Source organism: Leptodactylus fuscus, chromosome 10 (assembly GCF_031893055.1).
Source record: "Leptodactylus fuscus isolate aLepFus1 chromosome 10, aLepFus1.hap2, whole genome shotgun sequence".
In the NCBI taxonomy this organism is placed as follows: Eukaryota; Metazoa; Chordata; class Amphibia; order Anura; family Leptodactylidae; genus Leptodactylus; species Leptodactylus fuscus.
In genome coordinates this window covers 9,542,361-9,686,539 of record NC_134274.1, presented here as the reverse complement: position 1 = coordinate 9,686,539, position 144,179 = coordinate 9,542,361, and the positions used below count along the sequence as shown (strand labels likewise).

General features: G+C 44.0%; 7 protein-coding genes and 3 non-coding genes across 10 annotated transcripts; 5 read left to right on the top strand and 5 right to left on the bottom strand.

Moving 5' to 3' along the window:
* Window positions 1-21,531: 21,531 nt before the first annotated feature.
* MARVELD1 (MARVEL domain containing 1) lies at window positions 21,532-22,445 on the bottom strand. The gene has a single exon (XM_075258759.1). The coding sequence runs from the start codon at window positions 22,299-22,301 to the stop codon at window positions 21,807-21,809; it is 495 nt and encodes a 164-aa protein (XP_075114860.1). The 5' UTR covers window positions 22,302-22,445; the 3' UTR covers window positions 21,532-21,806.
* A 9,203-nt stretch (window positions 22,446-31,648) lies between these two features.
* On the top strand, window positions 31,649-38,009 carry AVPI1 (arginine vasopressin induced 1). The gene is made up of 3 exons (XM_075258737.1): window positions 31,649-31,775; window positions 35,687-36,027; window positions 37,222-38,009. The coding sequence occupies exons 1-3, from the start codon at window positions 31,764-31,766 to the stop codon at window positions 37,394-37,396; spliced, it is 528 nt and encodes a 175-aa protein (XP_075114838.1). The 5' UTR covers window positions 31,649-31,763; the 3' UTR covers window positions 37,397-38,009.
* Window positions 38,010-39,653: 1,644 nt separating this feature from the next.
* PI4K2A (phosphatidylinositol 4-kinase type 2 alpha) lies at window positions 39,654-56,484 on the bottom strand. Its single transcript, XM_075258619.1, has 9 exons — window positions 56,012-56,484; window positions 48,762-48,962; window positions 47,782-47,913; window positions 47,371-47,524; window positions 43,565-43,626; window positions 43,385-43,484; window positions 42,780-42,913; window positions 41,653-41,712; window positions 39,654-40,738 (listed from the first exon to the last, which is right to left on the bottom strand). The coding sequence occupies exons 1-9, from the start codon at window positions 56,384-56,386 to the stop codon at window positions 40,577-40,579; spliced, it is 1,380 nt and encodes a 459-aa protein (XP_075114720.1). The 5' UTR covers window positions 56,387-56,484; the 3' UTR covers window positions 39,654-40,576.
* Window positions 56,485-57,274: 790 nt separating this feature from the next.
* On the top strand, window positions 57,275-71,842 carry MORN4 (MORN repeat containing 4). The gene is made up of 5 exons (XM_075257885.1): window positions 57,275-57,369; window positions 66,419-66,516; window positions 67,661-67,775; window positions 68,562-68,671; window positions 70,322-71,842. Exons 2-5 carry the CDS (start codon window positions 66,450-66,452, stop codon window positions 70,477-70,479), a joined length of 450 nt encoding a protein of 149 aa, XP_075113986.1. The 5' UTR covers window positions 57,275-57,369; window positions 66,419-66,449; the 3' UTR covers window positions 70,480-71,842.
* TRNAA-AGC (transfer RNA alanine (anticodon AGC)) lies at window positions 62,894-62,966 on the top strand. The gene has a single exon. It is a non-coding gene; the product is annotated as a tRNA-Ala (tRNA).
* Window positions 63,295-63,366, top strand: TRNAG-UCC (transfer RNA glycine (anticodon UCC)). The gene has a single exon. It is a non-coding gene; the product is annotated as a tRNA-Gly (tRNA).
* Window positions 63,705-63,795, top strand: TRNAY-GUA (transfer RNA tyrosine (anticodon GUA)). Its single transcript is given in 2 exon segments — window positions 63,705-63,741; window positions 63,760-63,795. It is a non-coding gene; the product is annotated as a tRNA-Tyr (tRNA).
* A 5,197-nt stretch (window positions 71,843-77,039) lies between the features above and the next one.
* On the bottom strand, window positions 77,040-93,493 carry HOGA1 (4-hydroxy-2-oxoglutarate aldolase 1). The gene is made up of 7 exons (XM_075257879.1): window positions 93,264-93,493; window positions 92,285-92,413; window positions 91,454-91,581; window positions 91,226-91,360; window positions 90,169-90,265; window positions 80,448-80,581; window positions 77,040-77,258 (listed from the first exon to the last, which is right to left on the bottom strand). The coding sequence occupies exons 1-7, from the start codon at window positions 93,475-93,477 to the stop codon at window positions 77,109-77,111; spliced, it is 987 nt and encodes a 328-aa protein (XP_075113980.1). The 5' UTR covers window positions 93,478-93,493; the 3' UTR covers window positions 77,040-77,108.
* Window positions 93,494-95,056: 1,563 nt separating this feature from the next.
* Window positions 95,057-100,350, bottom strand: ANKRD2 (ankyrin repeat domain 2). The gene is made up of 9 exons (XM_075288372.1): window positions 100,144-100,350; window positions 99,071-99,178; window positions 98,018-98,179; window positions 97,614-97,721; window positions 96,532-96,630; window positions 96,326-96,424; window positions 96,146-96,244; window positions 95,838-95,936; window positions 95,057-95,349 (listed from the first exon to the last, which is right to left on the bottom strand). Exons 1-9 carry the CDS (start codon window positions 100,210-100,212, stop codon window positions 95,251-95,253), a joined length of 942 nt encoding a protein of 313 aa, XP_075144473.1. The 5' UTR covers window positions 100,213-100,350; the 3' UTR covers window positions 95,057-95,250.
* A 6,229-nt stretch (window positions 100,351-106,579) lies between these two features.
* UBTD1 (ubiquitin domain containing 1) lies at window positions 106,580-132,673 on the bottom strand. The gene is made up of 3 exons (XM_075257882.1): window positions 131,931-132,673; window positions 111,007-111,234; window positions 106,580-108,165 (listed from the first exon to the last, which is right to left on the bottom strand). Exons 1-3 carry the CDS (start codon window positions 132,010-132,012, stop codon window positions 107,780-107,782), a joined length of 696 nt encoding a protein of 231 aa, XP_075113983.1. The 5' UTR covers window positions 132,013-132,673; the 3' UTR covers window positions 106,580-107,779.
* Window positions 132,674-144,179: the final 11,506 nt, after the last annotated feature.

Below are 144,179 nucleotides of genomic sequence, written 5' to 3'. Positions count from 1 at the left end.
ACAACAAGGTTATTGTTCTAAAAACGCTTTTGTGCCCAGATAATAAGTGTAAGAAACGGAGTGACATTAGACACAAGCCCTGGTCTGCCTCCTACCAGGCTCAAAAAGGAGCGAGATGAATAAAACTTGAAAGCCGAATCCAACATCAAGAACATCCAGCAGCCCGGAGGCAATATTTCCTAGAATTACCTCCTTTTAGTCAGGTTGAAAGGTGTGAAGAGAAGGACTGCCGCCAGCCGAGCTCCGGGCCTCACTGCTCTTGATGTCGGACCAGGCACTGAAGATAAATACATACAGTATATAGAGACTTTACAGATTATTGCAGGTTTGCCTCGGCTGAAAGTGATTCTTTTAAGTTTGATTAATTTGGTATATTTTCCCGAAACGTAAGGAGTAAATCATTATATTGCTGTGGAAGGTTTATGGAGATGTTAAAGGGATTATTTTCCTACAAGCACCACTTATTTCCTATCCGCAGGATGGACATGGCGACCAGTCATCCAGATCCAGACGGACAGTCTTTGATTGTGCCTTTCCATGCCCCGTGTTCACCTCTATCTGCATCCTCAGGATGCCAATACAGTTGAATACAACGGTGCAGAGAGATCTATTGTAGGGGTCAGGGATTCACTTGAATGGCTGGCATGCAAATGTAAGGCTATTTGACCTACGTCTTGATGTCCCAGCTGGCAGCCATGTTCATCACCAAAGTGGGAAGAGAGGCTACTGTCGTAAGTGGGGGTGCAGCTATAGGGGGTGCGGAGGTTGCAACCACTGAGAGGCACTGGAGCCAGGAGAGGTCCAAAGCATTATCTAAAAACAAAACAAGTCTCCAGTATTTCATAGGACATGGCAAGTGGGGGCCCCTTTAGAGATCCTGCATTGGGGCCTGATGAGATTCTACTTACGACCCTGGTATAAAGGCTTTGTGCACATTATAGGTTTGGCCTACAAATTTGGAAAAGCTCCCAACACACACTTCAAACACGTCCATAGGACTCCAGTTCCACAAAGAGCAGCCTTTTTGGACCTTGATTAGCCAATATACGTCAGAAAAGTAATTATTTATTATGCTTACTTGTATAGCGCCTTCATATTCCGCAGCGCTTTACAGTCACTGTCCCATATACAGCTCACAATCTAAACTCCCTAACAGTAGGTTTTTGAAGTGTGGAAGGAAAGCGGAACACCTGGAGGAAACTCACACAAACATGGGGAGAACACACAAACTCCTTCCAGATTTCCTTGGCAGGATTCAAACCCAGGACTCCAGCGCTGCAAGCCTTCAGTGCTAACTACTGAGCTAGCATGCTTTTTCTTTCTACTGTGCTTTCCTATACACTAGCTACGTAAGAAAAAAAACCTATATATCTTTATAATGGCAAAACATCAGTCCTTCCCATCGTGGATATTCCCTAAGACATCATCCCATGTATATTTGTGATGGTAGGCCTGAAGACAGTGTCGAAACAAGGCTCAGTACACACTATTGTTTCTAAGGGATGTCTCTCTGTAGGCACAGAGTAAAAAATATGCAAATCTATTCTCCAGGATGTAATTAGGAGAACAGTGCCTCTGTATGCTGCCCTCTAGGGACAGCCCCCTTAACATCATGCATGACTCAGTTAATAAGCCTACTAACATGATGTGGAGTTTATTGCCAAATTAGTATTTCTATTCCAAAAGGAACAGATTCCCAGCTATGGAAAGTGCTGTTTCGGTCTTTTGGACCTCCTCAGCATAGCACAGGGATACTGATTTGGCAGAGTATAGAAATACTAATTTGGCAATAAACTCCGCATCATGTTAGTAGGCTTGTTAACTGAGTCATGCATGATGTTAAGGATGCTGTCCTCTAGAGGGCAGCATACAGAGGCACTGTTCTCCTAATTACATCCTGGAGAATAGATTTGCACATTTTTTACCCAGAATCCCTAGCGTAGCAGGAATGACTTGTAAGTCTCCGTACGCCTATGTAGGCACACACACTCTCCCTAATGTGTATGATTATCCCCTGTAGGCGCAGATTCAGTCAAGCTTATCTCTACACACTGAGGGATGGGAATAAGAGAGTTGTCTTCACTGTTTTTCAGAAAGGAGTAGTGGGGGAAGACCCTCTGACTACATGACACAGAAATTAACCCCAGGAGAGGTAACATGGCTGGCAAAGGTCAGATGTCAGAAAGCTAATCCTGGTTTTGTAATCTAAAAAGACAAACACAAGGCCTCAAGAGCACAGGTAAGTTTTCATTATCGGCCTGTACAAAAATAAAAACCCTTCACCTTTATTTTGCCCATCTAGTGCAGCAAAGGTGAATAAAACTAAGAATAATGTAGAGCTCTCGTGTAGGCCTTGGAGATTCCAGGCAAGTTGATATGCCAGTAGGTGTTACCCACCGTCCTGATAAGATTCTTCTAATATAGGTTCACATGGAGGAGTCTGCTATGGATTTGGGAGCAGATTCCGTCCTGAGTCAACCTCTCATTGCAGCAGGACATGGGGACTTGCTCCATCTTGTGCAGGTTCCGCGGCTTGAGAGTCCCTGCCGATTAGGCCCATTTATCCAGGCATAAATTAGTAGAGGAAAGCCATGAAGGAATGCGGATGTACTGTATCGGCATTACGTTGCAGCAATCCCTTGCTGCAACCATTGGCATTCCGTTGCGGCTTTCCTCTGCGGATTAGACCCAGATGAATTGGCCGAAAAAAAGCAAGTTGATCAATATGCAAAGGGAGAAACCAGATTAAAAGGAATAGGAGGCAGATTTGGGACAGAATCTGCCATGTATTTGGGGGCAGAATTTGACCCCCCTCTGTGTGAATCCACCCCACTCACCTCTTACAAGCAGGAGGCATGCTAGAGCAGTGTAAAGCAGCACCACTGGAGTACACTGGAGATTCTGCACACAGCAGTCACAGAACTCTCAAGTCATGCACTCACATACTTTAACCACTGCACCCCTGTTTTTTTTCCTTAAGTGAATATATGCATTCAATGCATGAGAACACACTGAGAAACAAAGTGGGTGAAGCAGAGTAGAAAGGACTGGTTTCTAGAGCGGCCATGGGTGCGATTTGATATGCAATGATTTAATCCTGTAGTTAGCAAGTTCTACACATAGGGGGCACTGACGCACTGGAATGGTGATCAAACTGGAGATCACACGATGCTGCGGCTTATATTGAAATGGTTGAACTTGTATGGATACAGCTCAGCGGGGAGGACATACGTTATGTTTCGGCTGCTGATGAGTTATTATATGCCACTCCACTTTTGTAAAAAAAAAAAAAAAAAATATTGGGAAGTTCTTCTTTAACCAGCCTGTACTAAAAGAAACAGAGAACCAGGTCAGTAAAAGCAAAAAAATAACCTCACCATTAACAGATGAAGGTACTATAACCCTTTAACCCTTTATTTGCACACTGTTATATTCTACTAGCTTTCTTTAACCTTCCGCCTGTATTATTTCCAGAAGTTATGAGGTCATAATTCTCTCCTTAAGAGTGCGGGCTCCTATCTGACGTCTCTGGTCTTTGCGACCTTCTGATTAGAAAATGTAAGCCAAAGGACAGCTTTATCATGTACATAAATCGCCGCTATTAAAGCCACTTGTATAATTTCAAGTTTTTTTCCCCTGCTTTTTAACATCGCTGCCTTTATTTGTTCTCAACAGCAACACGTCTCTTAATTTGTTTTCCTGAGCACAAATGGGAAAGAAAAATAAAAAGAAAAAATGGGTAGAAACTAATCTTTTATAGGTCACTCTCAAGACGAACAGCGGGCAATTGTGCAAATTTCTACAGCCATTAAGGTGTGCTGGTAACTGTCACAATGCTGCCACCTGCTGTTCATAGGATATAACTGCATTCACGCTGGAGATACAGTGACTGTAGCCAAACAAAACCATATCTAAATGGCTAAGGCCCGGTTCACACTGGGGTTAGGGCCATTCTGTTCCCTTATCTGCATGAAATATACGGAGAGAAGAGTCCTGCAAGCAGAGCTTTCCTCTACGCATATTTCATGCAGAAACAACATGGACCCCATTATAGTCTACGGGGTCCGCGGGTTTCCTTCGGTAACTGCTTTTTTATGCAGATAGGGTCCCCAAACAGAAACCCAAATGCAGATGTGAACCAGGCCTTATGTGAATAGAGCCTAGGGTGGGTCTGCAATGTCTCCTAATAATGGGAGAAGGTGGAACCTCTTGGGTCCCAATGTAAAAAGGAAACCGTATTGATGTCCGCACCTGTAGTAAAAAGGAATTTGGGGCCTCTTTAGGCAACAGCGCAGAGATGAAACTGTAAATTTTGCACTCCCTACCTACACTGTATATATTCTACTGGATCAGAGTTCTGAATTGACATGCTGGACTGGAAAAAAAAAAAAAAAAAGTATAATATATTAAGTCAGCAAAATAACTTCAACCTGTAGAATTACATGTGCCCTACTAAGGCCTGGTTCACATCTGCGTTCAGTATTCCAATTGGGGAGTTCGCTTGAGGACCCCCTGAACGGAATACCGAATGCAGTGAGCTTATGAAAGCACATGGACCCCATAGACTATAATGGGGTCCATGTGTTTCCCACGCAGTGGCCACACGAGTCATGTGGAGAGAAAGGTACTTTATGAACTACTTTCCTGTCCGCATGACTTGTGCGGAAAACACACCGACCCCATTATAGTCTATGGGGTCCGTGTGCTTTCATAAGCTCACTGCTTGTCAATGCGTTCGCTTGGGGATCCCCTGAATGGAATACCGAACGCAGATGTGAACCAAGCCTAAGTCAATGGTTCTATCAGTTGTTTGCACTTGTGTTTATTTCTCCTACATGTGGTCCTGGCAGGGTCCGGCAGATCGCACCCTCTGCAAAATGTGAATGGATTGCACCACTTTGACTTGCTTGGTGCCTCTTCTGAAGGAATATGGTGAAGATTGTACAAACATGGCAATCTGGGCCCACATAAAGAAGGAAAGGGAAATGTAAACACTGCTAGGACAGGGATGTGGATTACAAAAACGGACATAAAATTAATCTATGACGGTTTATAGACAACATCTCCGGTACACTGCGGATTAAGACCAACATTGGAAATGCCAGTCTTGGTAAACAACAAGACTATGGGGGGAATTCAACACTGAACTTGGGAAATATCCAGAAAATTCCAAGAAGCTACAAAGGCTTCAACACTGAAAGCCCAACATCTGAGCATATTTGGATGTATTTTTCCATCTGTAATTTTCTTGGTCTGCCTCCAGCATCCACAATAACATAGTGAATATGTCAGGAATTCTCACTCTTCTCAAACAGACTCCTTGTGCCTTTGCCAAAATCTATATATAAATGCTGAGCCACACCCTGCCAGAAGCGAGCAAAATAAGGGGCATTTGTGAGAATGACAGAATGTATTACGCACAGCGTCGGGCACGACAGCTAAATTTAGAAGGAAATACTTTCAGATGCGGAGAGAAGGAAATAGAGAGGGATGCCACTAGGAGATATCCACACGCAAAGTCCTGGTTCAAATGAAAAGCAGATGGATTGGGATTTGTGTCTAGGTTTCGAGTACTTGCACATTTGGAGACATTGCATTATGGCGGTTTTATATATTACTTTTTGCTCAGGTTAGAGCTCAGAATAGAAAAGCATAATGAAAAACTTCTTCAATAGTAGTAAATGATGATCATAGGGACATCAGGCACATGGCTAGGGACCTGTTATGGTCCTGGTCCACCAAAGATTCTTCTCTGTTGACTGTGAGGGTTGTATAGATTTAGGTTTTTATCCGATCCTCAGCCACATGTGTCCATAATGCATAAACCAACTTTTAATGGTGAAAGTCTTGCTACTATACAGAATATACTTTCCTGCACAAACACGCACAGTCTTGCATATAGGAGAGCCATGTGCACAGAGTATATAGCGACCTATGTCCCAGTGGGATGGCCACTAAAGCACTTACCAAATGTTTAATTGAGATATTGCATTTTAACACTTGTTGTGTTGTTTTAACCCAATGTTACTTTAACTGGACTACACATGAGGGTCTGGAATAAGGGAAGATGGTGCAACCATTGACTTTAGGTCATTCTAGTCTAGAGAAAGGGCCTAAATCAGTTCCCTTCTTCCCCAGCCAGGGAACGAGGGTGCGTACTGGAGTTGCCACTTTAGGCTGACTCAGCCCATCTGTTACAAGTCAGGCCATGTGTCAATATCGCAGTCATGAAGGAGGTGAGCCATTTATGCTTTGTTCGCTTTTTGGAAATGGTACAACAGACTGTGACGGGAACTTTTGGACAGATTATATACTAAATGAACAGAACCTACTGTGAGAAGGGGACAGGCAAAGTGTTGGAGTCCAAATATATCAACCCCAGGTTTCTGACATATGTGTGGTCCAGAGCGGATCTGGAGTAGGCCTCAGCCCAGGTTTAGATCCTGGGCCAGAAACAGGCTTCAGATCCTGCACTCCAGGGCAGATCCATGGAGTGAAAGGAGGTGTATGGTTCTGTCCTGAAACCCCGAGTCCGGCGAGACAGTATTCCTCCTCTTTTGTTCGTGTAGATTAACCTACTGCTAAGTTAGTGCTCAGACGAGCAGGCATTTATTTTGTTTAAGGCTGTATTTAGTTTTGTTTATTTTGTGCCTGAAGTCAAGGGGTTTTTTTTTATTTTCCTGTTTTTTCCTAAAAAACAGTTTACAGCACATTTTGTGTCCCTGTCTGGACTGTTTGGGTCCGCACCACTAACTTCCCCCACACTACTTTTAGGAACCAGACTAGGTGATTTCAAATATAAGAAGGAAAAGAAAAAGGGCACACTTTTTGGAAAGACCCTGACATCAGGGAGAACCATCTTCAGCCTTGTGGTATTCCAAGTCTGTGATTTCATTTTATAGAAGATTGACGTTTTATTGTTCACCTTCCTTACTTGAATTAAGCCGTATGTTTTTGCACCGTTACTTATTGTCGCCATTGTCCTTAATCATGGGGCACCCCAACCACCAACAGGCTGCGGGTGGTCATAACGTAATAATCTTCACTACAAGCAATGCTTTTGGGCAAGAAAACCTCTAACACAGCAGGCAATGGGAAGCGGAAAGATTATTTACCAGATTCATACAAAATTATGCAAGAAATTGGTTCAGCAAAACCCGCCGAGTTTGTACACAGCCACACTATAGTAGCGTGCATGAATTCTTAGATCTCCAATTTTACAAAGGCGGAAAACACGAACCGTCTCATTGTGTCTATTGACAAACTACGTAGTTTTCAGTAGTATGAATAACTGGTGGGGAAGCACAGCGGGGCCCGCTACAATGACTATTCCTTGCAACTCTATAAACCCTTCCTGTTAGGTATATATTCTGGCTGTTTTTCACGTTTTAGCAGAATGAAACATAACTAAGAAACACGGAGAGGAGATTAAAACAGATCGGTGCTTAAAATGATATTACAGACAATTAATGGCTTGTTCCGCAGTCCTGGGTTCAGTAGCTGCCTCAGCAGGATCGCTCCGTGTATTGCTTACAGGCAGAAGTTAAGTATAAATTCAATTTGTGACGGAGGAGCCTTTCCCTTCTGAAATACGAGTCTGGATGCCTATAATTCCATTTACCTGAACAGATTTAACTTAATAAGCCTTAGAAACACAATTTACATTACGGTAACAGAGCGGGCTGGACCTCGGCCAGTCTAGCCCGAGCACCTCCTTAGGTTACACTGGGAGGTATAAGATGCATGTAATAAATGAGGGAAAACAATCTGACGTTTTAGGTTTTTGGAAATCTAGAAAAATTACTTTAATCTAGAACTAAATAACCAAATGCTTACTTAGGACCCTGCCGGGCTCTCTATGGACCCAGTATAAACTGTTACCCCATATTGGCAGTAGCTAGAGTTGCGTGATTGGGAAAGATCGGATGCCGATTGAGCAAATTTCACGATCAGGATCGGCTGGAAAATCAATTGAATTTGAAAAATAATCCTGAAATCTCAAGATCAGTACAATCCTAGCAGTAGCGCAAACTCTCCAATGCCTAGCTACTAGGGTTGAGCAGATCTAGACTTTTCAGGATCGATTTTGAAATCCGATTTCCGATCATTTTTCATTCAAACCCGATCTCGATCCCAATGCAAGTCAATGGGATTTTTTTACTAAGCGGAGATCGGATTTTAAAAACAATCCTATTCACTATACAGCATGGAATCTAACAATTGAACGCATTAATTGTTAGAATCCACGCTGTGTAGTGATTTTTTATAATCACTAAGTAGCCAGAGGATTTTTTTTTAATCCTCTGGCTTCTTAGTCCCCCCCTGGTGTCCACTTACCTGCAGAGATGGCTGGTCCGGTGCCCGGTGTTCTCGCTCTTCTTGGCCTCGCTGCCCCCTGCCTCCCAGGTTAGGAAAGTATGGGCGGGTACTGGGAGGGGAGACATCACGTCTCCCCGCCCCTGTACCCGCCCACACGCTAAGCCATAAGCCCCGCTTTCTTCCTAGCTCTTTAACTCTAACCTGGAAGGCGGGGGCAGCGAGGCGAAGACGACCGAGAACACCAGGCACCGGACCATCCATCTCTGCAGGTAAGTAGTTACTAGCTAGTCTCCCATTAGAATGAATGGATGCAGCCGGCACGCAGAGGGTTAAGGCTGTGTGCGGGCTGCTTCCATTCATTCCTATGGAACTGCAGATAGTGTTCGGAATTCCGATCGCCGATCGGAATCTGATCTTTTCCGAACACAATCGCTCAACCCTACTAGCTACAAGTTAAAAGTTTACAGGGGCAATATGGAGGAAACACATTGGAGCGTGCCATGGACCGATTTTCTTCCCATTTGTGGACGAAAATTTAAGACCATGGATTTTTTTACTTTTTTGGAAGAAGACTGCCATTGTCCATCATTGCAATTTTTTAAGCCATCACTGGTTGGCCAATATTGGTTAACCTCTCTCATTTGCATGGCATAAGGGCTAGGGGAACACCTTTGAGCTCTGCTTTTTTGCAAAATGCAAGAGATTTACTAACAAATGTGCACTAGAATTCAGGCGCAAGTTACACCCAATAACTGGCATACATGAGGACTGATTTATCATAGCTCCAGTGCCAAAAAAAAAAAAAAAAAAACACTGGTGTACAAGCCATGAGAAAAATAACCAGTCAGAAATTTGTGCAAAAATCTGCAACTTCATAATTTCCACGGCACTTTCCTCAAAGGACTTGTGGTAGGGACATGGTGGGAGAGGGGTCATCGCGTCCCATCAACTAAGTCAATTTTCTGGGATAAATAATGCCAGAAATCTGCAGATGCAAGAAGTTGGTGTAGCAAGAATCAGTTTAGGTGCATGGACCATGAGCGAAGTGTCCAATTTAGGTTGAGGCATGCAAATGGTCATGATTTAGATGCAAACTCCAGTGAGGCAGGGATCATAAGACTGTCAAGACAAATTTCTTACCTATAGACTGTACTTTGTAAAATCCCACATCATTGCAGCAAAGGCCTCTGGGAAGGTTGGGCATGATGTTAAAGGGAGCGTCCTCTATTGGGCTGCATGACTGAGGCACTGTATTTCTAATTACATCATGGAAGACAGATTTGCATATTCTTCCCATGTTTCCCATTTTAGACATTTCTTGCACCGCAGTAAAAGAGGGTGTGAGTAAGTAGTTGTACCATGTAAGTTTATTAACAGTGTTTCTAGATCCCACATTAGGATAGCTATTGCATTACTGTCCTACTAGGTCTATGCAGGAGGAAGAGATGATGTTTCTCAGTGACAGTCAGTCGCAGTATAGAGGACAGAACATCCTGTTTGACACCCCCTTGTCATCCTGTTTAGACTTGAATCCTGACCCAGTTCGATTAGATGTGGTTAGTTCAGGAAATGTATATATACATGTATATCTATATACAGTATATCTGTTTAATTTATTTATTTTTTAAATGGCATCACCATCTACCCACATGGGATAGAAAAAAAGTCCATGAACGGTGTAAGTATCTGCCAATACTCTGCCCACCGACCAACACTACCCCATAGTAAAGAGTATTTTCTTAAAGGGATTTGCCAAGTTTTAAACATCCGGCAGGTAGTTGGTAACTGTCTTTCACTTAAGTGATGTTCAACTTTTTGGAATTTTCCGATCAGGAGACAGAGGGTTCCATGTCCCACTATGTATAGTAAAGATGGACCAAGTATACGGTCACTCCATTTATCACTATAGAACTGCTGGACATGGACTGCTGTACTGTTCCCAAAACAGTCCCTGGAGACCATGGTGCTGATGAAACCATAGTGTAGTCAGGACCAGGTCACCACCTGGAGAGCAGCCAGAATGTGACAGGTCAAAGGATGGGATAGGAGCAGAATTAGGAACAAAGAGAAGGGTCAGAGCCAGCAGTAGAACAACAGGTACTAGGCAAACAATTCCAAGGGTGAGACAAGAGGAATATTGAGGAACAAGTATAAGAAGAGCCAAAGAAAAGGTATAAATTTCACTCTTCTGGCATCACCAGGGCTAGTGCACACTACATGACCACTTCATGGCAGCGGTAGCCCCCAATGGCAGGATAATACGCAGCCACACGGTGAAAATTGCTTAGGAACAGTCTTGTCTGAGAAAGACAACAAAGTTCAATGTGGTCTGAAGAATTTGGAGTATTTGTGAAGTGTAATGGAAAAGCAAGTACTATCCATTCAGACTCAGGATCCGAAGAGACAGCTGTGTACACCGTATATTGGATGTGCCATGTTACTTTGCTCAGCCTAAGGAAAGACCATCAATAATCACACTAGAAGAAACCCCTTATGGCTGCAGTGGTCAACTGAGTGCAGTGGGCCCAGGGTGATAATAGTCTACCCCCCACCCATCTGCTATTTAACTGTTTGAAGGATAGGTTATCAACATTGTTTTGGGAGAGTCCTTTTAAGGCTGGTTGCAAACATCCATGCTGCAACCGGCCGCCGTGAATTAAAAGCACGGGAGGCACATGGGGATGTACCCTTTCATTCAATAAATAGGAGCCACAGAAGCAAGGGCCACAAAACAGGACCCGTTGTATATTTTGCAGCCCGGACACGGGACTGTGAAATTCACGGCCCATTGAAATGTATGCCCAAAACCAAAGTGGTTTTACAAAGTGCACATATGTTTCTGCAATGTGTGGATGGCATTCCCTAGAATCCCATCCAATTTGCAGGGACTGCAAACCAGTGTTTACGCCACGTAAGGCCCTGGCCTAAAGGATTCGTTGCTGACGTCTTTGTGCCAGAAACCAGAGAATACTCACAGAAGCCTTGATGGTCAAAGCTGTTGGTAAAGACATATGAAGAAGACGTTCTGAGCCACAGCCTTTATATCCCATTTCCCATGGTGGTTTCCTAAAATCTATGAAATTCAGGACATTGGCAACTATGGACGAGCGCCTATACACTATTAGGTTTAATGCTACGGTGAAAAATTGGTGTATATGTATTTCAATTAGATATGATGAATAAATAATGTGGTTTAGAAATGTAATTTGCAGTGTTATAAAGCTGGGAAAATTATGTGCCCCATCCATCCCTATGGCATTCACAATCTCTATTAGATCAAAGCCTTTCCTAAGCCGCAGCTAGTGAAACAATCACACTCCACATGAGCGGCGCGCTCGTTTCCCCATCTCATAAATTACGGATGGCTTTTCATTCATACATTAAAAATCCATTTTCTCCAAGTCCATCTCGCATAGCGCGAGGCACCAGGGAGAAAGACTTACTTGAGAGAAAGTGGAGGTAGCCGTCCAAGTCTGCTGCACTCCATTAAACACCAGTCACCATCTTACATCATCAAAGTGAATTAGCCGTGTACAGACGGAAGCTCGGTGCAAAAGTCTCATTGTGGAGCGGTTAACTACAATAAGAATGACTGCGGAGCAGAACCACTGTGCTAGAGAACAACTGGCAGAGACCCATTACTAAGTGCCAAGCCATTATCATGCCACACAATCTCATTCCATGAACCAACCTACCTAACAAGTCATTACCTGCGATTCAGTCATCAGTTACACTGCCAAAGAACAAAGTAGTAAAAAGACATCACTGCAAGATGTAATGGAGTAAATGGATGGGTTGGGGCACAAGAAACCACTGCGATCTAGGAATTATTTTCTCAATAGCTCATAAAACCAAATTTAGGTAGAGGTCACACACTACGGAAAAACTATGGGGGTATTGTTGCAGATTTTGCTGCAGATTATTGAGCCCAAGCCATGAGTGGATTTAGCAAAAGGCATATAAGAACTTCCTTTATATTTCTCATTCTTTTGGAAATTACTCTTGGCTTTGCCTCAAAAACCATAGCAAAATCTGCGACAAAGAACAAAACTAAGTTTCTGCAACGGCTTCAAGGGCTGGTTCACATGGGGATTCTGCATATGCACTTTCCATCGCGGCCTTCCACTCAGGATTAGGCCCAAATGAGTCTAGTCCGAAGGGTGCTGTTGCCAGGCGGACGCCGCGGCTGAATCAGCCACGGCATCCGCCTGAAGGGCAACTCACTTCTTTTTTCCGCTAGTGGGAACAAACTGCTAACAGAAAAAGGAACGCTAGCGGTCTGCTTAGATCTCTATTGTGAGGGGGAGGATTTTGAGTAGGATTCAGCACCAAAATCCACCCCCTCTTGCCCCGTGTGAACTAGCCCTAAAAGGTATTTCCTCCAGTACTTACAGGATCCATCCTGCCCACATGTACAAAGTTGTAAAAACTAGTTGGATTTAGTGGCCCCAGCCCATTATGTTATTTGTATGGAAACTTCTGACCCAATACATCAGGGGAAGGAAGGATCAGCATGTTGAATTTCAGTGGAAGACCTATAGCGATTCCTGTAAGAATAGCGCTCCGTTACAGACAGGATTTATTTTATTTTCCCCTAAATATCTGCTGTTCAATTTTCAACTTGTTTCCTCGTACCCTCTTAATGACACAGTAGGTCCATGCTCCTGTCCCGAGGCCTGGACATGGTAGTGTACAGTGATATATAGATGCAGTGTCAGACTGGGGTGCCTAAGGACCACCATTAAAACACATTCTGGAGCCAATATCACCTGAGTATTACCTAAATGTCACCAGCATGTAATGATTACTCCGCATTGCTACATTGGGATCATCTGCTACATTGCAATATTAAAAGGAAACATTCTCATGTAAATATAGGGGATCGCTGTGCTTGCAGATACGACCGGGGCCAGCAGCCAAAGGGGCCACAGGTCACGTCAGTCATTAGTTACGCCCCTGGCAATGCCTTATCCACAACTACTAGTTCCCCGTTCTAGTTTACATCTAACAATGAAGGGGGAAAATTAATTTTTGAAGACTAAGAAAATTAATAATTGCAAAAAAAAAAAAAAAAAAAAAGGAATAAAAGGGCCTTTAATGATATTGCCTCCTCCCTGGGCTTGCCAACCCTTCCCTGGCATAATATACAAGAAATAATACTACTGAGCAATTTCCTGGCATATCACATGAACGTGTTTCACTTGCCAACAGATGGCTCCACACCTCTTGGTGTCTCAGCTCTGAATCAGGAAAACATGACATGAAAATAATAGCATTTATCTTCTCTAAAGCAATTCACAACACAGCATTTATTCCATAATAGGACGACGCTGCTCTGTGATTATGATTTTGTATAGCAATAATGATAATAGCAGCTTCTCGGCAGCGAACAATGCTGGAACCGATGCTCAGGCCTCAAACACAGCCGAACAGATACAGGATGTGATCCTGGCCGGTCAGCAAGCAAATCTCAGATCATTGCATTGGAGGAAATGAGCAAGTGAGGAGAAATCACAACACAACTACTTATCGAAAATTACCAAAAGAGAAGGCGCTTCAGGTGAATGGGAGCTAGGCTGTAGTAACCCAGCTCTGCCACTACACAGAGAACGGAGCTGTGCTTCATTCCCACTGTTGTTCCAGTCCTGGATAACTCCTTTAGGCCGGGCAATTCTGCGGGAAAAATTGCAGTGTTATACAGTAACTGCAAAGTGGATGGGATTCATGCGAATCCCATGCCCACTTTGCGTGGCACCCTCACTAATCAGCTGCTGCGGCACAGTGTACAGAGCTAGATGCAGACAGCTCCATGCTATGCATAGTGACCATGCCAGGGTAAGAGTGAGAGGTAGCGGTGCTGTAATAAAGCTATCCCATTCAATTACTACAACACACGGCCTGAAAATGAAGTTATAATAAAGTGTAAGAGAAAATGTAAAACTTTTAATAGCTAAAAAGCCTTACTTACCGAAATAGGAATACTGCTTTAATTCTACAATTTAGTGTGAAAAGAGGCAGTGAAACAGTAATGGCTGCCATGTGCCTGCAATCTGTTCCTGACCCAGGAGCCAAGTGACATTTTTCTTAGTAGGGTTTTATCTCCTAGTAATATTGTTCAGACTTCAGTGCCAGTTTTGTGTAATGCTATGACATCCCCTGTAACATTGGTACATATTGGAAGCCATCTGCGGTGACTCAAGAGCAGGGGCGTAACATAGGGAACAGGCACACTCAGGCCCAAGAGCCCAAAAGTGTCTTCCCAATGTAAGATCCCAACCAGGACTGTGTATGAGACTTTATAAGTATGCACTGGTACAGATTTTGGGTTAGGCCTCCACTCATTTGCTACATGTGATCACAAAACCTTTAGGTATAGAGGATACCTACATACTCTGTGCTATTCTGTATGAAGACATTGCACTGGCAGAAGTCACATTATAGACATTTACAGCACTGAGGAATGTGCCTGAAGGAGTGTTTAGGAGGATTACATAAATATGCTATATGCATGCTGAGCGTGTACTACACAAGCATGTAACACGGCGTGTAAGCAGAGGATTTCTCAGGGTAATCTGCATATGCATGTTAACAGGAATATGGTGATACAATAACAGCACAGACTCTGTAGTCTCTGCGTATCTAATCTTCATATGGAATTCACAAGGAGATTGTGTAAAACAGAATGTACAAGGGGACAAATACAGTATAGCCATTATTTCCCTTCTTATACTGGCTATGGAACCCTGTGACAGGGATCCTGTAACATATACCACAAGGACAAGACTTACATACAATGCAAACATTAAATCATTACACATTTTCACAGCGAGTGGTAAAGCATCCATGAGGAGACAGATGGGAGTGAAGGGAAAATCCTGAGCCCAGATCAGTGCCCATGATCCCATGTACTACTCTAAACAGCCAGGGATGCCACCCATGAATCTTTCATTGTCCTGGACTGCTCTAGGGCAGGAAAGTGTGGATAAAGCCCTTTGGTATCTGGATCTAGGGATGTGTCCATTAATCTCTGCAATGACCTTGACCACCTGCAATACGTCCATTAGACTTTTCACAGCCCAAGACCACCAATGATACGTGCAGAAATCTTTTCAATACCCCCAGATGACCAAGTGGTGCCTTCCAACCCCTTTACTCACTTGAATTACAGGATCTTCACGTCACCAGTCTGCACACGGTCACGTCAGTTGTCTCCATTTGTCATGCATCACACTTCATATACACGTGCCACATGTGTCGGTGGTCTCACCGGGGTCTCCACTTCCATAGGCCGAGTCACTTCCATCATTCAGCTACTTATATAACCTCTCTCTCTCTCCCCCCCTCTACAGTACTTCAAGAGCATTGAGTGGCAGCAATGTCCATTATAGGCATACATTCAATGCACTGGATTAGATTATATACACACAGTATAGAACACAATAATGACCAGTATATATGCATAGTTTAAGTAAAAATGAGTGTCATGGAAATTTACCCTCCTACTTACTGAGTAGGACTAGTTTAAGTAAATCAAAAAATTCAGGAAAACTGATGCTCTTGATATATGGTGTAGTTAAGAGTTATCTTACCCCTGAACCCTACAAATTGTACAGCGCTGCGGAATATGTTGGCACTATATAAATAAAATTTATCATCATCATCATCGGCTGGAAGGATTCTGACTATATAGTGTTCTTCAATAAGATATGAGACAGGAAGTTCAGTCCCCAGACCCACGAGCTCCATCTTATCTTGCATATCTCCAGATGTACAGTAGCAGCTTTTATATGAATCTCGTGTCAGCCGCTGACTTCATTCAGGGTTTCTGTTATTGTTTATTTCCCTTAGTTACTAATACTAAATGCTTTGTCTCCGTCTTCCCTTGAAATTTCCACAATGCATTTCTTTCAGACATTCAGCCTGAGAACATTACACAGAGCATCTCTGTAGACCGCTGTTTAATAGATTCCAACCCCATATTTAATGTGAAACGAAGGATAGGACTTATTCACACATCCACATTTTGCAGACCAGGGGTACGGTCCTATTAGAACCCGGCAGAAGTAGGTATAGAAACATTCGTCAGACAACCCCTTTAAGAAAAGTCAATCACTTGACCGATCCTACAGAATCTTCTTGGGTTCCCAGACGTCTCTACCTCCTGATCCCTCTGAACATGGAATGGTGACCACAGCAGAGAATGACTAAGATGTCACATTTCTATATCCAAGGGACCCAGGAATTAGATATTGCTGGGGGACCTAGAAGGTTGTGGAATGGGAGAGCTAGGGAAAAACATTACCGCATGACGTTATATTTACTTACGTGATTCTGACCATTCCTGATGGACAATCCCTTTAAAACAGGCACATGTATGTGTGAAGGGAAAGGTTTTGTAATACAAAAGCTGAACAACAACTCATATAAATAGGTTTTATAAAATTCATAACCTCAGAATTTGTGACAAATTTAGTAAACAAAGAAAGCCTAAAGACAGGCTACCCCTATGTATAACATACCTTCTGGCTGTACAATGTATGATTCTTCTACAATCATACAATCTGTCTAATCATTGCCCCTAATAGGAAATGACAAGGCCGAGTGATTGTAGCCAACTCCTACTGAAATCAATGGGAGCATCTGAAAATTACCTTACGAGGAGTTCCTCAGGATGTAAACATTAAAAGCCTATACTTAAAATGGGTCATCATTGGGGTGCACTTGACGCACCTTCAAGTACCACATCCCGGTATTGTTTACACTGGCACGGTGCTGTATCTGTAAGGCGGTGTTCACATCTGCAGTGACAGATTCCATCTAGAATATCAGACAAAATTGCACATCATGCTGCACCCAAGTCAGAAACTACTGCTGTTTGTCATGCAACAGAACCAGCCCTTGTCATTTTTGTTGCCCCATCACGATGGAGCAGAACAAAAAGAAATCCTCTAACATCTACACCTCATCGAATATCAAATTGCAGTTAAGATCTGCTCTCCCTCTTGAAAATGAAGGGGTACGAGTTTGCTTTAGGCTCTATGTTGCAGAAGGGCAGCTTTTTTTGTTGCAGATTTTGCTGCGGTTTTTGAGCCAAAGCCAAGAATGGTAACCAAAAAAAAATGTAACTATATAGCAAGTACCATATATACGAGTATATATGGTACTTATATTTCTACCTTCTGCTCAATCTACTCCTGGCTTTGACACAAACACAGCAAAATCTGCAACAACAAAAAAAAAGCTGCATTTCCGCAACGTTGGGCCTTAGCCTCAAAATTACTTAAGCAAAAAACTTTCTGCCTTCCAGCAGAGTCTGAGACTGGTCCTAGAGACTTCCCGGGTCCCTTTTCTTAGGTCGCTGATTGGCCGCAATGGTCACGTCACTGCTGAGGCCAAATAGTGGACAATCATCGGCCTAAGGAAAGGACCTGGGGATATCACAGGCAATGACGCTCATGTACTTCACTGAGTCCTTTGCAGTCACATGCAGTGGGGACTTCTGCTGGAAGAAAACATTGGAGCACAAGGACCAGATTGCACAGGCTGCACGGAGAAGCTCATTAGCATATGGATAAAAACGGTCTCATTCAAAAACTACTGATGCCATTTACATACAAAAGGTAGGTCTGGAATAGAATTTCTAAATTCTATGCAAGGAGGTCATTAGATAAAAGTGACATTCCAATGATAGAGCAATAAGAATAATAAATATTATCCTGGACAACCCCTTTAAGATGACAAAAGGGCAGCACTGCATTCTCTCAGGATTAGTGAGGTCCTGACAGTGTCAGTGATATACCATCACCTCTTTAATAACTACAACCTCTTAGCAGCACCGTATAGCAAGGTGGAGGAAAGAAAAACAACACACGAAGATGTCGCAGATTTTTTTGCTATGTGGGGCCTTAACCCAAGTGCATAAACCACTTCAGTGTCTGCAAGATCTGATACAGCTATAGTTACACAATGTCTAATTGTAAAATGTAAAAAAAGGAAACTACCCTGTAATAGAAGACACATCCAAAGCAACGTTACCACCGAACACAAATAAAAGCATGTAGGCGTTACGACCTATTGATCCCCCACTCTTAGGGTGACCATATATTGCACACACTGAATTGGCCCATTATGTTGCAGTTCCCTAGGGGAATTATTGAGTGAGTTAATACCCTGCGTCATTTACATTTTATGATGCTCCACAGCCTGGTGAACACTTGCTCTTCTATATGCCAAGACGTCTGGCTGTATACAGGACACTATTTCCAACCTATAGGTCACTTCTCCACCTGTCGGTGGCCAGTTTGCACATTTGATATAAAAGCAGGATTTACCTTTATTACCCACTAGGAGTCAATAAAAAGTCTGACACATTTGGTAAAAGATGAAGTGTCCTTATGGAGCATCTGCGGGATCACCGGATTGGTCTCTGAATGAAAATACTGTATAATATCTGTGGATTCAGGTAAATAGAAGTGTCGTCCTAGTTTCACTAACTCTGAATTTCTTCCATACAGCCCTCCAGGGGCTTCTAAACTTTTCAGGCATAGCGCTCACATTCCTGAACTCAAACTCTTCTGTTATGAGAAGTCAGGTTTTAGATTTGTTATCCAAACTGATAACTCATAGGGTGCGGCTGTGTGGACATGCTGTGTTTGTTAAAAGGAGCTTCCCAGTTTCACAGTATTGATCAATATCAGATTGGTGGGGTCCAATTTCACCCCCCCCCTCCCCTCTCAATCAGCTGTATGAAGGGGCCATGGCACTGGAGTGAGCGCTACAGCGTGTTCTCTGAGTCTTCTGCACACAGCTGCAACATGTCTGGATTTTCCAGACTGGATTACGGCCAAAAATTCCATCTCCACCAGAGGTCAAAAGGCTCATTCTTCTATCATATGGGATATACAAGCCCTGGTCAAAATGGGATATGTGGCCAAAATACAATCTGGAATATAGAGATACATTACAGCCATGTGCAAGAAGCCTTAGGCTAGGTTCACATTGGCACACGGGTCGCCATTGTTTGGGTCCACCTGGGAATCCGAACAACAGAGAGCCAGACCACTAAAACAAAATTGCCTGCAGACTCCATAGACCACAATAGGGTCTGCCAGGTTTACGCTGTATTTACACTGAAACTGCAAAATGGTCAGGATTTTGATGCCTAATCCGCATCAAAATCCTGCCACCTCCCATTGAAATCAATGGGAGCCAGTCATTTCCTTTTTCTGCGAGTGGTTTGTTCCCGCCTTCTTCAGGAGAATTCTGCTGCTGATTCAGCTGCGGCGTCCGCCTCACGACACCAACCTCCAAACTAGGTCTATTCATTTGGGCCTAATCCGGAGCAGAAAGCCGCGACGGGATGCCAGTGCACTGCACCGATCACACGGTGCAGGAGCCACAACAGAATGTGTTTACGCAGAAGCCCGTGTGAACTAGCCCTTTCCTCTACATTGATTTTTGGCAGTTTCTGGGGCAGAAGTGAACCTAGTCTAAGATGGTCTCATACACCTGCACCCTGCATTCTTATTAGTGGCTGTGTAGCGTATAGTAGTTTTGTCCTATTCACTTGAAGGAGATGGGTACTACTAGGTAGATGGTGAGCAGAAGGCCTGTCCCATGTGCTGGACCCTCATTGATCTGATCTAAAGGATATCAAGTAAACATACAATAACCCGACATTCATATTAACCTTTTCTAATATATCCCATGAATAATTTTCAAATATGCAATGAGCGACAAAATAACACGATAATAGCAGTACTGCATCAGTGGTAAAGCTGCATGTGGTTATTACTGCATTGTCCTCAGCCACGCGTCAAGAACTGCAGAAGTATGTCCGGATATATCCAAAGGCATTTTGTGCACCACCGTACAGTATCCATGTACACAGCAGCGAAGTGTGCTTTTATGGGCATGTTTAGAAAGGAAATAAAGTAGCTGCTGGCCATGTCTCAACTCTGAAGCACAGAACTATCACACCCTTCTATGCATAAATATAAAAGGCCTACGCTTAAGTTTATATCTCATCCACAGGTTTGGTTACTGTGGATCACAGCAGGTTGGCCGCCAATGATTTTTTGGCAGCTAACTCGCTACGCTCACTCACCATGTACCTCACCCTAGGTTATGTTCATAAAGAGCTTTTGGACATGGATTGTGTCACTTTTTTTGCAGCCAAAACATGTCCACCCGGGTTTTTTTTGCTGCATGTAAGCATGCCAATTAGTCTCATTGGGCAAGTCAGTGTGTGACCACCAGTCGCACTTTCAGTCCTGGGCTCCACATAGTGTAAACGCTGCAAGTTTGTTTTACAGTAACTGCAAAGTGGATGGGATTCTGGCCAACCCCATCCACACATTGCAGAAAAATTTCCGCCCTAGACAAGCAGCAATTTCAAAAACAGTTCCATTTTTACAGATTGCAGAATGTCAATTATACCTACGGAAATGCTGCAGCTTTCTCTACAGGTATAATTGAAGCAGAAAGTCTGCAGGGGAAAACTTTTTGGTTGCGACATGATAAGGGAGGCCTTAGCCTCAGTGCTGTTTGGTGTTGTATAGTGGCCAGATAGACATTTCGTTTTTCTGAACTCTGAATAAAAATTAAAAAAACCATTGGAACCCGAATGAATGGGCCTAATCGAAAGGAGTCGCGCACCGCAGACAAGTCAGCCACGGAATATGCGGGAAGATAGGGTACACCGCTCCTTTTGCCCGCTACCGGATGTAAAAAAAAAAAAAACCCGCTAGCGGGAAATAAAAGCGAACGGTTCCCATTGAACTCAATGGGAGCCTTTTTTTACAGGCAGATTACGAACCTAAAAATCCACATCAGTGTGAACTTGCCCCGAGGCAGAAATTGCACATGCAGATTATATTTTTTATGCAGTTTTTTTTTTTGTTTTTTTTTTAGCAAAATCCAGGAATGGAGTCAACATAGGCTCCATGCACACGACCAAGGGAAAAGAACGCATGTCACATAGATGTCATGACATTGTCCATGGACCACACAGAGCCACAAAAATGGACAGTAATAGGATCTACTCCATATTTTGCAAGTTTTCACACTTGCTGTTTTTAAACTACTGCAAGTGTGAATGAAGCCGAAAAAAAAAAAAAGCAGCAGTTTCTATTTAAACAAAACATCAGAACTTGAAGCTTCCATGGTGCTCCTTCAGGACTTACCCCAAAAACAACCCAAGCAGAAGACCGGATGGCTTGTAAATTTGCTATATTCAGACATAAGGCAGACAGTAGCACCATGTAACAACTAGCAATGTAACACTTACTCAGTACAAAGCAATCATAATACGGTACCTAAAATATATCATACAAACAAAACAGAATGGTCACGTGTGAGAAAAGAAATTGTTACGAAAAGTTAGATTTAAAAAAAATAAAAATGAAAAAAGGAAGCTTCATCAGAATATTGTCACTTTCTTGGCATCCAAGGACTTTTCTCCGGCTCCAGCAGCAATCGTAGTACCTCTATATAATGCTTTGCTCCCCTTTGCACTTCCTATAGCAGAAGCAGGCTGTAGTGAGCAGATACAAAAGGCTGCACAGGCTGGCAAATATAGAGGCTGTCAAATAAGTATAGTATGGGCATCGATGCCGATAGCCTTGCAAGGTGCAGTAGGAAGACTGGTCTGTGTAGTTGGCCATAACGATGGTGGCAGCAACGTGCAAAACTGTGGCCAGGGCATCATAGACGAGATTGGTGAGCAGCCAGCGTTCACCCCCTAGGAGCGGCACCAGGTCCTGCTTGTCCAGCAGAGTGAGGACATACAAGAGCAGGGTGAGGAGCCAGAAAAACACAGCCACAAACAGGACAAAGTGCACCCCACCACTGTAGGAGGTAGAGGCGATAGTAATCCATAGTGCTGCTCCCATGGCCACTTGCAGAACTCTCAGCACCCCTGGGAAACTTTTCAGGAAAGTCTTGTTGGCACTCAAGGAGCTCCTGGCCGCCTGGGCAGACATTGTCGATGTGGACTGAGCACAAACTTACTTATGAGCAGAATCCCTGTTCTGGGAGCTAATGCAGGGAGCTTCAGCTGTGATTATTTCCTCTGGAGATGAGCCTTGTCTTGTGTGCAGCTCGTTCAGATGTAGGGTGTGGGCAGTCCCATCATGTAACCTAATGCCTCTTCTTCCTCTGCTGACATCACTGTACATGCAACTTCCCCTGGACTTCAACATCTGGATATAGCGGTTGTAGAGCGAGCTGGATATGGAGCTGTTACACACCCTTTCTTCACCCTGCAAACACTTGTGAAATCTGGGTAAACTGGGAAACATTCGGTATATACACAGCATACACATGCAACCAGATAAAGAGTCAAGTAAGCTGACAGGATACTGACATGGTGAGATTGTGTGTGCGCACAATGAATTGAGAGGTCACATCCAGCCAGTTAGCAGAGACATTTTACAATAATACTCTGGTTTCCAAAATAAAAATGTTTCATTATGATTTCAGCAAATAAAAGCTATTCAGTGTTACAATAAAACCTTTCTGTATCATATCTACGATATATGGTGCGACAAGGCACAGCCTAAGATAGAGTAGAGTTAGAAAGGCTTCCATGTTGGGTCTACTTGTGTTCGACGGCCAGGGGACGCTTGAGGTTTCAGTGTGACCCAATGACCCACTTACATCAGATACAATGTCAAGGGGTGACAAGTCTTTGACACCTGATGTCTATTGCAGCATGAAACAAGGTGCACACAACTTTGCCTTTGGACCATGTGCCTTTTCTTATGGCCTCATACACACAACTGTATTTTTCACTGGTCTGTGAACTCAGGTGCAAAACTCAGGACAAGTTCTATTCCTGTCCATTTTGTGGTCCAGACTCATTCACAGAGTCACATTCACGTGCAAACTCCCCATATTACATGCAGGGCCTGATTTCTTCTAATATTGTCTGTGCAGGGAATATTGACCAGTAGACTAAATTTACTAAATAACCCTAAAATCACATCAGACTTGTATATTTTGGTCAGGAATATGCATCAGTATGTGTAAACCAGAGCACATTTCCACTATAGCCAGAACCAGATGATAAAAGGAGATGCCGATGCCCCCAGGACCAGCAGACTCCATTATGGCATAATCTGATGCTGGATTTCTATGGATGTCATCACATTCACTTTGAAAGCTATAACAGGGTAAGATTCTAATCTATGAGATATTTTCAGTCCTACTTACTGAACACATTGCAAAATATCCTGTGTAATAACACCCAAGTTAATGAATAGCTGGAGGACTGTATGCTTCATTAATAAGTGACACTGGGGGTAGGGTGGGATAAAGGACTCCTGTTTCCACAAGCTATCCCATGCTCCTATACACTAAGATCTTGCCGAGAGGCTATATTCCGTATCAGCGAAAAAAAAGCGGAAACAGTGTGGATTTTCCTGCAGCACTTTTCACATTAATTCTACAGAGTTTTCTTCTGAGGACTTTCTGCTTCAATTATACTTATATGGAAACACACGTGGTTTTCCTATGTATAATTGACATGCTGCGATTTCCAAAAACTTAACGGATATGCTGCAGATATTTTTCTGCAATGTGTAGATCGGATTCACTACAAACCCATCCACTTTGCAGGAACTGTAAAACGCTGCGGTTCTTGCCACGGCGTTTATGACGCATGAGCTGAAGATAGGATATGACACTTTCCCCTCTAGCAGAGAAAAATTTATATTAAAAAAAATAAAAATCTGTTCCCAACTCCCATTGATATGAATAGGAGAACATACCCTTAAAAGGAATGGAAGATATAAAGAATACATCTGCTATATCCACTCCTAACTTTGCAAAATCTGCAACCAAATAAACCCGCAGCCTTAATAAAAATAAATAAATACAGTGTTTTCCATAGCGCGTTTTGGCTGTGGCTTTAGCTAAATGACAAGTTTGGCACTCTTGCCATTCTCCTTTTTCTGGAAAATGGCAAAGGTGGCACAGAGTTAAAACGTCACATTATGCCTTAAATGCCAAAAAACCTTTCAATATTTCTTATTCAAAAATTGTGTAGCCCATTAGCACCTTGCAAAACCGAGGCCACGCGTGGTACACGGAATGTACTTGAAGTGTTTGCTTTCCAATGTACTGTAAAGAAAAACCCTTTTCAAAAAAAACCAGACTACCAAACCAATGTTTTTTTTCTGATAATTCTTTAAAAATTCCTGTAGGGGGAGCCATCAACCAACTTTATGTTTTTTGTTTTTTTTTTTATACTTAAAAATAGATATCTCACTTCTTTATACAAACATCACAGTACATAAGGGTTGAAATCATTATATTGGACCCAAATGTGTCTGTGTGTGTTTACATCAATCTCTATACACGACTGTACAAGCTACTGTCATGGCCCTGGAATGCTGAATGGTGAGGGTTTCACTGTGATATATACAAACGTCATGTAAGTAAAAAGAAAACACCACCAACATTTGCACTGGGTGATGTTCACACATGGCAGGTTTGTTGAAGAAATTTCTGCAACTGTTCATCTTCATAGGGCTTGCAAAAATGCATGTACACAACAAAGACAGCACCAGTGCAGATGTAAGGTATAGATCAATCTGCAACCAGTCTGACCTGTGTGATTATACTGTTAACCTTATGTACATGATCACAATATGTCTCCCTTCAAGCCATACTGTACCATGCACACACAGGTATCTTTTGGCAGTTCTGTGGCTCCGTTTCATTTTATTGCTGGCATAAGTTTGCATACAGCAAATTTTTATGTTTTTGTTTTCGGCCTAGTTCACACAGGCTAGTGACCGCGTATTTTGGTTCCAATTTTGACCCGGGAAGGGAGTCAGAATCAGGACCAAAATGCACCTGCCACGACTGTCGCAGCTTCCCGCTCTAGAATAGGCCCAAATGAATTGGCCTAGTCCGGAGGGATCGTCTTGGCGCAGACGCGCTGCAGCGATTTCACCTCAAAAGAGGGCAAATCGCTAGCAGTATACAGAGACCTCTATTGTGAGGGTGTGGATTTTGAGGTGGATTCTGCAACAAAACCCATGTAAACTAGCCCTTATTTAGGTGTCTTCATATTAATCAAAAAAAAAAAAAATTTAAAAAATACTGCAGCATGCTACCTGGGATGTCATCTACCATTCACTTTCACAGGACGGACCTGAAAACAGGCCATGTGATCAATAAATGGGACGTCATTTGGCCTGTGAAAGCGAATCAGAACACACTAATGTCTGAACAACGCCTTTAACTAGAAACACACGGCTTATAATGAAATGACATGACTGCCCACTTCTCGTCTGCACCATTTGATCATGCCTTAATGCAGCACACACTGTGATCCAGACCCATACAAGGATTACAGACAATAAACATACCAATAAAACAAAAGTTTAATATAAAATATACTGGTATATATATTTACCACTTTTGCAATGTCATTCACAGTATTACAGATTCCCAATTTAGGAAATGTTGCATAAATTTCTCAATGTTGTTGCAAATTTGTAACAATAAATTAGATCACATCCTCAAACTAAAAACGGTCAGCACAAAGAGCACATGGAAAATGGCTGAAAAGATGCTTTATAGATTTGCTCCGCAGCTATTGTAAGAGACTGCGCCAGTTATAATACCCCTATTGTCATCAGGTACTATTTTTGCTCCTTTCATATCCCTACTTCAAAGCCCTCCCTCCTACAGTCATTTTTGCTCTTGCCTTAGCAGTAATACATAGAAAGCCAACAATGCGGGTGAACATCTTGAAACTTTATGGCAGGATGAATGGAATGAAAGCATGACGGCGTGTCTGGTTGGGGTCAGCAGGTTTCCAGTTTCATCAGTCGGCTCACATGTGGACTACTCATTGCATGGTATTTTACAAAGCCTATGTAGTTGGAAGAGATTTCTCCTGTAGAAATTTTCTTCAAAGCGTGAACATACTTTTCGGATGAGTATAATTCCACACAGTAGACGCATTCTCATGGATTTCACCTCAAATCCATGGAAAAAGGTTACACGTGTGGATTATGCAGCAGACAACACCTCTGCAATATTTTAAGGCCCAATTCACACAACAGTAGTTTTTGCAATTGGGGATAAAGTACTCATGGGCCTATGGGCCCATACACACAGCTGCAGGTTTTGTGGCTGTGTTTTCGGGTTGTAATGAAGAGCTGCAAAAGATGGAGCAGGTCCTATACCTGTCTGTATTTGTGGCCATTCATTTCAAAGTATGGGTCAGTGAGGACCAATAAGGATAGACACCAATCCATAGGTCATGCCTGACATTTCTAATGACCCGTATACTGCACACACACAGAGGTCGTCTGCATGAGGCTAAGTTTCTTAATTTTACAGGTGAAGACACACTTGACATGCTTCACCTATAGAATCAAAAAAAATGCACCAAAATTACATGTAGTATTTTTTTCCAAAGCAGTTTTGACTACACAGTGTGAATGCATCCTAAGGGCCCGTTCCCACGGAGTAACGCTGCGCTCATTCTGACACGTAAACACGTGTCAGTGTGAGCACTTCAAAACAGAATCCCATTGACTTCAATGGGTTCTGTCTTACGCGCACTACATATTGAAGTCAATGGGATTCTGTTTTGAAGCTCTCACTCTGACACGTGTTTAAGTGTCAGAATGAGCACAGCGATACTCCGTGGGAACTGGCCCTAAGGCTAAGGCCACATGTAGCGAATCACAGCCAAATGACAAGTCCATTACTATTGTACGGGGAAAATAACTGTAGGCAGATTCAGGGAGGAATTTGGCAAAGATTATGAGGCAGATTGCACCTCAATGAACACCAAATTCCGCTGTGTTACCATATCCTAAGAGGTGAAATCTGAAGTAAAAATCCACAACAGAGATGACATGCCAGGGTTTTTAAAATTCACACCATGTCCGTCTGTTAAGGGGGCAAAAAGTCTGAAGCATGTGAATAAAATAGGTGAACTCTCATCCACTTGCCTAGTACCGCAATCCACTGCAGATTTTACCTGCACAAACCATCAGGTAACATACGCAGAAAATCTATGCTGGGTGGACTTACCCTAATGTGGCCGAATTACACTCACATGAAGTTTTCATAAATGAAAAAACTTACATTGTGTAGACTGAGGTGTAGTCACAGTGTCTGCTCTTCATCTTCAGTCAGGAATCCATTTGTTGGATGATTCCCTGGGACAAAAAATAAATAAAAATAAGATGCTGCTATTTCAGTATATCCTGATGCTAGGTTCACACCAGCGTCTGGACTCCGTTTTCAGGTTTCCGTCTTCCGCATGCAGAAGACGGAAACCTGTCAGACCGAGTCCGGCCGTGAGCGCCGGTAAGTGTTTTATGCTCTCCACCGTAAAACCGTTTTTTTTAAAACTGGACACAGAGTACTGCATGTCCAACTCTGTGTCAGGTTTAAAAAAACGGTTTTGCGGTGGAGAGCATAAAACACTCACTGGCGCTCACGGCCGGACATCTTTCAAACCCATTCAAATGAATGGGTATGAAAGAGTCCTGCAGCTTTCCGTCTCCTGCTCAGTTTTGTGCAGGAAATGGAAACGTGTATGAGCGGAGACCGGGCGCAGATGTGAACGAGTTCTTATTTGTCACAGGTGAGTGGGTACAGGGTCTTATCTTCCCAGGTGAACACTTAACCTCTTATGAACTATGCCTGCTACAAGGTTTATCCCAGGGAAAGCATTGCCAGGCCTTGAAAGTGAATAGAGTACAGTGCACATGGAGGACCATCGCAATAGTCACCTCTACGGGACTGACAGAAATCTAGATAATATTGGGGTTGTTTTTTTTTTTTTGTTTTTGCTGGGTATGTTCCCTTGGCGCACCCCATTATAGTCTAATTTTTACGGTTAACCACTTTTCAAACAGATGGGCATCCAAAAAAAGGAAATCCTAAGTGGACCCGAAGAACGGAAACTTGAATACTAGTGTAAGAGGTTGAAAATCAATCTGCCAAGTTCTTACAAAAGAAGAGGAGCAACTTGTTATGTACCTCACTGATTCCCAGCATAAACGTAATGTTAACATGCCAAGAGCAACGCTGCTCACCCACCATGCGATGTGCACTGCTGCAGTCTGTAAACCCACCACTATATGTAGTGTGGAGAGGTGGATAACCTCTTTAATATACTCCCTAATGTCCTATACAGTAAAATGGCTCCATCCACTGCCTTCATACTGAGGTGACTCGCCTCTATACTCCCTAGTCTCGATCTTTCTCTGCCAGGGGTGCACTGCTGTGGCAGGTCATATGTGCCGGGAGTGGGATGGACAGGTGAACAGAGGAAAGTACTATACTCACACTGTGCGAAGCTTGAAGGTCTAACATGGCCTGCAGTAGTGGCGTAACTAAAGTTTTGTGGGCCCCCTACCTCATCCCTACAGCAAATTCTTGACAGTGATTGTTACAGGTACTAGGAAGTTTAATCAACCTTAGTGTCGTTAGGGTAATCTGTGGGTCTCCTTGGTTTATGGGCCAGATGGAAGCTGCAATCTGAAATTTTCAATCTTTTTAAACTGCACCATTTATACTGCAGATATTTTTCTGCAATGTGTAGATTTGGATTAGTCAGTAGAGATGAGCGAGTACTATTCAAAACGGCAGTTTCGAATAGCACTCGCTCATCTCTATTAGTCAGAATCCCATCCACTTTGCAGGTAATGTAAAATGCAATGCTTTTTTTCCTGCGACTTTTTCACAATGTGGGGCATTAACCTAAAGGGATTTTATAGTCAAATAGAAAAGAAGGTGCAGTGAGCAATGGGGTGCAGGATGGTGGTGGTAGTCCAGGGCTGGTGGGAGTAATAGTCACAGTTGTGTCACAGGCCTGAGTGGTATACAAACCTGTCACACACATGTACTTTTCTTTCACTTTCAGCTGTTACCTTTCTACAGAGCACAGGCTGGAATTAATTCTGTGACAAAGAGTCCAGTAACAATGGTTTTAATAAACTTTACTTGAGAAATCTTTTGTGCAAGCAAAGTACAGCTAGCACAGTCTCTTTGGTAGCAAATGGCAGCACAGCTTTCAAACCTATTAGGGCTCGTTCACATCTGCGCCCGGGAGTCCGTTTTGCTGGTTTCCATTTCCTGCACAAAACAGAGCAGAAGACTGAAAGCTGCAGGACTCTTTCAAACCCATTCATTTGAATGGGTTTGAAAGGTGTCCGGCCGTGAGCACCGGTGAGCGCTTTATGCTCTCCGCGGCGAAACCGTTTTTTGGTTTTTTTTTTTAAACGGACACCGAGTCGCACATGCAGTACTCTGTGTCCAGTATAAAAAAAACAGTTTAGCCACGGAGAACATAAAACGCTCACCGGGGCTCATGGCAGGACTCAGTATGACAGGTTTCCATCTTCTGCATGCAGAAGACGTAAACCTGAGAACGGAGTGCCAAACGCTAGTGTGAACCCAGCGTTACCAGTAATTGCAGCACTTCAGTAACAGTCCCATATCCTCCGCAGTAGCAGGTACACTGACTCTGGGTAGGTAGTGGTTCATTGGTACACAGTCCAGTGCAGCTTTAGCTCTACCTTGGAAGCCTTAACGCAGCTTGGCTATAGTGTGCAATGTGGTGCAAGAGAGTACTTACACCGTAGGTGCTAGAGCAATTCCCTATTGCAGGGTGCTAAAGCGGTGAATCAATGAATGTGGAAGCCGCTTAGGTTAGATCCAGCTGGGGAACCCATGAGAAGTGTGGATCCAGGCAGAGGACTTCTTTATCCAACAGGTTATTTCTCTGGCTTAGGTCAATAGAACAGGAATAGACTTTTTAGATGATCTCCCAGGCGTAGACTTGCAGAAGTTCAGTAGTTGAGATGGACCAGTAGCTGGATATAGCCCATGTGAGGTTCTGACCAGCCTGGAGCAATGCTGTCAGACATGTTTACTGGCTGGAAACCAAGCTTGGACTCCATTTGCAATCACCCCTTCCTGTGAACGCAGGTGCTGGCTTGTGCGTCCATAGGCTGTGAGTAAAACATGTGACTAAAGTAGCATGATGCTAGACATGAGGTTTGCAGGGCTAAGGCAAGGTGCATGGCTAGTTAACCCTTACACTGCGGCCAATCAGTGGTCACATTATGGGTATATCACTGCTAATACATCACTGGTACCCATCATGTGACTGCTGAGAACGCCGCGTCATCTGAACCGCATCTCTTCCAGATTGGCCAGTGTGGGCACGGATGGAGTACAGGATCCAATTAATTTCAGGACTAGGGACTAGTGACTGGGGGTGGAGGTAGGTGAGTATCCCCCCTATTATATATATTTTTTTAAAAGCTGACCCCTATACACCCTTTAGTTTCCAGTTTGCCTACATCTCAATGGGAGGCAGAGGCAAAAAAAATTTTTTTCTGTTGGATTCTGCCTGAATCTCTCATTGAAAAGAATGGAGGATGGATTTTGAAGCTGTTTTTTTGGAGCAGAGTTTCTGAATCGGCATCAACATCTGTTTCAGGCCGAATCCCACACGTTGCAAAAACGCAGCTTTTTTTTTATTGCAGAATTTGCTGCTGTTTTTGATCCAAAGTCAAGAATAGCTACAAAGGTGATGGGAAATGTACAGGAAGTTCTTAGATTTCTCCCTTCTGCTCAATCCATTCCTGACTATGGCTCAAAAAACGCAGAAAAATCTGCAACAAAAAAAGCTGCGTTTCCGCAACGTTTGGCCTTCAGCAAAAACTTGGCCCTGCTACTCCGATGTGACGTCCCGGGTCCATTCCCATAGTCCGCTGACTGTCGTCAGGGGTCACGCGGTGTAAGGTAGTGACGTCCCGTCTCCTTCGCTGAGGCCACGGCCTTTGCAGCCACGTCTGCCGGAAGAAAACATTTTCTGCTTGACAAATTCCTGTGTGTGAACACCCCCCAAGTCTTTGGTTACGCAGCGACTTGTCACGTGACATGGATATTGCTAATGTATAATGCCACGTTGCGATACTGTGGCTAATGGTTGTCTATGGTGTTGCCACATCATGCCACTGAAACAGTCCCTGTTGGATTTGGTGGCAGGTCACACTGGGTGTGTGACTTTATCTGCTTATACAGTATGAACGTGTAATAGGTTATTTCTGTAGGATTCCTCTGTGCTGCTGTGGCTGCAGCCCCTGTTATTACCACACAGCAGGCGGGCTGCGGCTCAGTCAGGCCCGGCCTGTGGTTGCGGCTCAGCCTCTCCTCACAATCACCTCAGCTCTCCCTCGTGACGTCAATGACTCAGAGCCACGTCTCCCGCCACTATTCAGACCACGCCCCCCAAGAGCGCTAATTGGCTGAGCCGTGTCCCTGCGTCAAACACCTGGGGGCGGGGCGTGGCTGTGCCTGGCCGGAGAGGTGGCAGCGGCGGTCAGTCTGTACCGAGCAGGAGGCGACGTCATTATGTGCCCGACAGGGACCCGGTGACCGCAGACTACCGTATGTCCGGGCAGGTAGGTGCTCGTGTATCGTGTGATGTATGGACACGTCCCATGGCATCGGTGTAGCATGTAATACTTGTGTGTGTATGTAACATAGGTAGCACGTATAAGTGCACATATGTGTGTGTGTACATACGTCATGTATGTAACATAGCTCATACCTGTACAACATAGAAAGCATCATGTCACATATATGTTTGTAATCAAGAAATGTATAACATAACCCTCACACATGTGTAGTGTATACCGTATCATGTATGTAACTTCTCACATGTACAGTATCATGTCACGTGTGTAAGTACATACATGTAATGGTTATAATAGATCATACATGTATAGTTCACACAGTATCATATAACCTATTCGTATGTACACGTGTAATATAATCCATGTATATAACATATATAGCATCATGTCTTATATGTAGGGTTGAGGGATTGAATAAATTCGGCGATCAAATAAATTTCACGATCCCGATCTTTTCCAGCGGGATCGAGGTCGGAGGTTGTCTCAAGATTGGCTCAACCCCATTCATGTATATATCGTTAATAGGGTTGAGCAATCAGGAAAGATCGGATCCCGGTCGGCGATCGAGCAAATTTTGTGATTGGCTGGAAAATGATCGATAATCGGATTTTAAAAATGATCCTGAAATTTAAGATCGGCTCAACCCTACATATATGTAACATATGTCATGCAAGTAAACATGATGATGTTCCAAGTCTGGAGCAAAAATACAGTATAATGTGATTTATGTTTGTGCACATGTAATGCTTATAACATAGGACATACACATACAGGTCCATGTCATATAGGTATGTACACATGTTATATCTATAACATGTCATACAAGTACATTCATAGAGCAACATATCACATATAAGTGTCTGTACACGTGTAATATTGTCCATACAGTGTTTGCAGCATGTTTTAGGCTCTGTTCACACCTAAATGGAAGCCCCCAGACTTATATCTACAATATATAGGTGGAGGTTGTTTGACTAGTAGCTCCAACAACTGCCAAAAATGGGGGGCGTAAGCTACACGTGTCCAGCACCTGACTATCGCCATTGGACACATAGCGTTCAACGGAGCAGCACAAACCAGGTGGTCAGAGCCACGCCCCCTGCGGTGCTCACAATCTACACAAATTTGTAGGTTATTACCTTCAACATTGCACTGCTATTGGCCACGGCAGGGTCTGAGCAGGGTGGCCTTGCCTGTACGGTAGGTTCATGTCACTTTCGATCAGACGTACTATGTATTCCCAACACGTGCTGACTGTATATACAGAAACTACACCTCCCAGCGTGCCCTGACAGTATATACAAAAAAAAACATCCCAGCATGGAATGCAATACATACAGAACACACTACAACTGGATAGGGAAAGAATACATTGAATGTGGATTTCCCCTTTAAGAGCCAGGAAAAACAAACGCAGCAGGAGCAGACCTGGGTGCAGCCTCTTATCTCTGGCGCTGACGTCACAGACTGTTGGGAATATAATGTCCCTGTGAGACTCTTCACGCCTGTCATAACAGATACGGCAGCGCTGGGTAACATGACGGATGGCGGCTGCACACGTCTCCATACAATACTACATGTTATACGATACAAATAACCAGCGTTGTATTGGGGATTTCTGCTGCAGCGTTTTACCCTCACTGATACATTGTAGCACAAGATAATACAAGTGAATGCAGCAAATCCTACATATGAATGTAGCCTTATAGGCCAGAAACCCTGCTGATCTAATACTTCTCACAGCAGGGGATTTGCTACAATTGGATCTGGTGTAGACAACCCTAGAAGTGAATGGAGCGGTGGTTGGGCATGGTAAACACTCCAATAAACATAAACTCCTTTTCTTGTGATCGGCAGGGTCCCAGCGGTTGGCCCCCCAGTGATCGGGTAAAAATCTCCTCCCCCTTTGGACAGTGGATGTGTTACGACTATGTCAGATCTAGCAAAAAGCACAAAGCGAGCTGCAGTTAAAAAAAAAAAAAGGGGGGGGGGGGGTTCTGCAATGTATGGATGAGATTAGCCAGAATCACACCCCAATTTGCAGGTACTGTAAAACACTGCAGTAAAATTGTGGTGTTTATGCTACGTGGGGCCTTGATTTAGAGTGTTTTTCCAGAATAGGTCAGCATTTGAAGATTGGTGGGGGTCTGATGTTCATGACCCCCGCCGATCAGAAGAGAGAGCGCCATTCGGAAGAAAGATGAGGCAACTTTACACTAAACCTAGCACAGTACAATGTATTATACAGCAGTTCTGCAGCTTAGACCCATTCACTTGAATGGGACTGAGCTGCAAACAGACCATGGACATGGCCCCAAGTGGAAGCAGTAATGCACCAGAATGTATATATAATATACACACCTAGGATTATCCAGTTCAGTCTAGAGGTCTATGTATTTGTGCAGGGTGTAATAATTCTCTGAGTCACGCGGGCTGAGCCCAGGATCACAATCCTGGCCGGGCTCCAGGGCAGGATGTGCGATGCCTGCTAATCACAGATAAAGCAGGAAGTGTTAGCCGGGATTTGTGCAGCTTGGCATGTACTGCAGCAGGAGGTGGTAACGCGGTTATGGTGGATCACTGTCATATCTACGCCAATGATGTTTATTATCATGTGGGACGGGGAACATCCTGTACTGGTAACCACAAACAATATGAGCGCAGCCGCAGTGGAAGCAAGGCGGCTTTTGTTATGTGGGTTTCTTTTTTCGTTTTCATTGTTCAGACTGGATTCATTTACAGCGGGGGATGGATAAGTGTCTGATCGCTGGATAAGGATCTACAAGTGAATAGAACAATAGGGCACATACAGGACCCTTGCTCAATTAATTCTATGAGTACAGTATTGAGTCAGTCCCATAGACGTGAATAGAGTAGTGGTCATATAAGCACATTGTTCAGTCATTCACATGGGGTATACAGTACAGGGGAACTTTTGTTGCCCGTTGTCCTGATCACAGGGGGCCCAAGCCGTTATACCACCAGTCATCTGACATATTTGCTAACCTGTGGGTAGGGTATAGGAATCTTTCTTGGCACAAGTCCTTTACTATTTAGCTGTATTACAGCTACCTGACATTGGGCTTACGGTGTTTCTAGTTAACAGTACAGTCCGCCGTCTCACAGTACAGAGTTTGTCATCCATCACATCGTTCCCTGTTCCCACTGGGGTGCGCAGTCTAATTGCCCTGCCTCATGCAGACCCTAGGGATGGTTTAATAGGTCACTTAACTTATTACTGTGAAACCAAAGTGCCGGGAAGAAGCTCAGAGAGAACATTAAGTCTCCGTGCAGATGAGGTCGGGCCCCAAGGGCTCAGCACTTTTAAAGGGGTTGTTCAAGAATCGTATCACATGGCCTGTTCCTGATTGCTTGAACCCCCACCAATCACGACAACGGGGGTACCATACGTGTACGCCACTCCATTAAAACAGGGGGCACAAGGCTCTCAAGGCTGTCCCCTGCTATACCAGACACAGTACATGGTCAAAAGGGGCGCTGTGTACAGTATAGCTGCACATGATAGCTGTGAACCCTTCGGCTCTCCAGCTGCTGTGAAACTACAACTCCCATCATGCTCCATTCACTTTCATGGGAGTTCCAGGAACAGCAGAGCAAGTATGCATGCTGGGAGTTGTAGTTTTGCAACAGCTGGAGAGCCGTACGTTCCCTACCCCTGGGTTAACCCCACTTGATGTAGGTCGCTCATCTGGAAACACAAATGGCCATGGCAGAAAGCAGAACCAGTTACAACAGGGAACTGAAACTTTTCTTTTTACTCTGCTACATGTGGGCGGTGGGTCGATAGCACATGGTGTCTTACTGTCACATCTGGATGCAAATTTTGATATTTAAGCGGTTTTTCGGTTATATATCTGTCTCTTCTCTTCTTGCAGCGTTTCCTAGGCTATTTTATCATGGGCACGCCAGCATCTGTGATCAGCTCCCCTGCGACAGCATGGCAAGCCCCTCAACCCCGGACCAGGAAAAAGGCCTCGGCCAACATCTTCAAAGACATTGACCTCCTGCAGATCCAGACACTCTTCCGCACCAACGGGGATGACTGCGCAGAAGAGCGAGCTCAGATCATTTACAACTATGCCGGAGACAGGCGCATCGCAGAGGCTTTGATCAAGCTCAGAAGAAAGAAGAAGAGCAAGAGGTTTCATTCATCGCATAATAAACTGAGCGGTGATGGGATCGGAGGACTGTCTGTGCAGAATTTTAGTAAACTCTGGTAAGGGTCCATTGCTGACAAGATTATTCATTTTGGAAGACCCTCTCTATTGTAATGTGAAAATGGATAAGATATAGAAAGCAGCCCGGCACGTTCATTCTCTAGATTGGCAGGGTACAGTTCAAGAGGGGGGTTGTCTTGCAAAAAGCCATATTTGTAAGTGTTTGAGGGGTCTCTGGTGGGCTCAGTCTGTCCCGGTATTACATGAATGGCCACACTAGTAGAGAATAGGTGAAAAGGTGACCATGGACCTGAAAGGTTCTGCCATTCACCAGTATGGGAGTCACACAAATACCAGAGCATGTTTGGTTGGTTCTGCGACTCCTATAGAAGTATATGGAGACCGCTTGGACATGCACACCCACCTCTCCATTCCTTCTCTGCTGAGGTGGGTAGGGGGATCAACTTTCTTTATACAAGTCTGATTGACACATATTAATAATTCATGACATATAGTGTGGATATGTCATAAATGTCTATTAAAAACTTGACATATAGACTTGTAATTGTCCTTGTGACAAAGCTGAACAAGCCAGACAGGAAGTGTTGTCATGGGGAGTTGTAGGCAGATGCTACATTTGGTCATGGTGCTTCCTTACTAGCATGTCAAAGATTCTCTGTGCTAGGAGGAATAGCAGCTAAGAGAGTTTGGAGGATGCGTTTGGGTGGTTTTAGGATAGAAGAGACTTCGTTCTTTAAAGGGGCTTATCAATTGGCAACTTAATTCTTATGATAGGTAATCTATAGAAGATTGTAGGTGGTCTGACAGCTGGGGTCTCTTCCAATAAGCTATGTAAAGAGACAGCAGCATTCAAGCACGGTGTTATACCTTTGTATAGCAGATCTGCTTGGTATTGCAGCTCAGCCCATTTACTTGAATGGGACTGAGCTGCGAACAGGCCATGTGACTGACGAATATGAAGTCACGTGATGTGAGAAGCAGAAGCCCCACACATGGAGCACCTTTACTGCTTTCAAACAGCTGATCGGTGGGAGTCTAATGTCTAGGACACCCATTTAAGGCAGAAGACCTCTAATCGAATGAGCCCCCACATACATGTGATGTTATATGCCCCTCTATAGCATGCGACTCTTCATGACACTGCCTGTGACGTGTTCAGCTTTATCATAGGAGCCTTGTCAGATGGAACGATCTTTTTATAACAATCTTCCTTTTATTTTATTCCTTACCAGCATTGATGATGTAACGTCTGGTAATGAGGATCCTGCCCAGCCCGTCAGCGATCCCCAGGACAGGTCGGGACTATGTAGCACCAAGAAAACATCAGGAATCCAGAGAAAAAAGAACAAACTAAGACCGCACCAGAAGACACAAATCACTGGATATCTGCACCAGATAAAACGATGAAGCGCTGCTCATTCACAAACCAGAAAACTGCTATGCAAGAAAGAGCAGCCAACTCGTGCCAGGAGCGGCGGCGGCCTCTTGGGAATATCTGCACTACTGATGATACAATATCTTTATGTAACACTCCAAGACAACGCTGGTGTACAGTAACTTTATATTCAGGAGTCGCACAGCCTTCCCTATGGTATTTATTATGTGCAGCTATAGGGGGGGCTGCAGCAGGGAAACACTATTAACCCATTGATTCTGGATAATCTTTCAATCATTGTCCATTGACTCTTGGAGGGATTGGACTAGCTGCTAAGTCTACAGTATTTTATCCATCTGCTTGATATAAGGCTATGACTACCAGGGGTCTGATGATCCCCTTTATACTGACTATTAAGGGAACTATGATCTTACAATCATTGCCTAGGAAAGATGTCTACTCTCAAAAGACAGAGGAGTGGAATAAGTTCAGATGCGTCATCTCCTTACCTTTCGTCTTGGCCCAAGATATTCCAGGATGTGTGACTCCTTGCGGAGACATCAGATACACTGTAGAAGTAATATCAAGCATGCTCATGTAAATGTTGGGAAAATCTCATCTTCTCAATAAAAAATGTAAAGCATTGATGGGTGTCTCACATTTAATGCCTGGATAGAAGTTGCAAGCTACACTTTGCACTACACTGGGTGCTGCTCCCTTTTTAGTGTGTGGCAGAGGTCAGACCCTAACCAATGATTAAGGGATGGGATAGCCTAGTAATAGGACTGTATATAAAGTGACTCATCTGTACAAGCGTCTGTTCTGGAACTGCAGCTCATCCCATTCACGTCATACACTATGATGCCCATCCTGACTCATTGCTAGGAGGTTAGGGCTACGTGGTGAGACGTTGCACTGCCTGCATCACAACTAATAGAGGTGAATGTGGTTGTTGTGACCTACAAATTGCTGCACCATTGCCGTCACCAGTAGGTTTAGATTTCTGACAACCGCAATGTTGCAGCAAATTGCATCCGACCACATTCACTTACACTGTCTGCATGGCACCAAATACAATACTAAGACAGTAGTCCTAGCCTGGCATCCTACAATGCCCCTGTACCCTTATGATGAAATAGAAGTGACCTAGAATAAATCGCAGAGAGATGTAGTGATAAGTATGACTGCACACATGATATCTGCACAAGTGAGAAGACATTGTGCGAGCTGGAACATTATTAGGGAGCGACATCAGTGCCTTGTGCCAGCCCTTTCGTCACAGAAAAGATCTTTTACGGGTTACAAGGAGATCTGCTCTATAGGGAATTACTTGTACGACTGGTGTTCTGGTGCACAGGATCTACATAATGTGAGGAGCTGGGGATATGCCTACCACCATTCAAGGCTCCTCCAGCTTGGAATCTACATTTAGTATCTTGCTCCTTGCTTTATGGCAACTGTGACAATGATCAGTATACCAAATACAGACTCTAAGCAGTGGAGTCCAGTAGGGTTATAACTAGAGATGAGCGAGTACTGTTTGGATCAGCCGATCCGAACAGCACGCTCGCATAGAAATGAATGGACGTCGCCGGCACGCGGGGGGTTAAGCGGCCGGCGTCAAAGTGGAAGTACCAGGTGCATCCATTCATTTCTATGGAGCGTGCTGTTCGGATCAGCTGATCCGAACAGTACTCGCTCATCTCTAGTTATAACCCTTCACAGTTCTTCTTTGACAATCATTATTACAGAACTGAGGTCATAAAATATTGCCGCACTTAGTATACATTATCTGGAGAATATTGGATAATGTATATGGCCATGGTGTCTCCTTCCTAGCATGTCAAAGATTCTCTGTGCCAGGAAGAGAGTTTGGAGGATGTGTTTGGGTGGTCTTAGGATAGAGTACTTGCCTCACAAGGAACAGGTTAAGTTACATTATAAGTGTGCATGTATATAATTATATAGGTGTAATAATACTTACAGACTTTACGTACATAGACATCCTAAGTGTAAGGGTGTGTCAGTATATACATACTAGTATAAGGTTTCACTTCCTGCAGTGTGTAGGTGTTAATACATTTGCAGCCCATATTTGTATCCCATCTACAGCCTATTGTGAGACAGTAGCAAGCGCTAGGATTAGAGACGGTGCACTACACGTGAGCAAGTAGTGTGCCGTCTGTAATATTAGCACCGCAGGACGATATAAACCTGGCTGTGGTTTGGGAAAGATTCCCCTTCAATAGATTGCACCTGATCAAGAAACAGATACCATCTGGACCTTTAACCGGTTAACATTTATTTCGTCTGCCATAGTGTTTGCATTAAAAACATCATATATTTATTTTCTTAAACAACAGCCTATTTCCTTTCTTAACAAATCCACAAAGATTTGCAGAAACGATAACAGCAGATTTTATGGAGAAAGCTAAAACACAACCAGTCCTATCTGCAGCTTAAAAAATATAATACAGCCCTCATTGAGGGTTTGGTAACATAAACTTTGGACCATGTGCAGGGATCACGAGCGGGTCTTTGCGTATATTTCTGAAATACACACAAAGCAAGATGCTGGGAAAGCAAGTTCTCGCTTTGCCTTCCTATAGACCGTGTCTAATAGTGCATGCAATACCCTTGGCATCCATGAGGTGGCAGTGTGTACAATGCGCTGTTGGATAATCTAGAACATGCACACGTTATATGAATACCGTAGGTGGTACTTCTAGTTCTAGCTATTTCATTGCAAGGCTGGCGTGCATGACTAGGTTATTTCTGGTTTGCTTTATGGAAGAGGCCTGTGACCCGTGGACTGGCAGATCCTGTGGAACTATAAGTTCCAGCAACCTGTTGTAGGAGGGGGGGCCATAGGTATTGGATGCAGGATAACATCAGGTAGTTTGGACGTTTTTCCCCCGAGGCTAGCACACTTCGTGGATGGATTTGGTAATAGTACAGTTAGAGAGTAAAGCGTCACGCTTGCTTCTTGGGTTTCGTGGTTACGCGTCCCTAATGCCACATGCATGTACCTGGAATGTATTGGGTTCGGTATACATTCCATGGCAGTGAGATAGTCATTACAACAGTGCTCCCAACAGCCACTTGTCAGTTTCCCATCAAGTTTTGTTTTACTCATTTCATGTCCAAGAAGCGGCTTTACAGCTGCACATTGACACCACCGTGGCCTTTCCAAAGTGAGCAGATCTGGGATATTACCACCAGGAAAAGAATGGCTTGCGGCTCTGGAAGCTCTGTGTATAGGACTCGCTGCTGCTCTTCTGATGTGACCGTGCCGTCTCCACGATTACAGGGGGTGTCTGGACCAGCTGCAATGGACTCTTTCCATCCTTAAGGGCTTGAGTCAAGTTGAGGATCTGGAAAATAAAATCGGAGTATCGAATATTACTAAAAGGGTTTTCTGGATAGGTCATCAATACACAATTGGTAGGGGTTTGTAGAGGCCACGGTCACGTTTTTCGATCACAGGATACAGCAGCAGCTCAGTCCTATATAAGTGAATGGGGCTGAGCTGTAACACCAAGCACAGCCGATACAATGTGTACAGCATCTATAAACAGTTGTTCTGTGGGGTCCATTATTAGAAGTGAGTTACAATAGTTTGGAATCCAAATATCTCCACTATCACGACATACTAGAATACTGCCCCCTATGAACAAAACTATGGATCCTGAATATTATCATGCATTAGCTGAGTACACTTAAAGATGTTCCTATCCAGCAATCTATATATAAATTATAAACTGATGACATCACTAAGACAGCAATGACATCAGTGACGACCAGTGAGCGCTGACGGGATGGGTCACGGTCTTGTGACCTTTCAGGTGTCACAGCCATCACACAAGGTCAAGCTGCATTACGTGAGAAATAACATGAAAGTGCAAGTTTCTGTATAGCTGCGACACAATCACATTCATATCTATAGATCAGTGACTCATAGTGAAAACACCTCCGCTAATTGTGTGATAAGACGTTAAAGGGGTATACACATGAGATAAAGTGAGGTTGTATCAATAGGATATTGCATCACTTTTTGATTGGTTGGGGTCTGACCTCTGAGTTCCCCAATAATTCTGAGAATGAAGAGAACTTGGCACAAGTCACATGGTGCTCTCAAATGCACTTAAGTTGGCTGATCGGTGTTGGAGCTGGCAGTCAGACCCTGACTTATCTGATATTGTCATTATCCAAGTCTCAGCAGACCCCCTGTAAGAAAGTATGTGCCCCCATGTGATGTAAAGGCATCTTAGAAGGACAAATGACTTACCTGCCCCCTCATAACCGCTATCTGCTTGTGGAACTGTCCTCGGTCAAACCCTGGATCTTTCTATAGAAAACAGACATCATAAATGGATTATTATGGACGTGACACCTTGTAGACCCCAAGAGGTTAAATCCACATCACAACGCAGAATATCCACTATGGGCTTCATAGACAATCAGTCAGACTTGCAATCAGGAGAGATAGGAAAGTGGGAAAATTAAAAAGGGGTGTGGAGAGAGGGGGCCGAGTCACAGAAAGGGGACTCCCAACTAAATTATATCAGGGGGCACCATCTGCTTTATATGTATAACATGGGAGTCGATAAGGACACCAAGGGACCATGCGATGTAACAGAAAGTCGATTGCGGTCACCATATTGATCATCCTGAGCTTCCTGGTTCATGAACAGAATACCATACAGGCTGCAAGTAAGAAAATAAGAAGGAATGCAATGTGCATAATAACGCAGACTCTACCAAATGCTATTCAAGGTCCATGGAAAGCTGGGTGACTCAGGGACAGATGATCTGACTTTCATAAGGAGACTCAGGCTGTGCTGTATCACTTTAAGTCACAGCAAACTGTACGACGTGTAGGAAGGAATGTGAGACATGGCGAGAACAGAGGTTCGTATTGTACCCGACCGAACAAACACTTTCTTCTAAGTGGGTGGATTCTACTTTAAGATACTGAATGAAACCCTCAAAAACCAAAGTGCTTTACACGGCCTCGCATTTGCAACGTATTCTTTTTCATCAGAAATCACATAAGGGCTGTCACACCAACATAACCCTCTCCAAGTGGATGTCACAGAAGAGCCCTCGCGTTCGGCATCCTCTCTATGACGTGCACAGAGGTCCCCTATGATCCAGGGCAGCGCTCCCTGCACACGACCGATCCATCTGAATGGCCAACATGTAATATTACATTTCCCCTTACGTGGCCATTAGACTACAGCCATAATAGCATGAAAAGGCTGACAACAGGGAACACCAGAATGCACTCATCTGTACAGAAGGTGGCGACAAGGCTAAGACCCTTTAAGAAGATTGTAATTTTAGTGCACAGTAAAATTTTCTACCTAAAAAAAAAAAAAAAGGAAAAATAGTAATTTAATGCATTTTTGGAACCTTAAAAAGCTCATAGAGATCTTCCTCCAAGTCTTTGACAAAGTTGGGGTCTGAGATTTTCGGAAGGATGAGTTCTTTGATCTCCTGGGAAAATGGAACTTTGGCTTGAGGCAACCAGGCCCAGTAGAAAGGATCTAAGGAAGGGGAGGAAGAAGAGGGAAGAAAACGCAACGAGACATATATTAAATGGTCCAGTATATATATATATATATATATATATATATATATATATATATATATATCCTACAAGTAGTGTAATATCCGGAGCCAGAGAATTGATGGAGGTCTAAATACCTGGTACCCTCACAGATCAGTTATCTGAAGAGACTGCAGCATTTGGGAGAGTACTGTGGCCTATTCAATGAATACCAATCACAGTACTCTACACTGTATAGTGGCTGCATTCAGTAACGCAGCTCAGTCCCATTCACTTGAATAGGACTGAGCTGCAAACAGACCATTTAATGAATGAAAGAGACACCGCTGGCCTGTGTAGGGAAAGAGTGATCAAGCAGGGACGGCTTTCCTTCAAGGTGCTGATCTGTGGGGGCTCCCAGGTTTCCTAACAATGGGTTACTAATATTCAATTAGCGGTAGAGACTTACAGGCCCTCCAGGAATCGGGGTGCTTGAGAGGGAAGGCTAATCCGTTGTCTATAGCAGCAATCTTGATGATGGGTTCTCTTACCAGGACCCAATCTGAATCCTAAAGAGAAGTAAATGGTTAATAATACCGATCACCTCTTGGGCAAATGCTATAAATCTGTGTACAACCCCCATACTGACCCTGGTCGCTGCGTTCTCCATGGGGTAGTCGTACTTTATCAGCCAGTTGTCATTACCTCGATCTGAGGAAACAAGACAATACAGACAGGTCAGGGTGCGGCAAAGTCACTGCCAAAAAATCAAGTACCCGGAGATGTTCTTTCCTTTGTACGGTGGCTGGGCCACAAATTATAACTATATAGCTGTCACATCAGTATGAGTCCGATCCTGACTGATCACCAGAATGGAGGCTGCATGTCAGGCGGGCACACGGCAACTCCATTAAAAGTCTATGGAGCTGAAGAGGATGGCCAAGATGGTAGAAGAAATACCAGATGGTACTCTGGTATTTCCATCAGTGACATAGACCTTGAATGGAGCATCTGCGACGCCACTCCATTCATATATGCAACATGGGACCCCTTTATAGTAATCAATGGGGGGTGGAACAAGCGGTTGACCCCTGCCTCTCTATTAGATATAACCAGAATAGTCTACAGTTTGTACGATGAGTGAGCAGCGTGGCTCGCGGTATATAAACACTGACGGCCATGCTATCTCGGTATATGAGATCTTAGGGGTCCCAGTTGTCGGACCGCTGCAGATCTCATATTGATATCTTACTCTAAGGATAGGCCATCAATGTTAGAAATCAAATAACCCCTTTAAAAGGTCGTACCAACTTTAGAATTTATACCTTATCGATAGAAGATAGACGTTTGGTGGTATCCCACTGTTCAGACACCCACTAATCCCGAGAATGGGGGTCTGCTATACCTCCCCTGCGTCCACGCACCCTGCCACTCCATTTATTGTCTATGGGAGTGGCAAAGATAGCCAAATACAGTGTTCACCTATCTGCAGCACCCCCATAATGAATGAATAGAATGGCAGGGTGGGCGCTCGGACCTCCACCAAACCTGAAGTTTATAAACAGATAGGGAAGGCTGTGTTCAGTGGCGTAACTACCGCCATAGCAGCAGAGGCGGCTGCCACAGGGCCCGGGACATTAGCCGCTGCGTTTTTGTTTTTTTTAATAGGCCGTTACCGGCTGGAGTTACTCCAGCCGCTAACGGGCCCCATATACTTACCGATCCTGGCAGGGGCCGGGATCGGTAAGTGACACCGCAGGCCCCACAAGCACTATTATACTCGGGGGTCTTTTCGGACCCCCGAGTATAATGATCGGAAGTGCAGGAGAGGTAACTGAACATAAAAAACAGTGTTACTTACCTCTCCAGGCTCCGCGCAGGCTTCAGCCTACTTGTGTGACGTCTCAGACGTCACATGATCGGGGCCTGCATCCTTATGCGTCGCGACGCAGGCTCCCGGTCACATGACGTCCCTGACGTCATTGAAGATGGCCGCCAGCGGGGAGTCGGGAGACAGGTAAGTTACAGTGTTTTTTTTTTTTTTTTATGTTGTTCTTCCCCTGGGTCTCCGATTATTATACTCTGGGGCAGGGCCGCCGATAGGCCAGTACTACTGCTACTGGCGTCAGGGGCCCGGCCAAATTTTAAAATGGGGGGGGCCCGGGCCCCCTGGCGCCGGCAGCAGTCATTGTATGTCCTGTTTCAACTCAGATCTGCGTCCAGAGGACGCAGATCTGAGTTGAGCACATACACGGCTGAAGCGAGGAGTTGACACAGGTCAGCTCCTCACTTCGCCGCTGCCGCCTCTCTCGGTGACACATATGCGGCTGAGCCGAAACCCGGCTCAGCCGCATATGTGTCAGCGAGAGAGCCGGCAGCGGCGAAGTGAGGAGCTGACACAGGTCAGCTCCTCGCTTCAGCCGCATATGTGTCAGCGAGAGAGACACCCAGCGGCGAAGCGTGGAGCTGACCTGTGTCAGCTCCTTCCTTCAGCCGCATGTGTCAGCGAGAGAGACGCGCAGAGAGCGGCGAGGGAGCGGAGGAGAAGGTAAGTTTAATGTGGAGGTGGAACGTGAATCTGGGGGCAGATGAAGGAGAGGACGGAATGACACTGGGGCAGATGAAGGAGGGGACGGCATGACACTGTGGGGACATGAATCTGGGGGCAGATGAAAGAGAGGACGGAATGACACTGGGGCAGATGAAGGAGGGGACTGCATGAAACTGTGGGGGCAGAGATGGAGGGACATGAATCTGGGGGCAGAGATGGAGGGACATGAATCTGGGGGCAGAGATGGAGGGACATGAATCTGGGGGCAGAGATGGGGGACATGAATCTGGGGGCAGAGATGGAGGGGGGACATGAATCTGGGGGGACATGAATCTGGGGGCAGAGATGGAGGGGACATGAAACGGGGCAGAGATGTGGGGACATGAATCTGGGGGCAGAGATGGAGGGGACATGAAACTGGGGGCAGAGATGGAGGGGACATGAAACTGGGGGCAGATGAAGGGTGTATATGAAACTGGGGGAGAGATAGAGGGGGGACATATAATTTACGGGTGACTGTAGGAGGATTATACTGTGTGCGGGCACATGAAAAATTAACAAGTGGGCGGAGTCAACACAAAAGTGGGCGGGGCTAAATTTGCTGCGGCGCGCTAAGCGTGCCACACATTTTGTCCCTCTTTTAGTTCTTCAAAAGTTGGGAGGTATGGAGATGGGGGGACATGAATCTGTGGGCAGAAATGTGGGGACATGAATCTGGGGGCAGATGAAGGGTGTATATGAAGCTAGGGGAGAGACGGAGGGGGACATATAATTTACGGGTGACTGTAGGAGGATTATACAGTGTGCGGGCAAATGGAAAATTAATGAGTGGGCGGAGTCAACATAACAGTGGGTGGGGCTAAATTTCCCGCGGCGCACAAAGCAAAAATGGCAGGGGGGGGGGGGGCCCAGACACTTAGGCTGTATGGGGCCCCAAAATTCCTGATGGCAGCCCTGCTCTGGGGTCTGAAAGGACCCCAGAGTATAATAATTGTTAATGGGTGTCCACAACGGGACATAATACTGTGTGCAGGGGCCACTATGGGGCGTAATAGTGTGTGCAGGGGCCACTATGGGGCGTAATAGTGTGTGCAGGGGCCACTATGGGGCGTAATAGTGTGTGCAGGGGCCACTATGGGGCGTAATAGTGTGTGCAGGGGCCACTATGGGGCGTAATAGTGTGTGCAGGGGCCACTATGGGGCGTAATAGTGTGTGCAGGGGCCACTATGGGGCGTAATAGTGTGTGCAGGGGCCACTATGGGGCGTAATAGTGTGTGCAGGGGCCACTATGGGGCGTAATAGTGTGTGCAGGGGCCACTATGGGGCGTAATAGTGTGTGCAGGGGCCACTATGGGGCGTAATAGTGTGTGCAGGGGCCACTATGGGGCGTAATAGTGTGTGCAGGAATGCGGGGAGTAGAGTCGGTCGGGGTTTTCGGCGTCGATCGGGGTTTTCGACGTCAGCCGGGGAAGGGGGGGGCGCCCCCATGTCAAAGGTTCGCCACGGGGCCCCGCCATTCCAAGTTACGCCACTGGCTGTGTTCCTACACAATCCACACTTTGACAAGAGGAACAGTAACACCCACTTGTCAATTTACTCATACATTTCCAATAAGAAAAATGTAGGAAAAACACAATGAAGGGTTTAAAGGAAATATATTTACTAGAGATGATTGGAATACTAGATTCAAATACATCCACTCCCATAGGAATGCATGGGAGCGGCCGTACCGCAAGGGGTTAAGCGCCGGCCGCTAACATACATTCCTATGGAGCAAGGTATTCGATTTATCTCTAATATTTACTAAAAGAGACAGATCGGAAGAAACATCAGGTTCTCTATACTGATTTGAGAGGTTGTAACACGTGCACAACTCATACCACAAGTATTAGTGTACATGTACCTGTATTTCGGATTATGTAATCTAAAACCACCAGCCTCTCGAACTGTAATTGTAGTTGTCGATTGGTATTTTCGGGAAGAGGTTCTGCCTCAAACCTCCGCAGCCAATAATCTGCATCCTTATAGCCTTTAACAAACAGTTGGAAAGAGCCAACCTGTAGAAACAAACCACAAACACAAAAACACATGACTCTCTGTCCTGAGAACAACTCTTCTCACACCGCAGTGTGTTTTGCAATGCTTTATAGGCTTCCATCTACATTACAGAACATGAGTACGGACATCTGAGATCTTAGTCCTAATTGAACTAAATCTTTTAATTACGGAACGCTTTAGTGGGATGTAATCCCGTTATTCATTACTGTCCCCACCGGGCAGCACAGAGCACAAGTTACGGGTTCTCCTACCTTACCTTAGGAGGCAATCCGATCCGATTAAACCGCTGACCCACTTTTGGCACTTTTTCCAACGCCAGCCGCTTTCCCCTGGACTTCACCCGGTCTATAGCGCTGTAGTTAAAGGTTTCACTGGCTAAATATACAACCTAGAAAAAAAAATTACAAGACAAAGCCTCATTTAGATCTATTGTATCGCACAGAAATTTGGTGCAAAGAGGGTCTCGCTCTTGAGGACCAAGATAGCCCCAACTTTATCAATAGTTCAATGGTTAGTCCATCTCTGAGACAAAAACAGCCTCTACCTAATACAGGTGAGCCTTAAATGGCTGCTACAAGAATACATTTGTCACCACAACCCTGGTCGGAAGTTACGGAAACGGTCAAGGACCTCTCCTTATTAAAGATCGGGGGTCCGTCACATGAGGCCCCCTAAGATCAGCTCATTCAAGTGGCAGCAACGCTCCACAAGCACTACAAAGCCATGTGACGTCACGTTCATCGGGCACATGGCCTGTTCGCAGCTCAGTCCCATTCAAGGGAATGGGCTGAATTGTGACAGTAAGCACAATCGCTATACAAATATTAGGTGCGGTGAAGAAGCTGTAGCACTCACCCAAACGCTGCGGTCACTTCAAGCAGCTGATCAGAAGGGTTCCCCATGATATTCAATCTATCCTAACTAAAACATCAATTAATCCAGGATATCTAGTGCAGCTTTCCTACACGTAATAGCCTGAACACAAAAGCAATGTATGGTCATGCGCAATTTTACTTCAAGTCAGAACCAACTCCTTAATGATATGGAAACATGGCCTATAGATGCCCATACACATAAGGGCAAAGTTGGCCCAGCCTGCCGATCTGGGCGGGAGCAGCCACCTACCTTATGTGAATGGGGGTGTGCCAGCTCTCCCCTGACAACTGAATTTCAACATGGTTGAACCTATTTGGGCACCGTGGTCTATCCACCGGTATAATGGAATTGTGGCATTACCCTGGTGCGAGGGACGATATTCAGCTCCAGTTTTTGGTCGACAAGACTGGCTCCAGCCTCGGACAGATAGCCCTGGTTCAGAACAAGGCAGTCCCTCCCGAAACAGCAGGGGCAGCAAAGCTTCTGTAGCCACTTTGTCCACTTGGGGTTCAGCTGACCATAGGGCTCCTCTGTTTTTGGCTTGAAGACTGCTATGATTTCCTGGAAGAAAAAGAAGAGGGTTATGTAGACGATACGTCAAAAAGACCTCAGATTTCCCATCAATGGCACCCCCATTGAAATGAACTGAGCAGCATACAAGAGCTGTGGCAGGTCTGCACTATTTTTGGAGGACGGCAGCCATACTTAGGTGATCCTTTGCAGCAATTTAAGGCCCTGATGAATGATCAGTTGCAATTGTGGAGGGAATCAGACAGTCCGAGCTGCGGGCACAGACTGGCGGCGCGATCAATGATGACTATATCTAGTATTCAATGAGCTGCACCAAAGATGTATGTACCCCCTGATCGACTTATGACGGGGTCCTTGAGGTTTCCATTATTTCTTATGGTAAGGGCAGTGCTGCAAATGGTGTTACTCTAGCCATTAAATTTACCAGAAACCACGGAAATAATGCAAACGCTAACGGGAGCAAAACCCTGTATGTAGATTGTGTATGTCCCTCTCAATATTATATACATACAGTATATACAGCATACATCACCATCTTGCTAAATTCAATTAACATACTCATATGAATTCCACCACACGTACACATTGCATACACGTGAAGGATTTCTCAGAAGCTTCCTAAGTATTTGTAGAAAACCTCCGGTAACAGGATTGTGCAATAACCTCATAGCATTACATGAATATCCCATATGCAATGTCAGGATAAGCCAATCACATGAAGAAAGGAGAACAACAATGTAGGAGTTTCTCACTCTGCAGCCAGATATATGAACAAGACGGCATCTGGAATTACAGGGACGGATGTTCAATTCCTCGCATTGAGCTTCCTTTAGCCCCCAGACCCACAGAAATCACTGCAGCATATATAAGTATCAGAGGATCCAGGGTGCGCCAAGAAAACCTTCCTCACAATAGGTCACTTGATTTTACGCTGCGCCCCGGGATCACGCATCTAATCTCCATACAGGGAAGCTCCAATGGAGGCAGGAAAGGGGTTTCTAAAAGTGGATTTTATGAAACCATACATGACTATAACACACAATCGCACTGTCCCTTAGTTATAAATCCGAATTATATAAAGTAATCACATTTTGCACAAAATGTAATAAAATTAAAGGGAAAGAAACACTAAAGCATAACGCATACTATTAAACCACAGAGACAGGCTTCCTATTGTGCAAGAAAATAACCGCACAGAGATAGCACAAGACCCATAGAGGACGTAGGAGTAGTCAGACTTGTGACCGATTAGTCAGTACAACATTTGTTACTGGGTCACCAATATGGCGACGTGAGATATATACCAACTGCTGGCCGAGAGACGTAATATATAAGGAGACCGACAAGGGTACTGAAGATAAAGGGGTCACTGATACGCTCTAGGTGAATCTTGATAATATACGAAACCCCATTCTGCCTCCCAAAACCATTCCCATCATACAGGAAGGAAGATTTTCTGATATGCAGAGTGATTTTATGACATAGACAACTTGGATAGAGGTGCAGGACCGACAAGGTGCAGGACCGACAAGGTGCAGGACCGACAAGGTGCAGGACCGACAAGGTGCAGGACCGACAAGGTGCAGGACCGACAAGGTGCAGGACCGACAAGGTGCAGGACCGACAAGGTGCAGGACCGACAAGGTGCAGGACCGACCAAGTGCAGGACCGACCAAGTGCAGGACCTACCAAGTGCAGGACCTACCAAGTGCAGGACCTACCAAGCTACAGGTCCATCACTACTTCCTCTCACACTAGGTATAAAAATCCTCCCATTGTTGACTTTGAGACTACCCATCGCCTGGAGATCCAGAGGTCCCAATGCCAGGGCTTGTAGATTTAAGGATCCCTGTAGATTTAAAGGATCCAGAATTCTAAAAGAGATCTAATAAAGCTGGTCAGCAAAGAGTTAAATAACTATTCAAAATGGCTGGTTGACATACATAACAGGCTCAACCATCACCTGTAACCCCAGAATTAAGGACTAAATGAATGGAAAGAATGTGGGATGAAACCTAAACCCTATACCTGACGGTAGTAAAGCGCTGAGAACAAGCGTCTCCACTTCCAAATTCCTAGTTTCCTTTACTTAAACATGAACGGCTGTTTTGTTATTCTAAGTAAGAGCTGGAGATAGCAGAGACTCAATTCCAACCGAGATGATAGGCGCCAACCCAAAATCAATAACAAGTATCCAATGGGTGTGATAGAAGGAACCAAAATAGACACTCAGCAGATCCAGAACATCGATAGGGCGACGACACAAACAACCAACAACATTAGACAGGATATAACCGTGAAGAGGTGAAACAGGAGGACGGGTAAGGTGAGATAGGAGGCGATAGAAATCCAAGAGGCGAGGGACCTTCACTTCTGAACCCTAGCAAAGATGAAAGTGAGATAGGAAGGGGAGGTTGCTGAGGGACTCTGGTTTCCTGATACTAAGACATGAAATGAAGAACGTTCTACAGGTCAGATAGTACAGAAGACATTCACCAGAACGTGACAACCACCAAACTTGCTTGAGATCCAATATGGTGGGAAGGCGGCAGAGCCTAACACCAGGATCTTCACCTAAGGGACAGCCAGACCCTTAGACCCTTCAATTGTGGGTCTTCAGCCAAGGGGTTGACACCAAAATTCAGGAGAAGATTATCTTCCACCCAAGGGACTGGCTCCGGGGCTTTTACTTAATGGACCAGCAGTCTCTTACTCCAGTGTTAAGTTAAGGAACCGGCAAACCCTCACTACTGACCTTTCATGTAAGACACTGGCAGATTTTCACACGAGGATTTCCTCCATAGCTGGCAACCTTCAAGTGAAAGTCCACCATTCCCTTTACATGAAAGCCCTGGAGTGAGGGTTTCCCAGTCCCTTGAAAGCTGACAAGTGAGAGGCCACATTGTGACATAACAACCAGACATCTCCTCCTCCCCTGAAAAAAATGCATGCTATTGATGTTGTTGTATAGAATGGTGCTAGCAGCTCTTCACTCACGGGTCCTGCTTCATGGACCTGACAGAGCTTCTTGTAAGAGAGTGTTATCATTAAAGATACCTACCCCCTTATCTAGGGGACGTCTCCATACTGGTGACCACTGATCACACAGGCGACATGATAGTATTTACATTGCATGACTTTATATCAGCCCAGTACTGGTGATGCCCCCTACTGTCTCTCTATAGGACTACAGTCATCTAATTATATTATTATAGAATGTAATCTAATCCTATTGAATTATCAACCAGACAAATCTAATATAACCATATACAAGAGGCTGTTCATGTCCTGACCTGCGGCACAATACAAATCATGCAACCGAGCGGAGACGTCAGTGCCGTCTATGGAAAGTCGGAGGCCTTAATTTACCCTCTGTCCTAGTTGACTTGGATCTTGCTGCAATGAATAATTGAGAATGAGGCATCTAAGTGACAGGTCCTTCATTGACAGGCAGGGCAGCCGAGGTGACGGTATGTGCAGGAATCCTGGGAATGTCAAATAAGCCTTAAGTGAAGCATCTCCCGTCCGTCCAGCTGACACTTATGTCAAGTGCAAGGTCCCAGACACAAAGCACATCTTACTGTACTGAACAGAGTGGTCCAAACTAAGTCACCCTGGTGTGCCCAATAGCTCATTTTATTGCCACTTCTCACAAAAGTGTCCAAGTCGTATAAATCCACCCCTATTCTCTTACCCCAACCCTCAGATCCTTACTTGTATAGAAAGAGTCATTAATGAATACAAAGTAGTTGCTAGTGATACAATTCCCAGGTACAGTAATTTTCTAGGTTTTGGAGGATACAGGACATGGGTGACAGTACAGGATGCGAGCTGTGACCATACAACTTGTACAGGGGCATTCACAGAGCACAGCGGATACGAGCTGTGACTATACATCCCATACAGGTACATTCACAGGATGCATCAGGTACGAGCTGTGACCATACAACCAACACAGGGGCATTTATAGGGCACAGCGGGTACGAGCTGCGACGATACAGCCCGTACAGGTACATTCACAGGATGCATCAGGCACCAGCTGTAACCATAGAACCCATACAGGGCCATTTATAGGGCACAGCGGGTACGAGCTATGACCATACAACCCATGCAGTGACATTGACAGGACATTTTTGCATGTGACATTTACATAGTGAGTATTCTGGGCTGGTTGCTATGGTTCGGTGCAATCTTCTTCCTGACTACTTGGTCTATATCATTTATCGGTGTCATGCCAAGTGCACGGTGTAGAAGTTCTTATGAAGAAGTGTGAAATCTGTGCAACATGGGCACACCTGCCAACTTCTAGCCTCACACTGCCAAAGCATGCCATGTGCAAGAGGCTGGCACCGACTGCAGGAGATAATCCGCTCATTATCATACGTGAGGTCACACGGTCACCCCAGAACCAGGGCTAGTAAGTGACATCAATAAGTCTCCACACAGCCGCAGAAATACTGCACTGCCGCCTGGAGAGCTGGCTGCTGCCCAGGACACAACATCAGATTTTGGCCCTGTTCACATCTGCATCGGAGATTGTCATATTTCACAGGAAGAACAGAACAAATTGTATCACTACAGTAGAATCGGCCAGACCCCATAGCATAGGGCGCTGCTGGTCTCCATCATATTGCAGATTTTTTACTATATTCTTTATGCTATAAATAGAAACCACGATGAAGATGTGAACAGAGTCTTAGCTAGATAATGGGTTAGGAGCAAAATGTCTTCGAGCCAGCTAAAGGCGATCTCAAGACCATGTTCTATCACAACCTTGAGAACCCCCAGCTAAAGGAGGGGGGGTAGCCTAGGACCCACCAGTGCGCCAACAGCTAGCAGGGGAGCCCAGGACCTCCCAGTGTGCCAACAGCTAGCAGGGGAGCCCAGGACCCCCCAGTGCGCCAACAGCTAGCAGGGGAGCCCAGGACCCCCCAGTGCGCCAACAGCTAGCAGGGGAGCCCAGGACCCCCCAGTGCGCCAACAGCTAGCAGGGGAGCCCAGGAAACCCCAGTGTGCCAACAGCTAGCAGGGGAGCCTAGGACCCCCCAGTGTGTTACCAGCTAGCAGGGGAGCCCAGGACCCCCCAGTGTGCTACCAGCTAGCAGGGGAGCCCCGGACCCCCCAGTGCGCCAACAGCTAGCAGGGGAGCCCAGGACCCCCCAGTGTGCCAACAGCTAGCAGGGGAGCCCAGGACCCCCCAGTGTGCTACCAGCTAGCAGGGGAGCCCAGGACCCCCCAGTGTGCTACCAGCTAGCAGGGGAGCCCCGGACCCCCCAGTGCGCCAACAGCTAGCAGGGGAGCCCAGGAAACCCCAGTGTGCCAACAGCTAGCAGGGGAGCCCAGGACCCACCAGTGTGCCACCAGCTAGCAAGGGAGCCCAGGACCCACCAGTGTGCCACCAGCTAGCAAGGGAGCCCAGGACCCACCAGTGTGCCACCAGCTAGCAGGGGAGCCCAGGACCCCCCAGTGTGCCAACAGCTAGCAGGGGAGCCTAGGACCCCCCAGTGTGTTACCAGCTAGCAGGGGAGCCCAGGACCCCCCAGTGTGCTACCAGCTAGCAGGGGAGCCCCGGACCCCCCAGTGCGCCAACAGCTAGCAGGGGAGCCCAGGACCCCCCAGTGTGCCAACAGCTAGCAGGGGAGCCCAGGAAACCCCAGTGTGCCAACAGCTAGCAGGGGAGCCCAGGACCCCCCAGTGTGCTACCAGCTAGCAGGGGAGCCCCGGACCCCCCAGTGCGCCAACAGCTAGCAGGGGAGCCCAGGAAACCCCAGTGTGCCAACAGCTAGCAGGGGAGCCCAGGACCCACCAGTGTGCCACCAGCTAGCAAGGGAGCCCAGGACCCACCAGTGTGCCACCAGCTAGCAAGGGAGCCCAGGACCCACCAGTGTGCCACCAGCTAGCAGGGGAGCCCAGGACCCCCCAGTGTGCCAACAGCTAGCAGGGGAGCCTAGGACCCCCCAGTGTGTTACCAGCTAGCAGGGGAGCCCAGGACCCCCCAGTGTGCTACCAGCTAGCAGGGGAGCCCCGGACCCCCCAGTGCGCCAACAGCTAGCAGGGGAGCCCAGGACCCCCCAGTGTGCCAACAGCTAGCAGGGGAGCCCAGGAAACCCCAGTGTGCCAACAGCTAGCAGGGGAGCCCAGGACCCCCCAGTGTGCTACCAGCTAGCAGGGGAGCCCCGGACCCCCCAGTGCGCCAACAGCTAGCAGGGGAGCCCAGGAAACCCCAGTGTGCCAACAGCTAGCAGGGGAGCCCAGGACCCCCCAGTGTGCCAACAGCTAGCAGAGGAGCCCAGGACCCCCCAGTGAGCTACCAGATAGCAGGGGAGCCCAGGACCCCCCAGTGCACCAACAGCTAGCAGAGGAGCCCAGGACCCTAATATGTTACTGCCTAATAGGAAATCAGATGCAATTGTCAGCAGTTACGGAGGAGCCCAGGACTCCAACTTTCAATCAACTAAAGGGGAACTACTGAGTATCATGTGCAGCCAGCTAAAGGGGAACCCAATTAACCCATGCACTGCCAACACCATCGGAGATACAAAGCGCCAGTGTAGCCAAGGATTCTGAGTCCAAAGCTGCACTGGATTTTCAGCCATGTGACCCTGACCACTAGCAGTCGTGTGACTTATCTCATGTGATAGGACATTGGGGCCATTGGACTAACACATCCCGTCATCCACCTTGTGCTGGCAATAAATGGCACCATACTGGACCGCGGTAGATCCGTTGCAAATACTGCAGTGAACGACACCCACTATGGCCCCCGATACCTTGTTACACGTCACTGTGTAGTCCTAACCATAAAGGGCTTGTCTATAAGGGGTCAGAGCTTTCCAATATGCTTAGAGCACACTGCTGGCGATCAGATGTGTGTCCCCTCTGTAGCAAACCCTCAGCTGTGAATAACACTGGCTTTGCACCTTATTGGAGTTCCCATTCGTTGACAGCAAGCAGAGATCTGGAGCTGATCTAGTCCCATACAGGTCACCAATAGAGTGGATGGATCCCTTGGAGAGTCACAATAGTGGCCCCTGAGCTGTAAGAAGTAGAGGGGCCCCCCGGGGCCAGCATCATCTCACCTCCTGCTCGTCTTTGACGAAGTAGCTGCCGCTGGATCCCTGGTAGATCCTCTCCGGGAAGATCCCCCTGCTGATCGCCCTCTCCGCCCGCCTCACCACCTCCGTGAACTCCGGGTCGTCCGGGAAGCAGTTCTTGTCCCGGTGGGGTGTCCGCTCCAGCAGCGGCTGCCTCTCCCTCTCTGTAGGGGATCCGGGCGGTGATGGGGCCGGGACACACTGCGGGGAAGGCTGCGGGATCCGAACGACCACTCCAGGTACGATAGGGAGGCGGGCGGCGGGGCTGAGCGGTGCAGGGGACACCGGAGCCGCTTGGGACTGATAGGTGTAGTCAGGCTGATCCCGCACCGGAGATACCAGCGGGCTGCTCTCGTCCATGGTGTAAGCAGTCACCCGACTAGGGGCGGGTAACAAGTGCCGGTGACAGGAGCGCGGGACAGGTGACAAGCAGCTGACTCACAACACCTACTAGAAACTTCCGGAACTGACAACCAATGCGAAGGCGAGGGGGTGTGGAAATAAGCGAGCCCCGCCCCGTGTCACTACCAACCGGCCCTTGTGCCCTTTTCAAAAATGGCCGCTCGGTGACTCTATCACAGTCTCCTGAAATTACCTCGCCACCGATTTAAGATTATCCGATAAATATCGCACATCTTACAAACCCTCCTCGCCCTGGTTACTTCCCTGCCAGGTGTAAGAAATTATTCTAGAATAATGACTGTCACGTTCATTTGTTTTCCCTTAGTAAATATGGCGCCTGTTCTTCCTTCCTGAGGTAACTGAAGCTCGTCCAATCATGGGGACAAAGGTCTGTTGTCATGACAGCAAGATAAAACTTCCGGGCCTCGTGACATAGTGTAGCAAGAAAGACTACATTCTCCGCCCATCTGGGTAGTCAAACCAATCATTAGATTCATGGGCGTGTCGTAGTGTCACGTCGCGCTGATGACGTCTTCCCTTTTCAAAAATGGCCGCTGTATCCTCATTGGAGAAAGTGCCTGGAATAAATTAATATTTACTTTTTATTTTTTAATGTAGGTGATAAAATATAGAAAACCGAATCATATCCGCTCCATTGTCTAAGTGTAGGGTGAAAATAAGGACGGCCAATGCTGAAAGGTATTCTTATTCACATCTGCCATTATTAAACATGGCGGCTACTCGGCTTGCCTGATGTTAGTCTCTGTCCAATTGTAGGCGTCGATGATCTGTGTTGTCATGACAACAGCCATCAGGCCGACAGACAGAACCCGGGGTGGGGGGGTGAGACAGGACCACAGACAGGGCCGGCAGCCGAGCGAGCGAGCGAGTGAGGGAGCAGTGAGGTGTATGGAGAGCCCTGAAGGCCGGCGCGGGGAACGGTAAGTACCTGCAGTCCTGGCAGCCGGCATCAGCTCTGCACCTGTCAGTCAATTTACTGACAGATGTGTGCCAGGAGGGGGCGCATTGCATTGTCATGTAGCTGATATACTATATATGTGTTCTATGGTGTATATATGTTATGTACACACTCTATATACTCTACTGTTATACTATATATGTGTTCTATGGTGTGTATATGTTATGTACACACTCTATATACTCTACTGTTATACTATATATGTGTTCTATGGTGTGTATATGTTATATACACACTCTATATACTCTGCTGTTATACTATATATGTGTTCTATGGTGTGTATATGTTATGTACACACTCTATATACTCTACTGTTATACTATATATGTGTTCTATGGTGTGTATATGTTATGTACACACTCTATATACTCTACTGTTATACTATATATGTGTTCTATGGTGTGTATATGTTATATACACACTCTATATACTCTGCTGTTATACTATATATGTGATCTATGGTATATATACTTTATATACACACTATATATACTCTACTGTTACACTATATATGTGTTCTATGGTGTATATATATATATATATATATATATATATATATATATATATATATATATAATATACACACTCTATATACTCTGCTGTTATACTATATATGTGATCTATGGTATATATACTTTATATACACACTATATATACTCTACTGTTACACTATATATGTGTTCTATGGTGTGTATATATATATATATATATATATATATATATATATATATTATATACACACTCTATATACTCTGCTGTTATACTATATATGTGATCTATGGTATATATACTTTATAATATACACACTATATATACTCTACTGTTACACTATATATGTGTTCTATGGTGTGTATATGTGTATATATATATATATATATATATATATATATATATATATATTTATATATATATATATGTTATATACACACTCTACATACTCTGCTGTTATACTATATATGTGATCTATGGTATATATACTTTATATACACACTATATATACTCTACTGTTACACTATATATGTGTTCTATGGTGTGTATATATATATATATATATATATATATATGTTATGTACACACTATATACTCTGCTGTTATACTATATATGTGATCTATGGTATATATACTTTATATACACACTATATATACTCTACTGTTACACTATATATGTGTTCTATGGTGTATATATATATATATATATATATGTTATATACACACTCTATATACTCTGCTGTTATACTATATATGTGATCTATGGTATATATACTTTATATACACACTATATATACTCTACTGTTATACTATATATGTGTTCTATGGTGTATATATGTTATATACACACTATATATACTCTGCATTATATACTAAGATGTTCCATATGCTTTATATGGATGTACACAGTGTATATACTCTGCTGTTACACTAGTGCACGGTGATGGGGCTATTCTATAACATGGTATTATGTTCCAGCAGTTATGGGGTTACAACCTGGACCTATGTTCGGGGTCACAGTGTAGAGATGCAGACACTATGAGGGTTGTGCATAGCTCCTAATTTGATTTGGGAGCACTATGGCACCTTGGCAGCATGGTTTATGGGACCATTGGCATGCAACACGTGGTACGGGGCCACCGTGGCTGGCGCATGGGTTACGGGGCCACCGTGGCTGGTCGTATGGGATACGGGGCCACTCTGGCTGGTCGTATGTGTTCTGGAGAGTGCTGTGACTGGCATCAGGTTTTTTGAGATCACTGGCACACTACCCATGTCACAGGGCCACTGTGGCTGATTGTATGTGTCATACTGGACACTGTGGCTAGTAGCAGCTGTTACAGGGCACTGTGGCTAGTTGCAGCTCCTATAGCTATAGTGTGGCCAACTGTAGGTGTTACAGGGGTGCTCTGCTTGATGGTATCTGTTACTGGGGCACGGTGAACGGTTACAGGTCATATAAGTGCACTGAGGCTGGTTGTAGCTTTTACATGACAGCAAGGCTAGCTGAAGCATTTATAGGGGACTTATGGGTGCACTGTGGCCGGCTGCAGCTCTTATAGGTGCACTGTGGCCAGCTGCAGCTCTTATGGGTGCACTGTGGCCGGCTGCAGCTCTTATGGGTGCACTGTGGCCGGCTGCGGTTCTTATGGGTGCGCTGTGACCTGCTGCAGCTCTTATAGGTGCACTGTGGCCGGCTGCGGCTCTTATAGGTGCACTGTGGCCGGCTGCGGCTCTTATGGGTGCACTGTGGCCGGCTGCGGCTCTTATAGGTGCACTGTGGCCGGCTGCGGCTCTTATGGGTGCACTGTGGCCGGCTGCGGCTCTTATGGGTGCACTGTGGCCGGCTGCGGCTCTTATAGGTGCACTGTGGCCGGCTGCGGCTCTTATGGGTGCACTGTGGCCGGCTGCGGCTCTTATGGGTGCACTGTGGCCGGCTGCGGCTCTTATAGGTGCACTGTGGCGGGGTGCGGCTCTTATAGGTGCACTGTGGCGGGGTGCGGCTCTTATAGGTGCACTGTGGCTGAGTGAAGGTCATATAGGTGCACTATCACCGGCTTGTTCTTGTTATGGGGCACCAGGTATGGTAATTACGTAGCAGCTGCTTTACATTCACCACTAGCTGCAGTACCATAAAAAAGGGTTTCCTGGAACATGAACCTGGCGCCCCCTATTGTATAGAGCTTGTGAAGGCCACTGGAAGATGCCATTGTGTATTACTCAGTATCAGTAATAGCCGACATCCATGGGGAATCCTATAACTACTCCACTTATTACACTATAGACAGTGTGACTGTGTCCGCTGCGTCCCCGGGGCCTGTTCTGTTGGAATAATTTACTGCTCTCACTTTAACAATGACCTCTGACCCCGACTGTGGAATAATTTAGGGCTTTGTGGTTTTGTTTTTCATGCAATTGTCCTAGCACAGAGGAGCGGGCGGGTGTCTCCTAATGTGTGTAGGTAAAGGACACGGTGCTGACATATACAGGACCTGAGCAGTAGTAATAGGGGCTGTGACTGCAACGTTTAGGCACAAAACGATTGAGCATTGCTGCAGTTTTAGCACCCTCGGGGTCCCAGTGTGACGTCATCCACTCATATTAGTGAAGGAGTTGCAGGATGACACCGCAATCTTTGGTTGTGCAACAAGAGTTGCGGCCAAAGTCGTTATGGAACCCCAGCCTTATACAGAGCTTGGAACCACCATTATTGGGTCAGTTTGGGGGGTCCCTAACAATTTTTGGGATTGTTCGGTGGCGCACACTTAGTCCTATAAATGGTGATGGCCATATGGCGGCACACATGCATCTGTAGTACAGTATCAGAACCCACACGACATTTTTGCACCATATCTAGTACTTTTTGCACACTGAGAATGGTTCTGGAACGTTTGGATGAGATGACAAGAACGTCGCCATGCGGTGACTTTGTCTCTCCAGCCCCGGTTATGGGGGTGGGGGCTTCTGTATTATAGAGGAGGGGGGGGGTCGCACTTCCTACACTTTACTGTTATTAAGACAAGTGGTGTCCTGGGGATAGTGAGGCCATCGCCCGCTGACATCATACATGAGGAGTGGGCTGCAGGATCCATTACACGATTAAATCATCCCATCCGGCTGTCTGGACTTAATCACACTTAAGTGCCCGTGTGCCGCCGCCGCCGGCCCCTCCTGGGGTTTATGGCTACTGTGAAGGAGGCGGCCGCAGATCTAGAGAAAGGGCACGATCTTATTTTGATTTCTATTAACATTGATTTTTAAAAAAAAAAAAAAAATTTCTTCTCTTACTGTCGCTGGAATAAAAAATGCGACCAAACCGAAATGATTAAATCCGGTCTGTAGACGTTTCCTCTGCGGACTTTGTTTCAATCATACACGCTGCGATTTCCAAAACCGCGCCAGTTTTGGAAATCGTGGCGTGCCGCACCCTGGATTTACCGCACAGTGGGCATGAGATTTGCTAGAATCCCATCCGCTGTCCTGACTGTAAATCGCCGCATTTACATCTTACAGGGGCCCTGGCTTTAAAGCTTGGTTGCACAGAAGTGAATGGAGCTGAGGTGCAATACCAGACTCGGCCAGTGGACAGTTATGGCGCTGTTCTTAAAGGAGGCAGCCATGTTTATTAACCCTTTCCAGCAAATAGATGTACTGTGGTATCCTAACTGCAGTGTTCTTACTGCAAGTGAACATGTTGGGATGGGCAAAACTTGCACGCGACTGTAGGGGCCATGAAAGCAAAATGTGCGCGTTCCGTATTTTTCACGGGTTCTATCAATAGAATAGACAAGACCTTTACAATGGGCAGGAATAGGACCTCATACACATGCTGCTTTTTTTTCTATGGCCCGTATACTGCCCACCATTACGTATCTGTCACTATGGACGGTATATAGACTACACGTACATGCAGCTATATACAATGCCTAATGCTAAAGGATATATTAACCCTTCCTTCAGCACTGGTGAGGGCCTTTGTCTAAATCCTGAAGACAACCCTATGGATCCATTTGCCCCGTAACTCCCCCCTATATTGATTTCTATAGGGACAATGGCATTTATTGGCTCCATTATACACATTGCACCGTGTGCGGTTTTCTTTTGTCAGCCGTTCATTCAGGCGTTGGACACTTTCATGTGTTCGATGCATTTTTCATGCACCAGTCAAAACACATTAAAAATGCAGACGTAAACGTTACGCGCCGCGCATGCCAATGCCCCCGAGCCTCGCAGCTCCACGCTGAGCGCACCGCAACCTCTGCACATTCAGGGTTATACGGCCAAGTGCGCATTGTACTACCACTGACCTATAGCAATGCCTTAGAAATAATGGTGCAGATACCGCAGGTGAAAATTCTGCCTAAATGGAACTTTTTATTAGCATTTTTGTATTATTTTTCTTAGGTTCACGCTTGTGTTGCGCTCTCTGTCGTGCAGATCCATCAGGGGGATGGATCAGAACAACGGACACGCTGACACCGATGTGAACCCAATAGATTCGCCTTGATCATTTTTTGCATAGCCACTCTCATTTGAAATATAAAACCAGAAAAAGACGATTTTGGAGTCAGTATTGTATAAAATTACAAAAATTATATAATTGAATTAATTAATGCCTCCCAGTATACACCATAAAAAAACCTTAATAGGATACAGGACGGCCAAGAGATTTTCCTCACGTCTACGTCCTCTACGGCTTCTTCAGGAGTCAGGAGCCCAACAGGAACCAAAATTCATTGTATGTATCTTGTATGTATGTATGTATGTATGTATGTATGTATGTATGTATGTATGTGTGTGGTGCATGCACAATTCTTCATCACATGGACAAGGGATTATCAGTATCAGCTCACATTGCAAGTATGGGGACACCCAACAACCAATCAAAGAGGGACTTTCACTTTATAACCTGAATAGAAAGAATCATATGTATTCTGTGATTGGCCAGTGCTCAGTTCTCTGATGGAAATCTCTCCTGCACGTGCAGTCACTACGGAGGGGGATTAGCTCAAATGGTAGAGCGCTCGCTTAGCATGCGAGAGGTAGCGGGATCGATGCCCGCATCCTCCAGTTTTTGGTTCCGTAATTTTGTATCATGTTCTTGTACGTATTTGCTTTTTTTTACAGGTTTGTATTCATTTAAAGAAAATTCCTTGTTTAAAATTCAACAAAATATTTACAAGTCATCAGAATACAGTGCAGAAGTAATAGGGATAAGTGACAGGATAGACAGGGAGAATCCCTACTATGTTCCTATCTTTATATCCATCCATATATCCGGGACTGTCTCTTATATTAGCTTCATATTACTGTATATAGCCGGGACTGTCTGCTAGTACTGTATAGGGTCTGGACTGTCTGCTACTAGAGAGAATAGGACGGGCTGAATCCACGTGAAGCGTTGGTGGTATAGTGGTGAGCATAGCTGCCTTCCAAGCAGTTGACCCGGGTTCGATTCCCGGCCAACGCAGCAGTAACCTTTTTTCTTCTTTTTAATATACAATTCGTATATTCTGATGTATATTTATGCTGTTACTATGTTCTTGTATTCTGGAAATTATTTGCTGGCTATTGTGGCTACAGAAGTTATCATTATTGTATTAGCTGTATACCTAATTATATTCTAAATTGTTTAGATTTTACTATATTTTATTTCGTTTTTAATCTATTGAATTATTTAGTATTTATTTATAATATATTATTATTATTTTTATGGAGCATGCGCAGTGAGTGCGGACTAGTTATACTAGTGAATGGGCCGTGCCTGTGTAGGCTCACATGGCCTGCAGACTCGGCTGCTTCCAGGCTCCTTCGATAGCTCAGCTGGTAGAGCGGAGGACTGTAGTGGCTACACTGTGCGGTAATCCTTAGGTCGCTGGTTCGATTCCGGCTCGAAGGAAAGTTTTTGTTTTCCCCTCTAATTTTTTTCTGATGAGTGTTTAATACTTTTTAGATTTTCTAAATTCATATGAATCACAGTAAATATATTGAATTCTTTTTAGAATTTGTAAAATATAAGATTTGTTAAACTATTGATTAGATATTACACTAGGTGGCGCTATGTTACTGCAGACATGTGGAATGGTCTTATTAGAAATAGTGGGTTACTATAGGATAAGGAAGGCAATATACAGGGGGCATTGGGGTAACCACAGTTGGGGCACAGTCTAGGGGGGGATTGTTCTAGGGCATTGCAGGTGGCGCTGTATGTGCCGCACCTTCATCTCCCTATATTATAAAAATGTCTGTCTGTCTGTCTGTCTGTCTGTCTGTCTGTCCTCTAATGCGAACCAAACAACTGGACCGATCTTCACCAAATTTGGTACAGAGATACTTCAGATATCCGGGAAGGTTTAAGATGAGACTCCAACTCGCTCGGACGTACCGTTGCTGAGATACAGCATTCCAAATACAGTGCCCCCCCCCCCCTTAGCCAATACAAACCTGCAAGACTTTCACTCATATTCCAACTGCAATACACACGGTCACTCCACATGCACAATACAACACTGATATCCAAACTGAGATACACGCATCAGAGGATTAGATACACAGATCAGCACACAGTATCACACACCAGAGGATTAGATACACGGGTCTGCACACAGTCCCACAAACCAGAGAATTAAATACGCACTTCTGCACACAGTTCCACACACTGAAGGATTTGATACACGCGTCTGCACACGGTTCCACATACCGAAGGACTAGATACAGGCGTCTACACACAGTTCCACACTCCAGAGGATTAGATACGCGCCTCTTCACACAATACCACACAGGGGAGGATTAGATATGTGTGTTTGCACACAGTACCACACTTTGGAGGATTAGATACATGCCTCTGCACACAGTACCACAAGCCAGAGAATTAGATACGCGTCTCAGCACACAGTATCACACGGGGGGATTAGATACGCTCATCTACACACAGTACCACATGCCATAGGATTATATACGCACGTCTGCACACAGTACCACATGCCGGGGGATTGGATACATGCTTCTACACACAGTTCCACACACTGTAGGATTAGATACGCACCTCTTCACATAATACCACACAGGGGAGGATTAGATACACGTGTCTTCACACAGTTGTACACGCCATAGGATTAGATACACGCGTCTGCACACAGTACCACATGCCGTAGGATTAGATACGCGCGTCTACACACAGTACCACATGGGGGAGGATTAGATACGCGCGTCTACACACAGTTCCACACTCCAGAGGATTAGATATGTGCGTCTGCACACAGTTGTACACGCCATAGGATTAGATACACACGTCTGCACAGAGTACCACATGCCGTAGGATTAGATACACACGTCTACACACAGTTCCACACTCCAGAGGATTAGATACGCGCGTCTGCACACAGTTGTACACGCCATAGAATTAGATACACGCGTCTGCACACAGTACCACATGCAGTAGGATTAGATACGCGACTCTTCACACAGTACCACACAGGGGAGGATTAGATACGTGTGTGCACACAGTATCACACTTTGGAGGATTAGATACATGCCTCTGCACACAGTACCACAAGCCAGAGAATTAGATACGCGTCTCAGCACACAGTATCACACGGGGGAGGATTAGATACGCGCCTCTTCACACAATACCACACAGGGGAGGATTAGATACAGGCCTCTGCATACAGTACCACATGCCAGAGAATTAGATACGCGTCTCAGCACACAGTTCCACATGGGGGAGGATTAGATACGCGCATCTGCACACAGTACCGCACGCCAGAGTCATTAGATACGCGCGTCTGCACACAGTTTCACTTACTGGAGGATTAGATACGCGCCTTTTCACACAATATCACATGGGGAGGATTAGATATGTGCATCTGCACACAGTACCACACCAACAAGGATTAGACACTTGCATCTAAACACAGTACTACACGGGGAAGGATTAGATACAGCTTTACTCCAGGTATCCATAACAACTGATCACAGGTTTTTCACTGACATCCAAAATGAGATACACATAATCACATGACGCTTATGGACATACACACAAACAGCATACAAAATACACCAGTGCAAAACTGGACAATTCTTATGGGGCCAGTACACAAACATAAAATGTAATATACCCGTGCGAAGCCGGGTCCTCCCTCTAGTATATTCATATATATGTTAAAGAGTTTCTGCAGCAGCTGAGGAATGCTTTATAAAAATTCATGTAGGGGTATTCTTAGAGTACTAAATTTTATTGGTGGGGGTTCACCTTACATTTCTGTACTCAGCTGAGTGTATGGGATTGAGCTGCAGTACCAGGATCAGCCACAAGCATAGATGGCGCTGTGCCTGGATAAGTATGGAGTTGTAGCACTGACTTGCGCATTATGTCTCCTTCATTGCTTACTCAGGCACAGCACCATACACACGTTTGTGGCTGTGCTTGGTACTGCAGCACGGACACCACTAGTCCGATATTGATGCTTTGTCCTAAGGAATGACTTGTATTTCATGACGTGTTTTTATTCTATTTATGGCAGCTTTCATCACTCTCTGTGACCACCTGGAGGTATGACGCTGATAAAAGGCTCCTTCACGTATTCCACCGGGGAGGAATATCATGGGGAATGGAGGGAAGGTAAGGACCGGCCTCAACCCGATACTAATATACTGCCCCCCATTCATAGAAATAGATCTGACTGTCATGGCTTAAAGGGGTTTCCCATCTCAGTATTTATTCATATACCTATAGGATACCCCATAAGCACCTGCTATAGGTGGGACCTGCATCTGTCTGTTCCTGAAAGTTAATGGACAGGGGTGCGTCTACCCATCCACTTTCGGCAACAGACACGACTCCATGTTTGAGATATCTTCCAGAGGTGGGCTCCATATCTATCAGCTATATATGGCATATCTTGGGGATGCAATACCTCCATTGTGTATATAGCTTAGCCAGTAGCACTCTCACCTGAATGTGAGCTGAGCGCAGAATAACCAATACACAGTATATGGAGCCGCCATCTTCTGGCTCAGTACACTGCGCATTTATCAGTGTACCCATGAAGGTCCTGATCTGGTATTGATGACCTGTTCTAAAGGGGTCGGTATATACACTTATCCCTTTAGAATAGGGGGTAAGTGTCCGATTATTGGAGTGCTTGACTGAAAGTCTCCCTAAAGTCTTCTTGTGAATGGACCCACACTCCATACACTTCTATGGGGCTGCGGCACAGCTGGAGATTACAGTCCCATAGCAATAAATGGAGCATCGGTCATACAAGTGCACTGAGCTCCATTGACAAGGAGGCTTTAGGAGGACCTTCTGATTGCAGTAGGACACAGGGGTTGGGACCCCATTGATCAGACACTTATCCCCTGTACTGTGAATAGGCGGATAAGTGTCCATAATCCTCAAAACCCCTTTAAGGACAGACCATCAATCAGTCTTGAACAAACCCTTTAACCCCATGAACATTATTAAGGAGGTCCTACCATGGTCCTTACTGGGTCCATAGGGTTATCCCCATCTCGGCAAATAAGGGCCAACAACAAGTCTGCAGCTGATAGGGGGCAACATTGCTCTACGGTCTCTGTAGCTCCTATTCACTTCTATGGGAATTACGAAACGGCGTGAAGCAACGCCACTAACCTGCTGTGCATATATAGTGCATATATAGTGCATGTATAGTGTATGTATAGTGTATACAAGCTTGTTATTGTATGTCAGAAAATAGATTAAAAACCTGATATTGAAAAATATTGCTATTGTCTCCCCGCAGGTCGGAGGCACGGCCTCGGCCAGTTATTATTTGCAGATGGCACGGCCTATGTAGGGCAGTTTGAGAATGGACTTTTCAGCGGTTGTGGGGTTTTGACCTTTCCAGATGGTTCCAGGTAAGACGTCATTGGAAAATGAATATTGTAGTGAACCTATATACATATATGCCCCTATTCACACCACCATTCCTATCTTTCTTTTTGTATCACTTTCCCTTTTATGCTTTGAGCATACAACCCAAATCTATGCAACCTTATGCTATACTACCCATAGACACCTATTGTGGGTCCTATGTACATCGAAAAGAGATCCAAACTGTGGGTTTGTGCTATCCGAGCAGGCGCAGCATGTTCCCATAATCGCCATACATTATCAGGATGCAAAATGATGGTCACGAGATCTTGTGGCTCTGACTATAAGAGCGCCATCTACTGTAGTAATACTGCAGATATTGATTTGTCTGTAATATAATAGCTTGATAGTTGCAGTATTAATACAGTAGATGGCGCTCTTAGGGTGCATTCAGACTACGTAACGCCGGGCGTGTATGAGAGCCGTACACGCCGGCATTACGGCAGACTGCCGAACACTTCCCATTCACTTCAATGGGAGCGCTCGTAAACGCCGCTGTTACGAGCGCTCCCATTGAAGTGAATGGGAAGTGTTCGGCAGTCTGCCGTAATGCCGGCGTGTACGGCTCTCATACACGCCCGGCGTTACGTAGTCTGAATGCACCCTTATAGTCACAGTCACGAGTCTGCAATTGTATATTTAATGTCTACGTTGGTAGCCAGGGCTTGTCCAAATTTGCCAGGTCCAAATGCACTTCTTAATTCTTTATTTTTGTATCATTTTTCTTTGCTGTCTGATACAGTCTTTCTTCTGTGTACTGTATGTATAAGGTATGAAGGGGAGTTTCTTCAAGGAAAATTTCAAGGAGCGGGTGTATTCACCAGATACGACAAGATGAAATATGAGGGAGAATTTAAAGGTGGCCGCGTGGAAGGCTACGGTAAGCCGAAATCCGTCACAACAGCCTCATATTATCGATATTACCGTCTTGTGCCTCCATAAATACAACAGTAAATAAGACGCACTGTATGTCATCACAGTGGGGCTAATGTCTTAAAAGGGGTTGTGCAGGGCTTTAGCAGCTGGTCTCCACACTAGATAGCCCTTCGCAACTGCAGACAAAGCGTGACATAATGGAGGATATCACTCAAGCCTGGGGGCGGAGCTAGGTGGCAATTATATTGTGCAGAGATTGAAGCTCTAGCAGGAGAGGACACACCCCTAAAACCTCTATTCAGCTAATTTGCATAGGAATAAAATCCTGATTTCACGAAAATGGATCTGCAATCCAGAATAAGAAAGACCTCCTTGGAAAGTGTAGAAGCTGCCGTATAGATGGTTAGTCAGAGTAGGCAGCTGCTTAGGGCTCTATAGATGGTTAGTCAGAGTAGGCAGCTGCTTAGGGCTCTATAAATGGTTAGTCAGAACAGGCAGCTGCTTAGGGCTCTATAGATGGTTAGTCAGAGTAGGCAGCTGCTTAGGGCTCTATAGATGGTTAGTCAGAGTAGGCAGCTGCTTAGGGCTCTACAGATGGTTAGTAAGAGTAGGCAGCTGCTTAGGGCTCTACAGATGGTTAGTCAGTAGGCAGCTGCTTAGGGCTTTATAAGATGGTTAGTCAGAGTAGGCAGCTGCTTAGGGCTCTATAGATGGTTAGTCAGAGTAGGCAGCTGCTTAGGGCTCTATAGATGGTTAGTCAGAGTAGGCAGCTGCTTAGGTCTCTATAGATGGTTAGTCAGAGTAGGCAGCTGCTTAGGTCTCTATAGATGGTTAGTCAGAGTAGGCAGCTGCTTAGGTCTCTATAGATGGTTAGTCAGAGTAGGCAGCTGCTTAGGGCTCCATAGATGGTTAGTCAGAGTAGGCAGCTGCTTAGGGCTCCATAGATGGTTAGTCAGAGTAGGCAGCTGCTTAGGGCTCCATAGATGGTTAGTCAGAGTAGGCAGCTGCTTAGGGCTCTATAGATGGTTAGTCAGAGTAGGCAGCTGCTTAGGGCTCTATAGATGGTTAGTCAGAGTAGGCAGCTGCTTAGGGCTCTATAGATGGTTAGTCAGAGTAGGCAGCTGCTTAGGGCTCTATAGATGGTTAGTCAGAGTAGGCAGCTGCTTAGGGCTCTATAGATGGTTAGTCAGAATCGGCAGCTACTTAGGGCCCCATAGAAAATTAGCCAACATAAATAACCCCTTAGGGCCCCACAGGGAATGAGCTAGAGTTGACCCCTTTGGGCCCTATTGGAGGTTAGGACAGACTAGGTGGCCACTTAGGGTCAAATAATTGTATAATTTTCCCTTTGACTTCTTTTGTGCACCACACCTGTCTATAGATTGTGTGTGGGATTGCGGCCCATTCACTTCCATATAACTGAGCTACAATACCAAACACAACCTATAGACCAGGGCTAGGCAACCTTCAGCTGTTGTAAGACTACAACTCCCAGCAATGCATAGATGCTCTGCTGTTCTTGGAACTCCCATGGAAGTGAATGGAGCATGCTGGGAGTTGTAGTTTCACAGCAGCTGGAGTACTGGCGGTAATGTCATGTAATTTGGTCCTTTAGCGTCACCTCTGCTCCATCACTTGCTTTCCGCCCGCACAGGTCTTTTGACATTTCCCGACGGTTCCCATGGAATGCCCCGGAATGAAGGGCTCTTCGAGAACAATAAACTAGTAAAGAGAGAGAAATGTCAAGCTGTAATCCAGAGGGCGATAAGTGCCTCCAAAGCCTCCTGCTGCCTGGCCGCCAACCCAGTGTAAGCGGCGCGAGGACGGGCGCGTCACCCATCACATTCGACAAGTGCACTCAGCTTTTCTTTCCTTTTGGCTTGTTTACACTGCTTGCTGGTAAAAGCAGACGGATCGCTGGATTCAACGCTCTGAATGGCATATAGCTCTATAGAAATATATATATGTTTATTTATTACGGGGACAGAGTCTTCTTATATGTAATAAGCTGCTGCTTACCCTTCCAAGTGCAATGGACCTTATACAGTGCCTCCTCCAGTGATGAAGCTTCAGCAGCTTGCAACGAATACAATTCCTGCAGTGTATTCCGACACGATTGTCTTCACAGGCTTTTTTTTTCTGCTTTTTTTGTGTCCTTGCACAGTATCGGAGTTATTTGCATGGGCATTATAGTTTGAGGACTGAAATACAATATACAGTTACATGGAAGAGAGTACGGCCGGGAGTGTATATACCATATTAAGTTGTGTCCTGTTCCTCGTGGGCGGTATTATTCTGCAAAGGACCACCCACTCCATAAGGAGCAATGGGACGAGGAACTGGCTCCAGGTTTCTGATGATACATGAGGTGGGAGGGCATGGTGGGCGGTATAGCGGGATAACTCAGTGCCCAAATAGGAGTCTCGCACTTATAGGATAATATCCTTACTGCATATGTATAAGCTACAAAGCATTGTTATCAGCAATAATGTGCTGCAAGATATTACAGGTATAAAGCAAGTATATGCATGGGGTTTATAGGGACGTTCAGGGATGGTATGTATGGGGCCATTTGATGAGAATATTGTACCAAATTCCACTTTTTTAAGTATGTTTGGGTGTAGGGATACAGACCGGTGACAGGTAACCTGTCGTAGCTTCATTCAGGGATAGAGCTGGGACACAAACTAAAGATGGCCATACTCCTTAGAATAGATAGCGGTCCACTTGATTTCCTAATAGTCATTTCCCATACACATGAACACTCGGCTCAGACGCATGTGTTTCCAAGGGGGAGAAGAAAAGGATTGGGCATGTTGAAATCCAGCAGCTAAATCCTGATCTTACCCAACATTTGGGAAAAGGTTGGGCACCCCCATATATTTTAGATACAGGCTCAGCACACATTCATGATATGTGTATGGCCACCGTAAAGGGGTTGTGTTAGTAAGGACACTTATCCACTATACACAGAAGGGTCTGGGGGTTCAACCGTTGGGTCCCCCAGTGATCACGGTGGACCGAAAGTCCCCTTTAAGACTCCTTGTGAATGGAACAGCAATGCCCTTGTATGACCAGCACAACATTCACTTCTATAGGACCGCCGGGACTGTAATATCTGGCAGCTCCGTAGTAGTGAATGGAGTGACGGGCACAAAGAGGCTTTAGAGGTTTTGGTCCCCCCTTCTCCTGATTCCTGGGGTACCGGCGCTTGAACCCCCAGTGGTCAGGGAAGAAGAGTCCTTAACACCACAACCCCTTTAAGCCTTTCCCAAAGTTAAATTAACGTCTATTAGAAGATGAACCTATTCCATACGATAGGTTAGTTTTCAGGGGACAAGATTGCAAGTGTTTAATAGTAAACCATTTCCAGAAGGTAAGGGGAACAGGATCCCTCTAAGGCGATGAAAAGCAAATCAAAAAACTCAACAGTTCACCAATTTTTGAATCGATCCCAAATAAACAGATGCACGAAAATGGAAGCTCGGGACCGCAGCTTGAGGTAGGCCAAACAAGAGAAAAAGGTTTTCCAGCATCCCTCCAAAAGCACGGGTTATAATAAAACATAGCTTTTATTGCTAGGAGTTAAAATACATGTGTGTACAGCGGCCTACACGTTGCGGGAGCGTACCTCCCTTACTCATGGCATAGCGCAACTGAATGAACATAAATATTGGGATCCTGATATGTTTGCAGAGAACTACCCTAAGCGGGATTATAATATGTATATAAAATATCCTGCAGCGTCCTCTATGAAAGCGCAACAGAAAATCAATAAAAGTAAAAGTTTGCAAAGTACTCACCCGAAACGGGATTGAAACCACAAATCCACTCCTGTAGGGTGTAACCTCCCAAACACAACGAAACCAGGAACTATACAATCCGATCAAGTGCAATGAGCCACATGATCAAGGTGCACATGAGACGAGTCACGTGATCAGGGTGCACATGATAATGATCACATGACCCTATACAAATGATCTAGTAATAGCAGAGTGCAAATCCGACTGATACTGCCCCAGATTCATATAGCAAGCGGGAATGATGAAAATATGAATTGTTGCACCAGTGTCCGTCTGGCACAGAGTCCGTGTGTTATCATGGATGTCAAGGACAAAACAACGCATACCTGATGGACCCCGTTATAGTCAATGGGCTCCTTCGGGATCCGATGTTGTTTGGGCATCATTGCATCTACTATTTTGGGGATATTATCTGTAATATAAAGGGATCTGTCCTGGTGACAGACACCCTGTAAAATATATGGGAAATGTTCGTAATGAAGTCCGGCCATGGTGGCTGTAAACTTGTACATACTGGAAGCTCAGAGGACATGTCTGACAACCAAGAGGAGAGACTCGGAAACCTTCCACACAATAGTGTTACGATACGTCTGTGTCTATGGACAGGTTGAATGTACTTTGCGTCTTTGTTCATTGACAGTCTATGAATGTTATATGTAATGCTTGTCCTGACTCTGCCCATAGACATTAGAGATGGCTATTGGTGGCCCCATAGACCTAACAGCTATAGTGGCTCCCTATATGTTCCATTTTTTATGGGCAAAAACTGCAAATGATGTTGGCAGGGGTGTCATTTTGGCTTTACCTTGGTCTGAAGCAATGTTGACCATTTATTTGATGCCTTTTAGACTACAAAAGATTGCAAGTTGACCTTTGTTGGCCACCATTCTTGGTAATGTACATTTGTGCCAAAATTTCACACTCTGATCACCCAGAAGTGACTTATCAGACATGTCTATGGTATGTTCCAAGCCTACACAACCCAACTCTTGACCCAATAATCATATTGAGCAACAGGGCTTATACCTAGCCAAAGTTGTATAGTGGCCTCTTCCAACCCCATAAAATTTTTAGCTGACAATCAAAATAATAAAAGGATTACCAATCCCCTCCTGCACCCATGCTGACACTTCCCAGGTTTCCGCTGGCCCCTGTTCACCCGGCTCCAGCCCTGACCTGTGACCCTGGGCCGGTAACACCACTAAGGTGACCACAGCGCCAGGACATTGCTGGAGCCAGGTAAGCAAAGACTAGCAGTAGGAAATAACAAATACTGTACACAGGCATGTAAAACCATACACACAACGTCTATACTAATAAACTGCAAAACTATATACTAAAGGTGTTATCGCATGTATAAATATAGGCAATTATATATATCCAGTCCTGGTCTAAATCAATCCTCCCGAACCAGTGGTGTCCCATTGTAACCAATGACCATAGCTAGTTGTCCCAGTGCAATGTATTCACCATGTACTTTACTATATTCCTGGCATCTTAGATCCCTAAAGCTGTGCAGGACCTGAACAGGGAGTCAAAAGGAAGTGTATGCAAAGAAGTGTATCCCTGTATCACTTGGCAGGCTCCAGGCATCGTATATACAGAGGTGTCTATTACTGAACCTGTCCCTTGTACTTAAATGGGCTAAACTGCAGTACCAGGCACAGCCACATATAGGGTCGAACACTGTGCTTGGATAAGATAAGACTGTGGTGCACACTTGAGCTCCTTGGCTGCTTCTTACCACTAATCTAATCTTGATAACTGATCCTTCCAATAACGCTTCATTGTCTTCATCACTACGGACATGACTGTTCTTGTGTTCACCACTTTTTATGTCAGCATGTTATCTGTCATTTCGGTAGGGGGCAATTTTGCACAAATGGCACTTAAAAAAGTCTCAGACCCACGACTTGCAACTTTGTTATGGCCGTTTTCTGGTGTATAGATGTCCGCTGAATGTTCATGAGCTGATAGATGTTCACCTTGGCTGCTTCTTCCACCGTACGCATGAGTCCTCTTCTTGGCCAAGTGTGCATGTGTCCTCAACAGGGAGAGTGGAGTAACTCTAACTCAGACAGTGACTTACGTTCCCTTACAACACAACATATGTTGACATCCAAGAGCCTGAACCTTCTTTTCCCCAATATTCACCATGGGAGGAAATCAGGGCACCACCATTTACTTGAGATGGTTGGCCATTCCTTCCAGAATTGGCAGGTTCGTCCAATGTTAATCTAATGTGTATGGCCACCTTTAGATAAACCCATTATGACAGGTGGCATCTAAGAGTCATGCAAATATGGCTGTAAACATGTACGGGAGTATAAACCTTCCAGCATAAGCTGTCTATAGACACGTTCATCTATAGCGTGACTCAGCCGGATCCCATCCCAAATATGATTCATTTCCAGTATTATGTAGTTGGGTGTGGACGAGAAGGGTGAAATACTGGTCACATCTCCACATCAGCATATGGAAGCTGGACATTCATGCCCAAAGAGTAGGAAGGTGGAGACGGAGAAGTTTTGATAGTTGGGTCAGTCTGAGTAGAGGTCCAGGGATAAGGGGTAGAGCCCATATTTAACCCTACACTGCGCTCCAGCATACGTATCTCAGGAGCATTAGTCTACGGAATAGGATCACTGTGGTTTCGAAGCCATTTGGATGTCAATGTTCATCGTGTGATATGACTTGTGTTCAGCACTTCTTGCTTATTTATGTGAGTACGTAAAATATATATTCACTTACAGTTATTGAATGTCTTCACTACACGCTCTGTCTGTTTTCGAGAATTGTGCCTTGGGTGTCTTATGTCTGAATTCTACTATACTTGAAACGCATTAAAGTCACATATTGAATCCTCAGCTTTTCTGGTGTCTTGTTGGCTCGTTCTGGACAATGACTATAGACTCGCCGGGGGGGCTTTGCAAAAATTGATCTGCTTGAAATATTCCCCTATACCATGTTGGAAGAAGACTGGAGCATGAGAAGAGGTCAAGAGCAGCCACATACGACTTCAGAATGAACAACCTGCAGTTAATAAGTATTGCAGAGGTTATCCAGTCTTCTATCTTTTTGATGCCGCAGTAAATAGTGACTGCAGCATCTAAGGGGTTAACAGTGCAGAATCTTCGGCTGTAAATGGTGCAGGCACAACCCATGCCTTCCACTGTACATCCCATTACCTCCTATAGTGGTAAGAACATGACTAGGATAGAATGGGATGCCCTTTTTCGGGAAGGGGTTAATATTCACAATCACCGTGGGGCTCCATGGCCTTGATAAAAGCTTTTATATGGTCAATGAACTCCTTGGTGACTTTGAGTCCTCTCATTTACGGTAAGGGTACATTATCCCACCCCCATATATTTATCAGCACCCGTCCTTTCCTAATGGCGTCTAAAATCTGATGCAACCAACCAGTACATTTCCTATTTCCATTCACTGCCATTTTTAATGATGTGTGTACATAATATATGAGACAGCAGGAGCCCTTGGGATATCAGTTTTTTTTTTTCCAGCGCTTCCCTACCTGACAAACATGGCATAAATCATCCGGCGGGAATCTCATGATGAGTAAGTTTATATGCCCTGCTAATGTGAGATCAAGCCTGTGGGTACTAATCCGGGGTCTGCATCGCTAGAAGGGCACGGCTAATTCTAGAAGTATTTAGTGGCGATGCATCATACTGTAACCGTTACATCTTACTTTATGTGCAATGGATACCGCCAGCTACAAGTCTAAAAATGCTAATGTTATCACACCCGACAGATTCTTCTTTTCCGTTTGCATCACATTTCATTCATATTCTCTTAAATTAGAGAGCGGTGTTTGTAGCCGAGGCCTGAAAGAGACACGTGGCACCGGATACCATAGAAATTGCACGGGGTCAATTACTTTCTATTAAGAATATTCAGCCAAGATAAAATGTCACGTCATGGTTAAAATCTACATAAAATGTTGACTAACTAGCAATTTTTTTTGCTTTTCTGTATTTGTTCCAGTTTTGAGTCATTTTTAGGTCATTTTTCTCTATGTATGCAACTGCTGTCAAAATTCTACTGGTTGACCTTGGTAACAGACTACAGATAAGTACTTCCTGTTGACAGTCAGGTGACCTGTAACTATAATCTAAGCTCCCACAATGTAGTACTACCTGGTAACTGGAAACTAGCTAAATTCTGAATGTATCTTTCGATATTGATGGGAGAGACAACGGTGATAAGGATCTCACCAAAACTCCTTTTAGAGGACTTGTTACAAATACATTGATAATAAGGTTGGAAAAAGACACAATGGACAAGTTCATGCTATAAAACAACCACGTTGATCCAGAGGAAGCCAAAAAAATTCACGAGGCTGATGCCAATTGCCCCATATTAGGGAGGAAAAAAAAATCCCTTCCAATTCCAAATTGGACTAAATCTCTGGATCAACGTTGCATCCCAAAATATTAGCCTAGGGTATGGTAAAGCCTTTATACTTCTGCTTGTCCAGATTGGCACCATCTATATCTGAATAAGCTCGAGTTGAACTCCAGGTAATAAAATATGATGTATAGTTTTATTTCTCTTGCACTTGATTTACTGGGGGTTTCATGCCAAGGTTTCTAGAATGTTCTTTACATTGTGTAACTAAAGCCATCCATTACTAGTAAAGACCTTCCTCAGTTCTTGCAACTCCTGCTCCGTCAGTGGTACAAGGGGTGAACGGCAATTGCCTCCATGGTACCCAAACCACTCCATGGTCTGCTTCAATCCTGGGATCCCAAACCTGCGTGTCACCTGGGAAAAAAAGAAGAAGAAGAGGAGGAACATTTTAAAAAAAGTTCTTATTTTGGTTTTAACACTTCTATAATACGCCATATGATCCTGGGGCCGATTTTCAGTTGTCTACGTTCATATACATAGTTGCTTCAAAATTCTACTAGTTGCCCTTGGAAATAGACAACAGTTGAGCTCCACACTGTTGTCAGACATGAGACCAGTGGCGTAACTAGGAATGGTGGGGCCCCATGGCAAACTTTTGACATGGCGCCCCCCCCTACCGACACCGAAGACCTCGACTGACCCCCTCCTCCGCATTCCTGCACGCTCTATTATGTCCCTCAGTGGCCCCTGCACACAGTATTATGTCCCCATAGTGGCCCCTGCACACAGTATTATGTCCCTCAGTGGCCCCTGCACACACTATTATGTCCCTCAGTGGCCCCTGCACACAGTATTATGTCCCCATAGTGGCCCCTGCACACAGTATTATCCCCCATAGTGGCCCCTGCACACAGTATTATCCCCCATAGTGGCCCCTGCACACACTATTATGTCCATAGTGGCCCCTGCACATAGTATTATGTCCCATAGTGGCCCCTGCACACAGTATTATGTCCCATAGTGGCCCCTGCACATAGTATTATGTCCAATAGTGGCCCCTGCACACAGTATTATGTCCCATAGTGGCCCCTGCACACACTATTATGTCCCATAGTGGCCCCTGCACACAGTATTATGTCCCTTAGTTGCCCCTGCACACAGTATTATGCTCCACTGTGGACACCCATAAACAATTATTATACTCTGGGGTCTTTTCACACCCCAGAGTATAATAATCGGAGACCCAGGGGAATAAAAACATAAAAAACTACTGTTGTTTACCTGTCCCCCGGCTCCTATGCTGTCGGCCTCCGCTGTAGTCCTTCTTCAATGACGTCGGATGTCACATGACCCTGGACATAGGCCAGGTTCATGAGACGTCAGACAACTAGGCTTGAGGCCTGCCTGGAACGTGGAGAGGTAAGTAACAGTGGTTTTTTTTTATGTTTCTTACCTCTTCTGGGCCTCCGATCATTATACTCGGGGGTCTGCGAAGACCCCCAAGTATAATAATAGTGTTTGTGGGGCCCGCAGTGTCACTAACCAATCCCGGCCCAGCCAGGATCGGTAAGTGAATAGGGCCCTTAATGGCCTATTAAACGGCCTATAAAAAAAAAAAAAAACGCAGAGGTAGCGGCTGTCACCGGGCCCCCTAATGTCCCGGGCCCTGTGGCAGCTGCTACCACGGTAGTTACGCCACTGCATGAGCCCCAACACCTGAGCACAGTTTTATCACACCTGAGCTCCCACAATGCTGCCTTCTAGTAACAGGAATCCTGCAGAATTCAGAATTTAGCATTATGTAACTCCAATGACCATCAGATTGTTCACAAAGTTAGGTTTTATGCAGACGCATACAGTGAGATGCTTTCTAAGAGCGCAGTGCCCCTTCAATACGTTCCCTGTTATGTAATACACTACAATACGGAATGCGAAGTGTCCATTAAGTGGCCGACCTTCTAGACATACGCCATTGCTTCCGTGAATTACATTCAGTCATGTCCTATAAATACTCAGAGAAGTGACTTATGATTGGTGGGGGGCTATATGTCTGAGATTTATGGAGGGTACATTATGTCTACACTCCTGTCACTTTAATGTCAGGTCACTGGGTGCTGCATAATAGACCTCCTCATGTTCAACACCTCATGACATGCTAACAGCTGTCCTTCCATGTTTCCAATAAGTAAAACTTTACTGCCGTACATGGTAGTGTGTCACCAGAACCCAGCAGATCAGGTTGGGGTCACCAGGTTTGGGTTTGTTGCTGCCTCTGTTGCCAAGATGTTGCCATTTTTGCCAATATACAAATGAGCTCATTGGAGCGATGGCAATGCCCATATTGTTCCAAAGAGTTCATTTTCATATTGACAAAACATGCAATATTTTGGCAATGGAAGCAACGTTTGATTTAGTTGACCCTAACCTATCCGTCTGCAGGACTGTGTTGATCTGTCCTGGTGGCGGAATCCCTTTAAGACATTTTCTTTTTTGGCTGCAGTCTATACTGGACTCCAGAGCTGCACTCTTAATTCTGCAAAATTGCAAAACGCTATTTCTATTTTGCAGATAAAAAGATAGTATAGTACATATTGTAGATTTTGTACATTCGCTACTTTAAAAGTGGGGAAAGACTAAAAAGTCGTATTTTTGCTCAAACGCCTCATGCGCCAGAAAATAAGTGCAACCCCTTCTATAAACGGCCCCCAAAGAGTCACCTAATAATTGTGTGATGTATCCAAAAGCACCCAAGTCTCCAATGAGGAATAGAAAGCAACCAACATTGATACTAGAGGCTTGCTACATAAGTGATTGATTTATTTGTACACTATACTATTGCGGGATGAGGATTTACACTAGGTGTAAAGATAAACTGGACACTAGAAATCCCCGTTTGGACACAACGTTCCGGGTGTAATGTAAATTCTAATAAAACATGGAGAAAGTTATCCTGTGCTGCAATTACTAATCCCTGTTCTGGCTCTTCCTTCCCTTTCCGAAGATTCATTGACCCTGGCAGGTTTGCCAGATCTTCCTTGAACAAGCAGAATACTCCGGCTACATTATATTACCTGGATGGCTGCCAGTAGGACAGCTGCACATCCCATTACTTAAAGAAATGCCAGCTGTGCGGCCAACTGGGCTCCGTCCTGGTTCTAGGAGAGGTCCTGTCTGGTGTTTTCTTACCGAGCATCAGATATACAGATATGAAAATGTCTAAGGTTGTAGAAGACGTAAACCAAAGCGCTATCGGAGAGGAGACGCTAGTCTGCATTTCTTAATGGCAAGTGTCTAGTGATAAAATTAGGGTTTGGCGTATATGGGACTTGATATTACACATGACATTTTTATTTTTCCCCAATATTACCGCTTCTAATCTGATACAGTTTCTAAAAATATTTGAGATTTGCAACTTATGTATTAAAAGGGAGTATCTAAGACTGCAATATTAATGGCCGATCTGACGGACAAACCCTTCTGACAATAAAAGGACAAAAAAATTGTCACTAGGGGTGAGATATATTGAGCAGTTAAAATTCACATAACTTTTTATGTTCAATATGGCCACGGTGCAAACACTGCACATACAGGTAACATACTTACCGCAGCATTTGGTTCTATTAATCGATACTGCAGCTTCTTTGCCTCCTGCCATTGTCCACTGATGCACAATCTCTCCAGTTCGCAGAGTTGGGTACCAAGAACATTAGCAAGAGCACAGACCCCTCCAACTGCACCTGTAGAGACAGAAAGAGTAAGCGCCATGGGTACTGGGATGTTACACTTAGGGTGCATGCACACTACGTAACGCCGGGCGTGTATGAGAGCCGTACACGCCGGCATTACGGCAGACTGCCGAACACTTCCCATTCACTTCAATGGGAGCGCTCGTAACAGCGGCGTTTACGAGCGCTCCCATTGAAGTGAATGGGAAGTGTTCGGCAGCCCTGCTGTAACACCGGCGTGTACGGCTCTCATACACGCCCGGCGTTACGTAGTGTGCATGCACCCTAAAGGAGAAAAATGTTAAATAAAAACAGTTCTCTTGAAAAATGGAAGAAGATCGTGAGGTTATAAGGCATCCGACTATTCTATCCTATTCTATCCTATCCTATCCTATCCTACTAATATTATAAATGTGAAAGTTTGGATGTTAGTCAATAACGCAAGATAGATTGTAACCTCGATTAAAACATAGGCTACTTTTTATCCCGGTAAATGACAAGGCTTCACGACTGTTATGAATTTATGTTCACATACTATATTACACTGCTCCTGCAGCAGCTTATCTCAGGTCCCAGGTCTGTTATCTCTCTGTGTAAACACACGCTAACCCTCTGTGGATTGTGTACACACCTTTGCATATTATCTGATCTGCTCCAGGCAGTGCTGACAAACTGACATGGGCAAACACCTTTAATCCAAATTGGCAGATTGCCAATTTTAAACATGCCTGGAAAAAGAAAATGTAATTTGTCGCAAACAACGAGAGCTATGAAGGTAGCCAAAGGTCACAGAGTTCTCCTCAAGCGGAGCTGAGAGAGATCATCGACACCAACAACACACTCATTATATGGCTTCCCAGCGAGCTGCTGAGATGCCGAAACAATCATGGGCACAGCGCAAAGAACAAGTTCAGCGGTAGGCCAACATGACAGCTGCCGAAACGCCGGAGCAGGCGGATCATCGACACCAACAGCACACTCATTATATGGCTTCCCAGCGAGATGCTGAGATGCTGGAACAATCACATGCACAGTGCGAGAAACAAGTTCAGTGGCAGGCCAGCTTAAGAGCTGCCGAAACACCGGAGCATGCGGATCATCAACGCCAACAACATGCTCATTATATGGCTTCCCAGAGAGCTGCTGAGATGCTGGAACAATCACGGGCACAGCACGAGGAACGAGTTCAGCGGCAGGCCAGCTTGAGAGCTGCTGAAACACCGGAGCATGCGGATCATCAGCACCAACAAAGTCGCTCATTATATGACGTCCCAGCGAGCTGTTGAGATGCCGGAACAATCACAGACACGGTGCGAGGAACAAGTTCAGCAGCAGGACAGCTTAAGGGTGCATTCACACTACGTTTCCTGAAGCTTATTCTGAACGTAAAACACGTTCAGAATAAGCGGTGTATAAAGCAGCTCCATTCATTTCTATGGGAGCGGGGATACGAGCGCTCCCCATAGAAATGAATGGGCTGCTTCTTTCACTCCGTGCAGTCCCATTGAAGTGAATGGGGAGTGCCGGCGTGTACGCTCCGGCATGAGCAGAGCTTGCCGTATACGCCGGCACTCCCCATTCACTTCAATGGGACTGCACGGAGTGAAAGAAGCAGCCCATTCATTTCTATGGGGAGCGCTCGTATCCCCGCTCCCATAGAAATGAATGGAGCTGCTTTATACACCGCTTATTCTGAACGTGTTTTACGTTCAGAATAAGCTAGCGTTTACTCAGTGTGAATTCACCCTAAGAGCTGCCAAAACGCCGGAGCAGGCAAACCATCGACAATTTGCTGAATATAGGCAGATCATTGATGCCAACAACCCGCAGATGAAGTCGCGGGCAGAGGCTAGTGGGTATATAATAAAATTTTCAAGCAGCAGTAGTTCAGTTTAGTGAAAAATTAATCAAACATTATTCACTCCTCAAAGGAATATTAAGGCATATACATAAGTACATAACTACTATAAATACTGCATCCTACGTACAAAAATATAACAACCATGATACTGTCTCCTGCGTACTGTCTCCATTCTTGTACATAGAAACAGTATTATAGTAGTTATATTCTTGTACATAAGAGCAGTATTATAGTAGTTTATATTTTTGTACATAGGCAGCAGTATTATACAAGAATATACTATAATACTGCTCCTATGTATAAGAATATAACTACTATAATACTACTCCTATGTACAAGAATATAACTACTATAATACTACTCCTATGTACAAGAATATAACTACTATAATACTGCTCCTATGTATAAGAATATAACTACTATAATACTACTCCTATGTACAAGAATATAACTACTATAATACTACTCCTATGTACAAGAATATAACTACTATAATACTATTCCTATGTACAAGAATATAACTACTATAATACTGCTCCTATATACAAGAATATAACTACTATAATACTGCCTCCTCTGTACAAGAATATAACTACTATAATACTGCTCCTATGTACAAGAATATAACTACTATAATACTACTCCTATGTACAAGAATATAACTACTATAATACTACTCCTATGTACAAGAATATAACTACTATAATACTGCCTCCTCTGTACAAGAATATAACTACTATAATACTACTCCTATGTACAAGAATATAACTACTATAATACTACTCCTATGTACAAGAATATAACTACTATAATACTGCTCCTATGTACAAGAATATAACTACTATAATACTACCTCCTATGTACAAGAATATAACTACTATAATACTACTCCTATGTACAAGAATATAACTACTATAATACTACCTCCTATGTACAAGAATATAACTAATACTGCTCCTATGTACAAGAATATAACTACTATAATACTACTCCTATGTACAAGAATATAACTACTATAATACTACCTCCTATGTACAAGAATATAACTACTATAATACTACTCCTATGTACAAGAATATAACTACTATAATACTACCTCCTATGTGCAAGAATATAACTAATACTGCTCCTATGTACAAGAATATAACTACTATAATACTACTCCTATGTACAAGAATATAACTACTATAATACTACCTCCTATGTACAAGAATATAACTACTATAATACTGCCTCCTCTGTACAAGAATATAACTACTATAATATTGCTCCTATATACAAGAATATAACTACTATAATACTGCTCCTATACACATGAATATAACTACTACAATTTACCACTACTGAAGGATACGCCGTCCCTTTAAACAAAAATAAAACTGCTTGAAAAAAAAAAATTAAGACAAAGTAATGACCTGAGGATCTGATCTTAGCCAATGTGGAAGTTACTGAGCCAAATGCAAATTCTGACTCATGAAATGGCAATGTTCTGTAATAACCTGAAAAATGCATTACTGACTTTTAGTGAAATCTACGTCACGTAAATTGCCGAAACTTACACAATGCTTTTAAAAATTTACTATGCAGTTAATGGAGTCTGTATTATGGCCGGCATTATTAGAGTCTGTCTGAACATAACAGAAGCAATGATATTGTGTAGAAGATGAGCTGATCATTAGCTCCGCTTCATTACACATAATTGCAGGGCTGAAGGGGCAGCCTTGTGGATTTCATCCCGATTCTACAGAGAGGAGAGCAAATAGCTTAACTCCATGCCGAGCAATCACAAACTTTCTTGCCAACTGCTGGAAACAAAAGAGCATCGTGTAATGTACTGCACAAGAGAACATGCCGGCTTATATACAATCACACAAGGGCTTGGACTGACCCACAGAGAAGCATGTGAATCCCCTGGTGGGCCCCTGGGGCCCTGGCGGTCTAACCCCTGCTAGAATAATGCATGCCATTGTACGCTCACTGCACTATATACAGATAGACGCAGTATACTGCCTATGTGCCCATGTAATAAACTGGGTAGAACAGTTCTCAAACCACCCAGTTTATTATATATAAATGCAATGTTGAGATGACAACTGGCACAGGGGCAGACTGGCCACTGTCCTCCTTCCTTTACTATAATACTGACTCCTATGTAGAAGAATATAACTACTATAATACTACTCCTATGTAGAAGAATATAACTACTATAATACTACTCCTATGTACAAGAATATAACTACTATAATACTACTCCTATGTACAAGAATATAACTACTATAATACTACTCCTATGTACAAGAATATAACTACTATAATACTACTCCTATGTACAAGAATATAACTACTATAATACTACTCCTATGTACAAGAATATAACTACTATAATACTACTCCTATGTACAAGAATATAACTACTATAATACTGCCCCTATGTACAAGAATATAACTACTATAATACTGCCCCCTATGTACAGAATATACCTACTATAATACTACTCCTATGTACAAGAATATAACTACTAGAATACTACTCCTATGTACAAGAATATAACTACTATAATACTGCTCCTATGTACAAGGATATAACTACTATAATACTACCTCCTATGTACAAGAATATAACTACTATAATACTACTCCTATGTACAAGAATATAACTACTATAATACTGCTCCTATGTACAAGAATATAACTACTATAATACTACTCCTATGTACAAGAATATAACTACTATAATACTACCTCCTATGTACAAGAATATAACTACTATAATACTGCTCCTATGTACAAGAATATAACTACTATAATACGGCTCCTATGTACAAGAATATAACTACTATAATACTACTCCTATGTACAAGAATATAACTACTATAATACTACTCCTATGTACAAGAATATAACTACTATAATACTGCTCCTATGTACAAGAATATAACTACTATAATACGGCTCCTATGTACAAGAATATAACTACTATAATACTGCTCCTATGTACAAGAATATAACTACTATAATACTGCCCCTATGTACAAGAATATAACTACTATAATACTGCTCCTATGTACAAGAATATAACTAATATAATACTGCTCCTATGTACAAGGATATAACTATTATAATACTACCTCCTATGTACAAGAATATAACTACTATAATACTGCTCCTATGTACAAGGATATAACTACTATAATACTACCTCCTATGTACAAGGATATAACTACTATAATACTACTCCTATGTACAAGAATATAACTACTATAATACTACTCCTATGTACAAGAATATAACTACTATAATACTACTCCTATGTACAAGAATATAACTACCTTAATACTACCTCCTATGTACAAGAATATAACTACTATAATACTGCTCCTATGTACAAGAATATAACTACTATAATACTACCTCCTATGTACAAGAATATAACTACTATAATACTGCTCCTATGTACAAGAATATAACTACTATAATACGGCTCCTATGTACAAGAATATAACTACTATAATACTACTCCTATGTACAAGAATATAACTACTATAATACTGCTCCTATGTACAAGAATATAACTACTATAATACTGCTCCTATGTACAAGAATATAACTACTATAATACTACCTCCTATGTACAAGAATATAACTACTATAATACTGCTCCTATGTACAAGAATATAACTACTATAATACTGCTCCTATGTACAAGAATATAACTACTATAATACTGCCCCTATGTACAAGAATATAACTACTATAATACTGCTCCTATGTACAAGAATATAACTAATATAATACTGCTCCTATGTACAAGGATATAACTATTATAATACTACCTCCTATGTACAAGAATATAACTACTATAATACTACTCCTATGTACAAGAATATAACTACTATAATACTACTCCTATGTACAAGAATATAACTACTATAATACTACTCCTATGTACAAGAATATAACTACTATAATACTACTCCTATGTACAAGAATATAACTACTATAATACTACTCCTATGTACAAGAATATAACTACTATAATACTACCTCCTATGAACAAGAATATAACTACTATAATACTGCTCCTATGTACAAGAATATAACTACTATAATACTGCTCCTATGTACAAGAATATAACTACTATAATACTGCCCCTATGTACAAGAATATAACTAATATAATACTGCTCCTATGTACAAGGATATAACTATTATAATACTACTCCTATGTACAAGAATATAACTACTATAATACTGCTCCTATGTACAAGAATATAACTACTATAATACTACTCCTATGTACAAGAATATAACTACTATAATACTACCTCCTATGAACAAGAATATAACTACTATAATACTACTCCTATGTACAAGAATATAACTACTATAATACTGCTCCTATGTACAAGGATATAACTACTATAATACTACCTCCTATGTACAAGGATATAACTACTATAATACTACTCCTATGTACAAGAATATAACCACTATAATACTACCTCCTATGTACAAGAATATAACTACTATAATACTACTTCCTATGTACAAGAATATAACTACTATAATATTACTCCTATGTACAAGAATATAACTACTATAATACTAGTCCTATATACAAGAATATAACTACTATAATACTATTCCTATGTACAAGAATATAACTACTATAATGCTCTTTCAGTCAGTACATACACTCCTATTGTGACTCTAGATGAATGTGACAACCTAGAGGCCGCCATCTCCTAGTATGTGTTATGCCGCTGCTGGTAGTATAGAGGTGACCCTGATGTTTACAAGCTGTGAATATGACTACACAGATTCCATTCTTCGGATAGTATGCCCACATGTTCCTCTGACATTGTGTCTCCTGGAATTTGTGTAAGATCACTTGCTCAGAGTTGGTTACAAACTTCTACAACGCCATTCTTACAATGTCTCTGGAGACTTTCGGGGAACATCAAGTTCTGCTATTTGCAGCAGTGTCAGAGTAACATCAAGGTTTCGATGCTGGAGAATCCGGCTGTGAAATGCGTTTCGGCTCCTACCGTCTGCACATTCCCTTTTTACATATTCTGGGTGTTTTATTCCTCCGCTTCTAGGCTTCAGAGCAGCGTGCAGCGGCGTTCACATCTTTGTACCCTGCCAGCGCCGGATAATAGATATCTGTACATTAAATGTAATTGTCCACCGAGAGGTTTATTACGTTACAGTTTAGAAATATCAGTCCCGATTGAATGCTCAGAGGTCATTTATCAAAAAGTTTTAAGAAAACTGCCAAAAATGGCAATGAGGTGAAAATATCAACCGGCATCAATCTTGTATTTCTCAAGTACCAGGAATATAATAAAAGCTAACATGAAGAACTAGCTAAATCTGAACCCTTTACTGCCCTAGACCACCAGGGAATATACACTAGATCTGAACCGTTTACTGCCCTAGACCACCAGGGAATATACACTAGATCTTAATCCTTTACTGCCCTAGACCACCAGGGAATATACACTAGATCTGAACCCTTTACTGCCCTAGACCACCAGGGAATATACACTAGATCTTAATCCTTTACTGCCCTAGACCACCAGGGAATATACACTAGATCTTAATCCTTTACTACCCTAGACCACTAGGGAATATACACTAGATCTTAACCCTTTACTACCCTAGACCACCAGAGAATATACACTAGATCTTAATCCTTTACTGCCCTAGACCACTAGGGAATATACACTAGATCTTAATCCTTTACTGCCCTAGACCACCAGGGAATATACACTAGATCTTAATCCTTTACTGCCCTAGACCACCAGGGAATATACACTAGATCTTAATCCTTTACTGCCCTAGACACCAGGGAATATACACTAGATCTTAATCCTTTACTGCCCTAGACCACCAGAGAATATACACTAGATCTTAATCCTTTACTGCCCTAGACCACTAGGGAATATACACTAGATCTTAATCCTTTACTGCCCTAGACCACTAGGGAATATACACTAAATCTGAACCCTTTACTGTCCTAGACCACCAGGGAATATAACTAGAAGTTTCTTCACTGCCCTAGACCACCAGCGAATGTAACCATACCATAGGTTTTTCACCCCAGGGTGTACTTATCATGGTGGAGACCACTCTCCCTCCCCTGCATGGCGTTTATCCTTATCTGAAGAAGAGATGGACGCCAGGCAGGGGCGTAACTAAAGGCTCATGGACCCTGGTGCAAAAGCTCAACTTGGGGCCCCTATGCAATTTCCCCTTCAACTAACAGCCATTATCAAGGGTACATCTTAGCCACATATATTTTCTTTTCGTTTTTCTTACTGGGCCCAGACAACCATAAAGACTTCAAAACACACACGCTTCCCATCCCCTGTCAGTGCCTTCACAAAGTAACTGTATCCTATTCTGTGCCACAGCCTCCACAGAATCGCTCCTTCACTCAACACTGCTATATTGGGAATTAATAGGTTAATTTTCTCTTTCTGACAGTGGAAGGCTGTGTATCATAAATCTTCCTCCCCATCTTACTCCGGTGCACCAGAGGGAATAAATTTACAATGTGCCTAGTACCAGATATCAAAGGAGATCAGAAAGGAGAGTAAGATGGGGAAGAAGACTTATGATACACAGCCTTCCACTGTCAGAAATCTATTAATTCCCAATATAGCAGTGTTTAGTGAAGGAGCAGGGAAGTTAAACCAACCTGTTGGCCCCTCTGGATTATGGGCTTTGTTGCATTTGCACCCAATGTGAACATTATAGTTATCCAGTGCTCACGGGCCCCCCCTAAGGCTAAAGTATTTGAGATAAAGTTCCTTACCCCAAGCTGACCCCCAGTTGGCAGCCTCCATAAGTAAAAGAAAAAGTTAGAATTTTGATAACACTGAGCTGCTACAACAAAAAAGAAAAAGAGAGAACAAATGTGAGAAAATCACCATATGGCTAAATGTTCTGAAAGAGCGCGAGCACCAGGTGATGTACGGTGCGCTATTCCCAGAAGAGAGAGATGTTTCCAAGTGTACTTGCGACTGCAGATTCTATTAAGAAGCTTTATATTGCGCAGCACTTAATTCTGCCCTAGTTTTACCAGAAACAAACAAAAAAAAACAAAAACAGGAACCCATTAAATATTTCAGAAAAAGCTGTAACATCTCATAACACGGACATCGATCCACAAAATTATCGCAACATTATTGCAACCCTGTACGTTCCATTATGTCTTTTCAGGGTGTTGACCTCCTGAAACACACTGTGTTTCTGGGTGATCCTTCTCCATCTACATTTCGTTTAGTCCTTTCATACACCTCCAAAGTTATACCACTCCTGAAATACTCTGTGCTGCAGGAGGGCCATCTAATCTCTATTGGATTTCCATCAATTCACAGCACTATATTAGTTCACAAGTCACTTTCTCCATACAAAATCAACACTCTTCTCCTGCTATTGAGACCAATCCTCAAATCATGGCCATCCCACTTAAAAAAAAAAACCAAAAAAAAAACCAATCAGCTTATTTCTAGAAACAGCGCCACCCCTGTCCATAGGCTGTGCTTGGTATTACAGATTTCCCCAATGCGAGTAAATAAGATCCATATTTCTATGAGAAAAGAAGACTGTTAACATAGGTTATGATCAAAACATAGAGACTGGATACAAAAATCCGCCAAAATACACATATTTAGGTTTTTGATACTACTAATAATAGCTGAAAAACTAAATTTCTGACTATTCTTACCAACTGCGTACCCAGCCAGGAGGAAGCCTGCAGAGCCAGATAACACCTGGAAGCCCAAGTGCTGAGTTTTGTGAATTATAAGCCCAATTCGTGTGACCTGAAACATAAATAGAAGAATGATGATGTCATAGATCCCAATAAATTAGTGATGACCTCACTCTCCTCAATGTGTGACACTTATTTTCAGGTTGCATTAAGGGACTATTTTTAGGTGCCGAGTATGTGGCAGTATTATATTCAGGATGCAGAGTGTGTTGCACTATTATTTGAAGGTGGCATTATGGGATTCTTTTTAGGTGTAGCATGTATGGCAGTATTTTATTCAGAAGCCAGAGTGTGTTGCACTATTATTTGAAGATGGCATTATGGGATTCTTTTTAGGTGTAGCATGTATGGCAGTAGTATATTCAGGGGCAGAGTGTGTGACACTGTTATTTTCAGGTTGCATTATAGGGCTAGTTTTAGGTGCTGAGTATGTAGCAGTATTATATTCAGGGGTAGAGTGTGTGAGGGTGCATTCACACAGAGTAACGTACCGAGTGATATGGCACGTATACGGCGTGTGAGACTTTGCGCGCCGTAAAAGCTCCCATTGAGATCACGGCCGCAAAATAACGCGGCGTATACGATCCAGGCTCCCATTGAAATCAATGGGAGCTTTTACAGCGCTCAAAGTCTCACACGCCGTATACGTGCCACATCACGCGGCACGTTACTCCGTGTGAATGCACCCTGACACTGTTATTTTCAGGTAGCATTATGGGATTATTTTTAGGTGTAGCATGTATGGCAGTATTATATTCAGGGGCAGAGTGTGCGGCACTATTATTTATAGTGAGCACCGTGTGTGGCATTGGGAGGAGCGAGTCTTAATATAGAGGTTAAGGATAGGAGGCACTAAAAACATATGTACAGCAAACCCTCTCTAAACAAGTCATGGCCGGGAGAAGTTGTCATGGAGGTCCGGGCGAGAAAAAAACAGAAACAGAACTTAACTAAAATTTGACCCAGATCACATAATACCCCAAACAGATATTCTGACCTGTTAGTGACTTACATCTCCTCCGCTATCTTTGATCCCTATGATGTTGGGGTGCTCAGCCAAAGCCACAATAGCATCCACAGGTAGATCCAGCCCTGTGTTCCCAGGAACACTATAGAGGATAACGGGGACAGGAGAAGAGTCTGCAACCTTAAATTAAGAAATGTGATGAAGTCTGGCAAGCACATAACAGGAACATACCTGCCCTCATATGACCTCCAGTCACTATTCGGAGTAGGATACCTTCGTGTAATGATGGATCAGAGCAGAGCTGGTCATTCTGCCTCGATAGTAGCATGGTGTCACCACAAGGACAGCCTCGGCCCCGGCCTCGCCCATCTGACGGCTCATCTCTATAGTGGCCTGTGTAGCTTCAAACAGTACAAGAAAATTGCTTATAAAAATAGCATTCAATGATAACTGGAACCTAGTAATATAACGGTAATGTCATGTCTTACAAGGGTCACTGCCGGAACCCTCAGCAATTATCTGTAATCTGAAGGACAACTTGGTAGTAGGTGTTTAGTTTCCCTGCAGTGCCCCCATAGGAGAAGAGAGGCATTACAGAATGTCCACTGAAATCAGTTGTCTGTTTATGTATTGCACAAAGCCGGGTCCTCTCCCCCTTGACTGTAGCACTGTATACACCGGGGTCCTGAATAGCCATAATAGCCTTACCCATAATGACCAGCCAGCCATGGTTTTATATACAGGTCATTGCATCCATATAAATGTGCGGTTATGGAGGACTAGGAGGGAGGTTATGGAGGTACCGTGGCAGAAACTATGATGGGCGCACTGTGGGTATCACTATGATCAGACCAGTGAGCATTGCATATATCCAGCTATAAACATATAAAGGGTATATATTAAATATCACACAACAGTTATATACAGTCACCTAATTTGAAGCTTCTGGGTCCCAATGCAAAATTTGCAATGGGGTCCCCACTTATCATGTGCTATCTATATGACTGGTGCTTTCTTATTCTACAGAGGCCTTTGGGCCCCCCTGAGGCTCCAGGGCCCGGTAGTGATTTCTATGCCCCTTACTGTAGCTATTGTGATACATACATTCACATCCTGATCCGGCTATGAGGATCTTCTCCTTCGGGAGCTTCTGTCGGACCCTGTGCACCACCTCCAGTCTCTCCTCCCTGCTCAAATAAGCATACTCTCCATTTGACCCTTGGACAACTATGCCTGCAAAAAAAGGAAGATCTGCCAGATCAGTCACATTTGACCAGTTTTCAGCTTATCCGCAAATTTCCAGGAGGAATAACAGAGGGACATGAAGCAGGGGTATGAAAAATGATGCTCCAAAGAGATATATTAGAAGAAATGAGCGCTCATCGATACATCTATATATTCAATCAGAAAAGATTAATATTGTAATAATATTTACAATTAATAACTGAATCGATACAATGTAAGTCCTAATAGAAGAACCGAGCGATACATTGTTTACCTGCCGACCCCTGTTACAAATATTACATAGGTCCCTTGTAAGAACCTGCAATAGCCTCTAATAGAGGATGGTCAGGAGAAGAGTAGGCATTAGAGTGTATTCACACCTTAACCTTGCCACGACATAACTGCAATGTGTAAATACACTCCTAAGACAGAGTAACTAATAAAAATGTGTCCATCAGAAATCTGACTTACGTGAAATTTTGCCAGGATCCCTAATCTAATTTCTGCTTTTGCAAAGTGATAATGTGATAATCCCAGCCTGCTAAATCCTCATATGTCAGCATGATTCCGCTATGCAATACCTGAAACCGTAGGGGATCTGGGCTGGGATATGTCAGTCACTCATATGATAGTGGGTATTATTATGTGACCATCTGCAGCTTTCATACCCTTTAAGAGGACCTCTCACCACCTCCAACAAGTCCAGCTCTTTGCAAGCCTTTAATAGGAGCCGCTCTACTGGATTTTTTTCTCTAGCCCCCACCATTCCCATGCAATCTATGATGTTGGTTGTGGTGCCTGATATGATATTATAATGTAGCCTAATCCAGACCCCACATACAGGCTCCGGTGTACGCACCTCTGAACGGGATACTTGAGTACTTTTGCAGATTCTCCTCCAGTTTGCCATAGTCCACCTGTTCCCGGTCGTTGAAGGGAGTTGATATAGGAGGGTAAATGCCTGAGATATCCAGAGCCGGCTTTGTAGCCCTGGCCAGACTATGCATAACCCTGGGGGTCCCGGGGCTGCAGACGCCCCTCATACAGACTGGCAGCAGACTTCGGAGCAGCATTTTCTGGTGCAGTATTCTTCAGTGAGTGTCTAGCAGAGGCCAGGAAGGAGTTAATCATTAATAAAGGATTACCGGCCAAATGTGTTACACAAGACATGTTACAGACAAGCAGAACTTCTGCAAACATGGCCGCTGCTTAGTGCTGTGCTGTGCACCTACCTCTCTGTATACAGAAACTACATACCTGCCATGTGCTGGGCCTCACCACACATCAGATCTCCCTGCCGCCCCCTGCTGGTATGCCACATGTACTGATGCAATGCATTCTGGGAAGTGTAGAGACCCTATAGACTGAGTCCTGTTTGTAGTTGATAGGTACAATGCTGTGTGAGCTAAATGCGCATTACATTCGCCATATCCACCTCTGTCGCAAACAAAATGGCAGACAACATAACAGATACTCTGAGGATCCCCATATAGTCAAGTGACGGATCAAAAACAAATATGTGAACGTAGTCTTACTATCCTGATAACTTGTTACAATGTTGCAGGTTAAGCCAAATGTATCAATGTGGATTCCAGACTGTTTATCTTACAGAGCATTGTCTAGACTGGATACAATAGTGGTTTGCAGATGTGATAAGTATTAAGGTATGGGGGCTGCGTTGCGAAACGTTCAGTGGCCTCAGAGCAGACTATCAGTTCACTGTGTATGTAGGACGCGGATATTGTAGTGATTCACCGTCTGTCGCCATTCACACTGTGCTTACCATCCATTCAGTGACTGCAGATACAACCCCGAAGCTATAACACTGCTGAAAGTGTAATGATCGAAACAAAAGTGTAGAAAGTCGGAGACTCAGGATGTAAAATACAAGGGATGGAAGTCTTCTCTTTATACAGTGATGGCGGAGATTCCAAGACATAGAGATGTTGATACATTTTCTCATTTAGGAAACTCATCTTAAGTTGCCCTTATACCTGCAATAGGTAGTGACATCACAGGCCCTTTGCTGATTGGGCTCAGCAGTCATGTGACCACTCAGTCCAATCAGCAGCTTCAGCAGAACTCCGGAAGAGACTTGTTCAGCAGAAGAATCGGGACGCACCGGGAGGACACAAGATCATCGGAGACAGAAGAGTATAAATTTTTATTATTTTTTTAAATACCCCCAGCTGATTCAAAAGTTAAAAGGATTGTCCATTTTTGCCTGGACAACCCCTTTAAATAGTACATCAGGTACGAAACCTACCTGTGCTACAATGACACACTTTTACGTCACAGATCAGTGATGTCATGTTCACCAGAGACATGGCCTGTTTGCAGCTCAAGTAAATGGAGTTGACCTGCAGTACCAAGTACAGCCACTATGCACAGTGAGGCGCTTTACTTCGTAAGTAGTGAAGAGATCACATCACTTGTCCAAATGCCGCCATCTTTATAAACATCTGATTGTTGGGGGTGCCAAGTGTTGACCGCACCAGCTTGATAAGGATAGGGGTGCGCTAACAAAAAGACGACCCCTATCACTATGGTCTAAAGCTACAGACGACTGAATGTCAGTAATTGGGACTAGTGTAGAAAGAAAGTATCAACGTCCGGACTGGAGAGTAGTATACAAAGTCTTAAGATCCATTGTACTCGTGACACTTTATTACACTAAGTAGCGACAATTTTTACAACACTTTACACTATATAACAATGACTGTACATAACTCCCTGTACAACTCACATTTACAAAAGTAATATCCAGAAGCGTTGACTAAAATCACATCCGGGATCTACTATGTGCACATCAGCAATAAATAAGACGCCAAAGACTTGTCTCCGCTTTACAGTTGCTTCTCCGAGGTGAGGGTCGCCTGTTTCACCAAAACTTCTTGGGTGTTCGACTGCCATTGCTGCACCAGGTCTGTGGGGGTTTTACCATCCTGGGCCACACACAAAGGAGAATGGGAGTTATAATACGGAAACCATCATCTTAGGGGTCACATCTAGACTAAGACATTAATAACTATTGAAACGATTTGTTGGGAATCTTTGCTTTTGATGCCAACATTTTGGGCAGAGGCGTAACATGAAACCCCATTTTTATTGTATTTGGGCATTATTACAGTACTGGTCTCTGCATATTAGGAAGAAATAATGGGCCCTTTAAAGCTCCTCCAACCCCTGCACTTCCTCAAGTGATAAGATAAGATAGTTCTTTAATAGTCCCACCATGGGGCAATTCGGTACCTGGTGCGCCTGGTTTTGGGGCAAGACTTTATAGTGATTGGTTCTGTTAAACCGCAGCATTATCATGGCCATATTTTAGGCATTATTATGGTCACCTGAACCCTGTCTTAGTCTTTGCACACTCAGTTTTGGAAAATTTTTGGGGTCCCCCTGAGCATGCAATGCTCAAACTTATACTTACTCCGTTCTTTGTCTTCATGTTGGCTCCATATATTATCAGCATTTTGATTATCTTATACCGGTTGAGCCTGACGGCATCATGTAATGCAGTGTCCCCTTCCTATAACCAAAAACCAAGAGGATACCGTTAACTAATATGTATCTGACACCTCTAGGGGCCAATATCTCTGTACTATGGTGCTCTATGGCTCAGACAGGGAGCGCAGGCCCACGTCACTTCTCGAAACAATGGGACTGGCAGACTCTCTTTGGCTCTGATCTAAGGTTTCCAACATTTGGACTTTGACCACCTCTTTGACCAAAGCTTACCCTGTCTTTGGAGTTGATGTCCACGCCGGTAGCAATGAGATGTTCCACTATGTCTGCATGGCCTGTACGTGTGGCAACATGCAGGGGGGTACTACGAACCTGAAACATTGAATTGAATAAATGATTTGAATATTTATTACCATAGACCCAAAACAGACCACACATTGGTAATAATATTACCTTGTCTTTTACATTAATGTCGGCCTCATTGTCCTGAAGAAGTTTGATGACATCCAGTTTCCCCCCACGACAGGCCCAGTGAATGGCGGTGCAGTCCAGCTACATAGAAAGAGGAAAAAAATCTTATTTTCATCCTTGATATACAAATAACACCAAATAGATTTAGCAACAGTATATCCATTCATACAATGTACTGTCTTACTTACTCGATCTCTAAAGTTGACAGAGGCTCCGACATCTATGAGTTTCTTGATGATTTCTATGTGTCCCTCCAAGGAAGCTCGATGAAGGGCCGTCCGCTTAAACTGGAAAAAATACCACCAGTAAGGAGATATCCAAAATAACATAGTCCAAGGAGGGCACAATCTAGGGAAGAGGCAAGATGGTCAGGTACTGTGGCCCACAAAATGTGATATGGGCTCAACAAGTTGAGGTCCATTGATGGGCCATAAAATATGGGAATCTTATATTGTATTATCAAGCACATGTCCACCAAAAGAACACGGTTGTCTCCAAGATGTAAAATTTAGAAAACAGTGAAGTGGTCCTGACCATTGGTCCAGTTGCCATTAATGGTGGTCCATTCCAAAGACTTGAAAACAGTGAAATGGTCCTGACCATTGGTCCAGTGGCCATTAATGGTGGTCCATTCCAAAGACTTGAAAACAGTGAAATGGTCCTGACCATTGGTCCAGTGGCCATTAATGGTGGTCCATTCCAAAGACTGGAAAACAGTGAAATGGTCCTGATCATTGGCCCATGGTGGTCCATTCCAAAGACTGGAAGATCCACGTTGGATACATTTTTGGAAGCACCAATAGTGAAAAGCTTAACCCAATGTACTGTTTGCAGATCTCTGCCTTTACGTCCTAACATACTGGATGGTTATTTTTACAAAACATGTCCTTGATCTCACCCCTACACCGTGCCCCGGGACTTTCACATGTAATTTAAATTAGTTACAACCACCTTGTATATCCCAAGGCTCTGGGGCTTCTATTTATAAGCTAATAAATAAATAATTGCAGGGATGTCACATGAGCGGATCGCTTTACAGCTCGCCAGGTTATATGTGCACTGCTTGCGGCTTTCAATCATGATGTCGGTCGATTAGGCCAATGGTAATGATTGTTGTGATTACTGAACGTAGAACTTAACCCCTGGGCCAACCATTGGCTTCAGCTATGGAATGGAATGCAAAAAGTGGGCCAAGATACGTCTCGATGAGATACTCTTGATATGTCTAGGACAAGTGCGAGCAAGCCAAGGAGACCTATTTTAGACCTACCTCATCACATGTGTCTGGAGAACCACCATCTTCTAAGAACTTCTCAATGATATTCATTTTTCCTTCAACGGCAGCTTTCAAGAATGTCTCTGCAGTGATGGGTTCTGTCTGTAGGGCAAAAATGTGTCTTATGACTGGTGGGATATTACCCTATGGTGAGGCTGACTTATATGGACCCAGACTTTTGTTATATGGACCCCCCCCCCCTTTAACACCCAGTCTTCTCAAATACTTCAAGATGGAGCCATATGTCTTTCAACCTTGTCTACCGCAGTCTTAAGACCCCACCTCACTATATAAAATTTTTCATCCTACATAGTAGGGTGTCTGGTCTATCGGTAGCGACGGCCCCAACCTATATTTTTTAATCCTCACTTAGTATGCCAATAAGACCACATACTTACAATCTCCTCCACTTCTGGCTTTGGTTCTGGGGCCACCACTTGAGACTTCCTCTGCTTGCGTTCTTGTCTCCTTTTGCGTATTTCTATAAAGTTTTGTATTCCGCCAACATCTACTATTTCCTTTCGCAAATCCACAGAGGTCTTCCGTACCCGTTCTTCACCCTATTAGAGTTAATAGACATTGGGTGGTTAGTATCTTTTATTACTGTAAGTCTGAGGGTACAAAGGGCTAATGGGACTGTATCAAGTTTACATATTTTTGGACAAATAGATTTCTGAATTTTTTAAGGATTCTATAGACTTTGGCAGAACCTACAGACAATATGATGTCTACGAAGTTGGTAGACCCTCACTCCAGGACTGCCATTAGGATTAGTAAGCATTTTACAGGACAATTTTTTCTTCTCCAATTCTTATGAATCCCTTGGAAGTAAGAAGCAGGACCTCCAGGACATTTTTAGACCAAGACCCAAAAATACCCACTTTTAGACACACTTGCAAAAGCCCTGCCCCACGGAAAGGTTGGAAGTGAGGGCTGAGACGTGTTGGCCATATGTCCTACAGCTATGGCTGACTATACACAGGAGATCATTGTAGTCATCTCTCCTAATAAAGTCATCAAATTACTTGTAGACTACATGTGGCCGAGACTAACCGAGATGTCACCTGGTGATATAGAGTCGTGTTCTGCTTGCAGCTATGTGTGTACAGCTGCTCGCTATAATAATGTGTAACTGAAAGACGGCTGAGCGGTATATAGGTATATATCACATCACTGTGACAGTCCAATGGCAGAAAATAATAGGACAAAGGGAAGGGACCACAAGTTATAGAGGATATTGTAGACTGACGAGCAAGCAAATAATGCAATGACAAACAGTACTGCAAACAGTGCGATAGATAAATAGATAGATAGATAGATAGATAGATAGATAGGAGATAGATAGATAGATAGATAGATAGATAGATAAATGATAGATAGATAGATAGATAGATAGATAAATGATAGATAGATAGATAGATAGATAGATAGATAGATAGATAGATAATTACCTGCAAATTTGCCAGGTTCTTGTTGACTGGGGGCTTGAAGTTCTCCTCACTGAGTTCATTCCGGTCTATGTCGATCACTCCAATTTTCCGAAATCGAGGTTGCTTGAGCTAAAATGAATGTACTTCTGTATTATCAGTTATAATTATTATATTGGATAAGTCAAATAATAGAAGAACTAATAAAAGGTAAAACACCGCAGCCTCAATGCCGGTATTACTATATGATCATTACTATGTATAGACCAACAGGGCGGGATTATTTATACAGAAAGTTGTGGCATTTTTAGAATAATTTAAGAACCTTTCGTATAGACGGTGCTGTATAATGTTAGATTACTAGAATGATACCAGTTATATTAGACGGTACTAATACACTGTACTGATATGGCATGCTGGATCTGTAATATGTTTTACCTATAAATGTATCTATTTCATATTTATCTGTTATCTATCTAGTGTTCTTTCTATCTATGTATTTATCTGTCAGCCTGTCATATCTATGTATCCATTATCTATCTATCTATCTATCTATCTATCTATCTATCTATCTATCTACATCTATCTCTCATTATGTATCCATCTGTCTATGTCATATCTACCTACCTATCTATCTCTCTCATATCTATGTCCTTATCTACCTGTCTCCCATCCTATCTATCTATCTATCTATCTATATCTATCTATCTATCTATCTAAATGTCTCATTTCTTTATCACTTTTATTTAAATTATTATTATTCAAGAAACTAAAAAAAAAAAAAATTGAAAAAATTGTCAAAAATCACTATTTTACAAAAAAATAGAGCCACGAATAAAAACAATAGACGACATCAACCAAAACCAGGGGAGTTTGAAAACTAGGACCTGATCTTCTCTGTTTAGTAAAACAAAAAACTAAATGTCACATATAAAGAAGAAACTCGGAGAGAATCAGGACAAAGGTGGGAAATGTAATAAAGTATCGGCTATAATACAATATTCAAAAGTCCAATATCTGGTTTTGACTTCTATCTGTATCTATGAGGATAATACAAGAAATCTTCCTTCTTACTATGATATAAAGTTTTCACTCACCTCATTTTTTTCCTCAAGTTCCAGTTTTTGGTCGATAATCTCGGTGGCCCATTTCACATTGTCGTCCATTTCTTATATTCCAAAACTGAATTGCCGATCAGATATTATAAAGCCGCTGAGCCCTGGGTGTATTTATATATTTATATATCAAGCAGTAGACTGATATTAGGAGGATGATGCGGGTAGAGAGGAGTTCTCCATCCCGGCTCCAATTCTCAGAGAACTTTATAGAGGAGGTCCAGGGACAGCTCCACCCATCTCTTTCAGAAGATCCAGGACCCGCCATTCCAAAACCAACAGGTGTAGCCTCCTCGCACATGACCTGGGAGCCTTCAGCATGAGCTCATCCTGCCACATTATGTCATGTCTCTCGTCCTGACCTTATGTCACATTTACACCCCCTCTTAAAGAGCCTCATGTCACAACACTACCATTCCTCTCTTGTTGTCCTTGATCAAGTCTGGTGCAAGCTATTCTGGGCCATAAAGGTTTACAGACAACCCGTCATAATATTATTGGCAGATCCTTTAAGCTTAAACAAATGCAGGAAAATATTATAGAAAAAATAAAATATTATAATAATTATTGTGGACAGGTTATAAGGCAGAGGCAATACATGTATGAGATGATAACCCGACCACAATAAGGATATCATGGCTGGTTATCAGGAGGACACTAAATGTATGAGAAGATAACCCGACCACAATAAGGACATCATGGCTGGTTATCAGGAGGACACTACATGTATGAGAAGATAACCTGACCACAATAAGGACATCATGGCTGGTTATCAGGAGGACACTAAATGTATGAGAAGATAACCCGACCACAATAAGGACATCATGGCTGGTTATCAGGAGGACACTAAATGTATGAGAAGATAACCCGACCACAATAAGGACATCATGGCTGGTTATCAGGAGGACACTACATGTATGAGAAGATAACCTGACCACAATAAGGACATCATGGCTGGTTATCAGGAGAGGACACTACATGTATGAGAAGATAACCCGACCACAATAAGGACATCATGGCTGGTGATCAGGAGGACACTACATGTATGAGAAGATAACCCGACCACAATAAGGACATCATGGCTGGTGATCAGGAGGACACTACATGTATGAGAAGATAACCCGACCACAATAAGGACATCATGGCTGGTTATCAGGAGGACACTACATGTATGAGAAGATAACCTGACCACAATAAGGACATCATGGCTGGTTATCAGGAGGACACTACATGTATGAGAAGATAACCTGACCACAATAAGGACATCATGGCTGGTTATCAGGAGGACACTACATGTATGAGAAGATAACCTGAACCAAGACAATAACATATATAACCATAACCAATATCTGCAGTGCCATGTTTGGAGTTCATGCAGCCCTATAGATAACGTCTCCTTATATTCATTACTTCTGTTTTGCAATGTACGTCTGGCACAACTAGTTCCAGATATCGTAATAAAACGGGGCCACAGCGCTGATTCATTGTCACAAATACCGGACGGCCGTATAAAAGGAGTTTTGCAATGTTGGTGCTAAATCCCAAGGTCTCGTCGTACAGAAGCCATGAAAGTATCCGAAGCATCCCAGGAATAAACCTGTAAACTTGTTCTCCGTACAACTAAGGTCATGCTTGAAATACGCCGGGATAATAAAAGATCTAAACGCTGCCCTTAGTTCATAGCGAACAGTATCTTATATTGTGGGAAGTTCAACACATAAGATGTCAGCCATTTGTCTTGCGAAGGCTAAGGCTCTGTTCACAACCGCATCAGATTCTGGTAAGATAATGCAACATGCCGTACTATTCCCTCCATACTCATGATATGGTTAAGGGTTGCAACAATTAGAAAACCCCACTAAAGACATGAGGACACAAGCAAAAACGTATTTTTATAAATATGCAAAACATCTTGCACGTGCACTGGGGGCGGAGTCTAATTTACAGAGATACAAGAGGAGGGTCAATGCACCTGTGACTTTCTAGTCAAATCAGGCTCCGCCCCTGTTGCGCTTGCAGGCTGATTTGCATAAAATTAAAAAATGATCATCTCTGCATTGCTTCTTGGTATGTTTCTGCTCCTATTAATGGTCCCTACGTGATACTATTATTGGTTTGGGAGCCATTTCGGACTTGCCAGTCTCCCTCTAATTGATAGAATATACACATACTATGAGCGATTGACTAGGGCTTGACGAATTTGTTTGATATATTTTTGGATCGTGTTGTAAAACCTCCTCCGTAATTTTACGCCTCTGTTTTTCACTTCATATTTCACTTACAAAAATAAGATGCAAGCTGCGGCATGTTTACTATCTCGCTCCGTCTTGTGACCTGGCGTCATAATCTGAATACAGATTGGTAATGTATTGTTATTGTATCCAGTATGTGTTCTTAAAGGGCCCTGCACCAAGGGACAAGAACTGTCCCAGACACAGTGTCTGGTTGAGAACCTATTGGCTAAGCTCTCGCTCACGTTGGGAAGGACTCACGTATGTCACCGGGTCACCAATGATGGGCCTCAACGATCATGTGCGGTGAAGGACTTCCAGCAATAATGCACAGGCCCCCTAGTGTGCCGGGGAGAGGAGAGTATGCTTTAGGTTTTTATATGTTACACCGTCTCCAACCTCCTCTGGGATTTGTCCTATTTCCGGACAACCCCTTTAAGCTGGACACGATCCATCTTATACAGACAGTCCACTTAGGTTGAGGTCAGTTCCATTTTAACCCATTCAACCCTTTGTTTTCCTGGGATATAAGCACTGCCTTTCTATAGGAAAGTTGGAGGAACAAACAATTGTCTAATGTTTATGTCAAGGTCGTTGATCTGTCCTTGTCATCCATTGTCAAGTGAAATAGATTAGTTGGGTTTATCTGGCTGAATCGTATGGTTTTCGTTGGGAGGAACCGCTTTTGTCCAAACAATTGGCTATTGCAAGGAAAAAAAAAAAAAAAAAAAAAAAAAAAAAAAAAAAATCGGTCTTCTCATTCCTCCCTAGAAATCATTACAGAAAATGTTCAAAGTGTCGACAACAAGACAGTAAAAAGGAGCAGAAGGAATTGACCCACAGTACAAAGATTAAACCGTGGTTATAGGAACACAAATTATAAGGCCACAACTGAAACGTGTTTGTATGAGACCTGTATCATTTCCTTGTATCAGCCATAGATCGAGAAGAGCATGGTCTTCAGAAAACTACTCATAGGACGTCCATAGCCATCTTTGCTCTCTTATTTCCCATATCTTAAGACGGGAGAACCTACAAGAACATTGAGCTACATATTTGGATATCAACTTCTCCTTTGCATTTCAGGTTTCATGGTTATGGACTAATGTAAATGATCACGAGTAAGCAGAAATGAAAGATGAGATATAGGATGATGGAACCAGAGACGAGTGAGCCCACCCAAGCTGTCATCTGATCTTTGGCTCTTCTGCCATCTAAGATCAGCTATCAGTTTCTGCTGTCTTGGGAACCCAGCTGAGATGTCTCAGACTTTTGGTCAAATAAGTTAAGGGCCTGTTCCTTTCCATGAATCTTAGTGGAGGACCCGGTCGAGCAGCTGTTAAAGCTTGCTTGAATGTGCTAGAGTATGGGAACCATGTACATGGACTTCATTCTACATGGGGCCCATAGATTTCTATTTAAGTGTCTTCAAGTAGTCACTTTGTACATTACATGGTTAAGGTCAAGTGAACCGAGAGCCAGAGATTCCTGCCCTGGTGCTTTGCAGAGCGGTTCTTTGTTAAACATTAGATTGCAAGTTAATCATGAAGATAATAAGTCATCGTGTCCATCTCCTCCCGTCTAATATAGTTCTGACGGATTGATTAGTGAGCCACACGGTAACGAATCACCATGTAATAAGTAATGATATAGGGCATAGAACTCCATTGCTTATAGTTGTCCTCATATGAAGACCCCTGTCCATATGCTTTTCAGGCACAAAGACCTAATAACATGGGGCCTCTTCGTCTACGCAAGTCATTCATGATATATATCTGAGGTCCTGTCTACACTGGTTTCAGTTACAAGGATCCGAAGTACAAGAGACACCGAGGGCGCCAAACAGGTCCTATAGCCTTACAGCGCGGTCCATCAAGGTGTCGATCGAAAGAGGAGCAGGATATGGTGAGACATTCTTCCCATCAAAGCTAATGGGTCTCGTCGAAAAAAGGAACCTCATGTCTCATCTTTCTTGATAATACCACCCGCCCCTAGAATTGGGTCTCCACCATCATTGCTAGAGAGCATGGTGGTAAAGCATAGCTGATGCCCTCAGCAGGTAGTCTGTGCTCGGTATGCCCGATAAGGAGATACAACGGGCTACGGGGGCTGCAGCAGGAGCCTCTCCCTCAAAACTGATAATGAAGCCCTGCCCCCTTGCCCAAAGTCTTCCCCCTTGCCAAAAGCCTGCCCCATCACAAAGGAATAAATTAGCAGAGAATAAAAAAGGGGTTTTCCATCACTTTGTTCATGTATAGGTGATCAATGGTGGACCAACACCTCGGACCCTCACGGCTCAACTGTCTTAAAGGGGTATTCCCACGTCGCATACTCACCAGTCTTCACTGCTGTAAAATCTTTCTTGCTGGTTTCTTGCGTCATTTGGTGGGCGGGGTTTCACATGCAACCTGCTGTTTAGCTCCACCCCAAAATTACCGTGTAGCCCCGCCCACCCATATTGGAACTATGAAGTACAGGCAGGAGCAACTCCATTCTGTGTTACATACAGAGACTGCCTGTCTCTGCCATAATGAACACAACTGAATTAGCTAGCCTGATAATTGGGAGAACAGAAGACAGTTCAGAAATGAAAGTAGCTCCTCTCCCCTATCTGAATGCAGGACCTAGGTCATGTGGTGTAGACACAGGAATAGCTAGAAACACAGGCTCGCTCCTGTGTACTTAGCCCCTCCTCCCTCTCCCCTGAGAGCAGCAGATACATCACTTGACTTTTGAGCAGATAAGTCAAGGGCTGTGGCCACAATGAACTGAATAAAGTAAGATAGTGGACAAACAAAGCAGTTTTGCTGAAGCATTGTATTTAGGAAAAGTCTTACATCCACATTAACAAGCAGTATAGATAGGATCCTTGTGATGGGACAACCCCTTTAAGAGGTCACTGTGCTCATGAACTAATTCCCTGTGCCAATGATAACAGGTTCATTAGTCACATGGAGCAACAGCTCAGTCCCATTCAAGAGAATGGGGCTGAGCTGCAAGATCAAGTACAACCACTACACACAAACACAGCAGCCTCTTAAAGGGGTTTCACAGGACTTCCATATTGATGACTTTCCCTAAGAATAGGTTATCAATATGTGATTTCATTTGGGGCCCAACATGGGATCTTACCAATAAGCTGGTTTAAGAGGTTAGAGTGTTTGGGTGAGCACTAGACCCTCTTCACTAAATATTTAGCCCAATGCTTTTTACTGTGTTGAGGATATAATTGGTATTGCAGCTCCGCTCCATACCCTTGAATGGGACTGAGCTGCTGCTGTTGTAGGATACCGATGAACATGACGTCAGCACTGGAGAAGAGGCTATAGCGCTTGTAAGCCCTGGGGCCTCAAACTCATCTGTGGGTCCACCGCTGATATCAGGTCCCCAATATACAATATACCCTGGGAAACCCCTTTAACCCTTGTATTCTCTGCAAGATTTAAGGAACATGTGGAAAATCTTAAAGACTCACGTACTTGTGCCCTACCTTTCTAGCTTTATGGGATTAGCAGACTACAAAGACCTAAACCGAATCTATGGAAAAAGGTCGGGGTAGTCTACAGGCGAGACGTGACCTTACTGACCCCCCAAACAATGGATAGATGGGCTAGGTCTTATTTTGTGCTGAGGCCTATACACCCTATAGTTGCTGCAAAATCCAACGTCACATTATTCGACGCCTTATATCGCCCCAACAGACAACTGCAGATAGATTTGTTTTCTGCGCCGCAAGAGGACACAAGTGAAAACAAACACCCATCAATGCTCCCCTCTGTCTCCGAAAATGGTGCACCCAAGCGATTCAAAGGAGATACAAGGGGGATGAAATATAGGCTGCACCTGACCGGCATACTGATGACGCTTCGCCTCAAAAGTTACAAAGCCACGACCAGCCGCCGGTGACAGTCAGCAACTTCCAAATATTGGTAACACCTGCGCCACCTAGTGGTTGACACCATTTATACCGGACTCCTATGGTATACTGCAGTGTCACTAAAAGGAAGTCAAGACAGGGACTCCGATAACACCTAAGGGCAGATTTGTATGCACATACCTAAAAATTTAGTTGCTTTTGCAACAGACAGAGGATTTTTCATGCACGTGTTGGTCCACAAGTCCATTCTACAACTAGAAAAACCTAAAAAGTAAAAGCAAATCTTACTATAGAAGTAGAAACAGTCCAGTTTTTATTAATTAGGCACAACATGTTCATTGAAACATTCGTCTACGGGCATATTCTCCACCTTAAAAGGTCACACAAGATGGCGGACAACATGAATTAAAATAACAAAACAAAACAAAAAAACCCTGTTAAATATGGACCAAGCCCCGACATTCATGTAAATGAGCGTTACACATTCGTGTTAGGAGTGGTATTTAAAGGGGCTGTACATGGCGAGGTCACAAGGTCGTCCCATCGTACAACTTAAAACCCAGTAGGTGCTTGGCAACCACAAGTATAAAAAAAAATATGCCCCCAAAAAATGCAAAAGATGCTATAAGAAGTGGGGGAGAGAAAAACAGAAACTGGGTTATCCTGTTCAGGCTAGATGTTTCTGGTTGACCAGGATTTGAAAAAACATGGCTGCCGCGTCCCCCCCCCCCTTGTCCATAGGTTGTATTTCCCATCACAGCTTAGCTTTACTGAGTTGAGCTGCAATACAACACGTAACCTGAGGACATGTGTGGCGCTGTTTTTTTGGAAGAAAATCATGTGGTTTTTTTTGTAATTCTGGACAACGCCGCCACTTTATAAAGTTTAAAAAAAATTTTAAAAATCCAGTCCCAATGGGAACATGTCAGCCATCTTTCTCCAACAAGTGAACAACAGGAAATCCAGAGTTGCTAGATGACAACCCAGGCCTGGTGCCGTAACACCTTCAGACTCGGACAACTCGAAGGAACCAGTGATTTTTTTTTTTCCCATTACATTGTTGTTGTTTTTTTGTTGGAAACGCCAGAAAGTTTCCTTAAAAATTAGAATAAAAATCAATAACGTAACCTATCATCTTTGTTGCAGTATTGCTGATCTACTGACCATCCAAGTTACTACACATCAGGATACCGACCCCATCGTCTTGCGCCAATTGAGAGATTAGGTCAAGGGTTACAAGCATGCCAAAAACATCGTCTTGTATGAGGTGGATCTCGTGTGCAATCAACAAAACAGACATAGTGCAGCATTTTGGTACCGGGGGAGGGGGGGTTAGGTTAGGGGGTCACCTCTCCCTCTTCGCTGAACGGTCTCAAGGAAGCCATCACAAAAGCGAGAAAGGGAAGACAAGAAAGGAGAGTAGGACCTAGCAGCCAGCCTTTCATTGCCTTCCAAAAAGTCTCGGCATTCCACTAGACAATCATATTTTGTGGGTTTCATGGTGTTTCCATCAGTTCTGGACCTCCGCTGGTTGGTTGACTATAACTTGTATGACAAAGTCTTTCTGGATCTTAGTCTCCTGCAGTTTCATCCTGTCCGTAAGAAGTTTGCCAGAGAAGAACCATCGCTGCCGACAAGGCTCAATGACCTCCACGGAATGTAGTTGCTTCTTCAGATGGCCAATAGTGTCCGTCATGCTGGCGTTGAGTTTAACGTCCTTTCCAGTGGAAAGACGGACCTTGAGTGGGAATTCTCGTCTGTTGTTAGAGGCTGGTTCGGGGGTGTCTGTGCCATCCTCTTCACTTCTTTCCATGATGAGGTTTATGGGGGGAGCCAGGCAGTAGACCGGGAGCTGGTACCGGGTTCCGAGTTCATCGTAACATTCTGTTAGAGAACCTGAGGAGATCAATTGATCTGTGGTTAGTCAATGGAAATTTTTTGGTACGCTGCATAGATTTTGGTGTTTGGTTAACCTTTATGAAGCTAAGACCCCATTCACATGGCTGAGCATGCTCCAATGTGATGTAGGGCTTGTGGTGGAATGCAGTAGCATGGCGCCAAGTGACATCAGTGTCCACCAAGAACATTCATGCCTATGTGGACTTCTAATCCATTCCGATGACATGGAGGCTTATAGAAAAGGTCCATTCTGCTCTGCAGCATTGGAGTGGATTGAAGCCCTTATAGACGTAAAGTCACGCGTGCATTTACTTTTTAAAATGGTGCGTCTTTGGGCCACATTACCAGCAGGTCAGGTCAAGTCAGACAAGCAGTGTTCTTTGAGCCTTGTTCTCCAGAATGGTAAAAGCTCCAGATCTCATCTTTGGAAGACCACTGGCTATAGCAGGTATTCTCCCCTGCTATAGCCAGTTGTCTTACAGCAGTGATGGCGAACCTATGGCACGCGTGCCAGAGAGGGCACGCAGAGCCCCCTCTGCTGGCACGTGTGCTGTCGCCCTGATCGCTCACTAACGGCGAATCCGATGCAGGATTCCCCGTTAGTGAGCGATCGCTGCCTTCAGCTGGTTGTGCAAATGCGCATCCAGCTGAAAGCTGTCAGTGTAGCTCAGTGTAGGCCACGCGTACTACGTAAGTCATCAGCGCGCGCAGTGAACAGAAGAGAGAACACCCGGCAGCTCTTCAGGTAACTATATTGTGTTTGTTTGCACTGTCAGGGGAGGGGGGCAACGGTGGACATTTCATGTTGTGTAGGAGGGGGCTACTGTAGACTTTCATGCTGTGTGGGTAGGGGGCTACTGTGGACCATTTTATGCTGTATGGGAGGGGGCTACTGTGGACCTTTCATGTTGTGTGGGAGGGGGCTACTGTGGACCATTTTATGCTGCTACTGTGGATCTTTCATGCTCTGTGGGAGGGGGCTACTGTGGACCATTTCATGTTGTGTGGGAGGGGGCTACTGTGGACCAGTTCATGTTGTGTGGGAGGGGGCTACTGTGGACCAGTTCATGCTGTGTGGGAGGGGGCTACTGTGGACCAGTTCATGCTGTGTGGGAGGGGGCTACTGTGGACCAGTTCATGCTGTGTGGGAGGGGGCTACTGTGGAGTATACAGGTATAATCCTGTGTGGGGGCCACTGTGGGCCAGATTGTACTGTGTGGGGGGCCACTGAGGGGCAGATTGTACTGTGTGGGGTCCCCTCACTATGTATATCACACAGTATTTGTTTTATAGCAGACGTGAAATTAGTACAGGATGTAATAACATTGCACGGTAAACTATAAAACAGATCCTGTGCGATGTAAATAGTGAAAATTAATTGTTTAAAAGTACAGAATGCAGAGACCTTTACCTTTCAGTACAAGATCTGTAAAGCCCCAGTCACATGACTGTAATTTGTGGGTCCGCAATTGTGGACCCACAGAGTTTTAAGGTTAAATTGCCGTGTTGGCACTCCGTGATAATTTATTTGGTTTTGGGTTGCAGTTTAGGCACTCCGTCTCAAAAAGGTTCGCCATCACTGTCTTACAGAAATCTGAAAAGAAGAGGGGGACAACAAATCCCCTAGGAGGTGCATAGAATTACAAGGTGTATACCAAAGATTTCATTGAATAATGATCTTCTCAAAAGATGGGGGCCAAAATGCAAAATATATGGCGAAATTGACAATCTGATCTGGATAAGGACCTGGTTTTTTTGCCACAGCCACCCTTGTCTAAGTGTCGTAACAGGCACATTCCATGGTCAAGGCTGGCTGTATACAGAACACACCACACAAGCATTCCGTTACAGTCCTGAGCAGCCCCTTTACGTGAGAAATTGTTGGGATCTCCATTTTCTAATGCAGTCATCAGATTCGGGCTTTCTACCCTGACAAGGATAGAGTCTTTCATGACTATACACGTCCCTGATCAGAAGTGTTTTAGGGCAATCTTATTGGGAAATTCCCGCAATTATTTTCAGATTGGAAAAGTCCGCTCATGTGTTTTTCTGCAAAATGGGCAATGAACTGGATTAACACGATCGGAGCTGGAATAAGTTTAACCGGAGGCTTAAAGGGGGCATTCCCATCTCATACTTTATAAGATATTGATAGGCTAAGACATACATGGAACGTAGATGGGGGTCCCACCTCTGGGGCCTGCTATAACAAAACGACTTACTCTCCTAAATAAGAAGAGACCCCGCACGTGCACAGCCTTAGTTCCCATCCCTGAGATGGTGGTTGAAAGCCCCCTATCCCAGAGGTGGGGCTGTATGTGCCATAAATGTCTGACATGGGAATACCGGCAGAGACATTCTAGTAATTACAAGTCATCTCTAATCTTGCGGATCTCTGGGCAGGGAGGGTGGTGAAGAGTCACCGGGTCCTCAAGGTGGTGGGTGTCTCCGGATGGGCTGCACCCTACCTATAGTGTGTTGCGTGGCTTCTGTGGTGGGACTATAAGACGCAGCAGGTTCTTAGTCTCAGGGTTAATGAGATTTAAGCCATAGCTGCTCTACAAACACTGATAAACCTCAGCTACATGACAAATAGCACAAATGGGTGGAGTGGTTCGGGATTGAGAAACAACATGACAATCATATTAGGTCATAAAATGGAATTTAAAGGGTTGTACAGAAAACAAGAAAAACTGAATACTTCTGTACATGCAAAATTAGATAAATAAAAATGTATACATGAGTATACCAAACCAACCTGGAGACCACAATGAAAACTCCTCTACCCAGTTGTCCACACCAGGCACATGGCCACTATAAGATCTATATTATCCTTACCATGAGGTAATGTAATACTCGCTCCGTCTACAATGGCCTGCGCCAGTTCATGCTCGTTGTTTTCCACGGCATAGGCTGCAGCTTTCAGTGCGTCCCAGATTTCTTTACGTCCTTCAAATGCTGGTGCGGTGTCCCAGAACTCATCCCGCTTACTGCGCAGCTGGCCGTCCGTCATTGGGTAGTCGCTCTTCCATCTTGGACGCTCCTTCTTCAAAGGCTCATTACGACCTGATCAAAAAAATTAAAATTTATTTTTTAACGCTAATATTTCTATTTTTACACAACCACTAATAATCTAAGTTATAGATAGAAATCTGTGACATTTTCGGCTCATCGCACCGACTAAGCCATAGGACGCTACGTAAGATGCTCGGGAGTTGCCGGCCGCTTAAAGGTCACTCGGTAAAACAAGGTATTTATAGCTGGGTGAATGAAGCCGAGTAATCCGCAGCCCCTGAGAACAATCGGGGATTACCTGCAGGATCTGACAGGGATTATAGTGATGTAAACCCGGCCAGGTCCCTAATAAACCAATTATAGGTAATTGTTTACTGCGCTGGGTGCATCGAGGATGAGAGGTCACTGGATGAATGGCTGGATGTTACAGATATGGGATGAATGTATATTACACACAAACCGGTCACTCTAATGGAAATTAGTGTTACATGCCACATGTAGACATCATCCTCCTCCTCATCGCCCTGAAATCCCAACAGTAACCTATGATATCCATCAAAAATCCTATGTATTATATAGCTATGTATACAATCATACAGTCCTGCTATGTGCAATATGCTGTATAGTCATTCCTATAATATATACAATTACACAGTACAGAGCAATTACTAATCCAACGTTGCTATTTGGGCTGTGACATCCACTTGTTAACTTAAAGGGGTTCTCCACATTGGACACAAATCTGCTACATTAGGTTCTTACAATTCCTACATCATGTTCCGTCACAAACAATACCAGTTCCAGCAAAAACCTAAAAGGAGGAGAAGCTAGCTACTTCCTTTATTACCATGGCATCACAATCACGAACCTTGTACAATAAAACCGCTACATTAGGCTCTCAAACATCTGAAGTCGTACTGGTCACGCAGTGATGTCACAGACTGTGTGGTCATGAATAAAACCACAGCAGGAGCAGAAGTTAGCTACTTCCTTTATTACCAAGGCACCACTAAGATATATATACACACCAGGGTTTCTTGTACAACAAAGCTGCTAAATTTAGGTCTCAAAAATCCCAAACCTTACAGGTCAGCCATTTATACCATGAATAGTAGGAGGAGAAGCTAGCTACTTCCTTTATTACCATGGCACCACTAAGATATATATGTACCAGGGTTTCTTGTACAACAAAGCTGCTAAATTTTCAAAAATACCAGATCTTATTGGTCAGCCTCCTATGCCATGAACAGCAGGAGGAGAAGCTAGCTACTTCCTTTGTTCACATGTCAGCACTCAGCTCTACTCCCAAGAATTTTTTTTCTACAGTAAAGCTGTTACAATGGATTCCCTAAAACCCCAAGTTGTGTTGGTCAGGCGGTTACGTCACTGGCTACATTGCTTCAGAAGCTAGCTACTTCCTACATTACTATGTCACCTCTGAGGATTTCCAGGTGAACACAATAAGATACTGGTTTGCTTATACCAAATCAGGTTTACTCTACATCATGGTCACGTAGGTTTTTATATCAAAAGCAAGATGTTAGATCTTCCTGGCAATCCCAGTTCAAGAACGCCAAGGGGGTTTGATAATGGATTAACTTGGTGACCAAGTGACCTAGAAAGCAACCCCATGAATAACAATATGGCCGACCACGCTAGAGTTCAGACATCTACTACCTGCTCAGAAAACTTAATTCGGAATACGTCTGGAACACAAACGGCCGAGACGTTGCGGCACATTATTTTCCTTGGTTAGAAGTTAAGCCTGTTTATTCATCGTTCATTATTCCGATAGAATATTAACAACGCGGTGTAGCCAAAACCGTTCCCAAGAAGGCTTTGATAATTCACATCAATGAAATCTGCCACAAGGTCTTCTCTAGTACAGAAGGAAATGAGCTTTTTAATGCATTTTGGGGGTAAAGCACTTTATAGGGGGGAGGAGAACCGATGGTTTTATTTCAAGCTGCGCACAGCATGAACCAAGCGCTGATTCAGGGAAATCTGATGCATTTACAAGGACGTCTTATATCACATTCCTTACCTGGGGCAAGAGATTGCGCAGCTCCCTATAGCAGACCTTGAATGAACGCCGATACAGATTATACACACATTAATAAGACAGACCCGCGTTAATGCACCGCATAGGGAAAAAGGCGACATTTATGCTTCAGCAGCTGCAGATTCCTCCTGCATTAGCGAGAAAGGGGTGAAAACCGCCATCATTTACCTCTATAGGAAATATCGCTCTATGGAAATTAGGATTCCGGCCACAGGGCAAAGTAACCACAAATAAAACGATCCCATTAGTATCGTGGCGTTCCTTCCCCGTGAGTTACTTTATTAGTCTACCACTTAATACACAACAGCGAGGTCCCAACACGTCGGCTTTATTATCGCTTTTCCTTTAAGGCAGAACTAATTTATTTTTTCATAAATCTAGAGTTCAGGTGAAGGGAATAAGCTTTGTAATACACTTTATACAATAAAATTACTTTGTTCTTTTATTTGCCTCCTTCTGTAAAATAGAAGTCTATGGAGAGGGGAGGGTCTATTGACAGCTCCCATCTAGGAAGAGAGACTGTTTTTTTTCTTCACAACACAGCCGGGTTATTAGGAATGACTATCCAGTCTCCTCCTTAAAGAAAACTTATTTAATGCTGTAGACAGCCACATATCTGTCCCTCTGCTCTCCATAGACTTCATTGTAAATTGACATTACTTATGTACAGAGCAGGGACTGAAATTATTCAGATAAGACACTTTCTGAAACAGTCTATCCCAAGTCCCTGGTCATACATGGATCCCTATAGAGCGCAGTAGGGCAAAAAGAAGGGTACCATGGGTTAGTCTACCACCAATAATAGTGTTATTGCATATCCTAGAAGTGGATAGTGTCTACGTAAAAACAATACCCCAAAGTTTATTACCCTGGAACAACCCACTACTAGGACACCAAAGGTGTCCAACGACCAACCAGCTCTGTCTGCCAAGACACCACAGGGACTCTACAAGGGCTTTTCTGCAGAGTCCATCTGACAGTGAATGTTGGATGTACATGGCCTGAAGACGAATGCCAAGGAATTGCCAGTCTGCGTAAACAAGGTCCAGGCGCCGGGGACACTTCGAGCTATAAAATTAATGACTTACTAAGTATTTATAAATAACCCGATAGGCTTTATACGTAGTCACACGACAGCAGCAGCTACTCAGACGCTTGTTCGGTGCCCAGTGGTGGCCACGTGCCAGGAGACAAGACGAAAGTCTACCTCAAGTGTCAGAAACTTCACAGAAAGGACTTGAAGTGGTTTAGGAGAAAGTGGTTACAGAGCCACAGACATATGCCAGGATGTGCGCACTCACGTTTGCGTAGTTAGATCCGTTTTTCCTGGTCCTACAATGGACCAGAAGAACACATTAGACCAGACGAAAGTTATGTTTGCAGGATCCATCCATCCATTTTAGGCTCTGTTCACACCTGCGCCCGTTTTCTGTTCCCCATTCTGCAAGCAGCGTTTTCTCTTCACATTTTCCAGGTGGAAATCTGGTATTCCACTTGAAGTCTAACATCAAGGAGTCTTCAGTGGCGCAGAGCAGTTATTTGTATGACGGCAAGGACATCAGACATCTCAAGTCTTGCCTCATGGACACAAGGAGTCTCCGATTAGCTGGAATGATGACTCAGTGGTGTTCTCTATAGAGGTGTTATCTTATATTGTAATCCTGTCTGTGATGTAAATTAGGTGACTGCTGCAAAGAAAACGCATGCAGAATTGGCAGGTGTCAGTCTATAATTATGCTTAGTGTCACAGTGGAAATTGCAGGATATGGTCCATTTATAAACTCTTAAATATGTTTAGAGCAGAATTTTAATTTCGGTGTCGTCAGAAAATGTTTTTTTTTTTTTCTGCCAAAAAGGGGGGGGGGGGGGGAAGATAGTCCTGCTTTATGGGATCTTGAGATCTGTCTGGCAGTCAAAGCAAATTCTTAAAAAGTGTCTTCAGCGTGGAGGAGATTTCATCTGGAAAATTTAATTTGTAAATGGACATAGGCGTTCCCGTGTCCCTGCAGGGCGCTGTCCTATGCTGATAACACTGATGAAATTAGGCCGCTTGTGGAGGAAAGTTTCCGTTCAGTGGGCACATGAAGGGCTCGCAGTCGTATAGGTTTGTTAAGTCTTGTAGATACCTGCACATAGAACATGGCCAACAAGTGTGTTTGCATTAGGTCACTCATGTGGCCCTTAAAAGAATTAAGTGGCTAGAAAAACACAACTGTTTCCTATCAGAAACAGCGCTACTCTGATCACTGGCCATTTGTGGTATTGCAGCTCAGTCTGTTTTTTTTATTTTTGTACCATGTATTATCCAAGGCAATATGTATTTAACAAGGGGAATATACCATGGGCCGCTATCACTTCCAGGGGGTTTTCATCACAGCCAAAGGCAATCTTTGGTAAAACCCGTCTACTTAGTACTTCCTACATATAAGTTTAGTTGAAGAGGGCCCAAGATAGGTCAAGTGGTCGAGGAACCAGCGGTGAGATGGAAGATCTCACCAGAACTCGTATCACCAACACCAATATGGCAAAACCTACTAAAACTAGAACGGCTCCTACAAGGAAGGTCAAAGCAAGAACACTGCTAAGGTTACGGCACGTTTTAAAGGTAATTTCCATCTGGCCGACATGTCTGCCGTCAGGAATGACACCCGGGTAATGAGAACGGAGGACAGGCAATTACAATCTGACAGGCTATTTTAGTCTTCAAGACTGGAAATCATCAATGACAACACCTTCAAATCAAGTGACCGGTCCACATGGTAGCGGGACGTCGGCGGGTCGGAGGGAAGAATCCCGGAGATGACATTTTCCTGCTCATTTTGAAGACTAAATTAGTAATATAGATCAGATTTGCCCTTTTGTTTGAAGCAGCAGAGAAACATCTGTAGGTCATTACGGAAAAATGCACGTTCAGGAGATTGGAAAAAAACAAAAAAACATAGCAACAAAAAGATTGGATTTGGGGACGTTCTGATGTTAGAGGAGATAATGAATGTGAAGCCAAAGAATCAAAGGGTGAAAAGAATTGTGAGATTTAAAGGGGAACTCCTCCATGTTTAAATATTGTGCACAAGTCATAGGAGCCAATGAATATAGAATTGCTCATTTCTTATGTGGTTGCTAACTAAGTGTATACAAAGCAATCTGTGTAAGGAGGTCACATAGCAGGACACGTTCCAGGAGAACACGAGTGCACATACAGCAATACATTTACTACGACCCCGCAATGTGCAGACATTCAGTCAACAAGTCGTCGCATCCTGAAGGGGTCACTGTTGTCAATGATTTCTTAGAGGGACTCATTTTGTGATAGTCGCTTCTTGGTATCCATGCTGGTGGTCATCTTAAAGGGAACAACTTCTTAGGCAATGAAGAACAAATTCACCTTTAATGGACCACATACAGGAATTTCAGTCCCTAACAGGGTGATGTGAAACTGGTGGGGTGTCATTGTCCTAAAGATCTACTTCCTGCTGTTTTATAGCATCTCATCACCCAGGCCACTGCATTTGTTTTGGAGTAGGGGGTAGTGCTCCCAGGACCACAAAACCAAAGTGTAGACCGGCCCATCAGTTCTGTATTAGCTGCAGGGCAGCCATTACAATCCATTACATTGGGGAGTCCAAAATTTGTGTTGGATTGCAGTATTCATAGTATTAGAGTGGTATCAATGTATCCATAGCATAAGGATAGCACTCAGTGCTCCAGACAAGATGTCCTGAGTGTTAATTTCTAAGGGGGCGTTCACACTACCGTCGGTGTCCGACATGTAGTGTCCGCTCAAAATCTGTCACGGACACTAGGAGCGGACACTAGATGTGTCCGTGACACCTGTCATTCACTTTAATGGGCATCGGGTGCGTTCTTTTGCACTCCGTGCCCGTCCTTTCCTGTCCGCAAGGGAAGATGTCCGACTTCTCAAGCGGACAGAAAAACCCTGCATGCAGGGTTCCTCTGTCCGCTTGAGAAGTCGGACATCTTCTCTTGCGGACAGAGAAGGACGGGCACGGAGTGCAAAAGAACGCACCCGATGCCCATTAAAGTGAATGACAGGTGTCACGGACACATCTAGTGTCCGCTCCTAGTGTCCGTGACAGATTTTGAGCGGACACTAGGAGCGGACACTACATGTCGGACACCGACGGTAGTGTGAACGCTCCCTAAGAGATACCGAGTCACAGCAGGATTCAGCCGCCAGTCAGTCAATGACACGCTCTATGTATTGATGGGGACTGTCTAGACTGTAGTATTAGTGACAAGTCCCTGAATGTGATTATTAACAGAAGACACTGAAGAGAAGAGATTTTACATAGAGGCAGTATTATAGTAGTTATATTCTTGTACATAGGAGCAGTATTATAGTAGTTATATTCTTGTACATAGGAGGTAGTATTATAGTAGTTATATTCTTGTACATAGGAGGTAGTATTATAGTAGTTATATTCTTGTACATAGGAGCAGTATTATAGTAGTTATATTCTTGTACATAGGAGGTAGTATTATAGTAGTTATATTCTTGTACATAGGAGGTAGTATTATAGTAGTTATATTCTTGTACATAGGAGCAGTATTATAGTAGTTATATTCTTGTACATAGGAGCAGTATTATAGTAGTTATATTCTTGTACATAGGAGTAGTATTATAGTAGTTATATTCTTGTACATAGGAGGTAGTATTATAGTAGTTATATTCTTGTACATAGGAGCAGTATTATAGTAGTTATATTCTTGTACATAGGAGTAGTATTATAGTAGTTATATTCTTGTACATAGGAGGTAGTATTATAGTAGTTATATTCTTGTACATAGGAGCAGTATTATAGTAGTTATATTCTTGTACATAGGAGGTAGTATTATAGTAGTTATGTTCTTGTACATAGGAGGCAGTATTATAGTAGTTATATTCTTGTACATAGAGGCAGTATTATAGTAGTTATATTCTTGTACATAGAGGCAGTATTATAGTAGTTATATTCTTGTACATAGGAGCAGTATTATAGTAGTTATATTCTTGTACATAGGAGGTATTATAGTAGTTATGTTCTTGTACATAGGAGGTAGTATTATAGTAGTTATATTCTTGTACATAGAGGCAGTATTATAGTAGTTATATTCTTGTACATAGGAGGTAGTATTATAGTAGTTATATTCTTGTACATAGGAGTAGTATTATAGTAGTTATATTCTTGTACATAGAGGCAGTATTATAGTAGTTATATTCTTGTACATAGGAGTAGTATTATAGTAGTTCTATTCTTGTACATAGTGTAGTATTATAGTAGTTATATTCTTGTACATAGGAGGTAGTATTATAGTAGTTCTATTCTTGTACATAGTGTAGTATTATAGTAGTTATATTCTTGTACATAGGAGGTAGTATTATAGTAGTTCTATTCTTGTACATAGTGTAGTATTATAGTAGTTATATTCTTGTACATAGAGGCAGTATTATAGTAGTTATATTCTTGTACATAGGAGTAGTATTATAGTAGTTATATTCTTGTACATAGAGGCAGTATTATAGTAGTTATATTCTTGTACATAGGAGGTAGTATTATAGTAGTTCTATTCTTGTACATAGTGTAGTATTATAGTAGTTATATTCTTGTACATAGGAGGTAGTATTATAGTAGTTCTATTCTTGTACATAGTGTAGTATTATAGTAGTTATATTCTTGTACATAGTGTAGTATTATAGTAGGTCTATTCTTGTACATAGGAGTAGTATTATAGTAGTTATATTCTTGTACATAGGAGCAGTATTATAGTAGTTATATTCTTGTACATAGGAGCAGTATTATAGTAGTTATATTCTTGTACATAGGAGCAGTATTATAGTAGTTATATTCTTGTACATAGGAGTAGTATTATAGTAGTTATATTCTTGTACATAGGAGCAGTATTATAGTAGTTATATTCTTGTACATAGGAGGTAGTATTATAGTAGTTATAGTCTTGTATACTAGTGCAGTATTACATGAGTGGTAAAGATTCTTATTTTAGATATTCAGGACAATTCGTAATTGGGCATGAAAAACGCTTTCATAAACCAAGAAATGGCCGAGTACGGTGGTCACTTCCTAACACCTACTGGCAGGGTTTACAGTGGACATTAGTCAGTAGAGGGCAGCAATGAACATGGGACAGTAATATAAGAGGGGGAGGGAGGAATAAAAACCTCTTACCTTTTAATTTCAGAGTGTTTAGAGAAAACACTACGTCAAATAAAAATACAAAAGAAATGAAAAGCTCAGCTATATAGAACATAAGCGGCAGCTGCGAGATAAGGTGCAGCCTTGTCCGGAGAGAAAGGCAGAAATATTATCTGATCAGAGTCATTCTTCTCTAACAGCAGAGATCACATTACCTTGCACTCACATGCATTATTTATAGCAAGGGGGCCGCAACGCCAAGACTTGTATTAACTCCCACCGCATCAGGAGCACCTGCAGTCTGGACCTTACAATCTATGAGGGGTGAAGAACACAAAGCCAAGGAGGGAATATTGCTTAGTATGAAATTGCTTATATCCGAGAAGTGCCAGAAAGGAGCCTGAATGTTCAGCTAAGGAAAAAGAATAAAAAATTCCACATTGGTTGTTTTCATAATCTAAACAGCTTCACAAATCAATGACGATTACTTTCTAACTATATCTATGGTGGATTTTCACTAAATTTTTTTATAAGTTGTAATCCTACAAATGTGTGACTATTTTTTCTTCACTGTATTGGGTAAAATGGATGTGAGGTTACCCAAATTATGTTCATTTTTGTTGATTTTTATACGTAATCTAGATAAATGGGTGTAAAAACACAAATAATGAGATATATATTATATATCATTATGTAATAGTAGGCCTTGTATTTAAGGGTTTAACTGCAGCCACCACTAGAGGGAGCTGAACTGCGTACAAAGTGGCACCTACAGGAAGTCTAATGTACTAATAAATGTATCCCCTATATTCTCATAATTCTGATGTGCTTTGTCTTTGAACTTATTCCTATCTGAAATTTGGAATAAATTGACCTCTATTGATATTACCAGTTGGGGGCACTTTCCTACACATTGTTATGCTGACTATAGAGCCACACCCCTATGACAAGGGAAATGGTAGTGCCACCAGTTTATTCACACACTACCAGGAGGAATATCAGAGTAATGTCATAATACACAAGTTCATTTTATAGGTCATGCATGTATTAACTTAACATAGCATACCTGGGGCAGGTGACAGATCCAAATAAATTGGAGGAAATTTTTATATACAATTTAATATTCTTGGAAACCAGCGGATCTTTGCTCAGTCATGGATCAGACAGTTTGGGTATTACTTGTCAGATGCTATTGTTTCTCCATAAGCGAAGTGATGCTATGATAATAACATTCATGTATTACTGGAGGAATCCGGTAGGTCAGAGGTGGCCAAATTATAAGATTTACTGGCATCTGCCTAATGTGCATGGTGTCCAAGTCATGTCACGTGCAAGTCATGCTATCGCTTCTTCGCTACTTACCAAGAGCAGCACCACACATGACATGGTGGCTGTACCTGGTACTGCAACTCATCCCCATTTGTTTGAGTAGGACTGAACTACAGTATGGCCATGTGACCAATGGACAGCATTTCACTGGCCTGAAAAAAGGGTCAATATCAGGATCAAAAAACCTCTCTGGCAAGTCAGTCCTAGTGAGTATAAGAGAGCTGAATATAGAACCTTATCTGTGTATACGGTCATTATACAGCAGTATTAAAGAGCAGATATTAACTATAACCCCTTGTAACCATGAGACTAGGTTTATTCTGTCCTAGGCTACACAGCAAAGCTGCCAAGTAACTATAGAAAAGAACCAGACCAGAGGATGCTGCCATCTCCAAAGGGTTAGTTGGATGGGTGGACAAGCACTGGACACAAGACAGGCCACTAATGTGAACTGTGCTCTAGGGCCCTGTTCCCCATTCACAACCTTGTTGCTGCCCAGTAGGATTTGGTTCCATGATGTGGCGGTAGGTTTAGTTCTCACCGTAGCCTGCAATTTTTTCAGTATTGTTTGAGTAATAAATTTATCTCTACATTCATCGACTTTTTCTCTAACCACCAGATGACTAAATTCTCCTGCTATTCAGTCCCTAAATTCCTAGCAGACAATGAACCCGGAGAGACAGTCTATTTTGAAGGCTACATTTTAGATCTGATACCTGTGTAATTTACAGCAGACATGTGAACGCGGCTATAGTGCTCACAACAAAACAATATAATTATACTCAATTATAGGATCCCTAAATTAGTCACCTGGGCATCAACCTGGAAAACATAGCAATGCTGAACTAAACAGATTTTAATTTAGATGAGATGGCGTGTCTTATTTATACAATATTAACATTAACATGGAAGTTTCAGTTTAGGTTTCTTGGAGGTCAGGAAGACCCTGCCCATAGTAGTAGTATTATAGCAGTTATATTCTTGTACATAGGAGCAGCATTATAGTAGTTATATTCTTGTACATAGGAGCAGTATTATAGTAGTTATATTCTTGTACATAGGAGCAGTATTATAGTAGTTATATTCTTGTACATAGGAGGTAGTATTATAGTAGTTATATTCTTGTACATAGGAGTAGTATTATAGCAGTTATATTCTTGTACATAGGAGCAGTATTATAGCAGTTATATTCTTGTACATAGGAGCAGTATTATAGCAGTTATATTCTTGTACATAGGAGCAGTATTATAGTAGTTATATTCTTGTACATAGGAGTAGTATTATAGCAGTTATATTCTTGTACATAGGAGCAGTATTATAGTAGTTATATTCTTGTACATAGGAGGTAGTATTATAGCAGTTATATTCTTGTACATAGGAGCAGTATTATAGTAGTTATATTCTTGTACATAGGAGCAGTATTATAGTAGTTATTTTCTTGTACATAGGAGGTAGTATTATAGTAGAGGCCAAACATGGACAAAAATAAATACTTCATTAGTGTGAAGTTTGTTTTTTTTTTGTTCAAGTTCAGTCAAGAGCCACCAGAGGACATGGCCATGTGCACCACATAATGAAATCTCTCCATATCTGAACTCTGTTCTTGCTTCCTGTTGTACATTAAACACACGTAAGAGCAGTACGTACCTGTGTGTACCTGTCTGCTGAAGGCCACAAGATCACCATGTTATCACAAAACAATGAAGGGGAAATGCTTGTGACAATGGCAGAAAACTGGACTGAGTTTCCAATGCAGAAGTTTCATTATAAATTCAGTACTAATAAATAATACGATAGATATGTCATGGAAACATTCTGAAACATGGAGTGGACAGGGCACGTTAGAAGATCTAGCACTGCGGTCTTCAGTCTCAGAAATAGTGGGGTCCGAGCAGTCATACCCCCAAACAACAAGGCAGACTAGAGGATTTATGGTTCTCTGTAGTTTGTGCTCCAATCACTGTCTATGGCTTATTGTACAAAAGGTTCAGACGAAAAGGTGACCTTTAGGAAAGGGTGTAGAATATTCTCCAAAGCCATGTGAATATGAAAAATTATACATGAGCTTTATTTGGTTTAATCCAGTATTGTATACTCCAGAGCTGCACTCAATATTCTGCTGGTACAGTCATATGTGATGTAATGTATGTACACAGTGACTGTACCAGCAGAATAGTGAGCACAGCTCTGGAGTATAATGCAGGATAAGTAATGTAATGTATGTACACAGTGACTGTACCAGCAGAATAGTGAGTACAGCTCTGGAGTGTAATACATAATAAGTAATGTAATGTATGTACACAGTAAGGGCTAGTTCACACGTGAACTGCCCGCGCGGGTTTTGACACAGAGAGAGACGTGGCGAGCCGCGTCTCTCTCTTGTCAAAACCTGCCCGCCGCGACCATCGCTGTCGCGGCTTAACCCTCTGCTGTCGGCTCAAATGAATGAGCCGACATAGGAGGGAGCTGCGGGGGGCGGAAGCCGCGCGACTGAGACAGCGCGGCTTCCGCCTGAAGAAAGGACATGTCCTTTCTTTTCTCCGCTAGCAGCAGCTCGCCGCTAGCGGAGAACAGAAGCCCGGCGGTCTCCATAGACCACCATTATAAGGGGAGGTTTTGGACGCGAAATCCGCTGTCAAAAACCTCCCCTTATACTCACGTGTGAACTAGCCCTAACTGCACCAGCAGAATAGTGAGCACAGCTCTGGAGTATAATACAGGATAAGTAATGTAATGTATGTACACAGTGACTGCACCAGCAGAATAGTGAGCACAGCTCTGGAGTATAATACAGGATAAGTAATGTAATGTATGTACACTGACTGTACTAGCAGAATAGTGAGTGCAGCTCTGGAGTATAATATAGGATAAGTAATGTAATGTATGTACACAGTGACTGTACCAGCAGAATAGTGAGTACAGCTCTGGAGTGTAATACATAAGTAATGTAATGTATGTACACAGTGACTGCACCAGCAGAATAGTGAGTGCAGCTCTGGAGTATAATACAGGATAAGTAATGTAATGTATGTACACAGTGACTGTACCAGCAGAATAGTGAGCGCAGATCTGGAGTATAATACAGGATAAGTAATGTATGTACACAGTGACTGTACCAGCAGAATAGTGAGCGCAGCTCTGGAGTATAGTACACAATATACCTCAAAGTGTATGAGACATATATAAAAAGTTATTCAACAATCTATATATGGCGTACAAAGGTTGGTTTACATCAATTATATAATATTCTAGTCGTTAGGCACAGAAAAACAAATCATAAAGCTAGTCAATATTAACCCATAGACCAGATCGCCAGTCATGAACCTTAGTCCAAATATGAAGTGAGGAGGAGAAGCAGCCCTGCTATTATATGTATCCTCTTATCTAGGTAATTAAGGATGAGGCGGCTGCGGCGGGCGCTCAGGCCCTATCCAGAGGCGTCAGCCTCCTTCAAGCCGTCTGCTCATGAACAATTGAAATTGAGAAGTGCTTATTACTGCAGTTACTGTAACAAGTGAATCCACCCCCACTCCGACCCCCTCCCCACAAAGAGAAAGAGGACACCTTTAATAGCAGGATTTCTATGAATTAAACACTACCCTCAGCTCCATATCATGGCAGTCTGACTTTACCATGTGTTGTGTCTCTGAACAGGTAACGACTTAATACAAGCCTCTCCGAGTCCTCCTCTTCTGTTAAGAACATTACCCGCAGTGACAGCCACCTAACTTTTCTACACTCCTGAATGGTATATAGTAATAGGTACCAAGGTCTAGAATGGCTGCGCTACTTGTCAGATTTACTGTTAAAGAACATCTAGAAGGGTGGGCAAAAATTCTAGAAAGAGACATAATAGGACAACTAAGGTGGGGTCTGCTCTCAATCGCTAACATTATACAGGGGAAGCTTTCTGTTACAGCAAGCTGCCCTCATCATGAATACGTATGCATGTCTATGACAGTGAGGAGAAGGGAATAGGCTCTACTTTCGGGCAAAGGCTTACTGACTCATAGGTGGCAAGGATAGAGAATGACGAAATCCACCATACAACCGACAGCTATCCATGAATATTCAGTGTGACCTTTGCCCGTTGCCTTCCATCAGTTCTTCTCGGTACTTGCATACAGTTTTGGGCAGAACTCAGCAAGGATAACTAAACACAGATCTTCTGTGGATATAGACTTGCTTCAATCCATTTGTCTCTTCACATCATCCCAGGGTTCGGGGGATATTGTCACTCCTTAGGGAGAGACCACCATATAGGTGTGTGGAGACTTGTTAAGCCTTTAGCACTCCACTTTGCAAGGAACTATGGGAAGAATATGCAAATCCGCCTTCCATGATGTAATTAGGAAGACAGTTGCTGCCTCATTGTTGCAAACCAATAGAGGGCGCTCACTGGAATGTGCAAGCCTGTCTTAAGACAGGATTCCAGTGAAATAACCCAATAATGGCTGCTCCCTTTAGCCTCATGCCCGACCTTCCAAGAGGCCTTTGTTTAGCAATGACGCTGGGATTATTACCAGGTTATAGTCTCTCAATCGAGGACAGCTGTTTCGATCTGGTTGGATCTCATCAGCCCGATGTAGAGAGGACTATAACCTGGTAGAGGTGAGAGGCTTAGACAGGGTTCGGGGGATATTGTCACTCCTTAGGGAGAGACCACCATATAGGTGTGTGGAGACTTGTTAAGCCTTTAGCACTCCACTTTGCAAGGAACTATGGGAAGAATATGCAAATCCGCCTTCCATGATGTAATTAGGAAGACAGTTGCTGCCTCATTGTTGCAAACCAATAGAGGGTGTGATCCAAGTCATGAACGGATAACCTGGTAATAATCCCAGCGTCATTGCTAAACAAAGGCCTCTTGGAAGGTCGGGCATGAGGCTAAAGGGAGCAGCCATTATTGGGTTATTTCACTGGAATCCTGTCTTAAGACAGGCTTGCACATTCCAGTGAGCGCCCTCTATTGGTTTGCAACAATGAGGCAGCAACTGTCTTCCTAATTACATCATGGAAGGCGGATTTGCATATTCTTCCCACATCATCCCAGACAGACTGAATGACGTTGAGGTCAGAGGGGGCCATGTTATCATTTCCTGGACTCCTCCTCCAAAAGAGTTTCCTGCATTTTTACCCCCACACCTGCCTAAAACTTTGGAACAGCACTATATTGTGATCACACAGCCGCAGCTCAGCTATCATTCATTATCTAGATCGGACACAATAGTCTTATTGCTCAGCTGAGACCAGGACTGGCTATGGGTACAGTTACCGCCTCTGAACGCCAACCAAAGCCCTCTTATTTACTAACAGCAAGCAGAGATCCAAGTCGTAGAACTTTCCATTTACAGATGGGTGAAACTCTAGGGTTCAAGTGCTTGACCCTTACTGCTGACCACCATCAAGGAGGTCATCTCAGCAGTTTTCTTGAGTCCTAAGGTGGTCAGAGCTTTCCTTTTATGTCTGGAACAAACAGACAATTCTTCAGGGATCTGCAATGTTCTAGAATGCTGAGTTTTGGACAAAGATCTTAAGTTAAGCCCCACCGGAGATCATGTTGAGCAGATGCTTTACGTCTTACGTTGGGGTGGGAACACCCTGTACATTCTGTACGCAGCTGCATGTCTCAGTGCAGATGTAGAGGAAACAGGTTATTGCCTGTTATATGGAATGTAACAAGACAGCTGCTAAAATACTTGTCTAACCCCATAGCTGTCACTTTACAGATCTCCACCGACTTATCTACATGTTTTTAAATTTTTCCCTTTACTACAAGACTTGGAAAACATCAGACTTAATAACTTTGTGAACAAATAAGTTTTTCCTTGGAACGTCATAATCACTATCAGACCTTGGTTTAACCGTATATTTTATATACCAGATGGACAACACTGCAGTGTGATCCAAGTCATGAACGGATAACCCCCTTTAAACTAGAAAACCTCCATCAGACCTCCATACAGGTCAGGGTACATAAGGAGCCTCTGCCCAATATAAGGCAATCAGAATTATACATAATAGCTGGGGGACTTGGTGCAGATTTTGTGTCTTAGCCCAGGAACTTCTGAGCCACATGCTACACACGTTACCACATCTTCTCCATTGACCTTCTACTTTGACAGATCTTCCGAGCCTACACATTATGGTTACCCGGCCTCGACTAAATCAATTTATGATCTTTCTGCTCTCTGGACTATTGATTGAGAACAAATTTACGTTGCTTGTGCTCCATAAACTATTGATGACTATGTACAGTATTTCTAATCTATGTAGGATGGCGGCGGACTACACGGATGTACGAGCTTACTGCTCTGCTGATCCTTTAATGGCTAAAGGATCATCGGGGCAGAAAGACCATGATCTAGGCCATCCATCATCAAGTGCAAATAGAAGTGAACCTGAGCGCACACATGAAACTACTGGGGTAGAAGAGATGCTATGGGGCCTATGGGGAAGGGGGCAGCTCCATTGTTATAGGTGAGGGGCAGTGAACTGTTGCTTGAAAGACATGAACCTGAAGAATGGAGGGCAAGGGTGAACGACAATGTGCAGGAGAATGGAAAGGTATATACAGTATACAGCATTGAGAGACTGTAAAGAAAAGAAACAAAGATGGTAGAAATTGTTGCAGTAAACAATCTGAAAGGCTGTAACCTTGGACCCCCACCAAGACGTCTTAGCAGCACCTGTCTGTGCAAGTAACTGCAGCGGCCACATTTACCATGTGCAACTCCCTATAGTATAGGGAATGTAGCACTAAATGGACATTAGGAACCCCTCAATTCTCAAGATGTCGGACCCCACAGATATAAGGCATCTTGGACTGGGATGCAACTCGCTGCATCAGAAACCAACCTTCACGGTTCAGTCTACCATCGAGACCCAGTAAGATTTGTCCACAACAAGCGTGAAGGAACTTTGTTGGACCTCGTTTCAAGACCCTACAGACTGAGCACTTATAGGTTTCTAATTTTCTCAATCCACCCTCTAATAAGACTTGGCTGCGATCTCATCCCAGTCCCAGATCAGGAGATGATCCTTTCCAACTCATGGCTTCCTGGATAAAACATTAAACCTAATGGCTCAAAACAGTCCTGAAATATTTCACCCAGTGGAAAAACACAAGACCCGTCATACTACAAAATGTGAATTATTTAATCGATAAATCTCATTTACAGACTTACCAAAGGACACAACGTGAAATGTGCAACCTCGGTGCGGCCCAGTAGAACACCACTCGGACTAAACCTGCCATGCTGGATTGTTTGGTCATATGTTAGACAAGTCAGGAGTGTAACCGCTGTTCATATTGAATGGCTGAGCGTGCATGTTTATTTATGGTAAAGCCGACGACTCAAGTTTTTTGGCTGGCTTTAGGTCTTCATGTCACTAGATCACAAATACTACACCAATGGCGCTCTCTATTTTCCCAGGGTTTGGGAATACTCTGATCTATACGAGGGATTGGACACCATGAAGCATAGTATATAGGTATATACATACATCATATGGTATTGTATATAGGTATACATCATAGTATATACACATACATCATATGGTATTGCATTCCAATCCAGACATACAAAAGCACTCGTGTTTTTCTGATCCTGTACAACCTTTCAGGGATGCTTTTCTGGTCGGATTCTACAGTTGTGGATTGATTTTTTTTGTTTTTTTTACTTCCAGGAATCATAGAGCCATGAACCATGCCTTCTAGTAAACTCCATAAGGCGGCCATGGGTTGCTGAGTGACCGATCACACAACACCAGTAGTGACAAACAGCGGTTATGGAATTAATGGGGAGAAAAGGGCGAAGTCACGTGACCCGAACAAGAAATACTCCCGTGACAAAGTCCGCTCATTGTTCATTGGCCAGAAATATGTAAACGTTATACAAGAATACCATAGAAACATATTGTCACCTTGACCCAACTATCTACAGTCACATTCATGTTCTGGATAAAGGTCTCTAAGGAATGTTATGTAAACCGTCTATCACACGTACACGTAACTAGTCACAAACGAATACAAGACATGTGGTCATCATAGATTCTAGAAATCCCTCTCCTGGTCTGACGTTCAGGCCGGTAAATCCAGCGAGCATACGGACTGAGCGTCACAGGTGACTGTCATGTTAATATGGACATGATACAGATAAGCCCCTCGCTTCAACAGGTGCCAAGTAATACATCATTAAAAGAGGTTCTCTTTCCCCCAAAACACCAGTTCTTTACATCATTTAACAGCTACTGCTCCACTAATTCCAGCACAGTTGGAATTTTTCTCTAGCCCCCACCATTCCCAAGCACGCAGTGCTGTTAGTTTTGGTGCCTGATACTATTTACGCTCTGTACTGTCAGGCAGGACCAGGCAAGGGGTGCGATTCTGAGCTCTGACCCCGGCTACTTCTGAATCACACCCCCTGCCTGACATTACAGAGTTAAAATAGCCCATCAAGCAGCAAGCTTAACTGCACTTGTTGCTCAGGAATGGTGGGGGCTAGAGGGAAAATTCCAACTGTGCTGGAATCAGGGGAACAGTGATCATTAACAAGAACCTGAATTGGTGAAAGATCCTCTTTAACTGCAGAAATCAATAGGACATGTTACTGTGCATTTCACCTGTATGCAAATGCTATGCTACTAATATTATATACGTGAAAGTTTGTGTGCTTGGAAGTTTGTTCCTCAATCACGCAAAAACGGCTGCAGGGATTCGGCTCAAATTTGGAACATGCATACCTTGGAACCTGGGAAGATACATAGGCTACATATTAAGCCGCTAAATGCCCACACAACACCACCACAAGCCCTGAATTTTCCATTCCGCAAGGCTAATGGAGCAGAGATGACATCATCCGCTCTGCTTCAGCCGCTTTCCGATAGGCCCGCGGTATTGTGTTGGCAGCACTGAGGACGCTGTAGCACATGCCTCCCACTGCAAGCTCAGGACCGTCTGGAGCGAGCAGCCGTGCTGTAGGTGCGCGAGAAGTCCCACCGCTGTGCTGTCAGTGCGCGCACGCCGGTGTACTCAACGGTTCAACCACTGCTGTGGAGGTTGCTTGCCCCTCTGTCGCCAACGACAAGTCTGCTTGGGGAAGAAGGGGATGAGTGGCATGAGTGGGGTGCAGAAGGTAACAGGGGGGGCCCAAATGGCAACCATTTGGGGTGGGGAGCAGGGGGTCCCGAGTCGGGGTGGGTAAACCAGCAGCACGTGGGAGGGAGAAAAGAGTGAGGAGGGGGTCCAGGCACCCACGATACTACAGGACGGTAGTCACATGCACGCGTGAGGGTGCTTGGGGGTTGCCGGACCACACCTGCATATGCTGCACAGCACGGTGGTGGGGGGCAGCTGTTGACGGAAGGGGGGGGGGGGGGGTCGCAGGAAATGCTAGTGGACAATAAAGTGAAAATCTTTGTGGTTTATTGGCCATTATCAAACCGGTTAAATGCAAAGTATCATTACTAAAATTATAAACTGCATGCAGCTCCTCAGTGCACAAAAACAAATATCTGATAAAACCAACATTACAGTCGTGTAATAGCGATCATTGTGTGGCCATCAAAAGTGAACATGCAGCACTCATTAGAAATCCACACGGCTCTCCTTATCAGTGCAGGCCACAACGTCTGATCTTCACCTGGTCCCAACCAGTCACCTACTGAAGATGAGGTTATATACTCTTTAGTATCATATCTTACTATGCATTTCACCTGTATGATAATGTCCAGAGGATTTCAGTGTAATGGCCATTAGCTTCCAGGTGTAATGCATAGTAACATGTGCAATATTGCAACTAAAATCCCATGAAATTCTAGAAAAAAAAAAATGCGCCGTGTAAGCCATACAAACAATTGTTTTTTGTTTTAGTTGTCTTGCATTGAAGGGGCACCAGTTTTACAGATCCCCTATACGAGTGTGTGGAGGTGTCCGTGAAAATTGACAAGAATCCGATATGACCTACATTTTGATGGTCTTTCAAAATAATGCTCCTGTAAATAGCCTCCATGCACAGACATTCAATTTAATGCTACTATGAGACGCCCATTACAAAAAAAAACCACGTCTCACGGCCATTATTCTACGTTGTGTAACTATAGCTTAGGGTAGACAGGTTCTGTGTAGTTGGCTTGGAGGAAGTCAATGGTTCCATGTAAACCCATTTGACCTCGGGCAGGTTGTAGACCAAATATATATCCTCATCATCCAGATATTCCACTGCAAATTTGCCTCCGAATCCACCAATGAATAAACTCTAACACATTGCAAAATGTAAATTCCACTATTTCTGTTGCATTTGTTTTCTGCAGTATTTACGGCTCGGGCCACAGCACTCCATGTTTTTTTGCAGGGCAGCCTTTGGGCAAGCGTCAGGAGTTGCTGTGTAGCCTAAATCTCAACCACTTTGCCACTACACTGATTTTTTTAGCCTGCAAATATGGACAGAAAACCTACAGCGTATCCATCCAAGTAATAAAATATATGGCCTGTCAATTACATTCCTCAATCTAACTATAATGATGTATCAAAGCCAATTTTAGGTGGAGTCAGGAAAAAAGTTACTAACTCCCGCTGTAAGACAGTGATTTTTATATTTACTTTCATAGGAATCAATGACTGTCTTTAATGCATTAGAAGAGTTTTATTGCTTCTGCCTGACTACGGTTGTCAGACATTTGCTGTAGATAAAAATCGAGGAGTTGGTGGTTTGGCCTACCGACTCTAGAGCCCGGAGCGGGGGTTGTTCATCTCTCACCTTTACGTTCCTGTAACACTCCTACCATACCAGGTGTATACAGATGCTCTGCATGCAACCTTTAAGGCACAGTATGAGACTTCCGCCTGCACGTGTAAAGTGTTTCAGGGGGTTCTTAGAATATCTGAGAAGACAGTAGTGATCATGTGGAGTCCCAAGCTTAGCCCCTGCCAAAATGACTGGTAACAGGGAGCAATAGCAGACAAAAGGTTTGGGATTGAGCAGGTAGGTGGCCACAGACACACATTATACAGAGAATAAACCCAAGTCTATCAGCTCTTATGAAAACATGTTGCAATTCGTGTTCAGAGTTTCAGCAAACCAGAAGTTCCTGATACAATGTAACAAGCCATTTCATAAATAGGGGTAAAAACAACCTCCCAGGCAGACTGCCACCCAGTAGAGTTGGCATGCATTACAGACACATGGAGAACTACTACCTACCTGCTCTCTTGCGAGTGGTTGTCGAGGCCCTGGACTGGGCTCTCTGGTTCTCAGTCCTCGGTGTTCCCATGCAGCCTCCCATGGCCAGACTGTGGTCAGCAAATCCCCATGCACAGTTCAATCCAGTCTAATTCCAGTGTTTTTATACCTGATCAATCCCTGTGTGCCACAACAGCAGCTCCAGACAGGCAGATCCTACTTCCAGGAGACCAAATCTGCCCAAACTTTTGCCTTCTTCATGTCACTTGTACAGGCAATTTCCTGCTTTCCCCTGTGCCAGCCTGCAGGAAGTGGAGCAGCACCTTGGGCAGAGCCTGCCAGCAGCTCTAGGCATTGAGGAGGGCACCACAAAGTCTGTGCAATCCTGCAAACATGTCCTGGGAAGCTTCAGCAAAGTGGCTTGCAGCTTGCCTGCTTCAGTAGTCATAAGGGAGGGGTGGTGACCCAGAGCAGATCAGCAGAGGCCAGTCCCTTCCTGCATACCACAGCCTCCTGCTTGTTTGCAAATAAAGAGCTTGTGTTATTTGTTTGTTGGGAAATATTTTTTCCCCTTGCAAAAAAAAAAGAGATCCACCTCTTCCTCCTCCCCATTCAGGTGAGCATGTGACACAGCCACTCAGCTTTTCCTGCACTCTCCTCCCTGCTCCTCCACATTTGCATTCAGGTTAACCCTTGCTGCTGCCTGATAACATCTCCTGCTGTGCTGGGAGAATTTTTTTTTATGATATCTCCCCTGCAGTCGCCTTACACCCCCTCCCCTGTCCTCCTGCTGTGCTCAGTACTATTCATCTAATCCTCTGGCTAAGGAATCTCCTGCAGTAATCTGGGGTCAGTGATCCCCCCTCCCCTTCCTGCCCCTTACATATAATACCAGGGCGAGGGGGCACAAGGTCCTGCTGGGGAAGTCTTGTGTTTTAATTAGATTAAAAGAGAGCTCATGTATCCTCCCTGGGCGAGAACACAGGGCGACTTGTATTGTGGTTTCAGCAGATTGCAATCTCCGCTGGGCTGACTGTTAAATAAAAAGTTATTTTCAGGATAAGCATCTGCAGAGGTAGTCGGTGCTGACAAAGGAGGTTTCATTGGGTTGTTATCAGCCCGTGCCCATGGAGCGTGAGGTCATTTTATAAATTGGTTTTGTGGTGTAACTGGCCTCACCCAATGCAACCACCGCCTTCGCTCCGGAGGTATTTTTAGGTTGACGTACAGCCGAGTTCCAGGTTACGAGTCCTGAAATAAGAAGTATCGGCGTTATTATGGCAAATGAAACTTTGTACCAACGCCTTGTGCCTGGGCAAACTTTTTGGTAACTTTTTTTTATTGCAACGATGGTCTAAAAATATTTTCAAAAATTCCCCCAAATAATGATCCCATCTTCAGACAACCTAAAGCTGTTGCACATGGCGGCCATAAGACCATAATGTTGGGTTCATATTACAAGCTAGAGGTGTAACTTGAAGCTCCTGGGTCCCAATGCAAAATTAGTAATTGGACTCACTATGTGCATCTATAATGTTGGTGTCTTTTTATGTCGTAGAGAGACGCTTGGGCCCCCTTAGGCTCCAGGGCCCGGTAGAGATTACTACTCCCTATAGCTACGACCCAAATAAACAACAACCTGATCACTTTCGCTTCTTCTGAACCAAACCTATGGGACAGGTATTAGGTCAGGGCATGGGTTAACCGTACCTAACACCTCTCCCAGAATGTCTCAGAGGGTCCCACAAAAATGGAAGACTTACCAGCATCCCAGATATGGAAGAATACTCCTGCATCCGCCAGGCTCCCGGTCATATATAGGTGACATGGACACCTTATACGGGGGCCATGTCACAAAACTAAGCCCAGCATGCATGTGAATGGGGGACATAAGAGGAATTGTTGTTGGCGAGGCGAACATTCCACTAACTAAAGTGTATGGACAAGGAATGGCAGCACTAAAAGTTTGGCTAATGCATTGTCACAACAGTACTGTGTACACATGCCCTAAGGATTTGATCACACATGGGGGCTGCAGCCCAAGGTGTGAATGGTATACTGTATGTAAATCAGTATAGAATCCTATTAAGACAGATTGGGACCCCTGCTATGCCCAAACACAAGGCTGCCAGTCCACTTTTCATGGAACTAGGTAGCAGTACCCTATTATCTCCTTGTATCTATGTGCTTTATCGCCCCACAATTTGGGGGTCCCAAAAAAATCCAAGAAAACGTGATAGGCCGCGGAACGAAACACCAAAAACAACGCAATGAACATGGTCTCGTCTCTAAAAACAAAACAAACACAAGAATAACTCTGGTCTCTGATGACATGTAATACACAGGGCGATCACGTGGGGTATTCTCCTGACAGATCCGTCTCCTGGGCCTGTCAGCAAAGCACGAGCCAGAAAACCAGAGATGCAGAAAATGAGACCCAAGTCCGACCACATGAAATAAATATATTCTACTACCGGTCTAGTATTAGGTACAGACATTTGCATTCTGGGATGTGTCACCTATAAACCAGGCACTGGCTCAGCTAAGATGCTTGTTCGATGACAAGCTTACTGACTGTTTCCATTCTAGATATGTATCATCTGTAAAATATTTTAAGGTGAACATGTGATACATCTGGTTCATACACATGGCCGTATGCATGAGTCTTATGGCTATGGCTACACATAGACAGTAGTTTTCTGTGTTGGATCTGACCCTGTGACCAGCCGAATGCAGACACATATGGCGGACTTTATGGCTTCTTTTCATTGTATGCTAATATATAAGGCAAACATATCCATCCCTCTCTGACATCACAGCTTTGATCCATTTGGTCACCAAACAAAAGCATCTGTTCCCAGTTTGGCTCCACACTTGGATAACCAGATTGAGCAAATCTGACCATTTGGTGCCATATTGTATCACTGCACGCCCACAATGTATACATATAATACATCAAGACTCTCATTGAATGATTAGTTTATCAGTCTAGCCAGATAGTCAGTTTCGTATTTGCAGACACCTAGACAAGACGTGTAATAGTGTGCCAGTAGCACTCAGCGAAACAGTTAGGCCTTGTCCACACAATGCAGTTTTTATGCCTCTTGCATACGTTATTATTATTCTGGCATTGTCCGGATTAGAAAAACTATTTCCATAGACCCTTGTAGAAAATATTGAGCTAATAGATAGAATAATGTGGTTACAAAGAGTGTCTCCTGCTCTGGAGGACTTGTCCTGTCCTCTATTACCAGGGCCGCCGATAGGCCAGTACTACTGCTACTGGCGTCAGGGGCCCGGCCAAATTTAAAAATGGGGGGGCCCGGGCCCCCTGGCGCCGGCAGCAGTCATTCTATGTCCGCTGTTTCAACTCAGATCTGCGTCCAGAGGACGCAGATCTGAGTTGCAGACATACGCGGCTGAAGCAAGGAGCTGACCTGTGTCAGCTCCTCTCTTCGCTGCTGCCGCCTCTCTCGCTAACACATATGCGGCTGAAGCGAGGAGCTGACACAGGTCAGCTCCTCGCTTCAACCGCATATGTGTCAGCGAGACCGGCGGCAGCAGCGAAGAGAGGAGCTGACACAGGTCAGCTCCTCGCTTCAGCGCTGCCGCCGGCTACCCGGCAGTGTAGACGCGATGTGATGACGTCACATCGCGTCTACAACTGTGCGCCAGTAAGAGAGAGAGGCGCCGAGAGAGCAGCGGGGGAACGAAGGAGAAGGTAAGTCTAATGTGGAACATGAAACTGGGGGCAGATGAAGGAGAGGACGGCATGACACTGGGGGCAGAGATGGAGGGACATGAATCTGGGGGCAGAGATGGGGGGCATGAATCTCGGGGCAGAGATGGGGGGCATGAATCTGGGGGCAGAGATGGGGGACATGAATCTGGGGGCAGAGATGGGGACATGAATCTGGGGGCAGAGATGGGGGGGACATGAATCTGGGGGCAGAGATGGGGGGCACATGAATCTGGGGGCAGAGATGGGGGGGACATGAATCTGGGGGCAGAGATGGGGGGCACATGAATCTGGGGGCAGAGATGTGGGGCATGAATCTGGGGGCAGAGCTGTGGGGACATGAATCTGGGGGCAGAGATGGGGGGCATGAATCTGGGGGCAGAGATGAGGGGGCATGAATCTGGGGGCAGAGATGAGGGGGCATGAATCTGGGGGCAGAGCTGTGGGGACATGAATCTGGGGGCAGAGCTGTGGAGACATGAATCTGGGGGCAGAGATGTGGGGACATGAATCTGGGGGCAGAGATGGAGGGGACATGAATCTGGGGGCAGAGATGGAGGGGACATGAATCTGGGGGCAGAGCTGTGGGGACATGAATCTGGGGGCAGAGATGGGGGACATGAATCTGGGGGCAGAGATGGAGGGGACATGAATCTGGGGGCAGAGATGGGGGGACATGAATCTGGGGGCAGAGATGGGGGGCATGAATCTGGGGGCAGAGATGGGGGCATGAATCTGGGGGCAGAGATGGGGGGCATGAATCTGGGGGCAGAGCTGTGGAGACATGAATCTGGGGGCAGAGATGGGGGGCACATGAATCTGGGGGCAGAGATGGGGGGCACATGAATCTGGGGGCAGAGATGTGGGGACATGAATCTGGGGGCAGAGATGGGGGACATGAATCTGGGGGCAGAGCTGTGGAGACATGAATCTGGGGGCAGAGATGGAGGGGACATGAATCTGGGGGCAGAGATGGGGGGACATGAATCTGGGGGTAGAGATGGGGGGACATGAATCTGGGGGCAGAGATGGAGGGGACATGAATCTGGGGGCAGAGTTGGGGGGACATGAATCTGGGGGCAGAGATGGGGGACATGAATCTGGGGGCAGAGATGGGGACATGAATCTGGGGGCAGAGATGGGGGGGACATGAATCTGGGGGCAGAGATGGGGGGACATGAATCTGGGGGCAGAGCTGTGGAGACATGAATCTGGGGGCAGAGATGGAGGGACATGAATCTGGGGGCAGAGATGGAGGGGACATGAATCTGGGGGCAGAGATGGAGGGGGGACATGAATCTGGGGCAGAGTTGGGGGGACATGAATCTGGGGGCAGAGATGTGGAGACATGAATCTGGGGGCAGAGATGGAGGGGACATGAATCTGGGGGCAGAAATGGAGGGGACATGAATCTGGGGGCAGAGATGGAGGGGACATGAATCTGGGGGCAGAGATGGAGGGGACATGAATCTGGGGGCAGAGATGTGGGGGACATGAATCTGGGGGCAGAGATGGAGGGGACATGAATCTGGAGGCAGATGAAGGGTGTATATGAAGCTGGGGGAGAGACGGAGGGGGGACATATAGTTTACAGGTGACTGTAGGAGGATTATACAGTGTGCGGGCACATGAAAAATTAATGAGTTGTCGGAGTCAACATAACAGTGGGTGGGGCTAAATTTCCCGCGGCGCGCAAAGCGCGCCACACATTTTGTCCCTCTTTTGGTTCTTCAAAAGTTGGGAGATATGGGTACTGGGGGCAGTGGAAAGATGTTAGAGGGTGGACGGGGGGGGGGGGGGGAGGGGGATTGTTGGGACATCGGGTGTGCGGCACTGCGAAGAGGAAGCTGGGGCAATAATATATAATATATAAGTTTTTAGCTGGAGAACTACAAAGCACACAATAGCTCCAAAGCTATGTGTGCTTTGTATTAATAATGATGTAGGCTGCTATGCTACTAGCATAGCAGCCTGTTTGGGGGTGGGACTTTCACTTTAAAGGAGTGTTCACATTGCGTTTTTGGCCTCCCTTGCCGGGATACGTTGGTAACCAGTCACAATCAGCTCCCCACTTATCCCTGCACGGAGAACTGCAGGCCCCCCCTTTTTTTTAATGGCCAGTTCTTTGTGCAGGGATAAGTTGACAGCTGATTCTGACTGGTTACCAACGTATCCCGGCAAGGGAGGCCAAAAACGCAATGTGAATAAGCCCTGAGGATTTATTAGGAGGGCTCTTATAGATGGTGCTGGCTCTCTACACATAGTAGATGTTACCTGCAAATAGAATCTGATTAAGCCTTGTAATGCTGCTAAATAAAGGGAAATGTGATACAGAATTGGTATGTCGCAAAATAAGGTCGTTTTAAAATAGCGGAGGGCGGGGGGCCCAGACACTTAGGCTGTATGGGGCCCCAAAATTCCTGATGGCGGCCCTGTCTATTACTGATATGAATGGGCACTGTGTAATACTTAGTTTCCCCAGAGGTGGTGCTGTAGGGAAGTTGAATACTTACTGCCAGGTTTCCCTGCAGGTTCTTAGCAGGGGGACAAATTGTGACCATCTTATTATCCAGAGACCTTTCCAACCAGCCAACAGGGATCCTTAACATAAACAGTTATGTATTTAAGAAAGACAAGGAACATCCAAAAAGAGCACCAGTACTATACCGTGTGAACAAGGCCAAGAAACCAGCAAAAAGTGTTTTTTTTTTTTGTTGTCTGTTACCATGGAGATGCATAGGTTTGCATTGGTGCTGTAGACACAAAATGGTATGATATTTGGTATCAAGAGCGTTCACTTTATTTTTACTTTAGATGCCCTGGAACAATAAAAAGGTGGTATAGACATTAAATAGGTTGTCCAGGATTTTTTTTTTTTTTTTTTTTCGGCTGGGGGGGGGGAGGTGCCTTGGTTTTGCTGGATGTCCCTGTTGCACTGTGACATCCCGTGTCCCTTTCCTCAGTGGTCACGTGACTGCTGCGGCCTAAGTTAAGGACCCGGGGACGTCACAGGTAGGCCATGTCGAGGCCATGTTGCATTCGTTTTTCACAGACCCATACACTACAATGAATAGAACAAGACACAAAATGGACCTGCTCCATATTTTGTGTCTCATTTCTACAACCTGGACATTGACCGTGAAAACTGCAGACGTGTGTATGGGGCCATAGGCTTGAAAAAACGTAAAAGACAGATAGCATATGGACCAAAGCTATGGTGGTGTGAATGGGGCCTTACATGGTAAATCCTCTCAAGATACCTGAACTTATTATTGTGACATTTCTTGGGCCGGCGGAGATATCAGGGCAGGATTTATGTGACGTTCGGTCCTGGAGCTGAACTAGACAAAGGAGATGAACGGATACATGGATGAAAGACGTGAATGAAATATCTCCGAGGCTTCAAAGCCTGGGACGTCCTTCCTGTATGGCTTTTATGGTTTTCTGGGAGGAAAATGAATAACAAATGGTGAAATGAGTCACATCCATGTGAGGGAAATCCGCAATCGCCAGGTCCTGCATGTGACTTTCCTCCATTAGTTGACATTAATAAGTGAAATATTCCCTTTGTCTCTAGTTTACGGCTACCGTGGGGTAGGACATTAGGCCAGAAATGACTGTGAGTTGTATTGTTACCACGGAACCCTATTGATGGTTATTAATATATTTGGTAATGTAGCCTCAGGCTTCAGGCCTACTGTATTCATATATTACACCCCAGGGTAAAAATAATGGCCCAGATTTATTATGACAGTTGCCATATACTCCAGTTTTCGGGCATGTAAGGGGAAAAAGTTGTAATATCGACATTTCCCGGTAAAGGAGGTGTAGTTAGGATGTGCGGGCGGAGGCCTAGGCCCAATGCAAAATCTTTACCAGGCCCAATAACTATGGTGTATAATTTATAGTACTGGTCTCCTCATATTGGGAAGAGACATCTTATGAGCCCCCTAAGGATCCTGGGCCCGGGTGCGACTGCACCTCCTGCAACTCCTCTTGGTAATGTTCACATACCGCAAGCCGTGCTGCTTACCTGTCCTACAAACTGTAGCGCCAAGTGTAAATATTGTAGTGATGTCCCATAGACATCAACCAGAAACTGAATAACCCCTTTAAGGCTACAACCATAGAAGAGGACAGCTTGTACCACTTTACAAAAGTGCACAGATTTTCATTATCTCTCATGACAGACAATTGGCGAGAACTATAATGAATATATCAGGCCGCCCCCATTCCAAGGCACGGAACAGGGGCTGTGGTGCAAGATTTCCAAAATTTGCGCCACGATATCACCCCTCCATACCAGTTTTCTAACGTAGAGTGATTGCTAAATCTGCCCTAGTATATACATTGGTCCATAATTATGGGGCGGCCATATTGCCTTAGTTTTTGCTCTGCTCTGTTAACAGCATTTAGTGATACGCTTTACAGCATTATCATGGCCAAGGCAACAGATAAAATGTGACATCATCTATTGTCAGTGCAAGATGAAACAATGGCTCAGTGGCGTTATCTACAGAGGTGTTATCTCCTTTTGTAATCTTGTCTGTAGTGTAAATGAGGTGACTGCGGCAAAATTAAAACTAAAGTCATCAAAAATACTTTAAAAACATATTTAACGTTTAAAAAGAGGCCACTTATGGTGACGTGTTCCCTTTAATGTAGTGTCAGGTTGGTCTCTTGGATTATATCACTCATTAATATAATAACAAGCCATTCATGGATTTCATGAGTCACAATTGCAGCTGCCTTATAGAGGCGCTGGAGGAGCAGCGTGACCCAGGAGTAGCGATGAGCTACATTATGGAATGCTGCTCAGTAAGTGACTACGGTTGACTCTTATACACAAGAATGGGGGCCATTGTATAGATACACAATGCTTAAGATGTCGGAAGAGATTATCCTGTTTTTATAACCTTAGCAACCTACTGCTACAGCATCAATAACTACTTTAATAAGGTTATCTGTCGCACAGTCTGCACCGAACTATATATAGTATCCACGTAGAATTCTAAGTAGAATGAACTAGAATTCTATTTTCTCATCTATTCTATCTATTGATCTATCTATCTATCTGTCTGTCTGTCTGTCTGTCTGTCTGTCTGTCTGTCTATCTATCTATCTATCTATGGGAGGGATTCATCGGATGCCCTACACCGCAAAAGTGGCATAAAATAATCAGAATATGAGGTTTGCAACTATACAACATCACTTGCAACTAAAATACTTGCAAGTGGTCATATCTTGCAACGGCCTGGCCGCTCTTCCAGTAGAGGTGTGTGACCGGGGCTTCCAATGTGCCAAATTCATTATCATTTATGCCACTTTTGTGGCAAAAATAATGTTAAAGTATACAGCTGCTGAGGGCTGCCGTAGATTTGCGCCTAGGCGTAACGGTACCAAAGGGAAAAGCCTAGCTCATATACAAGTTCAGTGGCCAAATACATACTGTGCTTATAGCAGCGATATAAAATTAGCATTAAGATCCATAGTGATAATAAGCCTAAGTAACATACACTCTGTGGCACCCCCTTCAGCACAGATAGCATATCCCAGTGTGATATACTATACAGACATCAAGCTTTTCCAGAAACAGATATAGCTACATAAGACATACATATAGATACATATAGCTACATATAGATACATAAGACATGGGTGGAAAGCATAGAACTCTGCTCTTGCAAATCTGGATAAATCTGGGGTCAGTTCACCCACGTAAAACGCTGATCTGCCAGTAAATTGAAGGCAGCCCTGTAAGCCTATCCAGTTACCATTAGGCTGAGTGCACTGGCTATTTTTATCAGCTCCTTAGTGCGGGGATCAGTGGCTTTTAATTATACACAACTTGCGGCCTGCTGCCGCTCTAAGGGCTCAGGACAGGCTTGTATGCCGTATTAAGATAAAACATCAAAATGTATAAAGTCTTCACTATTATTACCTGTACTGTGTATATAGGGAATGGGTAGTTTATCATGGAAATTCAGCCTAGGCCTGGAGTTACTGTACAGCCACCCTACAGCACCCTAAACCTTCACTGACCCTGAAGACTGCCATTCTAAAGATTTCCAATTAAGACTATGCAACCAGACTGCTATTATAGGGGGCGCTAGAGACTATGTAACCAGATTGCTGGTATAGAGGACACCCAAGATTACACAACTACACAAGGGCAATCACAGTTTGACTGCTGTTATTGGGGGAGGTCCAGACTACATAGTCAGAGTACAGTTATAGGGGGAGCTCCAGACTACACAGTCAGAGTACAGTTATAGGGGGAGCTCCAGACTACACAGTCAGAGTACAGTTATAGGGGAGGTCCAGACTACATAGTCAGAGTACAGTTATAGGGGGAGCTCCAGACTACACAGTCAGAGTACAGTTATAGGGGGAGCTCCAGACTACATAGTCAGAGTACAGTTATAGGGGGAGCTCCAGACTACATAGTCAGAGTACAGTTATAGGGGGAGCTCCAGACTACACAGTCAGAGTACAGTTATAGGGGGAGCTCCAGACTACATAGTCAGAGTACAGTTATAGGGGGAGGTCCAGACTACACAGTCAGAGTACAGTTATAGGGGGAGCTCCAGACTACACAGTCAGAGTACAGTTATAGGGGAGGTCCAGACTACACAGTCAGAGTACAGTTATAGGGGGAGCTCCAGACTACATAGTCAGAGTACAGTTATAGGGGGAGTTCCAGACTACACAGTCAGAGTACAGTTATAGGGGGAGGTCCAGACTACACAGTCAGAGTACAGTTATAGGGGGAGGTCCAGACTACACAGTCAGAATACAGTTATAGGGGGAGGTCCAGACTACACAGTCAGAGTACAGTTATAGGGGAGCTCCAGACTACACAGTCAGAGTACAGTTATAGGGGGAGGTCCAGACTACACAGTCAGAGTACAGTTATAGGGGGAGCTCCAGACTACACAGTCAGAGTACAGTTATAGGGGAGGTCCAGACTACATAGTCAGAGTACAGTTATAGGGGGAGTTCCAGACTACACAGTCAGAGTACAGTTATAGGGGGAGCTCCAGACTACACAGTCAGAGTACAGTTATAGGGGGAGCTCCAGACTACACAGTCAGAGTACAGTTATAGGGGGAGGTCCAGACTACACAGTCAGAGTACAGTTATAGGGGGAGGTCCAGACTACACAGTCAGAATACAGTTATAGGGGGAGCTCCAGACTACACAGTCAGAGTACAGTTATAGGGGGAGGTGCAGACTACACAGTCAGAGTACAGTTATAGGGGGAGGTCCAGACTACACAGTCAGAGTACAGTTATAGGGGGAGGTCCAGACTACACAGTCAGAGTACAGTTATAGGGGGAGGTCCAGACTACACAGTCAGAGTACAGTTATAGGGGGAGGTCCAGACTACACAGTCAGAATACAGTTATAGGGGGAGCTCCAGACTACATAGAGTACAGTTATAGGGGGAGGTCCAGACTACATAGTCAGAGTACAGTTATAGGGGGAGCTCCAGACTACATAGTCAGAGTACAGTTATAGGGGGAGCTCCAGACTACACAGTCAGAGTACAGTTATAGGGGGAGTTCCAGACTACACAGTCAGAGTACAGTTATAGGGGGAGGTCCAGACTACACAGTCAGAGTACAGTTATAGGGGGAGGTCCAGACTACACAGTCAGAATACAGTTATAGGGGGAGGTCCAGACTACACAGTCAGAGTACAGTTATAGGGGAGCTCCAGACTACATAGTCAGAGTACAGTTATAGGGGGAGCTCCAGACTACACAGTCAGAGTACAGTTATAGGGGAGGTCCAGACTACATAGTCAGAGTACAGTTATAGGGGGAGTTCCAGACTACACAGTCAGAATACAGTTATAGGGGGAGGTCCAGACTACACAGTCAGAGTACAGTTATAGGGGGAGCTCCAGACTACATAGTCAGAGTACAGTTATAGGGGGAGCTCCAGACTACACAGTCAGAGTACAGTTATAGGGGGAGCTCCAGACTACACAGTCAGAGTACAGTTATAGGGGGAGGTCCAGACTACACAGTCAGAATACAGTTATAGGGGGAGCTCCAGACTACACAGTCAGAGTACAGTTATAGGGGGAGGTGCAGACTACACAGTCAGAGTACAGTTATAGGGGGAGGTCCAGACTACACAGTCAGAATACAGTTATAGGGGGAGCTCCAGACTACATAGAGTACAGTTATAGGGGGAGGTCCAGACTACATAGTCAGAGTACAGTTATAGGGGGAGCTCCAGACTACATAGTCAGAGTACAGTTATAGGGGGAGCTCCAGACTACACAGTCAGAGTACAGTTATAGGGGGAGTTCCAGACTACACAGTCAGAGTACAGTTATAGGGGGAGGTCCAGACTACACAGTCAGAGTACAGTTATAGGGGGAGGTCCAGACTACACAGTCAGAATACAGTTATAGGGGGAGGTCCAGACTACACAGTCAGAGTACAGTTATAGGGGAGCTCCAGACTACATAGTCAGAGTACAGTTATAGGGGGAGCTCCAGACTACACAGTCAGAGTA

What these genes read in the sequence shown, in the direction of transcription:
- MORN4 (XM_075257885.1), top strand. Translation starts at nt 66,450, where the DNA reads ATGACGCTGATAAAAGGCTCCTTCACGTATTCCACCGGGGAGGAATAT. An exon ending in ACCTTTCCAGATGGTTCCAG is followed by an intron (nt 67,776 to 68,561) that starts GTAAGACGTCAT and finishes TGTATGTATAAG; the next exon opens with GTATGAAGGGGAGTTTCTTC. An exon ending in TGGCCGCGTGGAAGGCTACG is followed by an intron (nt 68,672 to 70,321) that starts GTAAGCCGAAAT and finishes CCGCCCGCACAG; the next exon opens with GTCTTTTGACATTTCCCGAC.
- PI4K2A (XM_075258619.1), bottom strand. Translation starts at nt 56,386, where the DNA reads ATGGACGAGAGCAGCCCGCTGGTATCTCCGGTGCGGGATCAGCCTGAC. An exon ending in GGATCGGATTGCCTCCTAAG is followed by an intron (nt 47,525 to 47,781) that starts GTAAGGTAGGAG and finishes TTGTTTCTACAG; the next exon opens with GTTGGCTCTTTCCAACTGTT. An exon ending in ATCTCTATGAGCTTTTTAAG is followed by an intron (nt 41,713 to 42,779) that starts GTTCCAAAAATG and finishes TGTTTTCTATAG; the next exon opens with AAAGATCCAGGGTTTGACCG.
- MARVELD1 (XM_075258759.1), bottom strand. Translation starts at nt 22,301, where the DNA reads ATGTCTGCCCAGGCGGCCAGGAGCTCCTTGAGTGCCAACAAGACTTTC.
- HOGA1 (XM_075257879.1), bottom strand. Translation starts at nt 93,477, where the DNA reads ATGCTGCTCCGAAGTCTGCTGCCAGTCTGTATGAGGGGCGTCTGCAGC. An exon ending in AGCCGGATCAGGATGTGAAT is followed by an intron (nt 91,582 to 92,284) that starts GTATGTATCACA and finishes TACTGTTTGAAG; the next exon opens with CTACACAGGCCACTATAGAG. An exon ending in CCTGGCTGGGTACGCAGTTG is followed by an intron (nt 80,582 to 90,168) that starts GTAAGAATAGTC and finishes CTGTCTCTACAG; the next exon opens with GTGCAGTTGGAGGGGTCTGT.
- AVPI1 (XM_075258737.1), top strand. An exon ending in CAGAATTTTAGTAAACTCTG is followed by an intron (nt 36,028 to 37,221) that starts GTAAGGGTCCAT and finishes ATTCCTTACCAG; the next exon opens with CATTGATGATGTAACGTCTG.
- ANKRD2 (XM_075288372.1), bottom strand. Translation starts at nt 100,212, where the DNA reads ATGGACGACAATGTGAAATGGGCCACCGAGATTATCGACCAAAAACTG. An exon ending in CTGTCAACTTTAGAGATCGA is followed by an intron (nt 96,425 to 96,531) that starts GTAAGTAAGACA and finishes CTTTCTATGTAG; the next exon opens with CTGGACTGCACCGCCATTCA. An exon ending in ACATCAACTCCAAAGACAGG is followed by an intron (nt 95,937 to 96,145) that starts GTAAGCTTTGGT and finishes TTTTGGTTATAG; the next exon opens with GAAGGGGACACTGCATTACA.
- UBTD1 (XM_075257882.1), bottom strand. Translation starts at nt 132,012, where the DNA reads ATGGGAGGCTGCATGGGAACACCGAGGACTGAGAACCAGAGAGCCCAG. An exon ending in AACCACTCGCAAGAGAGCAG is followed by an intron (nt 111,235 to 131,930) that starts GTAGGTAGTAGT and finishes TTTTTTGATCAG; the next exon opens with GTCGTAATGAGCCTTTGAAG. An exon ending in GAGTATTACATTACCTCATG is followed by an intron (nt 108,166 to 111,006) that starts GTAAGGATAATA and finishes TGATCTCCTCAG; the next exon opens with GTTCTCTAACAGAATGTTAC.